Source organism: Watersipora subatra, chromosome 3, assembly GCF_963576615.1.
Source record: "Watersipora subatra chromosome 3, tzWatSuba1.1, whole genome shotgun sequence".
Lineage (NCBI taxonomy): Eukaryota > Metazoa > Bryozoa > Gymnolaemata > Cheilostomatida > Watersiporidae > Watersipora > Watersipora subatra.
In genome coordinates, this window is record NC_088710.1 from 15,825,874 (window position 1) to 15,970,052 (window position 144,179).

A 144,179-nucleotide genomic window follows, 5' to 3' on the forward strand; every position below is an offset into this window, starting at 1 on the left:
TTGTTACGTCTTGTACTTCTTATATCAGCCAAACGATCATGCAAAGTATAGTACACTTGAAGCAGTCTCTGCCACCTTGTTTGATATGCTAATTAAAATGACAACTTGTTTAGCTGAAATACCAGTCTCACTAACAATATGTGGTATCAGCTTCAGATTGCCTGCAGGTCTTGGGCATTCAGTGTACAAGTAAGTTTACAACTGTCAACCTTATTCTGCTGACATTCACGTTAATATTGAACTTTAAAAAAATCTACATCCACAACTTGTGACAGCATTTCATAAAGAGAAGTCTGAGCGTGCATTGAGTGATTGAATAACACACGAAACAATAAAACGACCCCTGGAAATATAACTGTGCCAAACCAGTCCAAACATGAAATTGAATGCTCGCTTTCAATCTCTAGTGAGCAGTTGTAGTAATGGCTGCCTTCCGAGGTATGTCAGTGTCAATTATCGTATTATCTTCTCAGCTAAAGAGTAAGTTGTCGAAAAACCCCTACTAGTATGTACACAGACCCTGCTACAACTGATAATCAATATTTGCTGCCTCAGCGGTGTCAGATAGATTTTAGGCTATCAGTTTGTATATCATGTGAAGAGGAACTGCATGCAGAAAATGCCATTCTAATTAAATTTGGAAGGGAATTCATATATAGCCAATCCTGTAATAATATAGTGTTTATGATTCTATGATTTATGAACATCTGCATAGGTGATGGTGCAATCCTTGGCGCTGAACATGTGCTTTCTATTTTCTGCTATTGCCAAAATGTTGCTTGACCACCCTGAGTAATTATGCAATTTGTTTGTCTTGCGGTATGATTACGACTAATAGAGCAAAACTAGAATGAAAGTTCGACTCCAGTGAACGAAACATCTGGCCAAAGTCCTTAAATAGTGTTAAAATTTATTACATTTTTGAAACCTGTGAATCAAAACCATTGGTACGCCATATTGACTCTAGACGGAATACATGTCAGATAACTTGTTAACAAAAGTTTACACGGATATATTTAAACAGTGATGGATAGTTTAAAAAGATAGACATCTGAGATCAAAATATTGGCAAAGCTAAGTATTCAGATAGATATGAAAGGAGCATACCAATGGGAATTGTGTCACATCCATATAAAATTTAATTATTTTGACCACTTAAAAATTAAGACGGTCCATTACTAGTTAACTATTATTAGACAGATATTTTGACTCTCAATTCTAGTTGCTACCAATCTCTGATAAAATCCCAGAAGGGTACCATAAAATCTTCAACACAGTAAGGTCGTAACAAGCCTCTGGGATTGACCTATGGCAATCCATGAGAACCACATAAACAACAATACTATAACGGTAATCGAATGATGAAATATAAAATTTTAGTAAAAGAATCACAAGATAAAGAGCCAGAGGTTCGATGCCTGGTTAACTGCAGCAGAGGCTCTGTAAAAATATACAAATATCGCCTCACTAGGATGGCTGTTGTCAAATAGGTAGGTAATCTAACTGGAGTTGTTACTCCAATGTCGGAAATAACATGGCTTGAGGGAACCATACGTTCAAATACTAATCTAGTTGAATAAAGATGTCTTAGGTTAGATTGAGAAAGCAGCAGCACATCGTATTGAGCATAAACTATTAACTGTACAGCGTATTAAAAAATAAATAACTATCATACTTGTAATATCGATTATTACTCTTCCAATACTGTGACTGTACTAAAATGTATACAGTTATCTGTTTTTCATTGCTTCTTGAAGCAAAAAGTAAATTAAAAATATGATGCAAAATAATAACTACGAACAGCTGCATTTTTCAATTGTCATATCCGGGATTTCACCCATCATTATAGCTCCATCTTCGTTATAATACAGCAACTTGAGAGGCTTCTTGGATGTCGCTGTGCAGCAGCGTTGAGGGTTGGGCTTTTGGAAAGCCATTAATAGTTTACTATTAGCATCTTTTGGTAGATAATACTTTGGGCACACGCCTGTGCAATAGTTTGCCCAGAAACGTCTAGGTTCTATTATGAAGTCAAAGTCTTTGCCTAATTGTTCAAATTCTATGCTAAATTTATACCGACAACATTTCTCATTTTGGTCATTGATGTCACATGATAATGGTGTCTCATCGAATGATCGCTTGTATCGCCCTTGCTCTTCATTCAGAGAAATCTTTACAAGAGGGGTCTAAAACAAAGATTAGTTGAATGACAAATGGTTTTCGCTCACTTCGGAAAATTCATTTTCAACTGTGTCCACAGAAGATTACACACAACAAACATTTGCCATTCAAGTGAATACTGCTTTGGTTAGATAGGTCAGTATGACTGCCTAAGAAAATTTTAAGCTGTATAACATGCGGTGTATGAATTATTACTATTTAAATTAAAACTCACCCGATGCGGACGGGAAATAATGTCTCCATTTAGAATTATCTTCTCCTTTTCAATCTCGTCCGGGTCATCATAGAAATATGCGGTATTCTTTCCATCCAAAATTGCTGAAATAAAAAGTCCATAATTCTGGCTCTCATCAGTGGCCCAATCCGCCACAGCCTGTGTTATGTCTATGTGCTCCCAATGACCACGAGGTGTGAGATTCACAGTCCTGTTTATAAACGGTTTATGTCTATAAAGAGTTTCGCTGATGAGAAGTTGCACGTGTCGACCCTCTGCACCGCTTGGTGTCGATATGTAGACCATAAGGGTAGCTTTTTGTACATTTTTTCCACTGACTGTTAACGGCAGGTTGAAATACGCAATGGATTCGGTGGGATACCTTTGAGGGTGTTTGCTCTCTGGAACTGCAATTCAAGTAGATAGATAAATATCAACAGGCCTAATCAAGGCACCTAATTAGTGGGCAACATTCATTGCTTATATACAATAGACACTAATTGTATTGTTCAAACATTGTATGCAATAGGTAAGAGCAATGATAATTCGTGAGTTAATGAAAGAAATGCTTACATTCTGTAGCAAACTGTATGACAGTACTGATCTTCGCATGGAACTCATCAGTTTCATCATGGCTGTCATCCTGTTGCAACGACTGGTCTTCCAATATCGGTTTGATGTGGTCTGGGTACGTCCTAAACTTGTTTTTCACCTTGAGGGCGGTCACATTTGGTGGTGCGGACAGTCGCAGCTTATTCAGTATCGACCGCCTAATTTCGGTGATGCGCATAGCTTGAGCTCTTTCGTGCTTTTCACGGAAAGGAAGATCCTGAAAGAGTTGGGCGGGACTTGAAGATGGCAATCTTTCTGCGGTATCAAAGTCCATGCTGTCATAGTCGATATCTGGTACTAGTCTTTGTGGCTCAGACTGAGGCATACTGTCATAGTCGATGCTATCGTTTAAGGCAAAGTAGGGGTTTTGTAACATTTGATCATCAATTGATGCTAAATCTTTGTTTCCTCTGCTGTCATCGTCTGCGCTGTTTGTCTTCTCTTTGGAATTTCTTTGCGATAAGCGAGTGTTATTTCTGGTGTTGAAGTTGCTTGAACTAGGAGGTAGACCTTGAGATTTCGGTGGAAGTTGATGTTTGCTCGAGTCGGTGAGGTGTTTCGAATCGAATGACGAAAGTGGACTACATGTAGCTAACGTAAGACTAGCGCTGATGATGCACAAACCCACTTTGAGTCTCGTCATTCTGTATGTATCCAGTTACGCTGATAGAAAAATAAGCCATTTATGAAGGTGAGTTATTGGAATCTTTACCTTTTATAACATGCAATACGAAGGCAAATTCAATCAAAAAAGATTGGCCTGATTGGTCAATACAAAAAAAGGCACCGCCCATTTCTGTAAACATTTGACCCAATCCAATCAAAGCAGGATATATCGCTCCGCATAATCATTATGTAGAGTATTGTAACGGAGTGTAAAGCAGATGATTCCACGAGTTTAGTACAAAGGGATTAGGTAAGCAGTCAACATGGCTGATATATAGCGGAAGAGTCTGTATGTCAACTAAGGCGATTATGTCTGAATTGAAAGTCTGCCCGTATCATCTACTGCTGCCGCAAAGCATGAGGAAATATTTTACATGAGTTCTAGGTCATCAAGTTTCTATAGCTTTAGGCGCTGTCTGGTTCATATACTGGTTCATATACACGGGTAATGACGAACCTTTGCATCAAGCCCGGAGGCACAGGTGCAAGTCTTGCAATCCCTTAAAATGGACATTAATCATGCTTTGATTAGAAGCCCTGAAGACTAGATAACAGCTGGAGTGTGAAGTTCTTCCACAGCCTCAATGTTGCCTTAATGAGCCTCACTAGCCTTTTTCTTCGAATCTTACTTTAAAACATAGGAGTGAAATGCAATGCGTACAGCTTATTGTTTCTTGAAATATCTAATAGTACTTGACAGTTCTATGTATAAACAGCATAGAATCTGATCTGGTATTTGTCAAGCATTATGATACACCTATAAGGAGTCTGTGCAGACTGAAATGCTACCCTGTCAAGCACCTTATACATCACAGAGTATCGTAGCCACCGAGTTGACTGTCGCAGCTTAGCGCTTTATTTACGACGTGTGATCCTTTGCGCAAGACAAATTAATTAAACCTTCATTCAAGAAGTTATCTGGCCGGTGTCGTGGTTTGTAACATTTGGTCCTGACTAGTGCTTTCATGGGAATTTTATCATCCATTCAATTGTTTTTCAAAAGGCAGGCACTACCAAAAACACAATATTGGCTATGTTTTAAAATCCTGGCTGCAATTGCTGTCTGATGACTCCAGCCTAATACTCATTCTCACACCTGCCCAAGCCAACCAGTGTTCAAAGAAATCATTTAGCTTTCCAATCGCTTATTTTAAAAATGATAAATTTCAATGCAGTACACATCTGTGACATATTATAAAGCTCTTAGAATTTCATTTTAGAATGTACAAACCTGAAAGAATACCACTCTAATATTATTTGGTTTAACACAAATGAATGATAAGTTTTTTTGTAAATATAGTCGTGACAAAATTTAAGATCTGACTGTGCTTCTCAACAAACTGATCAAACCAATTTGAAGGCTGTTCAATAAAACGGGATTTTGAGCTAGCAACTATTTATATCAATCCTTAATGAGGAAAAAATTAATATTTGATATCTAATAGTAGCTATTGTTTGGTTTCGGTGAAAAAGACATGAAACGGTCCAAGTGTAATATTAATGACCTTGTTTTAGAATAGAGTAAATTTCTGGGAATTCTATCGAGTCAATCTTACATTTTTATCAACATCTTGATCAGAGAGTTTGAGTTTACCAATACCATTTAAAATAGCTCATGAAACTCATTCTCAATACTAATGACGGTAGGCCTAATCGCAATGCAGTCGTTGAAACAGTTTCTGACTGATCTAAGATCAATTCTGGAATTTCTTAAAGTTAAAGCGTACTGCAGACAAAGCTGTATTACACCGCGAAGTATGCTTTTTTGGCTCCGTACAATCATAACTCGACATACGAGTGCATCGACATATGTGCCGTCTTTCAAGCAAGTGCTTTTTGGAGATATGAGTGATCTTTGAGATATGGGCCAGTTCTCTTTGGCCACTATATGGCCAAGTATGTGAGAAGCCACTTTCGAGAACATCATCACTAGGTCTTTATCTACGAATCAGTTTGAAAAATGTTTTTAAAAAGTTGGCTAAAAGTAATAGTAAAGACAAACCAAAATGGGCCAAACCGGAAACTGATAATTTTTAATAAAAATATTAGGACAACAAAACTAAGTCTGTTTAGTAAAAGACTCACACTTAACTTTAAGCGTGTGTTTAGTAAGTCAAATTTATTTAAGTTAAATTCAAAGTTACTGTAATGTAGCGTCACAAAAGTCTAGTGTATTGAACACGTAGCGGTCAAGTCTCTTTCAGACTCCTATTAGATACAACGTCTGTCCCCAAGGTACAAACTTGCAATAGTGTACATGATGATGTTATAATTTAATGCAGATTTTAACAACTAAATAAGTATTTGTTCCTTTTTTAGTACAGATACTAAGTTACAACAGTTAAAACATGTTTTTCCACCGTAATATCCTGGTTTATGTGTTTTTTTCATAGTATGGTAACAGATTAAATTGTAATCAGTTAGTTTATATAGGAAATAGTGCTTTGAGACATGAGTAAGTTGACATACATGCTCAGTCCCAGAATGCATTTAGCTCCTATGTCGAGGTGAGACTTTACTAAAGTAACTATTGGTGTGATGCTTAAAATTGGTGATAACTTATATTTCTACAGGATTTTTAAATCTATTGAAACGCTACAGCATAAAACTAACCTAGTTTCAAGCAATAGTTGGTTTGCAATTCACCTCTAGATCGTCTAGTAACCTCATTGGCGTGTAGTCGGCAGCACAACAGACCCTCCAACAGCAAACGGCTCAAGCATGTGATCTATGAATGTTGTGCAAGTACGCTATGGTCATTCTACTAAATGCTAAACCAAAAGTTGCTGATGCCTTCAAGTCATAAATATATTGTCCAGCTTTCCTAGTGATGTTTGCATAACAAAACAATTGAATAATGCCGTTTTAACATACCTTTAAATTATATCTTGCTTTGGGATGACGCAATCAACGGTGAAAATTGAAATGGCTCATATTCGAAGGAAACTTGGCAGTCTCATGGTTTCTTTTATTCATATTAAGATCTCTAATAGTCGAAAATCACCATCGCCTGGTAACCCAATGATTGACATAGCCAAATGAGCATCTCTCTATCAAGTGTATATGGCTATATAGAGCGCAATAATGTGTCATTATACATAGTACAAAAATGTTATTAATGAATATCATAGAAATAGCTGTGAGCTTGCAAATCATATATAAAAAATTTACATAACAATAAATGTACATCAATCAACAGCTATAGAAACTCGCCGATCACCAGCCAACATCTAAACAGGTTTAATAAAATTGATGGAAATGTGAAAAAGGGATAGAAACAGGATGCTACTATCAGAGGAAATTGACCATCTAGTGAGTTGAAGGTGTCGTATTTGCTACAAGCTGAACACTGTGCGGTGCAGAAGCAAATTGCAAGGCATGAGTAGTGGTGGTTAGTTGAACAGTATGTGGTGAGTTGGCCACCGCTGTTGCTGGGGGTATCACAATAGTTACTCCTCTTCCAGCAAAACGTGTAGTGTTGAATGTAGTAACTACAGGAAGTGGGGACATGGCTGTTACAGCTGGTGGTTTAGAAATCTTTATTGGCAAGTATGAAACGGTGCCATCAGACTTTTTGCTTGGCAACACGCCATGAATGATGGCAGGTCTGGTTGCAGTTCCCCCCAGGGGTTGGATGTTCTGATGGGACGCGTGAGGGGTGTTTGCGAGAGAACCAATCGGAATCATATGTGTCGCATTGCTAACTGGCAGAACCTGGGGAGCAGCATGTTCTATCACGGGTACTGTTATGGTAGAGGGTGTGAGTGGTTGTGCCGTGCCTATCCCTGCTTCATTACCAGCAGTTATGAGAAGCAACTGCTTTGGTGCGATGCTCAGGTTTGCAGGTATCTGCTGATGCAAAGGGCGGACAATCCTAGGAGCTGGATTCACAGTAAGTGGTACAGCATCAGCCAAAGAAGCTTGCTGAAGGTTTGGGGCAATAACATTAGGAGTTTGCGAAGGGATAGTGGAGATATACAATTGTCCAGAATCTATTGCTGCTGCAGTACATACTTGTGGTTGAGTAGATTTGTTTAGGACTGCTGTGTTTGACATTACTTTAGGCGTAAGGAATATATTTCTTGCAGGAACCGCAGTTCCTCGAGACAGTTTTGTGACCTTCACAACTAAAAAAGACAAATACAGGTTTACAAACAGATTTACATAGGTGAGACGCAATTACCACAATAAAGCTTTGCGTAACAGCAAAGTCTCCTCCGGTAATTGATTCCCACAATATCATAATGAATCGTGGTTAAAAAAGAACTTACAGATATAAAGTTAAGCTGATAGATTTATTTAGCATTAACAAACAGAGAGCATTAATTAACAAACAGAGCTAATCATCAAAGATTATGTCATAATAAGTTAGAATTGCAACTGACCATAATTTCCATAAGCATTGCGACAGGTTTTACACTAATGAAACACTTACAACATGCTTTTACACTTTGTGGACTAGTTGGTAACTCTACAATTAAATCAGAATAACTTCAGACTCACTCTCTGGACTATCATCTTGAGTAGATGGTTTAATGCACAAATATTCAGTAAAGGTCTTCCTACCAATGCCTCAGTGGCTACAGGTTGAGCATGAATGCCAACATTTTTTCATAACCCATTTATGAACCACCTATTTTCAAGATTCACACATTGAATCGTATATTTACTAATAAAGTTATGCATCTAAAAGTCCAAACACACGAGGCGATTTTATCGCATGCGTCATGAAAAGCGCAGAGACATTGCTGACGTGTGCCTAAACACACTTGAGCGATTCAACAGCAAACCATAACGTGGGCACACTCACAAACTGGCAATAAAATTCTGTATCATTAGTTTCTTCGGAGGTGTTAATAAATTTAAGTCCATATGGCGCTTTCTTGGCAACGACGTAAACAAGACAAGAAAAAAAAACTATAAGACATAAGAAAAAAAAGATTTTTGTATTTTTAACAGCAATATTTTACGAGTTTTATATAGAGTTTACTTTATAATAGTTTTTTATTTTTAATATAATAAATATTTACTATTCTCCAGATGGTCAACTTGCGCAACGATTGACTCCTAAATGTTGGTTTTCAACTGGATTTCTATGTAATTTTTATGTGTTGTCATACAGGACTGGGTGTGCTCTTATTAAATTTAAGAACAATTCAGTGTTCGTTTTGATGTCTCAAGCGTGACAAAATAGCAAAGCGTTGTTGCTGTACATTGGTGAGCATCGATATGAAAAAATTCCCATCCATACAATAAAACATAATTAAACAGCAATGAGCCAAAGTTAGTGCATATCTCGAAAATATCAATACCTAACATAGGTTGCTGTAAGCAGTGCTTGAAGAGCCTTTAGACTTCCTCCTTTGAGTAGTCTAGAGGTATGACGTACCCACAGGATACGTGTAGTATATGTGCATGGTGTTTTAGCAATACGCCATCGACATGGTGAATTATTCTATCACTTACCTTCACACGAATCCAATAAAACATTTTTAGCATACAGTAGACCCGTTTGCTATAACGCAAATACTCAACTATCCAGGTCTAAAGACATTAAAAAATTTGTAAATATTTTGGGTCACAGCATTTGCTGATCTATTGCCAACAGACCCTGCCCGACTTGATTAACATATACTATCCTATGCCCCATTACAGTGCACCTTTGGGTTACGACGTCCGTTTTACAGTTTTTTCGCCTTACGACGTGTTTTCATTACCTTTAAACCTTTTTTTGTCATATAACATCAACTAAAATGTCTCTCAAAATTAAGATTTGGCGATTGGTGTGCTAAATACATCGGAATAACGAAGATGTCAACATGGTACTAGCCGAAATCCCTCCTACAACGTCTGAAAGAGATACGATGCTCTCTCTCAGTTCAGCATTATTCATTACAAATTCTCGTGACAACGAAACCAGACACCGGTAATAAAGATGGAAACAATGAAAGAATTTATAGTTTAGAAAAATACATACTAAAACTTAGCTTTACATCTGTGTTTAGTAAGTTAAATTCATATAAGTTAAAATCAAAATTTATCTTATCCACGCCTGTCTCAAAGGTAAGAGCTCCATACTTTTGTTATGTACTGTAGATAGTAATGTTACATTTTATTGCAGATCATAACCACTAAATACACTAGAGTTACTGAAGGTAACTATAGTTACTAAGGTAAATATACTATTTTGTTATTAATTTTTATTATGTACAAGACATAAAATTTTGATGTTTTTACCAAGGGGTGTTTAAATTACATAATTACTGTGGGTTTCTAAATTCCTCTATACGGCATTTCCGCCTTACGATGCGAACACTGGAACAAAATAATGTCAAATGGCGGTGGTTCATGGTATAGGCAAAAGCTACTGCATTTCTCTTAGAATTGTCAAGGACACGCTATTAGAATCTGAATATCAAATGTGTACTCCAATCACATACCCTAATCGCGTTACCTCACCATAGGGAATCTGAAGGATCATTAATCTAGCTTGCTGAATAAAGCGAAATTAGTAAAAAAGAACAAATACGGAGAGGATAGGAAAAAATACAAGTGCTATGTTGCTTGTGAATTTGCAATGAAGTTGCCAATGTCAAATGGATCATCACCAGAAACATGTTATGGTTTGCTATATTACTTGACCACATAGTATTACCTTGTATCATAGTAATGATACAAAATACAACTCTACTATTTGCTTTAAGATCTAGTCTCAACAAACGGTGTAATAGACTATTGACAGTTTATGAAATGGTCAATTATTACAATTACTAATGTCTGAACTGCAAATGCATACACAGTTCAATATAAACTACACGTCCCGAATAAAATTGAATTGAAAACACCTTGGGTGAGGTCATATCAAAAAGGATTTGTTTTTACTAAAAATTGAAAAAAAATCATATTTTTCTCTTGCATTTTCTACTCGTGGTCATCACCCATCATCAGAGACGAGTCTACTACTGCAACAAACTCCATCAGACTTCTTTCACTCCCGCTTTAAACTTTAATTTTCCAAATAACCTAAATTCACCATATTGTTCTCATGTTTGAAAAGACGGGAACATTTTCATCATGCATCATGAAAATCTAGTGAGCAGTAGTAGGCCTAGTAGTGAAAATGAGAACGCTTTTCTTTGAATGAAAAAACACATAAACCGACAAAAGCAAACATATGTCGTAAAAAGACATGTCATATATGACATATGTCATATATCTCTCCACAATCTCGCGATTGTGGAGAGATAAGTGAAAGTGAGATAAAAAGAAAACTTGAAACGAGTGACAGTGGAAAAACAGCTGTGACAATTAGAAAATGTAAAAAACATCCAATATAAAAACAATAAACATATAAATCTTGTTAATTTAAAGTTGACATGGACTGAATTGAGTAGCTCCAATTTTCTATTGCAACCTTTATCTACGCATCGTCTGTCTGGTATTGCCAAAGTTACACCTCAACTTGCCCATTTCCAACATACCATAAAACCTGTATTTGAATGCCACCTTTATTTGAGCCACACCTTTATTTGAGCCACACCTCTATTTGAGCGCCTTTATGGAAGATGTTGAAAAGTAGAGCGGCACCCTTTTATTAAATGCCACTTCTATTTGAACACCACCTCTATTTGAACACCACCACTATTTGATCAATACTATTTAACATTCTTAATCATTATGAACTCCTAATAGCAAGTTATCAGTAGCAAGTGTCCACAAAACCGCACTAATAATGACTCGATTACATCAATAACAATTAATTTGTTCGTTGTTTCTGTTCGTGTCAAAATCCATTTTCCAACTCCGTCTCTAAGCTTTTTTGTTAGAAACTTTGATTGCAACAACTAAGAAATAATTAGTAACTCTATCAGGTAATAGAGTAGGTTCATTTTTTAACGCGATTTAGATACTTCTACGAATGTAAGAAAGTTTACGATGGCAAATGTGCTGCTAGTATTTTACACGCAGTTTCTCGTTATTTTCGCTAAAACTTTCTATTCAAAATGGCATTGCTTAAAAAGTTTTGCTCTGCTAAAAAAATTGTTTGAACCGTAATATCAACTAGCTCAATTGTGCAGAAGACAGGCTGAGGTCAGAAAACATTGTGGACGGTATTGAACAGCTAGAAAAATATGAAATGGCTCTAAACAAGCAACAATCAGAATGCAATTGGCCGAGCAAACGATGCTAATACCTTTGTTTTAAAAATGTTGATATTTGTTTAAAAATGTTAATTTTTGTTGCTGCATGTATTATAATCGTGGTTTGTTCATTTCACTTGTTCTTGAATATATATTTGTAGCATTTGATAGATTATTACTATCCTTCGTTTTTTGTGACCTCATTCTATCGTTGTCTGCCACCTTTATGGACAACTTTTATCGTTAAAAACACGAAGCTTCTGCAATTAATTATTGCAAACAATGCTTTTGTTTGCAAATTTTTTATTTTAGTATCAAAACAACACCGAAAAATACTATTATTCAGGAGAATGACGATTGTATTCTACAAAAATGGCGGCTTTTTCATGGACGAGCGCATGTGCAAACAGGGTGATGACGTCAAAAAAATGATGGATAATAAAACGTATAAACAATGAATTGACACTCGTAACTCCTCTTCTAATGCACATAAAAAGCCCATTTTGGCTGTGAATTGTAACAAACATATCGATGAGTGCTATGAGCTTTTATGCAACCTTGTTAAATATACCGTACTTTTCGGACTATAAACCGCACCCCTATATAAACCTCATCTGCTTTATTTTCAAAAAAACGATAATAAAACAATACATAGGCCGCACCTTTGTATAGGCCGCAGAACTCAGGCAGGTGTTTTTAACACGGCAGAGACTTGGCTGTTTAAAACGGAACAGTGCCTTTAGGCACTAGTCGGTATTAATTTACGCTTTTTAACCTAGTGCCTAACGGAACAGTACCGTTACGCATTGTTTCGTTTTTTCTTTTACCGCTATAGGCGCACTAACCGGAGATTTTGGTTAATGCGCCCTAGCGGTTAAAGAAAAATCCCAGATTAGCCGCACCCTTATATAAGCCGCACGACTCGAATCATCAGAAAAAAGTAGCATCTAATTGTTCGAAAAAACGATAATTATAAAATGAAAATTCACCTTCAAATTTAAAATGAAATAAAATACCTTAAAGCTTTAACAAATTGCAATGCAGGCTATAAGATCATTGTTGGTTGATCGCAAGCAATAGATATCAACTGGTATAATAGACGTGTACCGGTACCAGCTTTCTAGTGCATATTTATTTAGAGATCAACAAGTTGGAGGTAAGTTAGCAAATTTCTTGCCTTCAAAAGGGTTTATGTGACACTGCTGAAGGAGAGAGCAAAACATAGGCGACATTTGATTCCCCCTTGAAACGGTTCAATTTGTCTTATCAACATTTTGACGAGGTTTTTGAAAAATACGTCTAATAAAGTGCTATCACAAAAAGAGGGTTGAAAAATAGAGCGACTTACCGTTCAAATAAATGTTTCAAGGTTATTATTACTTTGTTAATTTAATTTCTCACATAGTTTCATATGTTGTGTTTGCTTTAATGCTACATATAATTACTTAAGTATTTATCATTTAGTTTTTGAGGCTGTGGAACGAATTAAACAAAATACAATGTATTCTTACAACAATATTTACTCCCAACATATGATGATTTTGACATATGAAGCAAATTTCGCAACAGATTAATTTTGTTGTCGAGGTTTGTTCGCATATTATTGTTGATAATGCCAAAAATAAAATGAAAAAATGTAAAGATTGCTGCGCTTTTTTTCTTTGTTTGAATATAGTTAGTTTTCATTTAATATATAGAGAAAATAAAATGTACATGACAAATGACTAACAATGCACAAAAGAATTTAATCATTTGTCTGCCAGGCAGTTTTGAGGCTTTTGAAAATTTTGAAAGCTGAATTTAGACAATAATGGGTTTTAAGACCCCCATCTCTATCTTTCTAAATTAGACTAAACATCCCCAATTTCTGTTCCTAAAAAGCTAGCATACGTCACATATCTATGGGCGGAGCTTGTGCCGATCGAGTTGTTTTCGAGACCGATATTAAAACGCTGTAAAAAAGCCTTCATTACTCTGAAAGGTGGTGGACCAATCTTTATTTTGAGTACAAAATCGGAATCAGCGTGTCTGATTTACCTAGAAAAGACGATACGTGGCAGTTATAGTTTAAAAGTGCAAAATGAGTGGAAATGTGATTACAAGCTCTTAAAAGCTCAAAAATGAACAGTTAATCGCAGCCATCACGAAAACGCCATAGTTTGGAATCTCTTTACTCGTTGACGTTCTCAAACATTGTGGTTATTGTTTTGACACGTGATGTTATCATGTGAAATGAACGGCCGATAAAAGGCTCAATATAAAACTTTTCGTAGCACTAGTTTATAACAAACACGTCGGGTTCTGCCGAAAAGCCCGCATCAAATATAGATGCGCGCTACTTTACAGTTTTGTTTCGGCTTGGTCTAATCAGAGCTGTATTGCTTCCCAGAGTCCCGCGACAAAACCGGAAACAAAGACGCTCGTTTCTAAATAAACCCGATCGACATACTGATCTTTAATGGAATATTCTTACCTCTCTCTCATCACTGAACTTTTTTGCATCTACTTTACATTTTTACAAAAAATTATTGGTAGTTTCTTGCGGGAAACTTTGTCTTCTTGTAATTGGTGTATAATAATGTAAATGTATCGAAATGTGAATTTTGTTGCAAGTCAACCTTTGAACTTTGAAAGCAACACCATAGAAATAATTACTAACCGTCTCAGGCTAATAATAGTTACTTGTTTAACGCGGTCCTAATACTTCGAAGAACATGCACAAAAAACTGTTTGCAAGTTTTGGCTAAAGGTTACTTTTAGCGAGCAATTCTTTACGCATTGCATTTGGGTTAAATGCAGCGCGTAACAGTTTTGCTATCCCTAAAAAATGTTTGGACGCTAATATCGAATAGTTCAGCAGTGCAGAAGGATTGAGGCAAAAAATATTGTGGAAAGTATTGGACAACTAGAAGATGTTCGTTCTATCAAAAGCATCAATCAGAACGCAACTATCCGAGCAAACGACGAGAATATTTTTCTTTTGAACACGTTAATTTTTGTTTTTGCACGAGTATGGTTCGTTTATGTGACTTGTTCATGAATATATATTTTAATCATTTAATAGAATATCATTATATAACTTATAAATATACAGATTTATAGCATTTTATTTAATAGCATCCTTGCAACCATCTTAACGCGGCTTACAATGAATCGATGCTCATAATTCCACTTCTATTGCGCATAAAAGCTAGTTTTGGCTGCAAACTGTAGCAAACATACCAGTGAGTGCAATGAGCGTTTATGCAACATTGTTAAATATAGATTTATACAAAATCAAAATGTCTTCAAATTTAGAATGAAATGCAAGTAGAAAATTCCAACAAAATGCAAAGAAGGACACAGGCTATAATATCATCGCAGGTCAACTGCAAGCAATAGATATCAACTGGTAGAGATATTTCTCGGTTTTTCGATGCATATTTATTAAGCGATCTTTGACAAGTTGGAGGTAAATTAGCAAATTTATTGCATTTAAAAGGTTTAATATCGCTCCACCGAAAACTAGAGCAAAATATAGGTGACAATCGCTTCGCTTGTAAAAAGGCTATATTTATCTTCTGAAAATGCTGACAAGCCATTTAAAAAATACACCGCCAGCATTTAATTGAACGCCGCCTTCAACTGACCGCCACTATAGAGGAAGGATTAAAAAATAGAGCGCCATGGTGTTCAATTAGAGGTTTTACGGTAAATGAATTTAGCTTACTAAGCAAACACACAAAATAAGTTTCCATATTATAATAACCCATATCTAATTTGGGTTCATTTTAATTTTTTATTATTTTCTTTACATATAATTTCTTTCATATTCTCTTTTAGCCGACCTTATCAAAATTTTTGAAGAACGATGTAAACAATGTAAGTCACACCTGAAAAAGGCAACTTTAAAAACCGATACTTTGTCCATTATGATGCACTACAACTATATATAACCGAGACTGTTTCTGTTGAACAGACGCATACTTCCTCACGAAAGAAAACTTGAAATGTCTATAATTTGATGGTTAACCACATAGATACAATAAAACTTAGGCTTTAAACTTCAGGCTTCCTGCTTTGGATGTCACGCATACAACAAACGGGGCGCTCTTCCTCTTTCCCTCTTTAATTTAATGAATGACTTGTGGTGCACTTAACTTGAAAACCTGTTACAGGAACAAGTTATATATCTGCTTCACCAAAAATCCAAGCAGTACTTTTCTTATGTGTAATACATTGAGAAATTTGTACGGTACAGGAATTAGTTTTTTTAAGCACACTGATAAGCTAACCAATCAGCTGCCAAATTTGAGCAGCTTTCTGAAGCATTCAAGATTATATAATAATAGTAACAGATTATTTACGTTGCAGGAGCGCCTACTGTACATATTATGTTGTTATATTTGTTGCCTAATCTTCCTAAATTTACCCCTTTGGCCCTTCAGAAAGGACCAAAAAAACAACTTAACTTTTTTATTTAATAACCATACAGCAATTGTGGTATTATTGGTTTGTATCGACAACTGTTCTCTTTTTCCTTTAACGTTCGCTTTGAATTAGGGTTCATAATTACGATAATTTTACGTTAAAATAATGATAACGCAGACCTTCAATGTTGATTTAAATCAATTGTTTCACTTTTTTCTATAGAGCCAGATCTATCCTGCATAAAAGAAAAATACGTGTCTAAAATAAAGTAAAACAAAAATATGGTAGGTGCTCCTACAATGCAAACAATTCGTTCCAGGAACTTGTTTCATTATAGGGAATTTACGTTATACGAACAGTAAAATACATATAAATTGCCTAAACCGTTTCAAGATCCTTCCAAACTCACCCATTTGGTCATACAATAAGCTAAAACTAGACTGAACTTTTTAATTTGTGGGCTTTACTGTAACTGCAGCAATATTGGTTTGCATCGACAACTTTTCATTTTGTAGAGCATGATTGCGGTAATTTTACAATAGGTTCATTGGGAGAGCACATCTTTGATGTTCATTTACAATAGTTTGTTTATTTTCTATAGACAGCAAAGTATATTTTGTAAAGGAAAACTGATAACAAATATTTTAAACGAACTACAATAAAATAAAACAAAAATATATTTTTGCTATAAAAAGAGCAGTGTCTACCTGTTCGTCGTCTATCTGTATCCAGGAGTCAAGGTTAGGATAACAGATAGCTTTCTACGATACTTCAACTTGTGACATTCAGATTGGTAGACCGATGCTGTAACACCTGCACCAATTGATCGCGTGTAAGTATTAATGAACGATTGCGCAGCTACCTAATCTCTGTTTTGTCGACACATCTGACGATCCATCACGACAAACTAGAATGTTATGGAAGGTGTATATATATAATATATATATAACGCTATACATGCGTCGCTTTTTCTCACAAATGTAGCGAGACAGGTTATCATTCAAATCGAATTTGAGAACTTGCCCCAACTTGACACTTTAGGTTATATAAAATTTTTTATGTAGTACGAAGCAAAAACTTCACATAAATTCTTTACGTTATCTGGGATTTACGTTATTAGAGGTATATACGTTACAGGAGGGTCTACGGTATATCTTTACCATAACAAGAGCGAGGTCTGTCAGACCGTATGTTGGGTTAGAGGTTAAGATAAAACATCGCTTTCAAAAACATTCCAACTTGTGACATTCAGCTTAGTAGACTGACACTAAACACCTGCACCAACTGACAGCCTTTGGGTATTTCTGAATAATTGTGCAGCTACTTATTACCTGCGCTCTAGTGGGACACCTGATGCTTGCTCACAGCACACTAGACTACCAGTGTGCTAGTTTATATAATAAAGAAACCGCTTTAATGTCATTTTCCCTCCCAAGTGCGACATGAGAAAAAATCATGTTTTCAAGTCTATGAGATTTTTGTTATTCAAGTCAAATTCGAAAACTTGCACCGACTTTACACTTTACGGAATTTTTTATGTGATACGAAACAAAACTACATAAACTCTTTACATTAAATGCAATGTACGTAAAATGAGGTATACATTACAGGGGCGTCTGCTGTAACTAGAGCGTTTATCGGTTGTCAAAAGTTGGAATTGAAGGTTTGTTCTAATAGCAGGTATCTATTGAACTTTTTTATTTTTCAACCCATTGGTTGTGGAACACAATACAGACAATACAGGAAAAAAAACCAAAAAGTTATTCCTTTCTGCGTTGTTTCCTACATACGCACAATGTTGCCTGATCCAAATGGGAGTTATGTAGGCTTCAAAAATGTAGAATCAGAAAATGATGATCAGAATGACGCAGATGGAGCTTTTTATTATGGATGAAGGAAATTAATGTAAGTTCAGTTGTGAGTTAAAACAAATTTAGTTTTTAGAAATATTTCAACTGAATCTGACAGCAACGTTACTTACCTGATGTTCATGTCTTGTACAGTGAATAAGCGATTTTAACAAAATAATACATCATAATGTATGGTTTGATGAATAATTATATTTCAATCATTTGACTTGCGCCATGACATAAAAACACCACATTTAACAGCTTACGTTACATAAATCTAAATCATGTTATACAAAGAACAGCATATTTATAATTTGAACAGCCTGTTATATTAATTTTATTAAAACAATACCTCACATAAAACTAAGGATTGGGTATAACTTTCATATAAATCTTGATCTGTGCATTTCTTTTGCTGTTCTACCATCTGGTTTTGTTGTTTTGAGAGTGGAGCTGCTATGTCCTGCAATTCATATATTTATGTACACATTTAATATAGCGCCACAATATAACTATTATCTACACGCGGAGCAATTAAAAGTATAACTGGTTGAAATTGTGTGTGCTACACCATCATCATACTAATTTCAGAATGTCGAACAGTACAGTGTTAGAATAATTTAAGACTGCATGTTGACTGTATGTTCATGCATTATTCTGCAGACTGTGTGATAGTGACTAATTGAACCAACATCTTGGCGCAAAAATGTGCTTTTATTACATTGCAGTTTAAGTATGAATTACTGCAGGTACAGTTCCCCATCGCTATCTTTAATAAATAATTTTATAATAATTAAAATTTAATGCCAGTTATCAATTGTGTTATTACAATTTCTGCATAAATTTATTTTCAATGTTGTTCAAGCTGTAAAAGTGGTATCCCTGCTGAAGAACAGTATAATCCATATATAATTTTATTGTAGAGACAGCTTACCAGTCAGAACTTCTCTTCCCACATTCGTGTTGTGATCTATCACTGCTAGTTTAATTCTCGTAAAATATCCAGGGGATCAAAGTCTATTCGCTTTGGTGCATAACTTAATACGAGGCTGTGGAGGTTTTCTAAACCACCAGTGTGTTGACCATGGTTCAACAGACGCAATGTGTTTAGCAGTCTCGCTTGCCCTAACGCATCACCAAGAACTTTGTGCCCTGCACTTCCTGGAATTAACCATTTCACCTTTCTTTTCATTTCTCTGTAAACATCAAATTATTCGTTGTTATTTTCCAATATATTTTAAACCTGCAAAGTTGTTGTTTATTTGTACAATCTCTGTTTAGTATTACGCAATAAATGACTACATCTTCTTATATCACAAATTAAAGGCATTGTAAGTGATAAAATATTATATTACAAATTTGCCTAGGCTTTGTTATTTCTGAATATATTATTAGATTCAACATACAGCTTTCATGCCAACATTGGGTGTAAATAATGTTTTTTTATCACTCACGGATCAATTGGTTCATGAGAGCACTGGATGAACTTGTCGTGTCCTGGAAAGCTCCTATAAATATTAGCGACATGGTATCTTATGCTAAGTACCATCTCAACCAATAGCTCGGCATCGCCTTTACATTGAACTGCAGAATACCACACATTGTTCTTTATTTCCTTTATCCAAGGGAGCAACTCCTTTTGATCTTTCCACACACATGCTCTGGTGAGATTTTTGCCCAGATTCTTGGTCCAATGCCTTACATCCTATCAAAAAATTACAAATAAATACCACTAAAGTTAATATGTTTGAATTGCTTCTAAACCATTACCTACAATATCACCACCACTACCACAATCACTGTCACCATAACTGCTATCTACCACCATCACCAAAACGACACATAGTTAGATAGTTATACGTTAAAATCAAACGTATGCAACTCAGCCCGAGTCTCATTGTCACCCAGTCATATTGAATCTATGCTTTGTACTGATGTATAGTACTAAATATTTCTAATTATTATATTTACTAATTTATATTATAAAATAACTATATTTGTTATCAATATTTATTTAAAATTATTTAGAAATTACTTACAGTTGAGGTTTTCGTGTTTGATGATGCCCTCTTGCTGTATGGTACAACACCATTAAGGAATGGAACTTTTCCCTTTTTCACTCTTAATCTTGTAGTTGTCCAAAATTTTTCCGAATAAAGCTAGCTCTCACGGAAATGCCGAATGCCCACGACCGCACTAGCAGGTAGTCTGCGAAAAGTTAAATCGGCATGCTTGGCCTTAGACAGCCATAATTTTTCTAAATGTGGCGACTGAGACACAGGCACTCTAAAAAAAGTTATGCCATGACTTCTAGTGTCAGATTTGCAACTAGCAAAGAGACATCTACTCATTGTAACTAACTGATTGTGGCTAAACAAAAAATTTCAAATGCGTTGGACCTTATCTCACTAAGGAATAAGTAAAGAAACAGTTACCGGAAATGGCTGAAGTGAGAATCAGTTATGTCCCGAGGTAAATGCACCAAAATATATTTTCAACTTTAAACTTTCAAAACTAGTGGAAATATCTGCAAAAATTTTGTTTTCTCGTTCAGTTAACGTAGGATCATGTATTAACAGTCATATAAAACATTCTTAAAATTATGTGTTCGGTTTCACTTTAAGACGTCTCAAAATTTCAATATAGACATACCGATTCACAGTAGTACCCTGTGGTAAGTACTCATGGTGTTTCACTCCATGAATATCAAAAAACGCGAACAGCATAGTCTTTCCACCTGACCAAGACATCTTCGCCTTTTTTGGTCTTGGGGATCCTGGAGACTTCCACTGGCTACTTTGAAATTTAGTCTCTGGGTTGTAACTATACACCTAAAACTCATCTCCAATTATTACCTTCGAAAGAAAGTTTTTATTATCCGTTAAATCCTCCTTGAAATCATAGCAAGCGTGTATCCTAAGCTCCTTTTGGTCATGAGTTTGCAAGCGTGGCACGAACTTTGCTGCGACTCTTGTCATGTTCAAATCGTCAGTTGAAATTCTTTTAACAGTTCCAAAACCAAGTCGGGTCTCTCCAGATATCTCTCCAATGGTTAAAAGACGATCTGCCATGACTAGTGACCTCGCACTGTCGATTGACAAGCAGGTTTTTGCCGAGGCTGGTCTACCAGACCACGCATCATCTTCTCGAAAACATTTGTGCTACTCAAAAACTTGTGTTTTCTTTAGAGCAGCATCTCCAAAAGCATTATTTTAACATTTCAACTGTCTTAGTACTTGTTTTCCCTAACTTCACACAAAACTTAATGCAAATACGCTGTTCCGATTAATTAGACATGAACATAAAGTTGTTAAAAAATCGCCAAAAGCCCCTGACAGACCTTGGCATATCGTCGGCTCACGTGAGAACGCGCATTCGTAGCAACCGAAATTTTGTGACAACACTCCAGATATGTTTCTCGGAAAATGCTGCAATGGGTTTTTCCATCGTGCAAATATGCAAATGTATACAACTCCATTCCCGGAACTTTTGGATCAATCCTCATATTTATTTGTTCGATAAAGATAGTTGCAGTCTACAACGAACTAATGCTTGTTAACAATTGTGTTTGTACTAGAACAAAATACGACTAGTTTTTTTTAATAGTGACCTTTGCTAATTCAAAATAGACATCAAGCCAATGATTCTGCGGTTGCATTATATGATATTTTCACTTTGTAAGAATTGCTTTACAGCACATATGAACCCAGGTGTGGTGGTGAGATATTCACGGGTGTTATACTGCTACAATTATGTATGATATCACACTTACAGTATCTGCTTTCTGAAGCTTGCCAGTTTCTAAACCATTCAAACTTTGCGAAGTGATGCCAAATTGTAACAATTACCAGGAGCAATATTTCCTCTTCAAATGGTTTGCATACGCCTTGGCAACTTATTTACAAAAAAATTCTATAGCTCAACTAAATCTCATACTAGGAGGCTATGCAAATGTAAAGGTTACGACAATAACATAAATTCTTGCTGTTCAACAACTTCCTATTCTTGTTAACTTATCCAACTACTGCATATAGAAAACGGAGAGAGTTTACTAAGTATTTGTGTAAAAACACTATTTCAGTCATAACAGTAATATGCCATCACGACTCCAATCAAAGTTGTTTAACCAGTTATGCCAGCTATCTATAGGTTAGCGATACAGTTGCACTGTTACTGCAAATGTTTCATAAGTTTTACGTCAACATAAAGTTTAAAGTCTACATTAAGTTTTATTTAAAAAGGTGTTGTTAAGAAGGCTAGTTGAAAAGCGTTTAGGCTGTTTATAACTTACCTATAATTTTTAAACACATTCTAGTTAATAAGGAAGGTTAACGCTAAATAAAACTACAGCACAAAAAATAAATTTTTTGTATCGGAAAAAGTGCAACCATGAGCCAACAATCATTTTTTTTAACTCAAATTAAATACTCTATTTTTTGTTCCAACTGATAAATGATAAAGCACACAGATTCTATCATTCATTTCAATCAGTTTAAAAGTAGTGTGACTGAGAGCTAAGTTATTTTGAAATACAAGTTAGCAGCAGGTGGCGTAATCATTATAACGAAATACTTTGTATTCCCCTAATACAGTAGTTTTAAAGACAAGAATTATCAGAGAGGTTTATTTATTTAAAAAAAAAGACTACTAAGTGTTCCATAGCTAATAGAGGTAACGAGAGTCTCATAGGCTATGAGAAACTCGCTATTCAAATCAAATTTGAGAACTTGTACCGGCTTCATGCTTCACGTTATTGTGAATTTTTTTAAATGTGAAGAAAAAAACTTTGAAAATCAATTCTTCACGGCAAGTGGAATTTATGTTATTGAAGATTTACATAATAGGGGCGCTTACAGTACCTGTACTCTGTGTTAAAGGTTGACTTGCAACAAAATTCACATTACAGTTATTTGATATGGAAAGATTCACCATGTCTTACTCTGTTCTGTTGTAGGTGCAAAATATGTGGGAATGTGATTACAAGCTCTTAAAAGCTCAAAAATGAACAGTTAATCGCAGCCTCACGAGACCACCGTAGTTTGGATTCTCTTTCCAAAACGGCTCAATTGTGACGTAGCTGTGTTAGATGGTTTCTGTTTAAACTTTCATGCAACCTTATTTGTCGAAATATTTCACAAATATACTTCACGCATTAAATAAAACCATGTCTATTGTTCTTACGCATCTATTTTATCGTCATTTTAATGCTGTCACTTTTAGCCGTGATATCTTATAACTTACCGTAACAATTTGTTTAATTTTTTAGCCTTAGCTTGAAGGAGTACATATCATTGTCTGATAACCATGACGAGTCTGTTGGTCATTTGTGATAATCGAAAATGCTGCAGAAATTATTTGCGAAGTATTGGGTCACATGATCAGATTACGACTTGCCGATTAGACCAAACCGAAACAAAACTGTAAAGTAGCGAGCATCTATATTTGATACAGGGTCTTCGGTAAAACCCGAAGTGTTTGTCATAAACTAGTGCTACGATAAGTTTTATATTGAGCTTTTTATTGCCCTTTCAATTCAGGTGAGAACATCACGTGACAAGACGATAACCAAATTTCATGGCTACGTCAGAAAAATAAAGAGATTCCAATCTAGACGGCTTTTCGTTTTTGAGCTTTTAAAAGCTTGTAATTACATTTCCACATATGTAACACCTACAACACAACAGAGTAAGACATGGTGAATCTTTTGATACCAAATAACTGTAATGTGAATTTTGTTGCAAGTCAACCTTTAAGTTTAGTTTACTGCATGTAAATATATTAAGTTGCTGCCTCATTGCTTTGGCTGCTAATGTGTGTTAAAATGTACAATCGGTGGCATGAAAAATTGGTACAACTACAAAATTTCACTTAACAACTATTCTTCACAAATAGAATGCATATATTAAATTTCCTACAAACCTATTAAACTAGTTCAGGAGCCTTTAACACGTTTAGTTGTGTATACTTCAAGTAATTGTAGCACCTTTCAAATTATTTGATCAAAGAAAATTCTTCATAATATTTACCACAATTTAATAAAGGTTAAAAATTGATGTGTAAGAAAAGGTATTCCTTTTACACATAAGATACTGTGAAAATTTAGAGAGATGGGACTTTGTGTTCTATTACTACAATTCAAAATAATGGATTTTATACGATTTGACCAATGAATCTTCAGCGAAGCCCATCCCTTGACATATGTACATGTTTGTTTGCTCAAGATTATCAATCGTAAACCAATTGCTTACAGCTCTCCGCGTAATAGTATTCTCGAGTTTAGGATCTACGGTATAATTATTTTATAATAATGTGAGATTTAGAGAATAAATCCGTATTCTCATGCATCTTTCATCTTCAGATCAACTTACTGATCACGCTTGCCATCATGTGCGAGAGACTGAATGAGTTCTACCGGCAACACTAGACCACATGACAGCTGAGCAAGCGCTTTTGGCACAAGGCTTTTCCTAATCTAGCCAGATTGAAAAACTACAGGCTGTCAGAGACTGATCACTCCAACAAAACCTAGAATCAAAGAAACGCATATCTTACATTACTGTGGTCATCTTCAATTGATCAATCATTAGGGGCTCCAGCCTCCATCGCTTGTACATGTATATAATAAAAATACCAGCATAATCATTTGTTTGATATACTGTTGAGGGTCAATGAGCTTGCAAGAGCAGAAAATGCTGACTCTCCCTCCACAAGCACTCATTCGGTGCATTCCAAATCAGCAAGGCACAACACGGGATCTCAAATATACTGAATATACTGCTACAACTTTGTGCCCCTAAATGCAGCTCCGCGAGTTAATAAAGGATTTCTTTAAAACACTCGTTATATAGGGTGGTAACAAATTGCAAATTAACCTGAGGCCTGCATGTCAGACATTCTATTTTAGGACGAACTGTAAGGCATGATAGATTAGTATTTATCTCGCAATGTGATTTGACTGAATTTTTAATCAGTTAAACATTCCGTGATTCGATGTTTAGAGAGTCTGAACAAAGTAGAGTCATGAAAAATTGCCATGCCAGTATAATCTATCACTAGAGATTCTATTGTTCCAAAAGCTTTGGCTTCCAAAAGATGAACCTGTTGATGAACTTTTTGAAACTGGAAGTGTATGAGACCACAAATATTGTAGCAAGCTCTGATTCACAACCTTGTGTCTGCTCCAGACATTATGCATGAATGTTTCGATTCCTCCTATTCCTAGTTTTACTAACAAAAATGTAAGACTGCGTTAGTTAGTTCATGGAATTTCACACGATGTTGTGTTGATAAACGCCAAAATAATAATTGTTACTGGCTATGTCAAAATTTCTAACATCAATTTTATTTTGTACCTTTATTTTTTAATTTTAGTATAAATAGAAAAATTTTGTTATCTAAGATTTAACTGCAGTTTGTTTGCTATATATTTATTATATATATTTTCATTATTATCTACTGTTCAAAATTTTAGTTTTCATGCGCTTCCTGTATTGTTTGGGATCTGGATTTAATCACTTGGCCCGATTTGACAAGATTATGATCAAATGGACAAAGATGAACTACTGTATACTGAGATGCACCCAAATTACCACTGAGTAAGTTTAGCCAAATACAGAACCAATGCGATCCTTAACTATATACCGCATAAACAACAGAAGTTCCTTTTACTACCCTTAATTATCTTATTTGTTTATTCATTAAGTAATCTAGCTAGCACAAGTTTAAAATACAAGAAGTAGATGTACTTTTGTTGGCTTAAAAATGTTAACTATTCAGGTAAATTACAGTGATGCATGGCTACTCAATTAGGTCATTCACATGACTATAAATTAGTATGGTATTTTATACATGTTATCTTGAGCCACTACCATTATCCTGACGATAGAGCTATATTATAAACACACTGTAGGAATCTTTGGCTTTATTTGGATAATAGTTATTTAAATTATATTTCAATCTGCAACATTCAACTAAGATAATGCGTAATCACAAGTATATTTAGTACAGAAATGATCTTGCCACCATATTGCATAATCTGATAATTTAGCAAAAATATATTTACACAAAGGTATTTGTGAAGAACTATGTCATTATACCCGCGGTGCTTTGGAGAAATAAAATTTGTTAATGCTTACTCAAAAAGCTATTCAGTAGGATAGACAACTCCACTTTTTATGCTATCCAAATAATAAAATTTTTATCTAACCGCAACTTACCCATTAGTGTCTAGTTTTACGATAAGTCAAAAGCTTGATTCACGAAATTCATCAATGAATCAAAGACCGGTCTGTCGACCAATGAGCGAGACGGGTTAGACAATCTCCATGTTTACAGGCTGATCCACAACCCATCCTCGACGCAAAGACTGTTACGGCAATGCCAATTGGTTATGCTCTGACCAAATATTAATACTTGAGTATATAAATGTGACACCAGTTGATGCAATACCAATGTGACTGCTCTATCAGTATAAAATTGTTTCAGTAAAACTCTGTGAATATCAAAGATCGCCCCTCTGACAATTTCTAGAAGTGTACACATTATCAATGCTCCACACATGTTTGTGACCCTTCGAGGACTTATAAAGCATCTTCAGAAATGATGCTGGAATGAAAAATCCAAATTCAAGAAACATACAATACAATTAAAAAGATAAGTAACCAAAAGGAAGATGAGTATTTGTGTGCAGAACGCCTTCTACTGACACTTGTGGTGATGCCATAGGAGGTATTGGTATTGCAAAGAACCCAGTGAATGCATTAATTATATCTATTAATAACCATATCTATAAATAAATATAATAACTATAAATATTAATAAATATTAATATCTATATTAATATAGATATAGTTATTTATAGATATTAATAAATATTAATATCTATAAATAACTAATTATGCACTATTTTATTAACATACTTCTTACTATATTACACCATCTTTTTCTAAATGTGGTGACATCATGATGTAAAAATGTAGCGACATAGGATAGTTAACATTGGTGTGCCTGGAGAAATATAAAAGACGTAGCGCAGCCAAACAATAGACTAGTCAGAGTAGAATTTTTATTGAAATAAAGTATCCTTGTCTGACATTATTAATGGGATCCTACAGCCAAACAGAAGGTGCTGCGGTAAATGAAGAATTCTTTAAATTATGAGCGAGGTTATCATTGCTGAACATCAGCCAACATATCTGCCGACACCAAAAACGATATGAAAATTGGAGTCTTTGATGGGCACCTGCCATCATATGCTGTGACTAGTAAGTCAGGTTATTTACGGTATCATGCATACATAGGGTCATGTTTGATGCGGATTTTTGTGGTAAATAACCCCTTTTATCATTGCGTAGATGAAAAGAGCATTGGCCTGGTAATGTAATTCCGTGAAAGATAACAACTCTTCAAAGTGTCATATATTAGGAACAACTACTCTTATAACAAGGCGCGTTCAGACCTCCAACTAGCAGATCACAGGCTAAGTTAAACAACTCCGTTGAATGAAATAAACTATTCCTATTGTAAATATTAGGTAATGCCTAATAGATTAACACGCCTTAGCTTGTTTTCTGTAGCAATGCTGTTATTTTTTGGCAACCATAAACTCAATTTTTCAATGGTCCTTCTGAGCACTAATGGCATGTGGTCATCGACAAAGCTATTTTACAAAGGAGCAAAGGCATGCATCACTACTTTCTTCACAAGTAGCCAACAAGTGGCGCACCAGTCGAGGAATCAACTGGATGATAGCTTGCTTGGAAAGTGTTCACGAAATCTTTTTCTAACGTAGCGCTGTATAATGCGCATATCTTTTTGCTCATGTTCAAGAATGTAGTGCATAATAATTGTAAATATACCCTATACAAGCAAACCTTTATATATAAAGTTAATTACATGTAGTTACAATATTTGCTTCATATGTCAACACTGTCATATGTTGGTACAAATATTGCGAAAGAATCCATGTTTGTATAATTCATTTCATTGCTTAAAAAATTAATGATCAATACTTCAGGTAAATTATATCTAACATAAACTAAATTAACTATACACAACTACATAAACTAAATTAACTATACACAACTACATAAACTAAATTAACTATACACAACTACATAAACTAAATGAACTATACACAACTACATAAACTAAATTAACTATACACAACTACATAAACTAAATGAACTATACACAACTACATAAACTAAATGAACTATACACAACTACATAAACTAAATGAACTATACACAACTACATAAACTAAATTAACTATACACAACTACATAAACTAAATTAACTATATACAACTACATAAACTAAATGAACTATACACAACTACATAAACTAAATGAACTATACACAACTACATAAACTAAATGAACTATACACAACTACATAAACTAAATGAACTATACACAACTACATAAACTAAATTAACTATACACAACTACATAAACTAAATGAACTATACACAACTACATAAACTAAATTAACTATACACAACTACATAAACTAAATGAACTATACACAACTACATAAACTAAATGAACTATACACAACTACATAAACTAAATTAACTATACACAACTACATAAACTAAATTAACTATACACAACTACATAAACTAAATTAACTATATACAACTACATAAACTAAATTAACTATACACAACTACATAAACTAAATGAACTATACACAACTACATAAACTAAATTTAAAGACTAGATTTGGTGTAAGAAACTAAGTGAAGCAGGTGATAATCAATAAAACCAGGTGGCTATTGTCATATCACCTTTATATTAAAGGAAGGTAAACAGAGGCAGTACAGAAACTGGAGTATGTAGGTAGAGTTGTGACAGAGATACGAAGCTAGTCTATATTAAACTACAGAAAATGTTAAATTAACAAAATTTATTTATATTTTTGGTTTATGTTTGATATATATTTTTTCAACTCGGAATTGTGATGGCCTATAGATCAAATCTTTTTGTTTCCGCTGTTCTCAACAGATGGTGAAGGTTGATGAGTGTAATTCGAAACCCTGGCAGTAATTTTTTACAGCAAGTGCTGATCTTCACATGTAACATGCGTTTTGGAAACGTTGTAACTGCAATTCCCTATGAGAAGCAGAATTGTGCCCACCAATTACGTGACCACTGGCAGCAACCGGTGGCACTCAAAGAGTAGGTTCTCATTTCCTCGAAGCAGTTCAGTGTGCATGCGCAGGAACGAAGCTTAAGCCCAACTCATTGCGTGACATCGTGCATTAAGATCTAACGACTCAACTTCTTCCACAACATCTATAAGCGCTAATAGCATCATTCAACCATCAAGACTGATGAAAATGCATTTGGGTGTGATTGATAACCTTCCCTTCAGTTCAACTTATGAAAAGGCCGTCCAGTTTGCAGATTCAACTAGGTCTTCGTTGGCAACACTAGCAATTAATGGTGACAGTGTCAATAAAAAGAATAAATAGAAAGTGTTATATTTGTTAGCCTCTTGATGTTTGTCGATCTTTAAAATTGTGGTTAAATTACTGGTCGGATGCTACCTTGCCAATCGTTAACCTTTTTAGATACTGAAAACACCAGTTAGCACCATATTTATAAAAGCTTGTTCTGCCATCTGTTTAAGCCAGTGTCATCACCAGTGCACTAGAAAAACCATCAGTCAAACTTTCTGATGTGTTGAATTTGGCTACAAACGTGTGATGAATGTTCAGACACATCTCAGTCCTTTTTAGCGAAGTAACAAGCCTTTGGAGCACTATTCGAACAGTATCATTTTAAAGAAAATCGACTGACCGTTTTCATGGCATTTGTAATTTATGTATGACTCATATTTTTTTGAAAAAATTCAAGAATTAAATGATTTTTAATGCTTCAGACATTCATTTTTTCGTTTCAACTTGGAATAATTTTTCAACTAGATAGTCATCTGTCTAGTACAGGGTGTCCATAAAGTCCTGGTACAACTTGAAAAAATCATTACTAAGCCATTTATTGAGATCTGTTACCCAGTTTGGTTTCATTTTTATCAGTGATTTGTAGTTTTCTTTTATGGAGGGAAAAAGGGCATTATCTTTGCCTTCAATTGCCTTCTCTTACTAGAATTAGTCATTCTAGTAAGAGAAGGCAAGCTGGATAGGTTAGGATGGATACTCTTCTACAAAAGGTGCAATGTGTATCCTGGTTTGTTGAGACAAAATCAGATGGGCAGTTTCGGCGAAACTACAGAACTAGGTATGAGAGATCCACCATCACGTTCTTCAATTCGTAGATGGCACAAAAACTTTATGGAGACTGTGATGGTGTTAGATAAACAGAGGAGTGGGCGACCAAGAACTTCGGAGGACAAGATCGATCGTGTAAGGCAAGCCTTTCATCGTTCTCTTGAGAAATCCATCCGAACTGCTGCCAGACAGTTGGAAATGCCACATTCGACAGTACACAAGGTCTTACATAAAAAACTTAGGGCTGTATGCTTACAAAGTGCAATTGTTACAGGCACTTATGCCAACCGACAAACCCAAACGCATAGAGTTCACAGTTAACATGCTGGAACGAATATCTGAGGATGAAAGATTCCTCAAGCAGTCTGCTTTAGTGATGAGGCAACTTTTCATGTTTCAGGGAAAATAAACAGACACAGTGTGAGAGTCTGGGAGTTAGAGAATCCCCATGAGAGTAGAGAGCTTCAGCGGGACAGTCCAAAAGTGAATGTGTGGTGTGGGATCATGTGCAATCAGATAATTGGCCAATTTTTTTTTCATGAGGCAACAATAACTGCAAATGTTTACCTAGATCTTCCGAGTATGTGGCACCACAACTAATCGGCCTGCAACCAGCCATAATTTTCCAGCATGATGGCACACCGCACTAGGAACTGCATGTTCGACAGTTTCTCAATGAAATATTTTCTGACCAATGGATTGGAAGAGATGAGCCAATTCAATGGCTACCACATTCACCAGATAACACACCCCTAAACTTTTATCTGTGGGGTTATGTGAAGGATATCATTTATAAAACAAAGGTTCATGATCCTTTGAAAACAGGAATTTCTAATGCCGTTGCCACTATTGATGAGGATGTCCTACAGCGAACATGGCAAGAACTGGAATATGGCCTGGGTGTGCTTTAGTGTTGGGCCAGTATCTAATTTAGTGCCGGGTCAGATATCCTTGCACATTTTTATCGGTTTTTCCGGTATCGGTATCCTCGGTATTTACCATCTTCGGTATCCTTTGCCAACTAAGAAAGTTTGGTATTGTCGGTACTATTGTTCGGTATGTGGTTATCAGTGTGTCCTTAAATGGTTTAAACTTTAAATCATAACTGTCTCGAACAATTTTTATCGTTGTGCAAAGAGTAGCCTGTGCAAAAAAAACATTCTTTAGTCAGCAGTATATTGTTACGGCAAAGAGACTCCTTGTTTTAGAAAGCCAAAAAGAAAAGAAAGATGGAAATATAATTTTTATGATAGATGTTTTTATTGGTTATTCTATTAAAAATATAGTTATTGATACAAACGTTATGTATAATAAATAACAGATAGATAATGGCAATGGGCTCTCTGTTAAATATACTGAAACAGTTTAAAAAATCTTGCTATCACATATTGTAATCAGGTAATGTAATCATATAATTATACGCAGTCCAATTAGAGTCCAGTCCCGTTAGAGTCCAATCCCGTTAGAGTCTTTATATGTCCTCCCATCTGTGTAGAACTTCCAAACTTTCAAGGCTGGTGGCATTATAAATGTAACGTAATATAATAGTAGATACAGTAAGCGTGGAAATTTTCGTTGAAATTGTTCGCCAATGCGTGCTGAGATTGGCATGTTCGTCGTGAAGCATTTTAAAAATCTCTCCTGATATCCGTATAACCATATACCGGTAGGCTTTTACGGATAAATACCGATCATATCAAACTGGCTGCCGATACCTAGCTGACACCGAAAATGATTGGTTTCCTCGGATACCGAGAATCCCTCGGTATCGGTAAGAGCGGATAACCCAATACCGGCCCAACACTAGTGTGCTTCGTGTAACTAATGGTGCCCATGTAGAGGTGTATTAAATTCTGTACAAACAACTTTAATAACTGATAAAAAATAAACCTGGTTAACATATCTCCACGACTGGGTTAGTAATAAATTTTTCAAGCTGTATCAGGACTTTACGAACACCCTGTACTTAAAAAATACAAAAAATGTGTTATGGATGTCTATGTCATCATTTGTCTTTGAGCAAACTTTTTGTTTTATAAAGACAAGAAACAGTTAGAATTTGTATTTTTGTATGCGATGAATGTCTGCAAATTTATCAAGTACAGTTCCTGCTTTTTTAACATCTGATATTGCCATTACATAATATTTAGTATTTGCGATGAAAACATTTAGATTTGGCCACTTTATCTTTCTACATCTTAAACTTGGCCATAAAATTTGCAACAACAGCTGCATTGTAGCTGTTTATGAAATATTTAAACTAATTTTAAACACATTCTGGTAATGTTAATTTAGTGTAAAAACAAATTTTTATAAAAAAAATCCTATGATGGCAAGATATGCTTTTCAGTCATACTACTAGTATACTACACTTCTGTATTAGCAAAATTGTTAGGATACTACAACAGAACATTTAAGTGCTTTGAAGCAGGATTTATCTGCTATTCACTTCAACAAATTGAAGCTTAGTAAAGCCGAAAGCAACACCAACACCGTGCTGCCACACCAACACCGTGCTGCCACACCAACACCGTGCTGCCACACCGACACAGTGCTGCCACACCGACACAGTGCTGCCACACCGACACAGTGCTGCCACACCGACACAGTGCTGCCACACCGACACAGTGCTGCCACACCGACACAGTGCTGCCACACCGACACAGTGCTGCCACACAAACACAGTGCTGCCACACCAACACAGTGCTGCCACACCAACACAGTGCTGCCACACCAACACAGTGCTGCCACACCAACACAGTGCTGCCACACCAACACAGTGCTGCCACACCAACACAGTGCTGCCACACCAACACAGTGCTGCCACACCAACACAGTGCTGCCACACCAACACAGTGCTGCCACACCAACACAGTGCTGCCACACCAACACAGTGCTGCCACACCAACACAGTGCTGCCACACCAACACAGTGCTGCCACACCAACACAGTGCTGCCACAACAACACAGTGCTGCCACACCAACACAGTGCTGCCACACCAACACAGTGCTGCCACACCAACACAGTGCTGCCACACCAACACAGTGCTGCCACACCAACACAGTGCTGCCACACCAACACAGTGCTGCCACACCAACACAGTGCTGCCACACCAAACAGTGCTGCCACATCAAACAGTGCTGCCACACCAAACAGTGCTGCCACACCAAACAATACTGCCGCACCAAACAGTGCTGCCACACCAAACAGTGCTGCCACACCAAACAGTGCTGTCACACCAAACAGTGCTGCCACACTAACTACTTAGAGGTGACTAAAAACTGGCAAGCCCTATGCCAGGAGAAATTTTTTACGGGAACTAGAATGCCTCGAACAGGTATTTTACAGGTGCAAACTTACGCATAACATTTAAAGAATTGTACCTGCTTCTAGGGCTTTACGTATATTAAATGCAAAATTTAATGGGTAAACTCAAAAGAAATGTTAAGACGTTTAACCCAGTTCGAGGTCTGAGTAAAACAATTCACAGGTAGCAACAAAATGAACTAAAAAACTGCAACAGATTCTCTCATATTAAATAGTTAATCTCAAAGTTGATCAATAGTTGAGACAATTTTACTGTCAAACTAGGCATCAAATGTTGAAAATCTTTGTCAATTTGAAAGAGAATAGACTTTTTATGTACCAAAAGTTGAATAAAATATCGAATAACTCAGCGTAAACCTAGTCATCTATATATGTATATAAATCTCAAAGCTTGTCTGTCGTTGTTCGTCTGTCGTCTGCCCAACTATAGCGATTAAAATCTAGGAATGAAAAATTCACTTCATACTGGATTTGAACACACGAAGATTGCAACCGCAAGTTAACAGATACGCGCACCTAACCACAAGGTTCAGCCATTCTTACCATTCCCATCTTTCTTACCATATACCCTTTTTGCGAATGCACACGCTCATTTATTAATTAATAAAGCGGACACACGGGTTACAATGCTCATGTTACAAGGTTTTTTTTTCTCACCTTACTCTATGAAACACGATGCTTTTCCGTTCTCACCATACTAGTGCGAAATTGCTTTCTGCCATATAATATCAACAAAAATTTTCTCGAAATTAAAATTTGGCAGTCGATGTACTGAGTGAATACGACAGATATGCCAACATGCTATTCGCCGAAATCCCTTTCACAACGCCTCAAAGACATGTACTATGTTCGCTAACTCAGTTCAGCATTAATCGTTATAGTGTAAGTTATAGTAACAACAGATAAGTGATAAAATCTTAGCCTATGACAAAGTTGAAGCTTAGTAAAATGCATACTAAATCTTAGATTTAAGTACATGCTTAGTAAACTAAAGTCCTATAAGTTAAAATTAACGCTATGTTATACGTCTGTCTTGAAGGTAATTGCTCCCCATTGTACGTACTGCAAGTAATACAGTCAAACATGGATAACTCGAACTTCACGGGACCGAGCGAAAGTGTTCGAATTATCAGAGCGTTCAAGTTATCAGAGCACTGTCACAAGTCCATGTATTTACTTATTTTTAGTAGATACGTGTACATATACAAACTATAATATAAATCAAAAGCACAAATGGCTTGTTTCAAATTAAATGCTTCTAATGTAAAGTTTAAAACGTTTTTTATCAAAAAGTATAGAAATTTTTCTATCACTTGAGATTGGTTTGTTGTTTGAGGTGATGTTATGCCAGGACGTTTTTTAGATTGACATTGGCAAAACTTGATCGTTGTTGAAATGCTCAAAAGAAAAGACATCTTTTTCTTTTGAGCGTTTTACCCACGATCAATTTTGCCGATTTTTCTTGAAGTTTATGCAAAGATTACCTCACTTTTAACTATGAGGTCAACAGAAGACTATTTTCTCATGAAAACCTCAATAAATAATATTCACAAACAAACACACAAACTTTACTTTGCTTCCGAAGGGCGATCGCTAAGCGGATGTTTGGTATAAATCAAATTTTACCAAACCTTTAGAAAAGTCGTTGACAAAAATATTTTGCCGATGTTGGTAATAACGACGCTTATGAATTACGAAAAGTTGAGGTTTACCTCTATGGCTTGGAATAAAGTGATTTTCTAAAGCGATAACAACCGTTTCGGTAGCCGTTGGGCAAAAAACAGTTCGAGTTAACAGTGTTGAGTTCGAGTTATCTATAGCAATTTATCATTATGTGGGAACGGATCAAAGAAACCGTTCAAATTAACCATGTGTTCGAGTTATCCATGTTTGACTGTACATTGTAATGTTATATTTTCTTGTAGATCATAACCACTAAATACACTAAAGTTACTGTAAGTAACTACAATAATAAATTTAGAGTTAAACACCCTTGCAGTTGTTTTAATTTTCTCCTAATCCATTTGAACTGCACAAAACACTTCTCATGATCTGAAGTTTGAAAGTGAGAATGGTAACTGTGTATTAAATAAAAATAAATTTTCTGTTTTCTGCCTTTTTATTACCCAAGCAACAATTTCCGGCATTCACCTAGTATAAATCAAAAACAATATTACCGTAAAACCTCTAATTGAACGTCACCTCCAATTGACCGCCACCCTGAGAGAAGAGTTGAAAAATAGACCGAAACACCTCAAATGAACGCAACCTCCATTTGACCGCCACTTTGACATTATTTGATCTTCATGAGCCCATACTATCAACGGATCAGGAAAAAAGTATCCACAAAATCGTATTAATAATAAATCGTTTATATCAATAACAATTAATATTGTTGTCTAATTCCAAAGCTTTTCATTTTTTTCGTTAAAACTTTAAAAGCCAACACCATAGAAATAATCAATAACGGTCTCAGGCTAGTAGTAGTTCTCTGTTTAACGTGGTCTTTCTACTTCGAAATAGCCTACATAAATAAAAAATGGCTTAAATTTACGATGGTAGATGAACTTTCAAAGCAATGCTATAGAAATAATTACTGTCTCAGACTAATAGTGGTTCCTTGTGGTTCATGTACATATATACAAAATGGTTCAATTTTACGATGGTAAATAGAACTTTTAAAGCAATGCTATAGAAATAACTACTGTGTAAAGGTAATAGTCGTTCCTTGTTAACGCGGTCCTAATACCGCCAAGGACATGCATATAAAAACCGGTTTGCAAGGTTTGGACTAGAGGTTACGTTTAGCGAGCAAAACTTTTACGCGTTGCATTGGTGCTAAATGCAGCGCATGAAAGTTTTGCTCTGCTAAAGAATAGTTTGAACGCTAATATCGACTAGTTCAGCAATGAGGAAGAAGAGTTGAGGCCAGAAGATATTGTGGAAGGTATTGGACAACTAGAAGATGTTCGTTCTATCGAAAGCAATCACCAGAACACAGCTATCCAAGCTAACGATGCAAATATCTTTGTTTTGAAAACGTTAATTTTGTTTCTGCATGTGATATAGCCTAGGCCTAAGTATGGTTAGTGTCTTCGGGTGTGTTCGGGTCACTTGTTCAGGAATATATATTTGTATCGTTTGAAGCTGAAAGATTATTATTGTATAATTTAAAAATATGCAGATTTACAGCATGTTATTTAATAATATCCTTGCGGCTATCTTAACAGTGGATCGATGCTCACAACTCCACTCCTATTGCACATAAAAAGCTGGTTTTGGCTGCAGAGTGTAGCAAACATAGCAATGAGTACAATGAGCTTTCACTCAGCAATGTTAAATATAGATATAAAATAAAAAATATGTCTTCAAATTTAGAACGAAATAAAAATTGAAAATGCCAACACATTACAAAGAAGGACACAGGCTATAATATTATCGCAGGTAAATTGGAAGCAATAGATATGAGCTGGTAGAGATATTTCTCAATTATATTATGTTTCCCGATGCACATTTATCAAGAGATCTTTGACAAGTTGGTGGTAAATTAGCAGATTTATTGCATCTAAAAGGTTTAATATCGCTGCAGCGAGAAAAGAGAGCAAAATATAGGCGACATTAACTTCGCCCGTAATATGGCTAAATTTATCTTCTGAAAATTCTGACGAGCCATTTGAAAAATACATCGCCAGCCTCTATTTGAATGTCGCCTCCAATTGACTGCCACTATAAAGGAAAGGTTGAAAAATAGAGGGCCATTGCGTTCAATTTGAGGTTTTACGGTATATTTTCTCTTTTTAATACGTGAGCACCATTTGGACATACACTTCATGGGTAAAGTTTTGCATAAAACGTTAACAATTTTAATTCATTTGAATGGGCACATGGTTGTGCAGTGAGTGACAGACCGTGAAAATACTACTGCTTCCTGACCTTGGCTTTATATACAGAAATCAGGCTAAATATTATCGAGCCTCAAACTACAGCATTTACGATGTAAATGTATTATTAATTGTATGGACAACTCCTATCATTCAGGTGGACCACCTCACTTAATCAATTACTAAGTTAGTGGATTTTAGTATATCCCAAATAAAAAAACAGGTAATTATTTCTACGGGAGTGTAGCAAAAGTTGAAAAATGTCCTCTGGCAGCAAGAAGATTGAAGACTCCTATTCATCAGTTATAGAGGTAGGTGTGTGCTGGGGTGTCAGGAGTAATAATGAATATTTAAAAAGTATTTTCATACCAATCTTACATGCCACCTATTTGCTTTTTGACGAGGAGACAGGCTGGCACTAACAGGAGCCAGAAGCCATCACAATGTCATAAACTCTGTGGCTAATGCTTTTGAACTTTATCGTTACTCTCCATCGAAGGCCAGCAACCCTAGACAATCCATGATGATTTATCACACTTGCTAAGTATTTATTTCAAGCCAGTTATTTTTGTTCGGTCGAAAAACAACCTTTGACTTTACAAACAATAACTAGTAAATATTCAGAAAAAGCATCGCTTCATGAACAGGTATTAGTGTGCATGTCAATGTATGCTGAAACGATATGTTCATAAGCAGTGTTCGAAATGGGGGGGGGGTATGCAGGGGCACGGCGTACCCCTAAGAAGAATTAGTGGGGGTACTCCCTAGGATGCGTACCCCCTCCTATAAGGTTGCTCATATCTTATTAAATGCGGTAAAACCGGAATGAAGTGAAATATTCACACGTTTTTTCTTTTCTTTCCAAACTTATATTAGCTCGAGTTCATTACACCGAAAACAGTGCACGTTTTTGGGACGAAAGAATCACGCTACTAATCTTTAATTTCTTCAGTCAATTTTTTGCTTATTATAGTGGATCAACTAGATTGTTTTGTTAAAAACCTGAGAACCGATCAGTTTTCCATCAACCGACACAATCGACGGGACCCTGTGTCGGCCGCCCTGTGGAACCCTCGAATAGCTCAAGATTAATCATTGCTTAGATTCTTCTCTTGTGTTTTGGATGGTAGTTTTGAATAAATTCTTGCTTATTATACTAGTTTCTTCGTTTCTTTCAATTCATAATGAAACAGCATGGGCCAATAGATAACTTATTTAAAGGTGAGTAAGAATTAGTGACTGTCATGAATTTAGAGTCTGTATTTAAAAAATAGTGAGTGACTGAGCTTATTATATAATAATATTCATGGTGGCTTGAAATGGGACTGTCTTGTGTCTGGGGTCTATGTGGACTGTCCATAGGGTTTTTTGACTCACTCACATCCCAACCTGGAGTCTCCATAGTCATAGAGCACACAGGTTGTGCAGCGAAGCCCATTTTTAATTTCTTACTGAACACAACACAGGGTTTTAAGTTATGGAAAACAGCATAATTTAGGGGCATTCATGCTAAAAAATTTGCCCCTAAATTATGCTGTTTTCCTGCTTCCTGTTTTCCTGAAATTCATGCTAAAAAATTTCCGGGGGAGTACCCCTGGACCCCCCTCTACTGAGAGGGTGCAACGCCCTTTTCAGACTCACCCTGTGAGCGGCGAGCAGGGCCGTTGGCCCTGGACACTACCCTCCTGGCATGACAGAGAGTACCCCCAAGAATCTCTCTCCACTTCAGACACTGTTCATAAGTAAAATGGTTAATAAGACAATTGCATTGATTGAGTCTACTGTTTGGTCTGGAGATACAAATGGAAGGGTGAGTGCTGCTACAGAATTGTTGGAATGGGAATTTTGTGTTATTACGCTATCAAATAGCTAACAACAAATGAAACATAATCATGATTTCCCTTGACATCCTCCAGCGCTTTAAGAGTCCAGAATGATCGATGAATAAATTTAATGCTGTTTATTTCATAGGTATTATTGATAGGTATTATTTCAAAGGTATTATTGATATCACTATTCCCGTGATGATTAAATATTCAAATTATCACACAAATACTGGTACGCTAGAATAACCAAAACTAAAACGTCCAACTAAGCGTTGAAATACTAAACCATTGACAGAAATAAAATGTTTGTAGAAAACTATTTCGCAAAGCTAAACAAAACTACAAGAGAAAACGAGCTAAGGAGTTTATTCAGTCAATTATCTCTACATGTTACATCTATTCAATGTTGTTAGAGTTATGCTATCACAAAACTATTTACAGAACTTATATTAAGAAAATAGCAAAGGTTTTACATAAGACATGTTTTTAGGACTGGTATGTGATAACCTTGTTTTTTAAACCCTATGCGTTTAGGACCAGTAGCACTTGCTGCAATGCACTTACAATAATATTTTTCCGCAGCAATAGCTATTAAATAGAAAAATATTGGACAATCAAAATTTTTTTTAGTACTAAATAAAAAATATTTCATTTCAAGTGTTATTACTATAACTTCTGGTAGCAAATTCTTTTCAACTAATTGATCGTTTACTGTACAAACCGCGTAGCTTAAAATTGCTCTAACACTCAACTGTACACAAGCTTCTGTGTAGACATGTACCCAATTCATTAAAAACTTATTGGTTTGTTGTTCCTCTGCCTTGCGTTTTCACTAAATTGTGATGGTCAAAAATATTTCAACATGAAGAAAAATGTAATCCTAGCATCCAGAGCTGACTATGTGGTATTATTTGCGAGGAATGGTATCAGGATCTGAAATGACTGTAATGAGAACTTTGATCACACAAAATCAAGTTCCAAAACAAAGGTGGGAGATGTTGAGGACATGAATAATACAAGATAAAATATCACACTTAGTTTATGATAATGATGCTGTATTGCAAAGCTTTGCTACTCTTCGTAGAGACATCATTCTAAAAACTATTTTATACTGAAAAAACATGTTGACTATAAGCTTTTTTGCCTTCCTTTGATCTTCATTAAAACAAACTACCCTGAAACAGCTGAAATATGTTGAGTTCATCTCCCTGAAATCTCTAAAGATCAATGTATGCGTGGCGCTAAAAATTTTAAATATATTTCGTACTATAAGCTTTTAATTTAGGACTATTACATAGACTGTAACCGAATAACTCAAGTAAACTCTTTTTTACAAATCTTTATGCACGAACCAACTTGACTTGCTCTAAAACTACATGTATTATTATGAGCATTGAAGGCCAAGATTTCACGCTGAGTAGTCTTGATCAATATTCAACATTTCAAAGCATGAACTTAAAAGTTCACAACGATGTGGTTTGGGGTTTCTTGCAGTACTTTTTAGGTATGATTTATGGTGCATTGGGGATGAGGTGTACCACCAATGTGCCACTTGTAAAGATGACAAAATTGTGGGGAATAATAGTATGAACATGTACTGAACTGTATGTGCTGAACATGTATGAACTGAACAGAAAAAACCAGCAAAACACCAGAAAGAAATATGAAATGTCAGCTTGTTGCTAATATTACAATAGAATAATAGCCGTATAGTGGAAGTAATAGAACAGATTGACACAACTCTGATTGAATAATTGTAGGTATTTGTAGTTGAAACCTGTCCAAGTGTTTGTATCAAAGACACAAATAGAAAGGCTCTTATTTCACTTGAATCTGCAGTTGCACATATTGCATGTGCACGTAGTGTCAGATCAATGCCTAGATTTTGTATAATGGTTGTTGCCCCAACAGGTTCATGTAGTATAGATGTTGCAGAACACAGCACAGCTGCTATATATCTATGAGAGCTACCATAAAGTTAGTTTTTTGTTAACCTCTATACGCTATACAACTGTAAGTTAATGAAGTGTAACAATGAATCTTTTCACTGCTCTGGCATTCCAGGTTCTGGTTGTCAAACCATTTAAGCAAATTAAGAAGATGCAAGAGGATCAGTAAGAGCCTGGGTATAAATATCATTAAGCGCGGAGGAGGTTGACACAACAACGCTGAAGGATACTTCACTAGCAGTAACAACATTACCAACCAGGGAATCATTCTGCGAGCTCCCTCGAAATGACAGAACTCTGAGGGGCAGAAAATATTACATCTAGCAAAGCTAAGAGATTAGATTAGAGCAAAGCTAGGTAAAATATGTGAAGTGAAGTTTCAATAGCTGTTCTAAACATTATCAAGAGAAGGATGAAGCTATTTAGTCTCCTCTAAATTCTTCCTTGATGTGCCCCACGTTCCGGTAGGGACTAACCAGGATTAGCAAATAACTGTGGTCAAGTGATGGTCATACACAGACGACTCACTAAGAATATATAGAATAAATTAATTGGCCTTCTCCTCAATGGCACCTATATTCCTGGAGCATCACAGATGGATATTCACCAGCAAACATCCCCCATTATAATATCACAAATGTGAGTAAAAAGTAGAGAGTGTAGTATGCTGAATAATGAAAGGAACATTTGGACAAGTGTCAGAGTACTTCACAATGGACAGTGGATGAACTCTGTAAGACAGGGAATGAATGATCGCTTTGAGCAGTGTCAGTCCGAGTTTTATGGACTATTAGGAAGCAGCTCAACAGCCACATACCGCCATTAAATCAATGAAAGACATGTTGATAAATCAAGTAATTAATGTGTAGCCGGAAATGAAGATCAAAAGAATTTACGACTGTGAAAAGGCTTGGGAGCATTCAATTGATATGAAAGGCATGTATTAACTACCACTGATCTCAGACTTAGTTTTTGGTCAAAATAATTTTGTAACTTTGATGTTTTGACACCGTAACGACATGACAGCCAAGTACGCTTTGACAAGCCACCGATATTTTCGCTTGATTGACAAGGCTGCACAAGGTAGAGAGAGAGAGAGAGAGAGCAAAAGTGAATGGCCTGGAAGAAGCTATGCCTCGAGCGAGAGCTGATTAGATTAGCAGCACCGAAGGTCAGCGTTATTAAATTGTTGGCACATGGTGAACTGAGAGAGGCAAACTGGCGCTTGGATCATTAGCACACAACGTTGCATTGATTCACCATTACCATGATTAATATAAGTCCCACTGAGTGGACACAAACTACAGCTTAGATGATACGCTGACAGCTAAACAAATATAGATGCCTATTTGTATTTGATTTTAGGCAGCAAGCTGTGAACGACTCAAGAGAAGACAACTCCATCTCGGCATGACTATTTAATACTATCTATAGCTGGCCAGGTTATACTGGTAGAGATAATCTACTTGAACCAGTTTGTTGTAAACAGAAGTCGCCTACGCGTGTTGTAAACACCATTAAAGATGCTATACAACACCATTAAAGATGCTAACCGTTGAAATATAAATGCTACCTCATTTCTATTGAGTTATTTCTAAGTGGCAACACCATACAAGATATTACTATAACGTGATTAAGAGGCTCGAAAATATGCACATCTGTGATGCTTCACAAACCTGCAAGGGCAGCCATGTAAACAGGCAGTGACATCTCGCAATGACATTGCACATGAGTGCTCTTGCAAATTATCGCACTTGTTTAGATGACGTAATAAGAGAAAATGCAATTAGTCGTGACGTTCTTACCCTGCCAAACTGGCAAGAATTCAACATTGCGCTAGCTCATGCAGCAAGAGCTAGCGTCGGAATATCTTCACTTCAATGAGTGCATTTTATTTTGACGAAACAACATTGTAGATGTGTGCAAAATGCTCGCGCAAGCATTACAATAATGGCCAACCAGCGTTTTTTTTGCTATCCGTTATAAGAGGTTCAAGTTAGTAAATCATTGGAAGTCTGCAATTTGTGACCCAGATTCTTAATTTTCAGGCTTATGATTAAGGTTTATATATCTTAAAAAGTCAAAATATGCAGATAAAAATGTAAATATTTATACAATGTTGTAAAATATATTAGGATGATTGCACAACGGGCGCTAAAAATAGATATTGAAGCTCACTTGCTAATGTTGCTAATGTTTATCAGTCTAGTGCTTGTGCAATTATTCATTTCATTTGCTCTGACAAATTTTTAGTCATGCAAAATTAAAGGAAAGGCGCGGTGCAGACCAAATATGCATTACAGAAAACATCAAAACAAGCACAGCTAAATGCCTGATATAGCTAACATATATAAACAGCAATCTCTCTCAAGTATTTATTTCCTCCTATACAGCAGCTTGCAATGGTGTAACGATTTGTCATCTTCACTAGTTGAAGAAAATAATTTTCATGCAAAAAACTAGTGAATTAATTTTTTATATTTTCTTAATCCTATAGGCAGTTTGGCTTATGCGATGTTTTTGCATTAAAGCCAGTAAACAGACAAATATATTAAATATGTGATAGTCCACTAGTAGTCCATGGCTCCGAAGGCTGCATATGAGAACAACATTTTATTTGTTATTTTGACTTAAAAAACTGTGATGCTGCAAAAAACCTTGGATGACGATATTTATTTACTGTACTTGAAATTTTAAAATGTGATCTGGATAACTTCAAATTTATAAGTAGAGATTCAACTACATATATCGGTATTACACTTTATAATGACTGGAGATGCACTCACCCTGTGACGGAGAGGCGGGTGCTTGTGGCTCTACATTTAAGGCTGCTTGTACAACATTGCTTTTGGTCTTGCCACTTACTGGAGCTATGATTCCCAACTTCGGCTCGCCTTGCAACATAAGCTTCACCTCTGCAATACGAATAAGAATGAGGTTAGGTATAAGAAAAAAGCAATGATATTTGAATAAATGCATAGTATTCATCAAAATAAACCCTTTAATTCGCGTAAAACTGAAGAAATAATAAGACGGAGCTAACATTCTATATGCTATAGCAGAACTATAGAGCCGCTCTTAAATAGTCTGTGGCTTAATATGACCTTTGTAAGAGAAGACATTTGGAAACCTGATTCCGGTATCGCTGCTAGATTACATCATACATAATCAAGCTTGTTAAATCCTTTTTAAAAAGAGTATGATACAAAAGATTTCAGAAGCAGAGCGATAACAGTTTTGTGATATTCTAATTTAGGCTAAAACGGCTATCAAATCTGCATTTTTGGGTCTGCGCAATGGTCCGGTCCAGTGTTGTTGATTGAACATTGAACAGCTGTGTGCGCTACAATTAATATAATCACATAGGGCCTGCAGCGAACATTTTTAAAATACTTGGGCTGATTTTATATTTATAGTGTCGTTGAGAGGGAAGATGGTTGATACTTTGTTTCGATAGCAATCGTGAGAGCTTTATGAATGCAAAATTACAAATGGAGAAATACTAAACATGCAAAACATAATAATAAACTTAGAAAATATTGCAATAGCACCACACAATCAGCTGCATCAACAGACAACAAGGCATAATACCCTAGGACACTTATGTATTCGCCTTATCTAACTTTCGCGTTTTCGCGGAGTCATCCTATCGCGAAAAGTTCATGTGCAAAACTAAACTATCATAACGAACGAGCAAAAACGCGAAATTAAATACGTAGCTTTGTTCATTGATAGTCAGGCCTGTATTCACTGGTTGCAAGTTGGGGCGGCCAATGTTAGGCGACTAGTTATAAACACCTAGGGTGTGGAGGGGGCAGTGTAAGTCCCCAACAGGTTTCTCTCATGTAGGGCCTCCAGCCGGGTCTCTCGTGTGAAGTTTTAAAATTTTTTATTGAAAAGTATCAAAATTTTTTATTTTTTGAGATTTGTTTTGTTTTAGGTGATGTGACTGACGAGACGTTTTTAAATTAAAATAGGCAAAACTTGACTGCAGTTAAAACGCTCAGAAAAAGACATCTTTTTCTTTTGAGCGTTTTAACAAAGATCAATTTTGCGGATTTTATTTTAAGTTCATTCGGAGGTTTTTATGCTTTCGATGGGACATGGCCAAACGGGTGTTTGGTAAAACTTGATCTTTTGCAAACCTTTATAAAAGTCGTTAACAAGAATATTTTGCCGCTGATGATGCCTAAGAACTACTAAAAGTTTGTTTGTCTCTATGGCTTGGAATGAAGTGATAATCTACGGCGATAAAAACCGTGTCCATGGCCGTTGGGCAAATAACTTTTCGAATAAATGATGTTGAGGTCGAGTTATCTGAAGCAATTTATCATTGCATTGGAACTGACCAAACAAATCCGTTCGAGTTAACCTTTTGTTTGAGATGAAATTTTACATTTTATCCGAGTGTGAGTTATCCGAGTTGGACTGTACTTAGCCGTGAAAAATTCCCAAAAAGTTGGGGCGGCTCAGCGGGCCAGCCGCCCCAGGGAATACGGGCCTGTTGATAGTCCAAGAAACAAATGGTAGCAAGCGATCAAATTGCATTATCGACCTTGCTTACACTATTCAACCTGCAGTTCACAATTACAAACTAGTCGCAAATTGAAATTTTTTTATCAGTGAACTGAACCTGAGGAATCTAATTATGTTTGTTCCACTGCATTTATTTTCACATCTCTATATTTCCGCACTCATCAGAGCTGCGAAATTAAGTTGCTGCGAAATTTTACTCTGTATGCTACTCACGAAACTAAATATTAGCGAAATATAAGTGTCCTAGGGTAGGCTAAAATTCCTTAGCAAAGCCGGCTCACAGAAATGATCATCAAATTGCCTTCCAATCAACTAGCAGTAGCTGTTGGTTTTGTATAATTTTAGATCATTTTAAACGAGGTTCCACGAAAACCTCAGGTAATCATTTCCGCTAAACACAAAGACTCTACATCTGCCTCACCCCTGTAGTATTGGTTACAAAACTTTGATACTATTCATGTCACTTCACTCATGTGCTCATTAGACGTAGCTATTAGCTGGCTACAAAGCTATGGGAGATGCCATTTTTGAAACATCACTAGTTAGAAGACTGTTAACGTAAGTGAACAACTGTTCAATTGAGTCAGTCAGTAATGACATTGAGTGCATTGATCTAACACTGATGAAACAATCTTGAACTACTGCATTTACACATGACAGATCAAAATGACTCTTCCTATTACAGTGCATCACTGTATGACAATGTCCCTGTTTCAGAGTTTGTATTCACTTTATGCTGTGGAACATGATGCATTTTGACATTTAATATAATATTTACTAAAAACTTCAATTCATTATACGTATACAACTATATAACTACATATATAACTTTAATTGGTTAGCAATGGGTCCGAAATTTGATAACGACGTTAAAGAAAGAAGAAAATGATAACCATTGCAACGAAGCTAGAGTTACTAGGTTAACAATAGATTAACTATAATTACTAAGGTTAATAAACTATTTTGTTGCTAATTTTTAATAAGTACAGTATGTATATATAAATTTTGATGTTTTCGCTAAGGGGTTTAGATAATTACTAAAAAGGTTTCTATAACCTTCTGAACGACATTTTTGCCTTACGATGCCAACACCGGAAAGAATCGAATTAATGTCGTATGATGAGAGTCCACTGTATGTCCCTCACTTGTATATTTTCCCACTCGGTGTTTGTCGAGCTGGTCACACAACAGAAACTGGTTTACAGACTCGTCTAAGTTTTGGTCCAAATAGCGTGTCGTGCCACAATTTAGCTATTACCTCGTTTTAGTTTTCATGTCAGAGGCTTTTGGTGTAGTTGAGATCAACCCAAATCGTTGAATCTAATCTTACAAAGAAGCACAGCTCTTTCAGGTCTTCACACGCACACGATGATGAACTCCTACTTATGCCACCACATCAGCTTATGATTGCGCTTAGTTGTCGTTGGTGGGGTGACTTCATTTTGCATCTATTGAACAGGAACGAGATGGAAGAGTAATGCCGCTAGCATTTCTTTTTTTACAATGCAAGATCAAACTGCCCACTAGCTGAGGTATTGTTTTTATTACAAACTTTTTGCACTGACAATCCTTTGCTTATATTCTCCTCCACCTCGACTTCACATCACTCTTCTTCGTCTTTTTCAAATCTTTTCAGGCCCATCCACTCACCGAGAATTGCTCGGACACTATTCACGTTATAGGTAAATCGCAGAACTTGTTTTGGGAAATGCTCAAGAGAGATGACTCCAAAAATGAACAAAAGTAAACAATTATTTAAGTACAAATCTCCTAGACATCAAGATGTATGTAAGCCCATGCTAGTAATAATCCCTCAACTAGGGATGCTTTGACTGCACACTTCTTCAGGCAGTAATTTGCAACTCACTCTTTAGTTTTCACTTCACTCAAATAGAATGGCCTTTTTATATTTGTAGTTTATTTTTGCCACAAAGGAATTGTACTTCTACAATGTTATTCCTGTCCTACCTTTATAAATTTAGCAACTTCATTTCTTTCAAGGCTAAAACACACGGAAGACACATTGTCTCGACTCACTGGTTGATACTGTGATATGTGGCAAGGGTTGATACCATGACATACCGCGACACCCAACTACTGTGTATCAGTCTTGATTTACAGCGAAAAAAAAAATGCTTATTACTAGTTGCACCTTCACCCCAAACAACCCTCTTCATAGGCATTATCTCACGTAGACGATTCAATTCACTACATTTCTATACATCAATAGAAAATCAATAATATAAATTTCAAAACATGAGGAAATGTATTAAAAGTATAACTAACAGAACTGTCAATGGAACAGCTACTGACTACACCCTGCGAGCAGACTAAAATTTACAAATTCATATTTTATAAGGCTTTTCATAAGGGCTTGACCAAATGCATTTATATAAGTCTCTGCAGGAAATTTAAGTATGCTGCATGAGCAGGCTTAAAAACTCCACGAAAGACAAATAAGGATTAAATTTCAGCTAGTAAAGTGCCTATGGATCTTTTTCTTTATAAACCTTATCTGGCCTGAATCAGCTTTCTCCTGCCTAAGGATTGATTACAGTTGAACATGGAAAACGGAAGGAAATAACACTGCGTAAGCTCGAGTGGGGGCACTGCCTAACCATTGTCAATTGAAAAAATTACCGCAGCTACTACATACCAATTTCTCGGATTGGTTTTGCAGAGGTCCATACCATTCGGTAAATGTCTATTCAAACTGTTACTGTTATTATTTAGCAGAATGCAATGAATTTGAACTACTGACATTGGCTGATATTTTTCATCATCTGAGCTGGTTGTATCAACATAATGCACAAGAGCTTCTAATGAAGCAAAAAATTATTGTAAACATCATATATAATATTTTATCTTAAAATGGGTATTTTTATTCCCTTTGCTATAAAGCTACAAGCTGAGATCAGATCACATTTGGAAGTACAGATCAAAAGAATGAAGTTACTCGCAAATAGACTGCATTGGAAAGGTGGTAGTGTAAACAATTTTGTTAGCATGAAGGCTTATTGTGACCTTATGAGACTGCAGCAACAACCAGCCTACCAACAGCCATAAATTGCGTGTATTGAGCTAAGATTAATAAAATGTTTTGTTGCCGACAAAAACACAAGAAAATTACAGAAGCTTCACAGGCCCAAATTCTACTAGATTTATAAAGTAAGTTTATTTGGGTGCATACGATTCACTCAAGGGCATCATTTTAAATACATATACATCCCATTTGCTAAAGATTCTGACAGAAATCTTCAGCAGGCTACGGTAAGCTGCAACACAACGCTAAAATAAAAAATACAGCACCTTTAATAAACATTTTTTAGTTGTTTACTTGCTACCGAATCAAACAAAACTATCATATTACGCAGAAAAGAACAACGTTCGGGAACTTTGGGCAGAGTGAATCGCACAATTCTAAATTATTTAAAAAACCGAGTGACGAGTAGTAAATTGCCAGGTCATTAGATATCAAATAACATATTCTTGGCAGAATGACATCCTTAGCCAGCTTTAGCTGTTTCTCACAGTTTCGCAGGCGTCAGTCATGTCAAGCTCTTACTAGATGCGTGGGATGCAGCTGTTAGACCCGCTACAGCTTGTTAAGTACATCAAACTAAACAGACACAGCATTACATACGCTCCCGTTACCCACAACATTCACACTGACAGCATATTTCTTGTTAAATTGCTTCTGTCCCTATAAACACCTCATCATTTGTATACATAAACTGTAATTTTGTTTAAATTCTGTGGCCCAGATATTGGTCTTAAAGTCAGCTAAAGAGAGATGACACAAGAGTATCAGGTTAAATGACAGGTACTTTAAAAACATTCAAGCTTGTAAATCGCTATAAGCTCAGCATTATCTAACATAGCATTGCTTCAATAAATAGCCAGCAAAAACACCTGGGTCTATTTTTGACTGAAGCTAACTACAACAATTGCTGTGATGAATGCAGAGTGTTTGATTCAAAATCTATTAACATTAATTACGACAGCGTTGGATATTGATTCTTCAATTGAACTGGCAACATGGTAGATGATGAGAAACAAAATGGTTGCGAGATGTGAGGCAAGCAGGACAAGAGTGTAATATTGCCTTACAGCGTGCTCCATGTTGCGTTTACTATTATGGCCTAGCAAACTGATCAGGTTTTCTCTTCTGTCTCCTTGGGAATTAGTTACACTGTTCCAAGCGAATCGCACTAAACATTTTTAGCCAAAATCTCTTCACCATCGAAGCTTCCAATTTATTAGCTTGAAGCAATGACGGTAAAATGAGACACAGATCCCACCTTCAGCACCAAGCAAGTTTTTCTTAGTTCTACCAGCAGTGGAGTTGGTTGCCAAAAAAGTAATTAGTAAAAACATCTATATGGGTGAAGACAGCCTTTTCACATCACCGATAAGATAAAATACATAAAAATATCACGAACAATAAAAATCTGGGAAAAAAAGTTTGAAAAATTCCCCAGAATAACAAAAACAAGTTAACGATATCCACTACAAAAAAGAGGCAGCAATGTTACATTTATTGGAAACGCATGCATTACGATTTACGACAAATGCATTTAATGTCACCTCATTTGCTTGAACAAAGACATCCAGATTGGTTAGAGATTTTTTCTTTGTAAACTAGCAGTTGTATTCAATCAATGAAATTAGCTTTGCATGGAAACGACATCTCTACACTTTGGTCAGCATTCTTTGGGACATTGAAACTCATCAATTACAAATGAGTTAGAACAGTTTTTAAATAGAAGGTTCACTATTCTATTTCCTAATAAATGTCCTACTATGCAAGGTTTGGGGTGGAATCTGTATTCTGTATTTCAACACAAGATCATATAGCGATGGTTATATGACAGAAGAAGGTACCGAGAATGGCATCACACAGATGACTCACTAAGAATATATAGAATAAATTAATTGGCCTTCTCCTCAATGGCACCTATATTCCTGGAGCATCACAGATGGACACTCACCAGCAAACATCCCCATTATAATTTCACAAATGGGAGTAAAAAGTAGATAATGTAGTATGCTGAATAATGAAAGGAACATTTGGACAAGTGTCATAGTACGTCTGTCCTGCAATGGACAGTGGATGAACTCTGTACGACAGCGAATGAATGATCACTTTGAGCAGTGACAGCCTGAGTTTTATGGACTATTAGGAAGACATGGACATTAAGGACAGTTCACAGCGATATGGACTATGGCTGTGAAATGCTACAATTAATTTTATTGCGTTTTACTGAAGGAGGTGAAGGTATGACAACACTTCGGAGGAAATGACTGATATCATGGCCAGCCCTAGAAGCAGGAGGATAGGGGGAATGAACGGAGAGGTCATGGGAAGGGTGGCCATGCGAAGGTAAGGTTGAGTAGAACAAGTTTCGAAAATAGGACAAGAATGTTGTTTATAATAAACAATGATTGATTGTATCACCTGTTACTGATCGCCATCGCCAATAAGATGACTATCTCACTTTTTGAAACAATTTAGCAAAAACAAAGTATTGCAATATCAGCCCCTTCACTCCAATCAACTTCTAATGTTCACAACAATCTTCTCTCAAGACAAATCACCGAGAAACTAGATATATCTCTCTTCAAATATTCATGATAACGTCATGCTTCAAAAATACGAAAACAGCAACTTGTGTGTGCTGGCCAGACACCCTCCAGAACTGCTCTGGCAAATAAAGTGGCAACTGGTTGGCCTGTTGGCTACTAAAAATGTAGGGCAAAACCTCACGCCAAAAAAGGACCTGAAACCTAAAAATCATCATTTTATGTGGCAGGAACAGCCTGACAACTCACTATGAAGTGTTAGGTGAAGCCTTAATGAAAGCTAATAAATGACGTTAGGCCAGAGAAGGCAAGAAAGGATGAGGACAAGATTTTAGGCAATGTATGTAGGATATGGCCACTTCTAAGCAGTCATATGACTGAAAAAAAAAACGTTCATGTGCCGTGAGATGCCAAGCAGAGGTCAGCGCTGTTGGATACCATCAATATTGATGTCAATAAATCAAATCACATTTTCTGAATGCCTTTGGATCAGGTGATAAAAATGCTAACATAATTATTACCAATTTGATATCAAGGTCTTTGAATATGTGGATATAGTTTCACTATGAACATACACAAAGCTCCGAAAGAAAGATACTTTATATCTAACAACACAGTGAGCATGACATCACAGCTGTCAATAAATGAATTCACCACTATGAACTACAGCCCAAATTAGCGAATACTGCCGCAGAATGATCCAGAGATCAATATGAATGGCCGAAGAACGTGCCAATTTCTACTACGTTATAAAATGGGAAATCCATTAACTTGTGATGGCAGAGATGGAAGCAGCAAAACTTACCTGAAGGAGAAGCTGTATGAACGGTTAGTTTAGGTTTAGGGCCAACTGCTTCTTTTGGTAAGTTTTCTGGTGTGGGGTCGCCGCACTCTGCATAATAAAAATATGGCACATATGTAATATTCATTCCAAGAGTCACCTGATTATTTATCCAACCAAACTTCATTTAGTTACAGCTACTGTATGTGGGAGTCGCTACGCTGTGATAATGAAGAACCTTAAATAAATAGAAGTTACCCACTCTTGTCACTTGATAAAAACAAATGTCAGACAATTACTGAACAAAAACAAGCTGAAACAATGATGTGTGTGTGATTCATTGATGTGTGCTTATGTTTAAAGGCAATATTCATGTGAAAATCCGATAGATACAACCCAGTGAAAGGAAGAACATGAAAAAGAGGTTTGCAAAAACAAAAACTGTCAGTCATCAGGATGCAATATAGCCAATCAGTATAACTAACATTAATTTCAGTGTTGTGTGACTTCAAATGTGAATGACAAAAAAATTTCTACAATTTTTTTATTTTCATTAATCATAAAGTTAATTTTTGTTAACAAAGAATGCACAATTTACATTACGCAAAATAGAATAACAGTAGCTTGCATCTCTTGTCATGTTTTGCTTGCTATATTTCTACAACAGAAAAATGCAGAATTCATGAAGCCAGAGATACTCCCAGCATTTTTTTTTAGTTCTACACACACACACACGCACGCACGCACGCACACACACACACAAAACTCCAACAATGTATATAAATTCCTAGAGTAGTCTGGTGTTTAGCTGTGAGAATTTTCATTGTGGCTTAGACTAAGCTAGATCCTACTCTTACCGCTACATGACTGACTGAATACTAACACTTGACATCATCAGACTTAGGTTAAATCACTAGAAAAGTTCTTTGCTGGTATGATTATTATTGCATCAGACTTGAGTTTATTCAAACACAGGCTTCTTATTAACTGAGAGAAAGAATCGGTAGAAGCAACCTGGTCTAACAATCTACTCACTAGTCAAACCAGTATTTCGCAGCCGATTATTTTTGGTCGAAGCCATATTATATTACTTGTTTATTCATTCACAAATAGTACTTGCTTCATCATCGCTATTTGTTTCCAATTCATCACCAAGTGTCTTACTTGACACCATGTTTGCCATCTGTACATGACCCATGCCTTGACATTTTGGCATTTGTAATTATACATATATTTTTACTATACATAAAATGTCATAATTGAAATGGGTACACCCTACTTTTAAACAAAAACATGTCTAAATATAATTGAAATAAAATGAACAATTGTGTTCTGTCATTGAAACACATGGCTAAACAATCAAATCCGGTATCTGTGGGTCAATTATAACGACCACAATGGTAAATACACGTGGCAACCAAACCACCCGTGACAAGTTATGTGTAAAGTAATGGGCTTACACTTTGACTAGTCTGTGAAAACTTAGGAATTACATCATGGACAAATGATACACCGCCGACAGTGCATCAACACGGCCTCTGCTGCCAATAATATATATATACATATATATATGTTATTGGCAGCAGAGGCCATATATATATATATATATATATATATATATATATATACAAATATGTGTTTGCTAGTATGATATCACGTCTTCAATTGAAATTGTTTTACATCACAACAACTAACATATGCATGTGTGTGCATGTGCTGTCTTTAAATTGTTGGCCTAATCAGTTTACACTGGGTACACTATGGAATGTGAGGAAAACTCAAAGTTAATGCTAAAATGTTGATAGATGTTTCGAAAAATATTTTAAAACTCAAAATGCTTCAATTAGCTTTAAATTTTCAATAAACAAATAGAACTTCACTTAGCCAACAGAAATGCTGCGAATGTTCACATGAGTAATGCAGGGTGGCGTTCTGCTATGACAAAAGTTGATATTTGACTAAACATGTCTCTCAAGGCGGAAGCGCGTACCTGAGTGACAATATTACAGCTGATGCTAGCAGTGAACGAATTCAAACCCATTTATATTAATGCAAAGATGTAGAAAAAAGCTTAGCAAGAAATTTTCATCTCCAGTGCACTTTGTAGAGTGTACTTTGTAGAGCAGTCACTGCAAGGCTGATGCTAGTACTACTACTTTTCAACACTTACTATTGTTGTTTCCGGCATACTCTAGCCTTTATGCCGATATTTGTACTCAGTCCTGACAGTAGTCTTTAAATGAGATTCAGTTTCAATCAGATTTTACACATTCTTGCACTGCAAATCATTCCTTTTCAAAATGGTTGATTATTAATTTAGTTTTAAAAGAAAATCCGACCAGCAGTTTGCAAGAGATATAAATGCAGCTGTCAGAGACTGAAATTAATGACTGCACATCTACATCTCTATAAAAAAGATTTAGAAAGATGCTTTGAAAGCTGAGCCAGCTAACAATTCCTCATGAAAATAATGCAATCATAAGGGTATGCACAGATCTCACAAGTCATTCTAACCATACGCCATCTATTGTGAGTACCTGAATCTACGCTAGATACCTTATTCTTTACAGGCTACTTTTGGAGCTAAATTTAACCTCAGGTTTATGCATTTAGCGTTATAAAATGATGTTAGAATTAAATTTTCAGCTAATAAAGACTAGTTATATCGATGGGAAATTTAAAATTTCTACCCCTGCAATGCAAGCATTATTTACATTATCTAAAGGATTAAACTGACCACGAGTGACCAATGGTTGCAGTCTTGCTTATAGCATGGTTCATTGACAGACATCAACAAGGATTTTTTGTGAACTTGCTGTTCATGTTGATCCGAAATAGATGCAATATTCAGAGTAAAACCCCAAAATAACTCGGCAAATGATGCCTTGTTTTCTTTTTAACATTTTTCAGTAAATTTGTAGAAGTACTAATATGCATGTCAAATAATACCTGAGGCGGTGTTGGTAGAATTTGTGCTTGTATGATGAACTTCAATCCAGTCATCTATATTGTAATCAATTCCTTTGTCACTCAACTCCTTCCTACGGGATTTAGTAGAATGTAGGTTCGCATGACATACCATGAAATATACACAGCATTTACACGCTTCTGAAATAACTCCTTTGATGTACAAAGATTTAACCTTTGAAACTAGCATTTTTCATCGTTTACTCTTATAAAATAGTCATATGAAGGAACCTTTTTTATGCAAATCTGCCAAGAATTTATCTTTTGGCGTATATTTTTTACAGTTTACTTTAAAAAAAAAAACAGAAACCTTAAACCGTTCAACAAATGAAAATGATAACTCTGAGGGATATTTAGTCTGTATTTAAAACTCTATGGTGTAATCTTTACTGCTGTCATTCATATCATTTAGCTGTAATACAATCAGATTTTTCACACTGAGACCTTAAATATCGATAGTTTTATGTTGGCTACAGATGGATAGGCCCATCAGAAACTAGCATGATGAAATCTTCCAAGCAAGTGATGATGCACACTGCGAGCTCACCTTCACACGCTCTTTTTGACCGCCTTACAGGCTTTGACCAAACTGGTCATCACTTTGACCGACTGCGACAATACCAGCACCGATGTTTCACATCGAACATATGTATGTCAATACTACGCTTGTAAATATTTCACAGATTAACTGCTACCAGCAAACACATATAGGTAATTATGGGTATTTTGCATAACAAACAGCGCTCTTAGAAAAATGAACCCCAAATGCTACTAAGTGATGACCGGTTGGATAAAATCAGTAAACCAACGACTATTCTCAAAAAGAATATTGAAATACTGATGTGTTAAAGGGAAAAGCAACAGTCAAAGATGCTGCACAGATTTTTTCAGATCAGTAAATATCATATATTCAAGATTGGAATACAGCAAGTTAAGCTATGTTGCATGTAATGCATTAGGCTGGTGAATACAAACTGATCGTAGTTGGAGCAAATATTCCTATAAGAATGATGAACTCACTCTTTGGTTCGATTTGATCCAAATGCAAATACACGATTCATATAAATGTACTCCAATATACAGTGTACCCTCATGATACGATTTTAATCCGTTCCAGGGTTGGCATCGTATGGTGAAAAAATCGAATGGAGTAGTATATAAACCATAGTAATTATATAATGCAAACATCCCCTAGTAAAAATACAGTACTAACGTACCGTAGATAGTTCTTAACTTGGAGACAGACGAACGTATAACATACACTTTGAATTCTCTCAAAATAAGTTTAGCTTACTAAACACACGCTTAAAGCTAAAAGTTGACTTGCAACAAAATTCACATTACAGTTATTTGGTATGAAAAGATTCACCATGTCTTACTCTGTTGTGTTGTAGGTGCAAAATATGTGGAAATGTGATTACAAGCTCTAAAAAGCTCAAAAACGAACAGTTAATCGAAGTTATCACGAAAACGCCGTAGATTGGAATCCCTTTCCAAAATGGCTCAAATTGGATGTAGTTGAACACGATGGCTTCCGTTTACATTTTCATGCAACCTCATTCGTCGAAATATTTTCAAAAATATACTTCATGCATTTAATAAAACTATACAAAGATACCATAAAAACTTGTTTAATTTTTTAACCTTAGCTGGAAGGAGTGCATATCATCCTCTGATAAACGTGAGGAGCCTGTTGGTCACCTGTGATAGTCGAAACATGCTGCAGAAATTGTTCGCGCCATTTGGTGGGAAGTATTACGTGATCAGATTACGACTAAATGATTAGACCAAACTGAAGCGAAACTGTAAAGTAGCGAGCATCTATATTTGATAAGGGCTTTTCGGTAGAACCCGAAGTGTTTGTCATAAACTAGTGCTGCGAGGCATTTTATATTGAACCTTTTATTGGCCTTCCATTTCATGTGATAACATCATGTGTCAAAACAATGACCATAATGTTTGAGTAAAACATCGAAATAAAGAGATTCCAAATTACGGCGTTTTCGTGATGGTGCGATCAACTGTTCGTCTTTTAGCTTTTAAGAGCTTGTAATCACATTTTCACATATTTTGCACCTACAACACAGCAGAGTAAGACATAGTGAACCTTTTGATACCAAATAGATGTATTGTGAATTTGGTTGCAAGTAAACCTTCCAGTTTTTGTACGCATTTGCAACCATTTTACTAAATTTTAACTTTTTATCACCCATCAGTTTTTGTTTTCACTAGCCGTTTCAGCCGACCTGATTATAACCTTTTTGAACCTTAATTCAACAAGAAAGCCCGAGCGAAGCTGTTTTCAAAAACGTTGCTTAATACATAATGAAGTGGATTTTTGTCAGCAGGTTAGGAGAATTTGTCTGACCATTGATCTTCTGTTTCAAGAGATCGCAACTCCAACTTTGCTACTGGTTTAAACTTGCTTGGGGAAATGACAAAAATGTCGTTTATCGGTTGCGTGGGGAAATGACATTTATCTTGCTTTCAGTAGACGTTTATAAAGCTGTCGCCTAGTAACGTTAAACAAAGGATATGAACGCTAGTAAGTTTTAAATATCATCAACAAGATATTAGTCAATGAATTACCATATGAAACAATTATCTGAGAGGCGTTGCTTTGTGCTAAAAGCTAAAAATATCGCGCCTCCTTGGAAAAGGATAAAAGTTGGAAAAACCAGCCAGCACTGGCTCGAAGTTCAAAACGGTAAAAGAAAAATTTATTTGATCCTGCGATCGTTAGTGATCTTTTGTCTGATCAGAATAAAAATAATTCAGATGATAGAAGTGATGTAAACTCTTTGGACTTTGGAATATACAGAGAAAAACGGTCGTTATGGTAGCTCGCACGGCTACGTTATAGCGTTGGACTCTACCGAAAGGAAATGCTTCCAAGCATTTCATACAGGGACAGTTGTACATGGTTGTAGTTGTTTTGTAGTAGTAAATATGTAAATGAATGTTTGTGTACAAAAGATTTTGTTCATAGAAATAAATTTCAGTTTGAGCTATGCATGTTCATAAAATACCGATTCTATAGAATTTTCAAAAATAAATTACACGACTTTCGGGTGTTTTTGTGGGGCTTTAACCCAACCAAAGGGTTAAAAGAGAAAATATTACTGTTTTCACACGAGAAATATTGAGATGAAAAATACCGGTCATCGTGTCTCTTTCAGGCTTGGTGAAAATGCTTTTAGCGAACAGCATCAGCATTTCCGCCTCTTTGTAATTTTGACATACAAATAAGCACACCGACTGCCAAATTTAAACTCTGGCAAAGCTTTGTTGAATTCGTACGGTGAAGTAAAATTCACATGTCGAGGTGAAAAATCCCCATGTTCCATTTCCTAAGGTAAAAAATCGTATATCATGGTAATCATATCCTAAGGGTGTACAGTAACATGAAGGCTAACAAAAAACCTTCTGAAAAACTAAATACTCAGAAGTATATACGTCAAAAAATAATACAGAATACTAAATACTGAAAAATGGCTAACTATATTGAATTCGTTACCAAATACATATGACCCAAAGAGGACTGTTAATGTCAAAAATAGAATGATCAAACCATCAGAATAAACCACAATGATACAGAAAGCTGAAAATTGAAGCCTTCAATTAAATTTTTGGGCTTAAATCAAAATCACAAACAGTAATAAAAATAATTGATGCAAATGGTTGCCAATTGAAATACAGCGCACCCTCGAGTTACAATGGACCCTGTTAGACGATGCTTTTGCCTTGCGAAGTGGAACAAAATTCAAATTCAAAATTCATTCAAATTCGATTTGAATATTGAGAGCCCTATAGTTGGCCTTGAAAATATTGTTTTCTCTTGTGTCGTACTCGGAAGAGAAAATGACGTACCGGAATACCTCCATACAGTAGACCCTTGCCATAAGATTTTAATTCGTTCCAGTGTTGGAATTGCAAGGCGAAAATGTCGTATAGAGGGGTAGAGAAACCCATCTAATACAAACACCCCCGGGTGAAAATCCTCAAAATCTTATATACAGTGAAACCTGGATAACTCGCCCTCGGATATAGCGAACACATGGTTAACTCGAATGGATTTGCTTGGTCCGTTCCCACGCAATGATAAATGGCTTTATATAACTCGAACTCAACACTGTTAATTCGAACTGTTTTTTGCCCAACGGCTACCGAAACGGTTGCTATCGCTTTAGAAAATCCCTTTATTCCAAGCCATAGAGGTAACCTCAACTTTTCGTAATTCATAAGCGCCGTTATTACCACCATCGGCAAAATATTTTTGTCAACGACTTTTCTAAAGATTTGGTGAAATTTGATTTATACCAAACATCCGCTTAACGATCGCCCTTCCGAAGCGAGGTAAAGTGAGGTAATCTTTGCATAAACTTCAAGAAAAATCGGCAAAATTGATCGTGGGTAAAACGCTCAAAAGAAAAAGATGTCTTTTCTTTTGAGCATTTCAACAATGATCAAGTTTTGCCAATGTCAATCTAAAAAACGTCCTGGCAATAACATCACCTCAAACAACAAACCAATCTCAAGTGATAGAAAAATCTCTATACTTTTTGATAAAAAGTTTTAAACTTTACATTAGAAGCATTTAATTTGAAACAAGCATTTGTGCTTTTGATTTATATTATAGTTTGTATATGTACTGATGTCTTTTCTTTTGAGCATTTCAACAACAATCAAGTTTTGCCAATGTCAATCTAAAAAACGTCCTGGCAATAACATCACCTCAAACAACAAACCAATCTCAAGTGATAGGAAAATCTCTATACTTTTTGATAAAAACGTTTTAAACTTTACATTAGAAGCATTTAATTTGAAACAAGCCATTTGTGCTTTTGATTTATATTATAGTTTGTATATGTACATGTATCTACTAATAAATAAGTAAATACATGGACTTGTGACAGTGCTCTGATAACTTGAACGCTCTGATAATTCGAACACTTTTGCTCGGTCCCGTGAATTTTGAGTTATCCGAGTTTCACTGTATGTACTATACGTAGTAAAAATTAGTAACAAAATAATACGTTAAAATGTAACATTACAATGTAATATGTGCAGTACATGCTGTAGAGTTCTTACCTTCGAGAGACGGATAACATAAACATTGAATTTAACGTTAATGAGTTTGGCTGACTAAACGCATACTTGAAGGCTAAGTTTTAGTACATATTTTACTAAACTTCAACTTTGTCAGCGGCTAAAATTTTATCACCTATCTGTTTCCGGTTTTGTTTTCACAATAACTAATAACGAAGGACGCTGAACTGAGAGAGCATCGTATATTTTTCATGCGTTGTGTAAGGGATTTTAGTGAATAGCAGATCGAGAGCTTCATTATTCCGACGTAGTCAGCACATCGACTGCCAAATTAAAAAAAGTCGTATGGCGAGAGCAAAAAACATTGTGTTCCATATTGTGAGACGAAAAAACTATATAACAGGGCCATCGTAGCCCGAGACCGCACTGAATATACATGTAGCAGTATAATGGCAATCTAATACAAAGGGATCTATTAGTATCGCACAAAGGGATAGACAGACAGACACCGATCTTAATGTAAATATATACATGCATTTTTGCTTTTCTTTATTTTAGAATAAACAATACCTTTTATTTTTTCTTTGCAGCGTAGACCTTGCAATCTATCAAAAAGTGAAAAAATTTGATTTAAATTAACAGTGGAGCTCTCCTGAACTTCATGGAAAATTACCATAATCATGAGCCATACACCAAGTGAAAACAATGAGAAAAAAGAGGATTGTAGTCAATACAAACAAACAACACCAAGCTACTGCGCAGTCATTAAATTAAAACATCAAGTTTAACCTTTTTTCTCATTTGAAGGCCCAAAGGGGTGAATTTGGAATGATATTGGAACGATTAGGCAATTTACATGTATTCACTTTTCACATTCCGTAGAATCCCTATAATGTAAATATTTTTGAAATGGATTATTCACATCGCAGGAGCGTCTATTGTATTCTATACAAAAAGGACCTTCAACATGTACACGTCTTATACCTAGACAACACATACTACATGTATCTGATACTCAGATACATGTAGTAGTACCATGGCATACACCAGGCTTCTTAAATCGAAACAATCATCAACACAATCTTCGTGTATTTTACATACCCACGACATGCTCTCCAGGCTCTCTACCCTCGACATGCTCTCCAGCTATCTCGTAGGTAGACATTTACCATGCAGACAAATGGCACAAAACGAGCGCGTAACAAACCTGTGGTGTTAGATTTTTATTCGCATTTTACGTTAGCAAATCCTATGAATGTTATCAAACCGTAAAGATTGCATTGCAGGTAACACAAAAGAATTATTCAGTCTAAGTAAATGCAGCTCTAAAGAATACTTAACAAGAAGCTGAGGTAGATGAGCGCACAGAGAAGAGCATAAGAGAGGTATTTACTTTAAGGAGTTGATCTGTGCCAGTTTGGAGTTTTTCAATTTAGTCATCCGCCGCCTTTCACTTTCCAACTCTTTCTGTTTGTTATTTAGATGCTGCGAGAGAATGAGAACAGGCAACTTTAAACAGTTAGCATAAAGGCAACAAGAAGGCTAAAAGAACGACTGCTCAGTAGAAGTTCATTAGAGACGCAGATCTCAATTCATGCAAACTGGACAAAAAGAGAATTAGGTCCAGCAGTTTTTCCACAATAGTAAGAGCAAGCAGAAAAAAATGGTGGCGCTGACCGCAAATTTCCAAAAGTTAGTTAGAATAAAAAAATTGACCATTTAATTATTAAGTGGGCTGATAAAAGTTGATTCAAAATTAACTGAAATTAAGTATTTTTATGATTTATAAAAACCAGTGATCAACCAACTAGCCACCGAATCAGAGTTGGATTGCATCAATGCAACTTGCTCCCCACATGGCATATCATTGAAAATTTAAAATATAATAAGATTGATAATGTTTTTACTGGGTGTGGTCTAACTGATTAAATAATGGCGATGAGCACTATTGCATGTGTGCTTACATATTAATGTTGTAATATCATGCTTAATCTTATCGGATACTCAAAAGGTATCTTAGCTATAGTAGTGAAAAGTTGCAGATCAAAGTATGAAAACTGACAATCCCTGTAAAACAAACAGGAAATGTGAAGAGTTGTCTGTTCATATTCTCTATACAAACTGTAATGAATTTAAATACATGTATTACTTCTAGCCATTTCTTTATATTACTTCTGGTAAACTCCAGCCTCAGACTTCTTTGTTTTCAAGTTATAGTAGATAATTACTTACACAGAAGTGTCATGACTATAAAGCAAGTACATTTTTAAATAACTACTAATGCTTTCTCCAGCCATTAGTTGCTGGGATGAATAAGCTCGAAAGTCGCTGCTGCGGGTATTGATGCGCGTTTCATTGGTGAGGCTGGGACTAGGACTATTTTAAGCGGGTCATCTTGGTCAACTCTTTTCTCTAGACCTGGTCAGTAGAGCAGCAGTCTTTGTCCTAAGCAGTATGGCTCAATAAGCTCACAATTAGTGCTGATAAAGGTTTCAAGTTTACAAAGTTGTCCTTTTAAATGTTCCAAAGTCTACAATATTCTCAAGTTTATTCTAGCAAGACAAGCCCCAAATGGCAACAAGGTCAGTTTTTGTCTATTATTTCGTGTATTTCATTTTTAGTTTTTTAGTACACTGTTAAACTTTCACACACACATTAGGATTTGTTACACTCGCAGTCTATTTCTTATTTTGTTTATTTTACAACTTATGGCTACTTCTATACATTTAAGTTGCCTCCAAAACCTTTAAACCAATATGCATATTTTGTACTCCCATTAGCACAAATAGATATATGCAACTGCTTTATATTCATGTACACATCATGCAATTCGCGTTGCAGCCTCCACGTTGAGCCAGTTGTGTTAAATAAAGTCACATGAACCACAACTCCTCATCAGTAAAGCTAGCTATCCATTAAGGCTTGCCGCCCTAGCTAGCGCCTGTCGCTATACAAACAAATTTAATAAATATTTATACAATACAACTCTTTATAACTTGACTTCACGATCACCGATATGTTCATAACTGTTATAATACTTAGGGTAAAACACAACGATTTTACTTTGCTATTGCATAATTTATACAGTCAAACTAACAAAACTTTATTTTGACCCTTAACCTCTTGACAGATATAATAGATGAGAATTAGTGGCAATGGTGACCTAAAGATCAGCACTTAAATCAGCAAACAAATAGCAAATGCTACCAATAGAAGTGTGTTTCACCTAGAATTGTCAGAAAACACTGTTCAAAATTTACTATACAATTCTTTGAAGTAATTTAAATACATCACTGCCACAGGAGGCAAAAATACAAGCGCTTAATATGGAAGCAAATAAAAACATGAAATATAAATAGTACAAGGCTATGAGAGGTTTAGTAAAACTTCTGTAAAAGTCGAAACGTAAAGCTGTGTATATATGGTATGAATGCTAAATCTAATACGTATGCAACTGCTTAAATTTTGGAACAAAAAAAAACAGTTTAACTGTTTCAAATAACCACAATGGGTCATTTATCAACTTGAATCTTAAGCTACCAAATTAATTTCTTTAACAGGACATAATTGGAACATAATTACATATTTGGTAAAACCTAATATTTGGTAAGGACGCGCCTAGACTCATAAATTTTGAGCCACATGGTCTATAAAAAATATTTTTATACCAAATTAATTAGCATGAAATTTTAAATCAACTCATGCTCTAAAAATGTCACAAATGTATTGCAGAATGAGCTTAGACACATTTTCAGTCATTCACGCTACTACCGTGAGCATGTCCAAGTCGGATGAGCTACTAATATTATTATAGCTTACCGCATTATTATTACTGCTAAAAATTAAATAATCGCTGTCAGTAGTGTTGTCGTTCAATAAAAAGTCACCTAAAGTCTATAGATCTATAATTAGTGAAACTTCTGAAGCTGTAATGGGTCTGAGACTAGTGGTCATTGCTAAGAAGAAACAGAGACCACAAATAAAGGTTTTGCAAAGCGAAAATACGCTCATAATCGGTTGTAAACATATTTGGTTCAACTGGATACAGATAATTGTTTCTTTCCGTTCAAGTACAGATACTATAGGCCAATTAATTAACTACTCACTAATCAGAAATGATTTGTACGAAGCTTATTAAAGCCACACCAAGCTGCTCTCGGTCATATACAAACGCTTTGCCATGCGGCGGCTTGTGGTGCGCAAAGAGTTAAATGAATTTGGAATTCTTTGGTACAGATTTGCATGATAAGCAGGAAGGCATATGGACAAGGTTAATTTACTTGAATAGAAATGATGGTAGTTCATGCATACATAAATACGCTTAGTATCTGCAGCAGCCAAACCTCTATTAGCCTAAGAGCACTCCTGAGGGTAGACAGGTTGGACGACTTTCGCTCGTCACTTGAAGGGAGCTCACAGCGCAGCAGTTCGAAGCACTCCTTCAGATGTGCCCTCCTACAGCGAGTGAGAGCAACCTTTTTATCAGCATACAACATAACATGTACATCTGGTAGATTGGAGCTGCCTTTACAATTTTTGTTAGCTCGCCGAGTTTAAGTACTAGCATTTGAAAATATTGCTTGCGGTGGACACTCAGCACAAATCTCAGTTCAACTTTTGTCCCAACTTAGCGATGTAATCAACTTCAAACCTCTCAGAGGATACTGCTGTTTACAAGTTGATGCCAGGACTACCTGGAAAATTTATGGCTGCCGTGGACACAATTGAGGAAATTGTTTAGTACTTTGTATTCTTGGTTTAAACTCTGCACTTGGTTTTCAAACCACAAGGGTTTAGTCATTGATCAGGTTGACACGTAAAGAGTAAGACTATATAGCAGTTCAAATCAAGTAGTTACCATCAACTGTTATTTATGAGTCGCAAAGTTTTAATGAAGGTTGTCTTCTCTTTCAACCAAAAAACGATTTACAAATGTAGGACACCATTGAAACAACATATCACGTTTTAGTAATAAAAAAAATAATGTGTCCCTTATCTCAACCTAATCCCTCCATTAAAATGTAAAGACCATAAAATTTTTTAGTAGGCTAAGTAAAATATCATGACAAATGAATAGGAATTATAAAAGTATTGTCATTAGCAGTGCTGAACCAAAAATTTAATTTTAGCTAAATAGAAAAATTATGACAAAGTTGAGCCTTATCAGAATAGCCATGTATGTAATTTAGGTTTCGTGATGAACAGTGACATGTGAACTCCAGAAAGCATTGTCTTCAAGGACATTTGAGAGCTACAGCTAAACACAAATGTGTCATGATCACAGAAACCATGGTTAAGTCGGAATTATAACAATCAGAGTTATCTAAACCAGCAGAAGGAGAAAATTCTCAGTTATTTTGCAAAAATTTTTTTGATTCTAGCTTAATTACAGCAGATTTTATAGTCAAAAAACTGAATGCACATTTACCATTAGTGCGAAAACATAGTTCCAAGAAAACTGGCATTAAAGCTTGAGAAACGAAAACCAATGCACAATTTTGTTTACATTTCAAAACGTCATAGCAACCAATATCAAGAAGTTGTGATATTTATCTAGATTTCTGTAATTTTATCAAAAAATTATGCTGAATTAAAAAATCTAAACAGATTTTAGCTGTTTGTCATAGAAATAACTGCATATTTATTAGAAAATGTATTACTTAATTTTGCAGATTTTAAAAACGGCTTGGCAGTATCACGATATTGGGCACAGCCAAATCATCAACAAAATCTTTAGAAAAATAACAACAGAAACATATTGCACACCATCAGTCACTATATGCTTTGATCTTGTAAATTCGAATAATTATTCTTATAATTAAATCTGATAATATTCTTATATAATCGAATAATTATTCTTACAATTAAATATTGTAATGATCTTGAAGAATCGTTAGGAAGATAGCATCGTAATTCCTATACTTTCACTGCTTTTGACATCAGTTGGAATACCAAAGTACTCATATAAGTGTCCAAAATGTCAAAGTTATCTTTAAAATCGGCAAAAAAGAAACGATTATATTTATCGGACGCCATTTTCAGTACTTCCTGTTTAGCATAGCAACAGTTTTAAAGGGGATTTTCCGAGTGTTAAAGACTTCTATTGGCTAAACTGACTTCAGATTCAGAAAGATCACTCTTTGATTGGTCCAGATGTACGTGTTACAAAAATCGTTACCAATATTATAAATTCAGTTAGTGCAACTTTAAAGTCGGATAACTCAACTTCACGATTTGCGACTTAACCATGGTTTCTGTGACCGCGACCCAAATAGCAACAACTGATTAGCATAAAAAGGCAAAGATCTTTATTTCGCAAAATAAACCAGGATAGTTGTATGAGAGCCACATGATTTTCACATGCAGAGAAAACTCAAGTCTTAACTTCCTACATCCTCATAAGTTACTCGTGTCACTCCATGAAAACTTTCAATGTGTATTATTACATCAGCAACTGAGTATTGGCGGTCTAATTGTAAAGATGCACTTTGTCATTAAATTGGCAAAGTTTGTATGCGGAGAATAGAGGAACGAAGATGGCATTCCTTGCTATGTCCAATTCATGATGGAGTTGAACAATCAAAGCTAACACAAATTTATTCAAACAATTATTTTATAAAACGCAGTAATTTCTGCAAGATAATTTAGTAAAGCCCTTTAAACGATTGACAAGCTGCACGTGTTTCCTAATAAACGCCAGAGTATGAATGGAAAACTGGAACAATATGACATGGGGCATTTCCTTGAAACTCGGAGAAGACAACTCTCAAACTGATCATGATTTTATAAAATATTTCATCTTATTTGTGATGGCGTACAAGACAAAGCAGTTAAGTTCCTTGATGCCTGGCATAAAAATGATGACTACTACAGAGTTTTGTGGTTTTGTGATAGCGCATATCTCATTTAACAATAAGAAATGATGAGAAGTAACAGTATACTAATCAGACAAGATATTATTAAGATATATGATGGAAGCAATAAGAATATGATCAACTCTGCATGACGAAAAGACTGCTCTATGCCATAGCAGTGTGAATTTCTTCATTCTATGCCTAGCTACGTAAGTGTACACATTGATTATTTGCTAGACTTGCTCAAATCACTGAACTTTATTGTAAGTAAAGGTCATTAAAATGCTCAAGGTCAGTGAAATGCTAACAGAACTAACATACTGTGTACAACCTAATGTGATATGATTTACATCACTGGCACTATCATAAAAAACATTTAACTTACCATAAAACCTCTATTTTAATGCCACCTTTATTTGAACGCCACCTTTATTTGAACGCCACCATTATTTGAATGCCACCTATTTTTGAGCACCACCTCTATTTTACCACCGCTATAGAAGGGTTGAAAAATAGTGCATCACCCTTTAATTGAACAACACTCCTATTTGACGGTCACTATTTGACATTCTTATCTTTACAAACCCATAATAGCAAGTGATCTGTAGAACAGTATCCACAAAATGGGACTAATAATGACTTAGTTACATCATTAACAATTAATTATTCCATTGTTTCTGTTTGTATCGAAGTCTGTTTTCTAAATTTAAAGCTTTACAGTTTTTTCTTCAAAACTTTGAAAGCAACACCATAGAAATAATTAATAATTATATCAGGCCAACAGTCGTTCATTGTTTAACGCAGTCTTGATACTTCATAATATGTGAAAAACGGTTTACAATTACGATGGAATCTGCTAATTTTTTCAGACTATAACTTGTGCTAAGAGCACATGCAGCTAAAAGTTAGTCATCATTTCCATGAAAATTATTTTGAATAGCAAGGCGTAAAAGTTTTGCTAAGCTAAAAAAATTGTTTGGACGCTACAATCAATTAGTACAGCAGCACAGAAGAAGAGTTGAGGTCAGCAGACACTATGAAGAGTATTGAGCAGCCAGAAGATGAAATGGTTCCAGATGAAAGCAACAATCAGAACCCAACTGGATGAGCAAATGATGCAAACATTTGTTAAAAAATTATTAATTTTTGTTTCTGCATGAATTATAAATATAGTTTGTTTATGTCACTTGTTCTTGAATATATATATTTGTAACATTTGATAGCTTATTATTATATGGCTTACAAATTTACAGATTTATAGCATATTATTTGATAGCATCATTGCAGTTATCCAAACTCGGCTTACAATGGATCAACACTCATAGCTCCTCTTCAAATGCACATAAAAACCAGTTCTGACTGCAAAGAATGCAATAAAAAAGTGAAAGCTCCCACAAATTGTAACGCAGGCTATAAATTCATCATAAGTTATTTGCAAGCAATAAAAATAAACTGGTAAATATATTTCTCGGCTTCCCAATGCATACTTATTTAAAAATAAAATGACAGTTGGAGGTGAATTACAGCAGATTCCTTGCATCCAAAAGGGTTAATGTCGCTCTGCCCAAAGGAGAGTGCAAAATATAGTCGACGCTATTTATTTTACCAAAATTTTGACGAGCTATTTGAAAGATACAATGCCACATGTTATTTGAACGTCACATCTAACAATGCGCTACTATGGAGGGTTGAAAATGGCGTGCCATGGCATTTAAATAAAGGTTTTATAGTACATACCTCCTAGATCAATACTGGAACTGCAATATAGAATTGATTGACTAAGCTCCTACTAGGTATATAAGAAACATAACTTTAGTTCACAGGAGTCATGTTATTCAACTCACATTAATATGTTAACTGAGCAAAGTGTGAACAGTGTTCCTGTAACTACATTTCTAATATCATTTCTTGGTAACATGTGTTGATGGAAGTGCCAACCATCATAAATAGCCACTACTAGAGATTCTTTTGCACTAACATAGAACAGAGCTTCCAATCTTTACAATAAGTCATCTCCACAAAGTACTAATGCAAAATATACATGTAAGTATATTTAAATGTTTTGATAAATAATAAAACTCAGAAGTGCATTGAATTATTAGCAATGAATAATGTCAACTAAGAGAACACTTGTTATCTCCTAAGACTTTCAACCTTTTTCATTAACACTCAGTGAAACATCATTTCATACTAATGATCTTACAAGCTTGTAATCACATTTCCACATATTTTGCACCTACTACACAGCAGAGTAAAACAATGGTGAATCTTTTGATATCAAATAACTGTAATGTGAATTTTGTTGCAAGTCAACCTTTAAAACTGTTGACTATTTAAAAAATCCAGTTGAAAAATTGCTGCGAATTTGTAGATCTGCCATTTTATAATGATTGTGCGGAATCAAAGAATTTTGGCCAACTTTGAATGAATCTTTTAATAAACAGCAGTGCAAAGGACTGTTGAAGACTTATAAACCCTGGTTAGGCACACAGACAAAATGCGTGGTGTAGATATTGACTGTGACTACACGCACACCGACGCTACTAAACGAGACATCATGTAGACAAATGCATTGACCGATAAGAATTGACCTCGGTTGTATAAAGACCATAAACTATCGTCACTGAATTTCTCGGTACTGTTATTAAATTATCTTCAAAATATCTATTTTGTACCAAAGATCAACGATTTATGATAGCACTAACATTTGAGCAGCTATCTGCATTGCTACATTTGGCAAAACCACTCCTTGTTAACGATAAAAGCAACCAAATACAAAAATACATTGGGTTTATAGCAAATTAAACTATAGAACAAAAAGTGATTTTCATTACGAAAAACAATTATTTGAAATGTTTTAAGAATAATTTCAATTTAGACGAGTAGCTTTCATACATATGCTGGAAACCGATATCATTGTCTATATATAAATAGCTGTTTGCGTGAAGTCCTGTTGTCACTGTTGCTGAAAGCTAATTTTGGTCACAAATGCTGGAAATGAATAAAATTGAATTGAGATCGCCCATCACGGATGCGCTGGTTCAATCTCCAGTGGTGGAGAGCAACATGTTCATGACAACACATTGACGACGAGTTAGCTACGCAAAAACGCATTCCATTGGTGTATGTGCAGCCAAGCCTTTACTCTTTCGCTCCAGTGAAAGACTGAAATGGTATTACTAGCTACATCTGTGGTACCAGCCATCACAGAAGTATTAAAAATAGTTATATATGTCATTCTATTGATGTATTGTTTGTTATAATAATGGTATCATATGATTGTAACGTACAAGACAACACAGTCTGCATGACTAGAACATGTATTAGGCTGCTCTCACATTTCCTACATACATATATATATATATATAGCATTCTTGGCACGGAAAATATCTGCCATTGATTAGAAGCGCACAACGAGCATGCAAACTTGGGCTGCTCTCGATATAAAACTGTCAATCATTGATGCTCTATAGTAAAATTTGGATGGACGAGTCCACCAGCACCCTTTTTAATATATACCTTACACATCTACTGAACAGCAAAGCGGTCGATAAGCTAGCAAAACTGATAAACATTAAAGTAAACATCAGTCTCAGGGTATACATAACTACTTACTCACTTGCAATGGAGCCTTACCATTCACTTCTAGAGTACTGTTGTCAATCCAAATTATCGCTCTTGAAACTATTATAAAGGACTGTGTGTTACCACTGAAGGCAGTTTTTGGTAGTTTGCTGCTTTGGACTGATACAGCTAATATCCCTGCCAAAGGCGCATTAGCATTCAATTAACCAGTTTTTTGCTTTTTTTGCGGTGATTTGACTAGTCTGCAGTTTTGAAATTTATAATTCATTCATGACCAAGAAATCGAATACGCTCACTCACAAGTATCGAGTATGTAGCTATAACTCAATAAAACAGCAAATTGGCTACACCACGATTAAATGCATTGTGGTTAATTGGATAGAACTATTTTGAATTTTATTTATGCTGCAGTGAAATTTTGTTAAAATGGAGTTTTAGTTTGTTAAAATTTACTAATACATTTAGCGCAGTCTCACTTTTTATGGCAGCATGTATAACTATATGGTAATATAATTGATTTTGCATGATCTAAGTCATGGTTTATCATTTCATTTGTCTAAGATTGTACATGTAGTTCCGCCTGTGAAAACCAGCCTCTCAGTTTAACAACTGGTGCGTGTTGCGTACATAAACCTCACCAAGAGTCAATGTAATGTAGATGTATGCACCTAACTCTGCTAGTCTCAAGGTGCGTGACTAGAATCTGATTCCTACATTTTTATCCCCAATGAAGAAATCGAACACTGCCCTTGAATAGTACCTTAAATACTTGAGACTATTCTTCAAATGCAAAATGAGGTTTGAACAGCAAATTTCTAAGGCTTACCTGTTCTTCTCTAGCTTATTATGCGTTTCACGGCTGCCAATACTAAAAAAGAACACACACAAATTATAACTAACATCTTTTGAGATGAAAAAAATGAAAGAGTACATATCTTTTACATACCGTGTAACTTTTGAGTCTGGACATTGAAGACTTTATAAAAAAAATTATTTCATAAACAAATAAAATGAGAATACAATGATAAGTATAAAAAACCACTCTTGTGCGTGTTGAGTCTTCTCACACTACCTCAATAGCTCTGATTGTTAATGAAGACATAGAGACATAAAAACATAGGAGGCTGTACCCATACAGCAGAGCACTAAACACAAGAGATTCATTTACCATTTCGGTAAATTTGTGTTAGTTTTCTGAGACATATCACAGGAAATACCCTAATCTTGAAATATGTCTACTAATCCTTGAAACAGAACTAGCTGAACTGGCTGAAATCAATTTACTATCCATCACAGTCACATTATTTTTTCATCACAGAAAAACCTCAAGCAATAAATAGACCTACACGGTACACGAGACTATTCCTACAATATTTATTGTGGATGTATTTAAATGTACACAAATATTCTCAAGTTTTGTTATTTTCGGCGTTTAAGGCAACACAGTTATGATTTGTTTGTGACAGCTATCCTTATACTTACAAATTAAAAAATTTGTTGATATTGCTAGGCGATGTATTAAATTTTACAAACGAACAATAGTCGATTCACTGTTGCTATGAACTTTCAAGCAGTTTTGTAACATGTTGATGTTTCTATTTAAACAGCTCATTACCAACAATCATTTTAACGTACAGCACGATCAACTCTTTTCCGTGTAGAAAAAGCTTTTACAAGCAATCACTAGCTGAATGTACATGTAACACAATAAAATCTACAAATAACCTACCCTAGAACTATTCATAGCTTGTATGACATGACAGTAGTTGGTATCACATAATGAATGTAAAATGCAATTGTAAATCTGTGGTATCAGTCTCCAAAACATAACATAGTAAAAGATGTTAATGTTGAGATTTTTACTAAAAGTTGCTGCAAATTCTAACTAAAATTGTAACATGAGCAATCCAATATAATATACATGTATATGCTTTATGTACATTCCTTTCAATTATTATTGCTTGTCAGGAACATGCGATAAAAAGCCAACAATTTAAACCATTACAAAATCACAACAGAAATATTTATCTTGTCTGGTAAACCTGTTAGCAATAATAATCAAATTCATAAACTCATAAACAACATACCATAAAACCTCTATTTAAACGCCCCTCTATTTGATCGCCCCTCTATTTGGCAGGCACTATACGAGATGCTATATTTTCTAACTACAAAACTTACGATTATTTCTCTAAAACTTTAAAAGCAACGCCATAGAAATAATTAATAACTGTATCAGGCAAATAGTAGCGCCTTGTTTAACGCGATCTTAATAATTCGACGTATTTAAAAAATGGTTTACAATTACGATGGAATCTGTACTACTACTTTCAGATTATAACTTTTGCTAACCGCGCATGCGGCTAAAGTTCATCTTTATTTTCGCTAAGTTTTCAAATAGCAACACGTAGTAGTTGTTCTCTGTTAGAAATTGTTTGGACGCTAATAGCGACTAGTTCAGCAGAATAGAAAAAAAGTTGAGATCAGCAGACACTGTGGAAGGTATTGTACAGCAAAACAATATGGAATGATTCCATATAAAAGCAACAATCAGAACGCAACCAAATATATTTGTATCAAAAGCGTTAATTTTTGTTTCTGCATGTACATGTATTATAATAATGGTTTGTTCATGTCACGTGTTTTTGAATATGTTTGTAGCATTTGGTCGACTATCATTACACAACTTATAAATTTTCAGGTTTATAGCATATTATTTGATAGCATCATGGTGGTTATCTAAACTCGGTTTACAATGGATCAACGCTCGTAACTCCTCTTCTATTGCACATAAAAAGCTAGTTTTGGCTGCTAACTGTAGCAAACATATCAATGAGTACAATGGACGTTTATGTAACATTGGTAAATATAGATATAAAATAAAAATATGCCTTCAAATTTAGTATGAAATAAAAAATTGACAGCTCTAACAAATTGCAATGCAGGTTATAAGATCTTTGTAGGTTAACTGCAAGCAATAGATATAACTGGTAGAAATATTTCTCAGCTTCCCAATGCATACTTATTTAGAGATCTACGACAAGTTGAAGGTAAGTTATAGCAGATTTATTGTACCCAAATGGAGTAATGTCGCTCTGCTCGAAGGAGAGTGCAAAATATAGGCGACTTTCACTTCGCCAGTAAAAGTGTTAAATTTAGCATCCCAAAATTCTGACGAGCTATTTGAAAAATACAACCCCACCCCCTCTATTTGAACGCCACCTCTCAAAAAATGCCGCTACAGAGAAAAGGTTGAAAATTGAGCACAATGGCGTTCAAATAGAGGTTTTACAGTAAGTTTTTAGGGCAATTCTCCACCGTTTTACGGACACATTAAAATATTCTTTGTAATTTTTTGCTTGCAATCTACTTGCGTATGAACTTGGGACATTGTGGTGACCTGCAGAAGTGCCAAAAATGAAGCCTCTCCGCTGGTTCTTTGTCAAATCTTTGATTAGCTGATCATAAAAACTTTCTGAAATGAAGATGCACAAGAATGCTGTGATAGTAGATACGTGTATATCTAGCAGTAAAAGGCCATAATAAGCCGTTTGCCTAATTTTCAAGGAATCCAATTAGTTGACAGCTGCAGACAAAACACTACTAGTAGTATTCACTGTTTCTATGACGCGGTTAATCTACAAGTTGGCGTCATCCACAAGATAAAAATGGCATAAACTCGCACCGCAAGTCAAGCGAGTTTAGTTATTCGCACATTTTTATCGAATGTTTCACGCTTGCGAAAGATGAAAATAGATCTTGCGAATGATGCACACAAAACTGCCGCGCAAGCTATTACATTTTAAACATTTTTCACACATTAGTCGTTCCTATTTGAAAGCACGCTGCTATGCGAGATAGGAATGCGCAGCTATGACCTCTGACATAGAATTGCCCATCTTTTTTAACAAAACGCCAGCATTAATCCGCAATATGCGAATGTCTATTGAAACACTTATCACACGGTAACTGAATGTGCACACTCCAAATCCACATCATCAGCACTATGGAAACAGAGTGTTTGAGAGGAACAAAAGGAAGGCAAGAGAACATACCTTCTCCTAAGGTCTCTCATTATTATTTTGTCCTCATCATCCTCACTATCTTCCGGTATCAAGTCATCAGCCAAAACTGCGACAGCATCACTAAAAGTCAGAGGAGCAGTACCATCCATAGAGCTGCTAGCCACTGGTGCATCTTCATCGTCGGGCGGTATATCATCGGGTTGTACATCATCTGTTACAGCAGGCCTAGAGGGTGGCGCCTTTCTTTTTCTTTCTGTATTAGTGCTTGGTTTAGATTTTTCAGCCTTCTTAGAAGTTCTAGTTGCTGCAATGAAAACATACGTAAGATATGCATAGCGGTAAAATCCATGAAGAACTGATAGTCTACTTAAATGAATTCTATGAATACAGGATTCTTGACTAAATTAGTGAAACGAGATATAAACATATCCACCCAGAAAGCAATGACCTGATAAAGGCTGGCTCACACTATATCGTCGTTTTCCTCTCGTTCTTCATCATCGACTATGTGAACCGCAAACTGATGGCATGGACAAAACAACAAGGATACGTCGGGAAAGTTTGCAGCTGTCAAACTTTCTCGATATTTCGCCGAGCATCGACGGCAGCCTGCGCAACGCGCACCATTTTGGCGATAGTAAGTCGCGGTTGTGGATAGAGTGATTTATTTATTTCCTTTTATGATTGTTGCTGCAAGACTAGTATTTAATTTGAGTATGCGAAAACAAAGAGGGTTCTTCGCGAAAAACTAAAAAAAAACATGAGAGCACTATGCCACGAAGTACTTGCTGATGCGAATGCCGATAGGTTTGTGACAGTTTGAACATTGTTATCATTGACAATCACCAACATATTGTGATATCAACACCGAGAAACGATGATATAGTGTGAACCAGCCTTTAGCTAGGCCCATGTTAGTCCACAACTGTACCAGTAATAGCAGCAAAGCAGTAACAAGTCAAAGTTTATAAATTTATAATCAATGGAAATCATTTTAAAAACCCAAGCTTGCTATTATTTTATAACAACAAATTGTAAACTTGTATTATATTCATACAAAGTAAAGGCCAGTTTGGAGCACAACGCGGTGAGTAGCAGTACAACGAATCACGAAAGGAGTTTCTGCTATACCTAAACTGATAGGTTGCAAATAGCTAAGATGAGTAAAGTGCTTCAATTGCAGCAATTTTTAAGAAAGAAATCATTTTTGTGTTATGCGAATGAGGTAGTGATCAATAATTGTTGCACTGTTGGCAAGCTATCATGAAGAGCCGTTGCATTGAGTTATTAGTAGGTTATAACGCATTTGGATTTGATAATCATTTAGAGAGAACTACATACAGAGAACTAATAGTAATAAATATTATTATACAGTGTTAACTTACATACTTTTATTTAGCTCAAGTTCTTGTTTTCAATATCATTCAGTGTTAAATTAGGCACTTTGCTCGGCAACTTAGATATGACCAATTCTTTGCAATTGATCCAATCCATCAGGGGAAAATTGAATTTAGCCATTTTTCAACATAAAGGTTGACTTGCAACCAAATTCACATTACAGTCATTTGATATGAAAAGATTCACCATGTCTTACTCTGTTGTGTTGTAGGTGCCAAATATGTGGGAATGTGATTACAAGCTCTTAAAAGCTCAAAAACGAGCAGTTAATCGCAGCCACACGAGGTCGCCATAGTTTGAATTCTCTTTCCAAAACGGCTCAAATGTGACGTAGTTGTGGGAGATGGTTTCTGTTTACACTTTCATGCAACCTTATTCGTCGAAATATTTTCACAAATATACTTCACGCATTCAATAAAACCATGTCTATTGTTCTTACGCATCTGTTTTATTGTCATTGTAATGCTGTCACTTTTAGCACTGATATCTTATAACTTACTGTAAAAATTCGTTTAATTTTTAGCCTTAACTCGAAGGAGTACATATCATTGTCTGATAATCATGACGAGCCTGTTGGTCACCTGTGATAATCGAAAGTGCTGCAAAAATTATTTGCGAAGTATTGGGTCACATGATCAGATTACGACTTGACGATTGAATAATGCCGAAACAAAACTGTAAAGTAGCGAGCATCTATATTTGATACGGGGTCTTCGGTAAAACCCGCAGTGTTTGTCATAAACTAGTGTTACGATAATTATTATATTGAGCATTTTATTGGCCTTTCTATTCATGTGAGAACATCACATGACAAGACATTAAATAAATTTCATGACTATGTCAGAGAAATAAAGAGATTCCAATCTACGGCGGCTTTTCGTTTTTGAGCTTTTAAAAGCTTGTAATCACATTTCCACATATTTGGCACCTACAACACAACAGAGTAAGACATGGTGAATCTTTTGATACCAAATAACTGTAATGTGAATTTTATTGCAAGTGAACCTTTAATATTAATAGGGATAGAGCTCTAGCAGCTTGGAACAACTGAACTTGTTTTATTATATATATTTTCAATGATTTTAACAGCTTTGAGGAGTTTTTACAGCCAAATTAATCATTCAATTTACCAGAGTTTTAATGACAAGCCTTAGTAGTGTTATGAGAAGGTGAATAATCAGGTTCTTTTGCTTGTAAACAAGTAAATTTATGTTTTCTGGACTTTCGGTTCTTATGATACCAAAAACAATTACTTCTAAACATACCTACATCAAAGTAAAAAATTGACCGCAGTCAAATAGAACAATACCAAAAGTGGTAGGCCTTTTGATATTGTTCTATTTGACTATTATACAGATGAGATGAAATAGTTTCCAAACTGCTACAGAGCTCTGGCAATGGTCTTATATAGTTCATGAAATAGACTTACAAGCACCATGATTACCCAAATCAACAGAAGAACTCATAAAAATCATCAGCGAAAGATAGATCAGCAAATATCACCATACAGTGATGAATAAACATATTATCTAGTAAAATGGCAACCTCTTATGTAAAGCTGTTAAAACAAGTACATCAGCTATAAAGGCTTCCTAATTGAACTTACAAAGTAGCCGCAGCTGTGTAATGTTCTAGTGAAGATGCACATCCAAAAGGTCCGGCAACACACATATTAAATACCTTTGCTTGCTACACCTGTATCGAATTACTAATATACAAGACCTCCCTGCAATGGCTGCTATTCACTGAATGAATGAGCAGTGGGTGGATGATACTTGATAACTGGCAGGCAACTGACCAATAAGGGCCAATAGGTATTAGCAGAGTAATGACCAATGAATTAACTTTATGCTTTTAAACTCCGCCCATACAATAGAAATATATTTGGAATGCATCGCTTTACTATCATGAGCCAAATACGTGATGCATGGTATGCTACATACAACCTGCCAATTCTACTACACCATGAGTCCTATAGAATTGTATTAAATACTCTAAAAATAAAACAACTTATCATTGCTGTAAATCTATAACGAGTGATAATTAACAGAAGTTGTTAACAACATTGCAAAATGAGCTAAGCATTAACTTAGCTCGAAAAATTAATTTGTAGTCATTATGTAAATAACTTTACACATCATAAATATGGTTTGACATACAATGTACAACCTTTTCAGACTACATGAAATCAGTCAAATTGAATAAATTAGTTATAAGGCCTTCTATCTAGATGAGAATGGCAATACCTTCTCAATAATGAACCAAAAGGCATGACAGCAACAATAAAATAGATTGAGCTTTCTGTAATGTTGGCAAATGCTTGTTAGTCTGACTAATAACTTCCAGATCATTTAGAAGAACAAAAAAGTTCAAAGTTCCAACTAAATCAGTAGTAGTACATCAAACAGCTGCTACTAGCAAAAGTAATTACATACATGTACAATCAGCAATTCATGCCAATGCACAAGTGCCAACTTTTTCCAACAAGCACACATGGAAACCATCTTTATAATTATTAGTTTTGGTGGCCACCATATTAGATGCATACCTTACACACAGCTACCTCTCACTAGCCTAACTATTAATGGTTTCACTAGCAAAAACATTGGGATGACAATTGTTGCCACTATCCTCATTGTGCACGATATCAAAATAATTCCATTTGAATTATATCATATATGGTTTTGTGCTTTTTAAATGGCAGTCATTAATTTGATAGAAGTAGAGACCATAAATAAATGGAAAATCCATGATCGAGCTCAAAACTCTAGCGTCAGTTAAAATTTGGCAGATAACTGTCGGATGCTTCGCTAAATTATTCAGTTTAACATTTTTTAGAGATGGCATGACTAATACTCTGAAAATATTGGGTAAGATAAGATGTTGGCTATGTATTAGGAAAAAAACTGTAAAATGATAATATAAATTAGGCCACATCAAAGGTCATTGAAACCACATTGTGGTCTATGCCAGCTGTGCCCAAATTATGGCCTGCAGGCCATATCCGCACCAATGACTCTACCTCATGTGGCCCGCCCTTATGCAGTTCATTGGAATGACCAATTATAGCTATATATTAAAAGTGGTTTTAAAAGGGAGATGAGGTACTGTAATATCGCCACAGAGTCTCCATCTCCTTAATATTTTCCAGAAATCAGACCCAAATTTTTCAACTCCCATTTTATCTCTAGCGCTAATCGACTCTCTTATGTCCACTCGCTAGATTGCTGTCTTTCACTAAGCGCCTCTAAGACAGCGGCCTACGGGTAAGACGAGTCAAAATTTAGGAGGACACAAATAGGTTTTCCAGTTATTCATGTGGCGTTGTACATCATGCTACAGCTCAAGTTCATATTGCAGATATTCGTTTTAAAATTTTGCATGCTTTTTGGCCGCGTTTTATCTAAATGTCGAGCATGGCCATTGTATAAGGAAAGGCGGGGCACTGATGGTCTATGCAATCAGTAAGTTATGTTCACATACAGTACAATACAGATGGTCATCCACTTATGACATCGATTCATTCTTAAAATGCGATGTAACCTAAACTTCAGTATAAACCAGAACGTCCTGGATAAATTACTATGTAGTCTAATTGATATCTAGTTTCACCTACATGATGATGGCCTTTTTTGTCTTTGATGCATTACCATTAGAAGAATTTGCTCTGCGCTTTGGAAACATAATGAATGTCGAAAAATTAAAAAACTGAACTAGGCAACAGAGCGAAAATCGGCAGACAACCAAAAATGGCATATCATTGAAGCTGAGTGATGTTGTCTTCATCCATCGTAAGTGCAACCATGCATCTTCATACCAATTTTCACCTTTAATCTGCCCAACAAACCATTTTTTGATAACTAAATTCTTTAAAATAAATCTTTAATATGAATTAATTTATGATATATATTGATGTATTTTTATATTTGATTGTTTTTATCATTATGTGCACTAGTTTTTTTCCTTTGGCAGAATATAGAAATTCAAATAGCTGCACAAACATTAGTGGTACATATTGTTAATCGTACATACGATTATCCTCATGATATTGAAGGTATTGGGAAATTTAGTAAGGACATTATGGTTAAAACATGTCTAAGAGGAAATCGCATTGGTCAATCTATTTGTCAACATCATTCGCCACAGCAAATATCAACAATACACATTGCAACAAATTTTGTCAATGTGTGTAGTTAGGCCTAATTCCCCCTAGTTCTCGGTTTCAACTATTGCGGTTCCACTGCATTGCGAGTGTTCAATGGTCTTTATTTGTGTGCTTATAGCCATACACTGGCAGTCTCATCACTTGGGCGTGCACCATCTATCGATATGAAAGTCTGCTAGCAACAAATTGGTTAATGTCAGCGATAATAATAGAATTCCTTTCAACAATCACGTGAGACCACTTTTCAACTATTGAATAAAATTTTATTTTCCTGTATCTTTTATCTAATGAGAATCGGCAATAAGCTTTTTCCATCATTCCGATGTTGATTGGCTCTAGAATATTTAGTATTGACTTTGCTTCCAATTTTTGAGCCAGTGAAAATTTTTGGTTCATTTCTCATTAATCTTTCATGCATTCCAGTATTGTACGAGAGTAAATACAAAGTACTGTACAAATACGCCTCATGTATTGTTGTATGGCCTAATTTGAAAAACATTCCTATTTTTGAAATGAAATTATTGCTAATAAAGTACTATATATAATGTAGAAGAACATGTAAATGTACTTACATATATATATAGTTTTTTGAATTTCAAATTAACAATAGCTAAAGACACTTTGACCTGATTAATATGGCTATATTTGCATTCATTTCCAAATTGCACTGAGCTTTATAGCTGTTTATCTCATCAAGTAGTTGTAGAATTTTTGTTTTATGGTCTCATATGACGAAATTTCCTTGTCTGTGGGTGGTGGGTCGCTGGATATGAGTTGGCTGCCTATTGTTGGCCCATGCTGCCACAGGCCTATTTGTCTGATCAATAGCGGTCTAGAATAATCCTACTGGTCGGGGAAACTACTAAAGCTAAACTAGTCTGTTAATTTGAAATTTTCCTGATGCAGCGTAAATCTGATGAGGTACTTACTACCTCAGTATATACAGTATAGTTACTACAGAGTATTAAGTGGATTAAATGGAGGCATAAGTCAGTATTTTACTTTCCTAACATTTTGTCATGACCTTTTCAATTATGCATATACAATAATTGTAGGATTTACTAAATTGGTTATTATTTTTGTGATTCACCAAATTGATTGTCGATTGACTACCAAATTTTATTGTTACAAGTTTCACGGAATATTAGAATTAAATAAGAATACAGGCAATTCTAATTGCACCCGCCTGCGACTGTCTTTTTTTAATTCTTGAATGAGTTTCACAGTTTGTCTAAAGCTACATATATATATATATATATATATATATATATATATATATATACTAATTGTGAAAGTTTAGAAAGCAATTCAAGTATTCCCAAGTGTTAAAACTATGGCTCATACTCAGAAAAAATAATGACAATGCATTGCTCATAGAATTAATTTTTCATGAGCATATATGCTCATGTCATTGACTATATGTCATTGACTAGCTTTATTGTGCCGAGGAAACTTTGTAAGGAAACTCCTCAGTCCCATAAGCATTGTCACAAATTGTGGTGAAGACTCTTGCACTGCCAATTCTCTTTTGAGTTCATACAACAGACCAAGGTATTTGGGATTTGGCCCATATGGGAGATTAAAAAAGATTCTGCATGTTTGGACAGTTTTTTAAGAGACAGGTTACATGGTATGTTATATTACGTAATATACTTCTATACGAATATACAAAATATTTACAAAAACATCAGATATCATCAGCCTCTTATAAGTACAATACATATACTTGCAGAAAGACTGATTATACATATGTTCCAGAACATATTAAAACTGTTAAAATTCCATTGCATTAGCACTACTAAAGAAAGGTACAAGCGACATCAAATATTTGATGACTGGAGAGCTGCAGGTTTGAAAATGTTTATATATCAGTCTTTTTATTAGCATTACGTTAGATGATGGCTCATTAGCTTTAGTTTGACAGTTCCTCAACTAGTTGATATCTATTTCACACTTTGGTGATAAACCTTATGATTTAAATGCAGTTACACCACTGCATGCTGCAATTGCGGAGTTGCGATGTCTTTGCACTGCAACTGTCTTCGCCACTGCAATTGCCTTACTTGCATGAATAACTTGCAGATTTCAGACGCAACAAGGTTAAAAAGTAATGCTGTAACATTTTAATATATTATCTATGAAAGTAAACTAAAACACCTTCCAAGAAAAAAAAAATTGTGCGAAAAACCTAATTAGCTATTACAATAACCTTTTTATCACGACCCTATTTTATCACTACTTTTTTTCTTGATAAACTCCAATCAGAAAGCAAACTAACTTGCATTGATTGATTTGAAAACGGAAAGCAACTTTACGGTTGGAAGCTCTTCCTGTCACAACTAATAGACTTCCCCAACCTGTTGTACTAGGTCAGACCCTCTAATCCACTAAGCTTTGATTGTTATACGTAGTATCAGTCTTTTTGTCTACTATGTCAAAAACAACTCAGATAGTAAGGCAAGCATGTTTGAAAGGTATTTGTATAATTGCAATGTATTTTAAAATGAATTATCTTTACTCTTGGCAACAAGCCCGTACATATAACAATCATGGCCGAGTGGTTTAGCGGGTCAAATTATACAAACACCTTTCAGATATGCTTGCCTTACTATCTGAATCTTTCAACAGAATAGACAAAAAGACTGATGTAACACTTGAACAATTTTTGTTAAAAAGGTTTTACTGAAAGCAATGTTCACTGTTAAAGTAGTTATTGGGTACTGCTAAATATCTATCACTCTAAGTAACTTTCTCAATTTCTATTTTTATGAACGTAATTAACGGCTGAAATATGACATAGTTGAACACGACGGCTTCTGTTTACACTTTCATACAACTGTCGAAATATTGAGTAAAACATGGTGAACCTTTTGATACCAAATAACTGTAATGTGAATTTTGTTGCAAGTCAACCTTTAAATAAAAAACCGTAGAGCTTTGGAGTTAGAAAACGGACTTCGATTATTGACTTGAGTAATTACGATAGAATCTGAACTACTATTTTGAGGCTAAAATTTGTGATCAGCACGCATGTGCAAGCCTTAAGTTTCTCCTTATTTATGAAAAAAGTATGCATTCTAAATGGCAACGCGTAAATGTTTTGCTGTTAAAAAAATTGTTTGGATGCTAATATCGACTAGTTCAGCAGTGCAGAAAAAAGCTGCGTTCAGTCGACACTGTGGAAGCTATTTTACAGCCAGAAGAAAATGAAATGATTCCATTTAAAAGCAACAACTAGAATGCAACCTGCCGAGCTAGCAATGCAAATATTTTTGTTTCAAAAGTGTTAATTTTTGTTTCTATACATATTATAAATACCGTTTATGTCACTGGTTTTTGAATATGTTTGCAGCATTTAATAGATTATCCCATGGCCAAACACGTGCAAAGCGATTGTTTGGGAGCTTTATGATAAATGCATATGCGCACGCAACTCCTGAAAAATTATCCGTCAACGGCCATCCCAAACCCTTGTACCGAAATCTCATCAACTAATTTAACCATGCTTCTATAGAGTCGTTTAAGTATAATAACGATACAAAACACATATAAACCTATTTAAATATGTTACCAAGTCTTTGAAAAGTGTAGACAATATCCTAAACCATACCCATCTGATCGGATAATAAATAACTAGACAGATTAATTTGGCCTAAAATCGCCATTAAAACCTGACAAGCCTTTTTTAATCAAAATTAAGACCGGCCAACGAAACGCCAATAAAGTCATGCGACAGAGAGAACCATTAAGTCGTGCGCATTTCACGAGAAAAATGTGCATGTTTCACCAGTCTATGGCATTGTCCAATTGCCGAAGGTTTCTGTAATTAATGTAGACGTACTGAAAGATAATCGTTTCTTTTTTGTCGATTTTAGTATTCGATTTAATTATTCGATTTTATAAGATTATTATAAGATTTAATTATAAGAGTAATCATTCGAATTTACAAGATCGAAGTATATAGTGACCAATGGTGTGCAAAATGTTACTGTTATTATTTTTTTAAAGATTTTGTTGCTGATATTATGGCTGTGCCCAATATCGCGATACTGCCAAGCCGTTTTTAATATCTGCAAAATTAAGTAATAGGCCTACATTTTCTTATAGATATACAACTATTTCTATGACAACCAACTAAAATCTGTTTAGATTTTTAAATTCAGCAGCTTGCCATTTTACTTCTAATATTGCATTTCTCCTATTGCAGGGGAGAGATATAAACATATAATCCTTTCCTTTCATTATTGCTGTTTATTGTACATAATAACACCCAGTACATTACAGCTACCATTGCAGTTCTCCTATTGCACTGCAGTGCCATTTGACAGCTAATATTGCATTTCTCAACCAGCAGTACCCTTTCTTTTTTCCAATATCACTTTGGTCGTGGGCTGTATGACGGGAATTTCTAGTAATTATTATAACTTGAAAAATTGCAGATTTATAGCATACTACTTAATAGCATCATTGGCGATATCTAAACTCGACTTTCGATGGATCTATCTTCATAACTCATCATCTAATGCAAATAAAAAGCCAGTTCTGGCTGCAAATTGTAGCAACCATCAATGAGTGAAATAAGCTTTTATGCAACTTTGTTAAATGTAGTTATAAAATAAAAATATGCCTTCGAATGCCTATATTGGATTGTTGTTACTAAGTATAATACTGACATATCAACAATGGCTGCTATTACGTCATACTGTGTTCCTGAAGAGTATTCTAATCATTCATCCAAACGCTTTAAAGTCTTCAAGTCAGATTGTCAATCACATTATGGATGAATCTGAAGACCATTGATTGAATTTAGACCTTAGCGACTCCGAATCAGAGTTTAGTTCTGATGATTGTAATGATCATTCTTCTTGGGTACACTGTCACTAAAACCATTTCAACCACTACAGCAACAACGAAAGAATTAATCGCTTCTGGTGAAACATTAGTGGTATTACTATAATTATTTTTGTGGCTATTATAGAATTATAAGTACCATTTTGTAAACACTGTTCTACTGATCATTTTCTATTATGGGTTCCTAAAGATCAAAGAATGTCAAACTGGCGGTCAATTAGAGATGGCGTTTAAATTAAGGGGTGGCGCTGTATTCTTCAACCATTTTTTATTTCACTTCTATAGTGGCATTCTATTAGAGGTGGCCTTCAAATCAAAGTGGCATTCGAATAGAGGTTTTACAGTAAATACTATTTCTCTTAAAACATGTCTGGTATCTTTCCTGTTATGTATTGATATGAAATACCGTGGACAATTTTACGTAAACAAAATGTTCCAAAATTTTTTACATTATAGAGATTCTATGTTATAATTAGCGAAAATGGTCTCGGTATATTTTAAGGCCATTTTCACTGTTATTAGCTGAAGTATTGAATGAAAGCGATCAGTTTTTAAACAAAAGAATACATGTCTGTTAACAGTTTTATCTTAAGCAATTGCGTATAGTTGGGTAAAAAAAGAAGCTCTGGACTACTATGGGAGACAAAACCATCAAAAATATTAACATGTTAATAAAATACAAACAACAACAAGATCTAAACTGGAAACCTTGTAGCCTGGAGTTTGAATGGACTAGTAATTTGAAAACAAGCGTGCTAATAGCTAAATCAACTGGTATGCAGTCATCTTTTTGTAATCTGGAGTCATAGCTGACTTTTATGAGAAATAGCCCAACCAAACTAACAAAGTATGTAATCCTTGCATCATAATGTACACCTAAAATGACTGCAAACAGTACTGTAGCGAAAGGACACTGCGATTTTACGAGGCTGATCACTATAGGTAAACTTGACACATTACGAAATTATTTTACATTAAAAACTAACTATCTATCTATCTCGATAAAATATCTCTTGTGGCCCGATAAGCCTTTAGAGATAAGATGCGACTATAACGATAAAAGAGATCAGATATTCTTATAAAATCGAGAGTTAAATAAAATCTGCCATAACTCTTCTGTACAATCAGCTGTTTCAGCAAAAATACAGCCCAAGGCTTTAAGGACATGTCTCGTTCTAGGGCGAAGTTTTTATGGCATCGGTAACATAATAATTTGTTTAGTAAAATAAATACTATAACATAATACACATATCATTACGAATTAGAGATGAGGTACTACAGATGTCATGATCTTATATTTTATGCAAGTGTCATAAACGTTTGCTTTTCGTAACTCATTCAGTTATACTTTTGTACAGTCACTTATCGGCGTTAACACGTGGCTAGCACGCCGCTTAGCGTATTGTTTATGTTCAGTGACGGTATCTTCAGTACATTGGCCTAATACATATGAAAACTGCTACTTAGTGAGCACACTAAACATTTTTTATGGTAAGAAAACAACACAAAATAATGCCATACTACGGTTGGAGAAATCATACCGAACCAGGAATTCTTACCACGTGACTTCTTCCCAGGTTTGTTCCACTCAAGGAATTCGGCTGCTTCTAACAAGGTTTCTAAACTCATAGCTTACAAAAAAGTTTCTTAAATAATTTGACATAAAAATTTTGCATAAATTAAAAAACTAGTAACAGCAATATTCAGCTTCATCTTTGATAAACGTGCGTTAAATCAGTAATTTGTCTTTGTTGCCCGACTTCGGAAACCACCTGGCTGCGGCACGTGTAAGGTGGTGAACGAGAATATGTTTGTCCAATTGGATTGCTTTGACGCTGTACGTCATGAGCATGTGACCGTAGTTTTTAGCTGTTTTATCCATTGCAACTAGATAGTTTTGATTTTTCAACACAATGAATGTCAATTAGCACATAGAATTTTTTAAACCTTAAATAAAGTTTTGTTTTCTTTAACTTTGTTTGTAACCCAAATTTTAACATTTATGGCTAATCATGTAATTACAACATTGTTGAAGGGAGGTTAGTGTATTTTTGAGTTTGTAAACGCGTGTATGTTTTTAACAGGCATCGCTATAATAAATTACCGGGGTTTTAGCTACATGACGGGACACCCCGCAATTACCTGTTTAAATACGTCGCGTACTACTGGAATAATAACTAGCGCGGGTACTTTCTCCCGCTGGTGTAAATTATTTCAGCTCAGCAGATTATATTAGTAACTCTTTTAAAAAGGCTTTGATATGTTTTTTTTACGTTTAGCGTTATGGTCAACTGAAGGAAGTGCATTTCAAACGTTTACATTGTGTTGTTGTCTGCTTAACAAAGTGATAGGATCGCGCTACAAAGTTTTAAAACTTGGGAAGAAAAAGCTGCAAGACTTGGCGAAAATATGTGATATCTGTCGTCTTGAATGTGTCGAGCTTTGTTCTCTAAAAAGTTGCAGTTTCTTTTTAATCAGTTTAAAAAGAGTTTTGCGTTTATATAATTTACAAAAATAAAGATTCGCCGTAGAACTTTACTCACTCCACTTAAATCTGTATGAATACTCATACAGATTTAACAAGATGCATTGTTAATCATAGTTCAAGAAAATCTAAAATCTGACTAACGATCATGTATCTAAATGTATATGCTAAACTAGTGTTTTGATGAGTACGAATGAAGTACATATGTCAGCAAATAACCTCTTGAAGTGCGCCTGAGAAGGATGTCTTAAAGGTTAACTGACAGTATTGTAAAACTATTTATTGATAACAATGTGATAATGATAATAATACACCAAAGAAAAGCAAATTAGAGTCGAATGACTTTAAATGGGGTCACAAATGTAAAGGAGATGAATTGATGTAAAATGACTGTCTTGAGAGGATGATGGAAGCTGGCGCAAATTGCATGGATAACCTTTGTCGAAAACAAAGAAAAGTTTGTTGAAAAGGTCTGCTAGCACAGCTTGCCAGACTGAAAGCACTCTCCCTGCACTTAGCTTTTCCTCTGCATGAAGCTACAACTATGCTCATAATAATGTGGTGGTGTATGCGCAACAGCTTTGGGGACCATTAGCGTATAGCCTACAAGATGAATTTATTCGCGGAGTTATATTTCGTGAAAATTGTCATTTCATGCATATTCGCGGATTAATTTATTCGCGGCTGAACACTGTCACTCTCTATGAAGAGTTAACTCTATTACGTCTAGCAATAGAGTTAACCCTACGCATGCGCACATTGCGAGTTTCGTTTTCTATTTAGCTTGCAACTACACGTACGTGTCGATCGTGCTAAGCTATAAATATTTTGCTGCGTTCAAAGGTTTTCACGAATATTCATAGATTTGGAGGCCTTTGATGAACCAACAATGTGTGGTAAGTAATGAGCTTTTCACATTTACTAAATTAGTTGAATTTTACTGTGGTTCTTCGGTAAAATGCAATATTTGTTTTTTCCATCCCTACCGCTTCATTATTTGTTTTAGTGTGAGAGAGAGATTTTTCATCATGCACGGAAGCACAATTACTGCAAGGGTGGTAGATGTCATTCTTAGAAGATCACCAATCATTCAGGGAGGTCTTGAAATTGAGGTAGAAGTGACCGCAGCTGCTAACGAGGATCTGGATCTGGATGATGTTTAGTCCCTAGAGCCTCATGAGAAGCAAGAAAGGGACCCTCCGATCGCTAGGTCTTTTTTTTTTGTTAGTCTGCTACAATCTCCCCAGTGCGGATCTCCCGAGATGTCCTGAGGATGAATCCCTGCAAAAACTGACCAGAGTCCGAATGAGAAGAATATATCTGTTTTAAAAAAGAAACAAAAACGCCTTTACGAGCACAAATCTTTGGCCAACCGGCAGAACTTTGCAATAGTAAGCCACGAGGAGAGTTCTGATGATAACTTCCTTACTAGCCTTGTAGTAGCAAGAGAATCGCTTTTAACATCTACCCAAGACGGTGACAGCAGCGATATAGAGCTGCTATTACCAAAATAACTAGTCAGAGAGCACCATTACATGCTAGTATTCACTTATTAAGAGTATCAGTTTAATTTTGTTGCTCTAGATAACCGCCATATAGACTAAACTGTTTATATTTACTCCATTCATCGTTTGTAAAATTTTATTTTTGTTTGAAACATTTTATTTGTACACTCGAGTTTGTAATAAATTATAATATATCTATACATGAAGTAAAATATATAATTTAATCATGTTTGCTGCAGCGATATCAAGGAGTTGTTGTCGATGAAGGGGGTCTAGGTTGACTGATTGCTTCTCTGCCAATATTCCTGCCTTGATGACTATTACTACTTGTCTCTAGTTTTCGTAATCGGAGTAGGTTGTTTCATTCTCAATCTGCAGTAAACACAAAAAAGAAAAAAATATTAAAAAGTGTTACGGTAGTACAAAAACAATAGCTGAAGTATTTAATGAAAGCGATCAGTTTTTAAACAAAAGAATTAACTAATGCAGTTAATTGAGGAAAAACGTGTCTGCACTGCAAATCAAATACATACCATAATGTCCAGATCAGAATCATTATCGTCCTCAACTTCGGTATTAACGATTGATGGAATTGATTTCAATGTAAAAAGACAAGGAGAGATTTTTTGCGATGACGAAGCCATGCCGAATAACTTGTGAAAACCTTGAACAATTTTGTAAAGTTTGATGCAATGGCAATATAACTCGATGCCCGGCGATGAGTTTAAAGAAGTTTTGGAACTCGGCTACGTTTAGTACTTCTGCCTAGCGGCTATTTTCGCGAAGACGCCATTCTGCATATCTTGTGACAACCTTGAATAATTTTGTAAATAAATGTGATGCATTGGCAATGGTGTTAGCTCAAAGCCCAGGCAATGATTTTAAAAATGTTTTGGAACTCAACTACGTTTAGTATTTATATTAAAAACTAGCCTAGCGACTAGTTTTTAATTTGATGCAGGAGTTATTCTCCCTTGTGATTAAAAATATAACTAATTTTTCATGGAATTTAATAATTCGCGGAGTTGACTGTTCGCGAAATCGCGAATTTTTATAACCAATGAATATTTTCATCCTGTAGGGTAAATATCTTCAGCAGTTCTAATCCAGCTACTTAGGATTTCATCACATTTAACATGCAGGCGAGCAAACTTTTTGCTCTGCTCATTTTATACTGCGTTTAGCTGGATTGTAAATATTTTCGGGTGTTTCTGTTACTTGTTATTCTGTGTCGCATTATTCATGCCTAATAATGCCCTTGGGGAAACAGGCTGCCATCCTACCAAACAAATATGTTGTATAATTTTCAGCTGATAAGGCCATTCAACAAATGCTATGAATTATTTTATAAAGAGTTTTGTAAATTTATATAATCTCCTCAGATGACTAAGATAATTTTTCTTGAAAATGGTCGGCCAAAACAAGCTCCAGCATTGAACAAAAATTAGTTATCAAATTTTTAGTAACTGAAGAGTGAAAACCCAGTGAGGCTTACAGGAGAATGGTGTAGGTTTATGTAGAAGAGTTTTAGTCAGAAAAAAATAACTACAAATTGGCAGAATTGCTTAGAGGGAGCAGGACAAGTGTTGATGATAAACAGCGGTCAGGTAGGCCTGTTGATATGAAGATGAAGAAAGATCAGGTAGGCCTGTTGATATGAGAACCTCCAACATGATAGACGCAGTTGATGAGTTTGTTAGTTGGAGAGAGGGTAACAGTGAAAGATGTTGCAAAGAAATTTGGTGAGTCAGTTGGTAGAGCCCATAATATTATTCATGAAAACTTGGCTTACTCTAAAGCTAGCTGTTGCATGGTTCCCAAACAGCTGACCTAAGACCACAGACAGAAGAGGTTTAAGTTCTCTCAACACAACCTTTCTTGATATGAAAGAGAAGATGAGTTTCTTAGAAGGATTGCCACTTGTGATGAGACTTCGATTTGGCACTATAAACCGGAATCCGAGCATCAGTAAATGCAGTGGAAATATAGTGAATCTCCTTCCAGAAAAAAAATTCAAGTCACAATGGCCTACCCATAAAGTCATGCTTACTGTTTTTGGGACATGCAAAGACTTATCATCATTTCCTATTTTGGAAAAAGGCACCACTACCAACGGTACTACCTACTGTGAGCTTTGTGAGCTTTAAAGCTGGTTAAGAATGATGTAAAGGATAAACATCGAGTTTCATAACGAGTTGGGGGTGATCTTTCCTCAAGACAATCCTAGATCCCATTCAGCAGCCAACACGATACAAACAATAAACAAATTACATTGGAAACTGTTACCACACTCTCCCTACAATGCTGACCTTGCATCATCTGACTTCTGTGTGTTTGCGCCAGTTACGGAGTATCTCAGAAGAACCCTCTTTACTAATGATGAAGAAGTTAAGAATGCAGTAAGCGACTTTTTAAAAAGTCATGTAGATTTCTGTGCTGAAACCATTCAAGGCTGGTACCTCCATCGCATAAGTGTGAATCATTGTATAGAAATTATCTTGAAAAAGAATTTGTGAGCTTCTGTTTGTAATCGAACTATTAGAAGCCAATTAATCTTGTTTATTGAATGGCATTGCATTAGGCTGCTATGAAACAGTATCAACAATACATTTTATTTACCAGACCACGGTTATGCAGAATAAACATACATAAATAAACATACATAAACATAAATATACAAAATAAAACACCATCAAAAGGTTCATACAAAATGTTCTGTAATATGTAACATCTTGTGTGAAGTTAACTTTTGTATTCCTCTGGCACTCCTTAAAGAATAGAGAAAGCATAATATTTTTATGCTTTATTATTTATCTTGAGGTGTTGATTGATGTTCTAAAAAAAGAATCAAGGAGATTGACCAACCAGAAGCTGAGATATAGCCAGCCAAACACAGGTCTACCAAAAAACATAAGTGTTTTGGTAGTCATCAATATACGACGTATGAAATCGACTTGTGTGCCATTGGTCAATTAAGCCAACTAATACGCTCTCCTTTAACAATCACGGCGTTTTAATTGGTTTAATCCCTGGAAGTATAGAACAATCAAATTGGGCCTAACAATCATTGCTCCGAGAATTCCGAACCAGTCCCTCTGACGTGTAGATTAGTTTTAGAATAAAATAATTACACGCATCTATTATTTCGCAACTTTCTGCTTTCACTTTCTACAAATTATATTAGTTACATCATTTATTTTATACGCAGTTATATTATTATTTTGTATAATATGCATTATGATTATAATATTAATCATAAAAAATAATCATAGATAAGATAATAGATCAATAGAAAAATCAAATCAAAAGTTATCGTTTTCTTTTTTACAGCAAGAGCAGCACGGTCAAGTTATTCTTTTTAAGGTTATGGCTGTAGTGAACTTACAGTCTGTTAATAGTGACGATAATCATGAAAATCAACTAAATGCTGCAGTAGATACACAATAGAAAAATGATGAATGAACAAAAATTCACATTCTCATTTCTTATTCTAAACGACTTGCAATCGACTTGCAATCGCGGATGTCGCATATAGACTATACACGCGCCGTTCGTTGAACAGAGGATCTTCGGAGCATATCCGTGGAGATCGAGTTAAAATTTGAAGCACAATAGTTAAAATATGCTCTTCTGTTTTGACAAATCACGACGAGGGGTTGTGGGCAAATGCCTTTACCACACAATGTTTGCTTGATTTTCCTGAGAAACCAGAGCTAGTCTGTAAATTATTTACTATCGTGAGAAGCTTTTCACATCTCGTAGCCAAAACAATCATTATACGTAACGGCGGTAAGGGTGGACAACTCCGGCACATGAACATTAAGTCGATTTTATACGTCATAGTTTTCGGGATTTTCGAAGGGTTTTCCTCTGATTCTTTATTAGGTAGACCTGTGTTTGGCTGGCTATATCTCAGCTTCTAGTGGGTCAATCTCCTTGATTCTTTTTTTAGAACATCAGTCAACACCTCAAGATAACTAATAAAGCATAATAATATTATGCTTTCTCTATTCTTTAATAAATACCAAACCTAGCAGTGGTTATCAGCCATGCAATTGTACCTCAATTCTCCACCAAGTCGTGTCCATTTCATCATTTCAGAGTCATTAATCTAAAATTATTCTGTTATAATAAAGGCAAACCAGAAGCCTTTTTACAGTTATTAAATATGTGCATATATTTGTTTCCATTGTGGTGTTTTCTTTGATTGTGCAACTTTGTTGCGTTATTTGTACATCAATGGTTTTATATCGAGTCAAAAAATTTATAAAGTAAGAAAAACATGTGCAGTATTCATTACTAAGCATTATGTCATTTTACTATTGTGATTTGCGATATCTGCCATTCACAGATTGGTTAGTCAATGACTGACCTCTTTTTGATTATTTGACTCAGCAATCAAGGTGTTTACTGATCATAACTTCTTGTTCAAGTGCCTTGTTCTGTTGCTAAGCTCAACTTTTCGCGAGTGTTTCATTAGCCTTATAACTAATTCAAAGTTTGTATAAGATTTGTTGTCTCATCTTCAATTTTTATTGAGAAGTTGAGACTTCGTTTAGTGATAAAAATTTGCCTTTTTCCTCAGTACAGTGTGAAATGCACACTGGTATGACACCTTCGACAACACCTTTTCTACATTGATTTTTATGGACTCACGATAAGTAATGTTGATCAAGTCATTAAAAAATCAACCCACAATCAACTTCAATATTACATTCGTCAGTATTTCATTTTGGTATTGTTATGGATTGATTTGATTTTGGTGGCACCGTATGTGAACTGCTATTTTCTGACATTCCTTTGACATGGTTTTTTTATATGGTTTTGAATTGTATTGTTGCAGGGATTACCATATTTTACCATAGATATTTGCCCAAAAGTGCTATTTAAATCTTGAGTTTGACTTGTAGTCAGTTTTTCGAGTGCAAATACTGTCCATTTTGTATTATTTAAGAAAGTGCTGGTTGATGTAATTTCCTATCTCTTTGATCTTATTGCATATATCTACAGGAAATATTAATTAACATCGAAAGACTTATGTGTCACACATTAGTTGCTTTGAGTTTTAGTGCTACACAAGTTGGAACTAAGAGGGTTTCGAAGCATTTACTGCTTTGACACAACGAAGTTGAAAATTAAATACTCATATCAAATAATTTTACACTACATCGTCACTTTTATGATCAATCACCAGTGCTCAGACTCTGGTTGCATGTGTATGCTGTTAATATAGTTCTATGCCTACTGCTGTTGACATTGATGCACGTGATGTAACACTTGCTTCAATAAAATACTATTGGGCTTAACTACTTGCTGGACTGTGGTGCTATTTCAAATTAAAACTCATTATTTTGACTATTGAACATATGGTATATGCGTATATACAGTAGCTGCTTCTATAATATATACTTACTATAACATAAATTCCACATAACATGAAGAATTTATGTAGTTTTTGCTTCGTACAACGTCAAGAAATACATATAAACATATAACATAGTGTCAAATGTCAACTAAATGTCAAATTTTTATTTATGGACACACCCACATATAACATAGTGTCAAGTTGGTGCAAATTCTCAAATGCAATTTGAACAACGAGAATCTTGTAGATCGCCTTTGAAATATCATCATCTTTTACTACACATGAAAGAAAAAGCATAGGACTTTCTCTATTATATTCTAGTATCCTGGCAATCTAGTTCGACGTTAGATTTTTTCTTTGCAGAATCAAAATGTTGTTTAAAGAACATGAAAAAACCCGATGTATATTGACATTGAAGATTGCTCTCTCCTTAACATTTTGTAAAATTACTATTATCAATTAACCATAAACTGAGTGAAATTGATAAGAATAGAATAAGTGAAAAACTTGTCGATTCAAACCAGTAATTCTACATTTACTGTTCAGTCTTTAAATTAACAAAGTTGTGTCTAGTTTTTTTGGAAGGGCCAAAAAAGCGAGTTTTGGAAGATCTTAGAACGAATTAGGCAATTGAAATGTATTTTACTATTCATGTAACGTGAAGTCCCAATAACGTAAACCTTCCTGGAACGGGTTATTTACGTTGTAGGGCGTATACTGTATAGGAAAAACCTATTGAATGGGCTATTTTTATGTTTCTATTTTAACTAAAAGTGGGATAATTTGTATGTGCGATTTTTTCTATTGTTTCATTAGGTTTCATGCAAAATAAAATGGCATTAATGTTATTTTCATTTGCTTTGCTTATTCTCAAGCTACTGTAATAGTAATATACAATTGCTCATCTTAATAGACAGCACACGATAGACAAATTCATGTGATTTTGGATAAATTCTCATTTCAAGAATCACAGGCAATGACAGTTCATTCTTATTTATATTTGAGAAAGTTTTGTTTGTTCTGGATGAATATTAGGCCACCTTAAGCAAAGTTCTTTATCAATCTCCAGTAACAAAAAATAAGAAAAATGTGCTGCTCAGAGCATAAAGTGAGTAAATTGTTAGCTACATAACTAAAACCATAAGGCTTTGCATTTGTCATTGACCTTTGTTACTGATTGCGTGCAAGCATATCTAACAGTTAAAAATTGTTTTACAAGAGCACCAATCTTGGTTAAATTAAATTTGCTTGCTTCATGACAATTTTTGTAAAATCTGTCAATTTTGACAGATTTACAAGACAAACAGAGACTGGTCACAAGTCGCTGTTTTTTCTTGTAACAATTTGGAACATGGCAAAGTTCTTGTGACACCCTACATATTACCTCTTAATAAACGCTTTTGATCCTCAAAATCATCTTATGAAACCAAGAAAAAGAGAAAAATGCTTTCAATTAATGCAAAAGTCACTTCTGTATTAATCGTAAAAGTTATGTTCCATCACCTTAGAGGTTGACTTGCCACAAAATTCACATTACAGTTATTTGTTATAAAAAGGTTCACCGTGTCTTACTCTGCTGTGTTGTAGGTGCAAAATATGTGGAAACGTGATTACAAGCTCTCAAAAGCTCAAAAATGAACAGTTAATCGCCGCCATCACGAAACCACCATAGATTGGAATCTCTTTCCAAAACGGCTCAAATGGGACGTAGTTGTACAAGATGGCTTCTGTTTACACTTTCACGCAAACTCATTAGTTAAAATATTTTCACAAAGATACTTCACGCATTCAATAAAACCATGTCTATTGTTCTTACGTGTCTGTTTTATCGTCATTGTAATGCTGTCACTTTCAGCACTGATATCTTATAACCTACCGTGAAAATTCGTTCAATATTTTAACCTTAGCTCGAAGAAGTACATGTCATTGTCTGATAAACATGATGAGCCTGTTGGTCACCTGTGATAATCGAAAAATGCTGCAGCAATTATTCGCGAAGTATTGGGTCACATGATCAGATTATGACTAGACGATTAGACCAAGCCGAAACAAAACTGCAAAGCAGCGAGCATCTATATTTGATGCGGGGTCTTCGATAAAACCCGAAGTGTTTGTCATAGACTAGTGCTACGAGAAGTTTTATATTGAGCCTTTTATTGGCCTTTCAATTCACCTGAGAACTTCTCATGGCAAAACAATAACCAGATGTAATGACTATGTCAGAGAAATAAACTGACTCCAATCTACGGCGGCTTTTCGTTTTTGAGCTTTTAAGAGCTTGTAATCGCAATTCCACATATTTTGCACCTACAACACAGCAGAGTAAGACATGGTGAATCTTTTGATACCAAATAACTGTAATGTGAATTTTGTTGCAATTCAACCTTTGAACATTTCTACTATAGCCTACCACTAGTATAAAACAATTAAAACAAGCTATCATATCATCGCAATGAAGCTAAAATGTTGCAGCCCCTTCCAGTTACAGCGCAAAACAGCTGTTATGTGTGCTTTGATACTTTTCAGTCTGTCACATGAAGATTAATTTATGGTTTGTGATGTGTTTCTTTAGGTTCAACAAAGAATCTCCTATATAAAATAATGGTTAGGACAAAAGGAGATGGAGCTGTCATGAAGGGTGAGTCAGTGATACGAAACTAAATAACTCTTAACTTAGGGTGTGAGTAACAGCCTAAAAGTAACGGAAAAAACCTCTTGATGTGATACGCATTTGATTCGTATGACATCTATTCATAATCAACTAAGTAACTACTTTATTGACCATTCACAAACGAGTCAAGTTAAACATCGTCAACACACTCAGGACACAGTTGTGGTAAGGCAAGCATTTAGTTATCATAGCCTAAAAGCATTAAAATATTTATGATGATATCTGGTCACAGCTTTTGCTGGTGCACTGCCATGTATGCACTTGTCATTGTCAATAACCCTGACTAAAAACTACCATATTTTCCAAAGATCGTTAGGAGTATACAATTGGAATCCGAATGTCTCACATGTACATCATATCATATACCGCTTACGCGTAAAAAATCTCTAGGCAACTTCAATGACAAAGATAATTGTCAACCGATTACAAATTTGCCTTTAGTTTGGGTTGACAGGTGTTTGCAACAATCTAGTCTTCAATGACATTATAGAGACCCAGCACATTTTGGCGTATACTGGCAAAATTCTACCGGGGACCGAGTTGTAAGCACAAGACAAATGGGTGCAGCAAAATTTGCACGGCGGCATTTGTACACATGAAATTTGAGCATCATATGAGAAGGTAACATCATCCAGAGAAAAAAAGTGATATCGTGCATGAAGGCGGTTTTTAAAGGTTGACTTGCAACAAAATTCACATTACGGTTATTTAGTATCAAAAGATTCACCATGTCTTACTCTGTTGTGTTGTAGGTGCCAAATATGTGGAAATGTAATTACAAGCTCTTAAAAGCTCAAAAACAAAAGGCCGCCGTCGATTAGAATCTGTTTATTTCTCTGACGTAGTCATTACATTTGGTTATTGTCTTGTCAAATGATGTTCTCACATGAATTGAAAGGCTAATAAAAAGCTCAATATAAAACTTATCGTAGCACTAGTTTATGACAAACACTTCAGCTTTTACCGAGGACCTCGTATCAAATATAGATGCTCGCTACTTTACAGTTTTGTTTTGGCCTGATCTAATCGTCTAGTCGTAATGTGATCATGTGACCCAACACTTCGCAATTTCTGCAGCACTTTTCGATTATCACAGGTGACCAACAGGCTCGTCATGATTATCAGACAATGATATGTACTCCTTCGAGCTAAGGTTAAAAAATTAAACAAATTTTTACTGTAAGTTATAAGATACCAGTGCTAAAAGTGACAGCATTACAATGATGATAAAATAGATGCATAAGAACAATAGACATGGTTTTATTGAATGCGTGAAGTATATTTGTGAAAATATTTCGACGAATGAGGTTGCATGAATGTGTAAACAGAAACCATCTTGTCACAACTACGTCCCATTTGAGCCGTTTTGGAAAGAGAATCCAAACTGCAGCGGTCTCGTGTGGCTGTGATTAACTGTTCGTTTGTTAGCTTTTAAGAGTTTGTAATCACATTTCCACATACTTTGCACCTACAACACAACAGAGTAAGACATGGTGAATCTTTTGATATCAAATAACTGTAATGTGAATTTTGTTGCAAGTCAACCTTTTTAAAGACTCGGAGTAGTGTAAGAGTAGTGTTGTGTGAACAGCATGTGCAAAGGAAAGATATATGTGATCAAAATAAACTGGGCTACATAAACCTGTAAATCATATGAAATTATAAAATAACTAAAATTGTTTGCAAGTACCACTAAAATATCGTCGTTCAATATCTAATAATCATAACCTGCAGAGTTAGTTGTCTGTATGTTCTTTTTTTTACTGTTTTTCCTTGATTTTGGCTTTCACTATTTTGTTTCCATTGCCTGTTTTTATGTTTTTGGTATTTACATGCCAATAAAAATGTAAACTGTCGCACGGTTTTTGTTGCACTTTTGTTTACATAAAATAACAAATAAAACTTAAGATTGTCTCTTTTTTCTTTATACTCAAATGCTTGTAACAGTAGTGTTTCATGAAATAAGGAATGAGAGAGAGTTTATTCTGAATTCATGCTCAAATATTACTGCCCTCAATGGCCTTGCGTGCTGTTGTTGTCGCTCTACAGTAGGCGCCTATTTGTTGTGCGGTCAAAAGTGAATGAACCAAACTCTACTTGCGAACAACTGAAATTACAAATATTTTGACACAAAATGAAAATTTTGAGCCTAACTCTACACTCAAGATATCTAGTCTCTCGAAACATTACAGTTTATAGGAAAAGGTTAAGAGGTTGATGATAGAATGTAAAGAATGTTTGTAAATAATAAACAGTGTATAAGCTAAGTTAGTTTCAATTTCATTTAGGCTAAATTACATGGCATATTTCTATCACCATCTCTACCTCTGGTAGAGATGGTGATAGAAAATAGAGAAATACAAATATCCTTATTGTATTTCTCTAAGGTAAAATAATAAAAACAATTATTGATTATCACTTTTAATTTTTGTTTTTATATAACTTTTCATTAATTCATGATTCACAGTTACTTGATTTGATAATAGTTTTTTTCTTTTTTAATATTTTGATTTCATATGTAGTAGTTTATCTGCAGTAGTTCTTAAGGAGCTGTCGTAGGTGTTTAGGCTGGCAAACAAATTGAGCAATTTTAGTCAATCCGTATTAAAATACTTGCTCTAATATGCGATATCGCTTCATGATATAGTGGTTTGATTGCGCGGTGGTGGTTTTCAAAGTAAACGATTTCAAAATCGCTACAATTTAAAGAGATGTCGACAATCATATGAACAATATATGGTTATCGTGTAATGGCGATTTATCTCACGTCTGACGGTATCAGAGTAAGCGATACTGAAACTAAAACCTGGTCTTATGATAAGCCCATTCCATGGCCTTTTTTACATAATGATTTTTACATATTTTTTACATGGTAATTAAAATTTAATAATATCGTGATATATCGCGATTTGTCGATTCGCAATATCGATTTGTTTAGTGATTTTTGGAAATCGTGACACTCTAATATGCAACAATTTAAACTCTTGAAATAGATCGTGGCATTAATGAACTCTGTATGTAGCAGTTTGACTGCGCTCTATATGAGTGTCTAATCTTCGGGATTAACAGATGCTATCATATTTTACTGTATAGATGATGCTTTAAAGTTATCTCTCTTTGCTCAGCTCAAAAACATACGATATCAACAGATACTTGCAGACATGGTTGAACTTTCATACTTAGCCTCGCATCTGCTCTTTCACCAATACGCAGTAAATTTAATTTAGTAGTTACCCTTCGAGTTGAGTTAAATATACCATAAAACCTCTATTTGTATGTAACCTCTATTTGAACGCTACCTCTAATAGAATGCCACTAAAGAAGGGATGAAAAATATAACGTCACCCATTAATTGAACGCCACCTCTATTTGCCCGCCGCTTTGACATTTGATCTTTATGAACCTAAAATAAAAAGTGATCAGTAAAAAGGTGTTCACAAAATACAACTAACAATGGCTTGGTTGCATAAACAACAATTCTCTCGTTGTTGCTGTAGTGGTTGCCATGATTTTTGTGACGTAGTACTTGAGAACGATTGTCACAATCATCAGAACTGCACTCTGATTCAAAGTCAACGGAGGTCTAAATCCTATCCATTGTTTTCAGATTCATCCATAATGTGGTTTACAACCTTACCTGAAGACTTGAAAACGTTTTGATGAACGATGAGAATATTCTTTAAGAACACTATATGTTTTAATAACAGCCATTGTTATGACGTATTCTAACTTTGAAAAGGTTTAAAATATCTTTAAAACTTAAAATGTTATGCCCGCTTTCTAACTCCAAAGCTTTACAGTTTTTCTTTAAAACTTTAAAAGCGATACCATCAAAATAATAACCGTATCATGCTAATATTTCATAATCAAAGTAGTTCCTTGTTGATCCGTCTGAAGTAAAGGGCAAAATGTAGGCAACATAGCATCGCTTCCTTCGTAAAGGGATAAATTATCTTCTCAAAGTTCTGACGAGCTAGTCGAAAATATAGCTCCACCCACCTTATGAACGTCACCACTAATAAAACGTCATTATAGGGAAGACCGGAAACATAAAGCGCCATAGCGTTCAAGTGTAGGTTTTAGGGTATCCAGGAATTCCTTAATTCGCTTTTAGAATTCGCTATTGTCTGTTGTTTGATCTGACATTTCTTGGCTTAAATACAAAACTGTTTTATTCAGGTCACCTTGCAATATTGAACATGATAGATGTGCTTATTTGTACACCTTGGTCTTATCATTATCACCATAAGGTTTTTGGCCTGCTTCATCACTATCATTAATTTAAACTTAGCGTTTTCTTACAGTAAGGTAACGCGCTTTGACATTTAATCTTTGATTTATTTCTATTTTACTTTTTAAATGCTAATCTATAGCATTTAAAAAGTAATATACAAGACTATTAATCTTCAATATTATTAATCTTCAACATAAGTCTGCTAAATTTGTTGTATTTTTTTGCTTTCTTTTACATTTCTGTTTTCCTAAGTTTGTCTTCTTGCAACAGATTTGTAAACCTTAGTCATTTCAGTTCCGGGCCCCTGTTAACATTTGTATTCGAGTCTATATCCGGTCATACCTTGGTAGTTTTTGAATATTCTGTACTTCTGTACTTACGATATATTTATCGTTATATTCTTTGTTTTCCTTCTTCGCGGTGAAAATAGTCTCTAAGGCAGCATGGAAGCTATTTACATTGTTAATCTCAACTAGCTTGTATGAGAGACATGGTCATAACATAATTTATATTGAATACTTTATTGCAGCTGTGGGAGCTAAAGCTCCTAGAAAGCAGTTGGTCTCAAACACAGGGGCTTCTTCGTCAGCCTATTCATCAAATGATTCAAGTGAGTCATCTTAGGCCACTCATTTTTTATTTTAAGGTTCACGGATTTTTGCAACACATTTTAGAGTATGTCGGTTGAAATAAAAATAAAAGTGTCAATGTCTGTTTTTTCTCATTTTTTTTAATGGCAAATTTTCAATGTCGAAATTAGAAAATAAAATAGACATACATACACACATATATATATATATATATGTATATATATATATATATGTGTGTGTGTGTGTGTATGTATATATATAAATATTATTAAATCAGGAACTTGGCCATAATAATAAAATATAATTATCAGTTCTGACACCAGCTCTTATTGTGTGGGTAGTGCAACCCATAAGCATTTGCCATGTTATAATATATCAAACATTACAATATTTACTGAGTGATAATAAGTTGAATTATTGCCACGCTTTCATATTTAGGTTCAATTTGTATTAAAAACATTTAATGCTTATACTGAGTAATACTAATAGATGTATAGTGAATGGTTTTGATTAGATATACTGATTAGAATCTAGCATTCCAATGCAGTACTTTCTTCTGTGGAGGCAAGTGGTTGTATGAGCGTGATGCTGCCATGAGCACATCGAGTGCTGACGGGTGTCTGATGTCCGGTTCACATTTGATAGCGTCTGTGCTGTATCCGTCTTCAAGCTCAACAGTGATATAGTGGCAGTCAAAGTCTCTGACTATGGTTACCACTGGCATGTCGAGCACTGCTCTAGTACCGGATCGACCCTCCTTCGTGAAAGTGAACACATTTTATACTTTCTTTGTCCGCATTTAGTTCTTGCGATATATAGTCGCCGATGTTCTGTGAATTTGAAAAACCGACTCCATGAAATGATTTCTTACTGCTGCAAGAAATGTTGACATAACAGGTTTATGTTGAGGTAAAGCGGTCGCAAATCACATGGAATGTCGTAAAAGATTTCCATGGTTGAAAGTCAACATGAGTACACACTCAATCGTTTGCATTAACGTTTTTCCTTGACAGATAAGTTGGTGAATTGGATAAGCAACTTCTCAATGGTAATTGCCAGTATCCCAGTCGGAAATTTACAACAAACAGTGTTTACGACATGTTATTCCCCATTGTTAACTGGGAAAGTCATTTTTTCCGATACCGAGCTTAACCCTTTGCAAATCATCTGCGGTTAGATTGTTGCACATCGTGACCAAACGCAAATGTATACTCGTAATACCAGTTGGAATTTCCTAACCGAATTCGACCGAATGCAGTAGATCTGTTTAATAGTACTGTGTATATATATAATACTGTTACAAGCACGGCTATATTGTTCATTTTTAGGATGCCTCTGCCAATATCTTGAGCAGCTCCCTTAGGCGACTTGTGAGAGCTGTAGGGCCACGCGGCCGGCGGGGTCGGTTCGGGAGGGGTGCAACGTCCTCCCGAATTTCGAAAAAAATTTACAGAACACACACAAGAAACCCTATCTGAGAGCAGTTTTAATTGTATTATTGTAACTTATACAAGCAAGCATACTACTAAAAAACTTTCTTAAAAATCATGAAGATTGCTGTGTATCACCTTCTGTACGAGTTATTGAATACATGTCATGTGGTATGTAAACTTGTGCCAGGGGTAAGAAAGAAAAATATTATGATTATTGATTAAGATTTGATAATAAGCTCTAAACAGAAAATCTATAAATAAAAGACTAAAGATTATTTAAAATTGAACATTAGAAAGTTTGTGATTCTGCTGAGAAGAAATAATGGTAGAACAATGAAACTAACTTAAGCTATCTAAATCTACATTATAATAAGAGCACCAGTCACTGAGTGACTCAAAGTTCAATGTGATATCAGAGTTTATTCTTAAAGATTATTTAAATTTGAATATGGTAAGTTTTGAATTTAAAAAAGTTAGAGATTCCCTTGCCCATGGATAAACAGGTTCAACGAGTGAGCATAAAATAAAAACTACAAAAAATATTTTCATGCAAATATAGATAATAACATAGCTCACTAAACAAACAAATTATAGACATATAATACGCGACTAGAGCTTGTCAAGCAGATATTAAAAAAGAAACACACAAAATTACAAAAAGTTTAAATCAGCTGTTACATGTATGCAGCCCCAGAAAATTCTGAGTTGATTTCCTTGCAATGAAGTAGATGTTTTCACGTAAGGATAGTGTGAAGAAATTAGCAAGCATACTCGATATATGAGCAATAAGAAGAAAGCTCGCAACAAATTCATTTTTTTCTTGAAAGTTTCAAGATAGTTCTAAACACGGCTGCTTCGCGCAGCGTCGATATAACAATAATAGTAATGATAAAGAAAACATTTCAAATACAATTTGCAAATTGTAATCAGTCAAGTGACTATCGTCAGAATAATTCGTCAAACTGCAATAAGGCTAGTAAAGCCAACCAAGAATTATTCTACATTATCCCGTAATTGGCTTCCCATAACTATCAAAATATTCATCTTAAGTGGAAGTAAATGTTTTAAAAGTCCAGAATTTATGGCAGTCGTCAAAATCAAAACTCTTTGTCAGTTCAACAGCGTCTAGCACATTTAAACTTAATCATTATCATTAAATATGTGAATCCAGAACAGACAAAACCGAAAAGTCCGTTTTCCATTCCTTTCTTAGCAGTAAAAATGGGGTCGAAATGGATTCGCTAGGTTTGCAACTACTAGTAATATCCTGAAAACGGGCTCTGCACGATACGTTCGCACTTTTCATCCAAGCATTGTCGACACTAAACAACAAGAAAATCATCATTTGGCCGTTCTGGATGCTGAAATTTTGCCCCTGCACAGCAGAGGCTGCCTCATAGAACAATACGGCCCTGGTTACAAGAAAGCTAACGTCACGTTTTCAAAAAAACATTAATCAACAAATTGCAAGTTTCGGCGGTTCAAATAAAAGTACACATAGACTTTTTATTTTTTCAGCGGTAGTTTTTATCTCGCGTCGGCAGATCTGTGAACCTAATAATCAAAAATGAGTGGCCTTATCTCTGTTCTGCTACTCCAGTTGTCTTCTCCGGTCTTTATTTTACCTTGTTTATTTTGCCATCCATAGAGAATAAAGGTACAGGGCGCCCTCGGGTTATGATGTCCCTGTTATACGATTTTTTCGCTTTACGAACTAAAAAAGATGGTTTTTCGTCCTAGCCATACGAATCCTATTTCACCATACGAATTCAACAAAAATTTCGCTCGAAATTCAAATTTGGTAGTCGTTTGCTTATTACATTGAAAAAGCAAAGATGCCGATATGCTGTTCGCTGAAAACCTTCTCACAACGACTGAAAGAGTTACGATGACCGATTTCTCCGAGTTCAGCATTCTTTGTGTGAAAAGTGATGATACTTTTCCTTTGAAACCAGTAGCAAAGTTGGAGCTGTGATTGCTTCGAACAGATGATCAGGGATCAGACTACTTCCCTTAGCCTGCTAACAACAATATATTTATGTATTAAATTTATTATCAAGTGTGCAGCAACATAATTAGCATTTTTACATTGTTTGCCTCTTCTCTACTGTACTCACTACATGTACCAGTTCAAGTCATGTCAATCCAAATGTACAGTGATAAAAATTCAATTTTTCTTACAACGGCCATTAAATGGTCAAAAGAGTTAAAAAAGGTTTTAATCAGGTCGGCTAAAAGTTATAGTGAAAATGAAACCAGAAACTGATAGTCGAAAAGTTTAAGTAGAAATGAAAAAGTTGAAGTTCAGTAAAATACATGTAGGTAAAAATTTATGTATACTGAAACTTAGCTTCAATTGTGTGTTTAGGAAGCTAAATTCATTTAAGTTTGAGTTCAAAGCTTATGTTACGTCTGTCTCAACAGTAAGAACTCCCTACGGTTTGTACTGCTGCTGCTACTGCACATATACTTTGTTACGTCTGTCTCAACAGTAAGAACTCCCTACGGTTTGTACTGCTGCTGCTACTGCACATATACTTTGTTCATTGTAGTGTTATGTTTTATTGTAGATCATAACCACTAAATACACTAAAGTTATTGTAGGTAACTATAGTTACCAAGGTAAACATACCACTTTGTTACTTATTTTTAATATGTACAGTACTTATATTAAAAATTTGAGAATTTAACTAGGGAATGTTTGCATTATACAATTACTATGGGTTTCTATACCCCTCTATACGACTTTTTGGCTATACGGTGCCAACTCTAGAACGGATTAAAATCGCATGGCGAGGCCACACTGTATAAATTATATCAAATGCTAATTGTCTCTGCTTCAAAAATATACTTTGTGGGAGTTGTCATTCCTATGAAAAAATAATTGCAGGCGAGTTTTCATTCGCTCGGTTAGGATTCCATATAGAAAAATGTCACAAATTCTAATTGATTATCATGTCGATGCCAAACGAGATTTTTATGGTTCTCGACCTATCAGGATCGTTTATCCAATATTGATTTACAATGTCAATATTTATGGAAGATATACAGTCAAACCTCAGAGATTTTGTGCGTTGAGATATTCTAAACAGAAATTTGATTGTACTTATATGCAAAACCTGTTCTTTTAACCTTTGATCACACTGTAGACAAAAGGAATAAACCAAGTACCGGGCTTCCTTACTGTCCCCAGCCAACTCCTGACTGGCAGAAAAGCATAAAGTCCTTTTTTACCTTCAAGTCTAAAGATGATGACAAGGAGAATGAGGAGAATGAAAAGGGGACATCGAGCGATATCGAAGTTACAGAATCTAAGGGCAAGCAACTGGAAAAATCTTCCAAAAAAGGAAAGGGGTGAGTCAAACAGATCAAAGTTTAACGAATGCTTAGCTGCGAACGGAAAAGAATAAGTGAAGTAGTCGAGTTCAAACATGAGATCACTAGTTTTCATCTAACCGTATTACACAGACTGTTTTGGGGTTATTAGATTGAAGTACTCCACGGAGTGTTCCACATGAGAAGAAAGCATTTTGGGAAGTGTCACAAGCATGCCTACTCACAAAAGGATACTTGTGCACAAACTGACATAGATTTTACTTAAATGAGTTAATTTAAAATAGTTAAAATTTGATGAGACGTTAAATTTATAAAATGTTTGCTGTGTAAAGCAATTCCCATGCAGCATTACCTGAATTAACAGGCATTAATAATTCACCATGGTTTCACTGATCTAATTCGAATTTCCTTCTTTAGAGTAGTTAATTAATATTTGGCACAAATTTTTCCGACTGCTTATCTAGGCATCAAATATTAAAATTCTTAATGACTTTGAGAGCTGAGTATCAAATTTGCATGCAACACAAAGTTGGAATAAAAGTTGGAATACCTCAGCTCATACCAGTTCGTATAACACAAAATTCTTTTTTGAATACTTTGCAAGACTCGGACATATATTTCTTTGTCAATCCCGGCACAAAACCGTACCATGTTTAATTAATTTGCACTGGTTCACGGCTGCAGTGTGTGACAAATTGAAAACAACAGCACTACCTGATATTTTATTTGCGCACCGGAATAAATCTAGTGTGTACCTACCACTTACATGTACATACCTTGGAGGAGGTTTTATTACTTGCTGTATGTCAACTCCTGTCATCCATGAGGAGTCGCCTCATAATATTTACTAGTTCTGTGGATTGGATGGGATCTGGTGTTTGGGGTGCGTCTGTGTAACAATGGTGTCTGAATGTAATCAGAATTAGGATATAGTACTGCTTGAACATCTTGCATCCCCCACAAAATCGCAATGTTTGGTATCATCAAGTCTCCGAGGAAGTGTTACTATTTTAACTCTTTCACTACAGAATTTTTTACCCGCATTGGTGGAATTAATTCATGCCAAAAAACTTTTGCTGACGTACACTCAGTATTTTTGCTGTACAAGCTAGAGTTTCTGCCATAGAGCTTTAATGTGAGGTTTTTTGGAATCAGCAAAAGATTTGATGCAAGGATTAATGCTTTTTACAAAAGCCATGTTTAATCTTTTTCGTAGGTTAGTAAAAATAAAAAGCCTTTTTATAGGTTGCAAAATAAAAATGATATCATTCCGTTAGTTGGACCAAAATACAGACAGACTCTTACTTTCTAATATGAAAATATAGTTATCAGAAATATCTGTGGTCCAATGTTGAAGAATTTCGCTAGCAGAAATAAGTTTAGGTCGCTGTTTCCAATGTTTCTTTTCATCTATCCTGAACCGGAAAAATTTTGTAGAGCTTCAATTTTGTGCTGTGAATTCTGAGGGAAAAACAAACTGAACTGCTATCTGGTTCAGTTTTATTTTTTGACAAAATGATAACCCAATATCCTAAATTTACTGCAACAAAATTTTGGGCAGATCTGTTAACTCTGCGATTCATGATCAATGGTTTTGTATAGGTACTAAGGCGAGTCGGTTTTCCGGCAGAATGAACTATGTACGCGAGTCGTTATTAAGGCTTTCCGTATCAAAAGATTTATATACGTACAATCCAATCCTTATTTAACATATAATAATATATTTATATTATATTAAGCCTTAATATAAAAGTTTTGCAACATAGAAAGTAAAATTCAAGCCAATATTTACATCTACACCCAGAGTACTCTCCAACATACAACGGTGTTACACGTAAAAGCGAAGAAGCTGAAGAAAAAAGTAAAATTATCACAAAATACTCTTTTGTTAATGTTTTATTTATGATTATATTTTTAACTTTTTTTAGGCATTTGTTAAATTCATTGTGAATTTGAATGATTAACGGCTTAGTCTGGCATTACAAGTTTGATATTTGCTTTACAGGTTAAACAAATCCAGCAAAAGTGCTAAAAAAGTGATGGATAAAAATGAGGATGATGAAATGAACGGCACAAGAGACCAGCACATAGAGAACTCTGAATCCCCTAATGCTAGTCAAGAGAGCGATGAAGGCAAAGGCAATGGTAATACATCTGATCAGGAAGAGACACCAGTCAAAAGAAAGCGAAACCAAATTATAGAATCGGATGAGGATGAATGAGGAGATGGATAGTACATGATATATCTTCTGCTTCCATACATTTTTAGCCTTGTTACATATTTTACTACGTCTTTTCGTAACCGATTTTACCACCCTATTTTTCATCAATGTATATATTATACCTTATGCTCTAAATATTGTTTCGTTTTTTATTAACTCTTGTATAAATACTGTTCCTTTTCTGCTCTTTGTCTGCTGTCGTAGCAGGCTTACAGACTTAATGCAAAGTTACTATAACAACAAACTTGAGCTATCGAGTTTACATATCGCCTGTGCCTATTATATGTAGCACTTTCATCCGACATGATACAACTGTGTGCACTTTCTGCACATATATCCTGGAAGGTTTTGGAGCTGGCCATTTTTTGTACATACATATAAAATACAGATGGGCAGCATCTTACTTGCTTATGCAAGTTCATTTGGTAATTAGTTCATACCACTGACGCTGTTAACAAATGGTAAATGCAGTAGCAGCTCAAGTAAAAAGACAGGTGGGATGGGGCCAAAAAATCCTTTCATCTACCGTCTCGGCGGTTTCCATGGTTCTTGTTGTGGCAAGTGACAACTGCCATTGGTTACTATCAAAGTCTGGTGCGCCATTTGCGCTTTGCCAGTAGATAAGTTATATTCTTTATTTTCCTTCTCAAGTGCCTATATGTTCATTTATTTCTTATTCTTTTCTAGACATTCTCATCAATCAATCTGAATCAATTTAAACTTCTATCATTCTCTTACTTACGATTATTCACTCTGAAATATGTAATAAATAATATACTGAAATACATCTGTCTATAGACACAGGAGTTAATATGTGGATTATGATGATGAATTCGAGGGTGTTTATGGACAGCTGTAAGTATATTTTATAGTAATAGTAAGTAAAAAAATGATAGAAATTTGTGTTGATTCATATTGGTGAGAATGTCTAACAATGAATTGGAAAGAAATCAATGACTGAATAGGCACTTTAGGAGGAAAATAAAGAAGATAACTTATCTACTGGCAAATCGCAAATAGCGCACCAGTCTTTGATAGGTTATCTACCCTTTCACAATGGTGGACAACAACTCCAATAAGTTGGTGTACCCCTATGATGCCACCAACCAGGTTAAGTGAATTCCATATATGACATTTTTAGTGGTAGTCCAAAGTTATCTCACTGCACCGCTCTCAATATTGTACACAAAGTAGTTTCATAGTTATCATTCAGCTGTATTAAAAGAAATTTCTGTCGAGGCCTATGACAGTAGTTGTTTGCATTACAAAACATAAACATCGTGGAACCTTTGCTATCTTTAAATATAAAAGCTATATTAAAATAATGTTCTCAAATCTTTATATTATTTAGCTCATACATTTTCACAAGCTGTTGCTTTTGATAGCCTTTGTCACTCTTTCTGTAGGCTTTACATTTGGAGTTCCATGTGTGCACTTAAAGCATTTCAATATTATTAGCTATAATAGTTTGCAAAAGAAAAAAATTATATGATTAAACAGCGAGAAGCCATGTGTGGTATTTGACATCCCTAGCATCAAAAGGGCGCGCCTTCAGTATTTGCCTTGGAGATAGCTTTTTGGCTAGATCCCCATTTGAAATATAACTTTGGTGAGAACTATAACACAACAATCTTTGTAGCTAACTATGTATGTGTATGTATGGCGAAAAGATTATCTCTGTAGACATTCAGCTCTGTCCCGGACTTCTTGTGCCTGTATAATACTATCAACCGAGGCAAATGAGATTCATATATGCTATCTTAAGTAATTCAGAGCTAAGTAGTAGCTGTCAGCTTTGATTTGGGCTTGATAACCAACTGACATCCCGAACCTGCCTTGGCAATAAGCAATAGAAGAGTATGTGTACATTGGGCAAACATCTATGGATAATTAATCAGGAAGTAGCAGTATTTAGATGCCAGCGAATATAACTATGGTATGTCTGTATCAAAACTTGGGGTTGGTGTATAGGCCTATCTGATATGTGTAAGCCTCGCCTGGATGAATGCAGTTCGTTCTTGAATTTCTTTGTAAAAATATTATACTTGTCAATATTACGGCAAATATAACCTTGATCAAACAAATGTGGTGAGCTGCCACAATGCCAGAAAGTGAAAATAAATATGTAGCGTGGCCGAGTGTGTATACACAAAGATCAATATTTATGATCTGTAAGTACCAATACCTCTGCAACTGGCTTTCAGTGTTCTTGCGATAAAGGAGATAGAAACCCTTGTATTCCTGTGATTACTACAACGGCAAAATTCAACTGCAGGCTGGTCAGCACAGTTCCAACATTAATATTCTTATTTGTCATATCATTTGCTGACAGAATATATAAACAGGATTCTGGATATGAAAAGTAATTGAGTTCTTTTATCTTGGCATCTGTTGCAAATATTCTAAGATGTCATAAATATAGTCCAACAAATTAACGATATGCAGCATGATAATATCATCTGCACATGTCCATCATACTTATAATGAGAGAGTAAGAGAGAGTAAAATAAAACTGTGACTGAAGCTGAAAATGGTATACAACAGGCTTTTCTTATGAACATTATGAAACTGGAAAGATACCAGTATATACTGATCAGTGTGTGTATATATATATTCTAGCACTCATCAATGAACAGTATACAGGTTACATAACACTGTTGAATGGTTAAAACCAAACAGTGGTCTGGAATGGGAATAGCTTTATATAAGCACTCTGCATCCCTATCATCGCAGTTTGGAAATCAGAGAACTCCGTTCTCTATAGCACATCCCTTTTTAAAATACATCGAAAACATGAGAAAATGATCAAGACTAATATTTACTCAAGGACCTCTAAGGCAGCGCTGCCTCCACTGGCTAGTAGAGGAGATTAGAGCAGAAGATGTGAATAAAATAGGGAAAGGAAGGCTTGAGATGGCATGTATGACTTTCCATTGCGTAACTATCTGTAGTGGTCAATAGCGTCTACATGTACATATTTAGAATCAAATAAATGTTAAATGTGGCGGCATTACTCGCTGGCATCACACGATACTATAGTTAGCGGAGGTCAGCTGGTTGCAGAAAGCGTCTGGTCGCCGTCGATGGGTAGGATTGTGTGGACTAGATACAGGTCAATGTTTGTCTACAACTCGTCTTTGTGACGCCTGTACTTGACCAAAGACTTCTTGCTCTGCTGTCGCTGCCCATTCTCAGCATGCGCAGCATCAGTGAGCTTTCCGTCTTCGATATTTGCATCCTCCTCTGCAGTGTTCTTGGCAGCAGATTGGCTAGCTTTATTGGCTACACTGTCCAAAGACTGCAGGAGAACAGTGTCCTTGACCTGCCCGCGACCACGACCAGACTGCCTGTATCATTTCTGACGTTCATCTGTCTGTGGTCGATTATTACGTGATTTGTTTTTACTCGATCTGTTACCGAAGCAACCACAGCACCTGAAAAGAGAGGACAATACTCAAAACTCAGAATGAGAGTTCACTTGTCCATATCACATGCTAGGTTTAATAACAGCAAGGCTAGGTAAAGACACAGAGCTAACACAACCAAGCAAAGAGAAAAGGAAAGTGATGACTCACTTGGTCTCTGGCTCTACCTTTTCCACTTGCGCTTCAGTCCCAGGTGCTCCCTTCGGGCCTTCCACCCCGTTAGCAGGAGCAGTTGGACCCTGCAATACACCACCAAAACGTCAGCACTTGTGTGCAGAGCTCTGTACTCAACCAACAATGTGATAACTCCGCGAAAAGTTACAGCATACTCAAAACTGTTTGATGCTTATTCCTCATTATATGACTGCAGAGAAGCTTGTATACGAAACCCCTTTATTTGAAGAAACTAGCCAGTTCAGTTGATCCTCTTGCAACAGATAATTAAAGACCATAACTTGACTTTATATTATTCACCAATGGCGGATAATACAACAAACTACCATCTTAATGCATTAATATTTTTACGCAACTGAAACCATCCCAATCCTCCCAATGAAGGAAACATCACCAGCAACATCCCTGACAGATCATTTGACTAAAAGCTCAGCTAGCAGCAGTTTTGCGTAAAAAAATATACATTTTACAGTTTTACTCAAATACCGACTTGGCACCGAGGTGTTTACCGCACTGAGTAATTGAACATGAAATGAATGGAGCCAGTGTACCAAAAACTAGTCACAAATCAATGACTTATCATGTATAACGTCCAAAGCTACAAACTTTGGCTAGTAGAAAATACCTTTTCTACAAAGTTTAATCTTCAAAGAACAAACAAATTCAACATTCTTCAAAGTTTTTTCTTTAAAGAACGTTGATCACAAAGTTTGTGTTCAAAGTCGTGCGTTGTAGCTATTGGTCTCATTTGTATGACAAATGAGACTTTTATGACAAAATTTAATTGGAGTTTAATGTAAAATCAAAAATGTAAAAAAGAATGCGAAAAAACTTGAAAGAAAATGAGGCTCTAATATTCTAAATCGACGTTGATAAATAATCCGTAGGGCCAACCAAGTACGATTCGCTCAACAGTTGATAAATAATCCGTAGGGCCAACCAAGTACGATTCACTCAACAGTTGATAAATAATCCGTAGGGCCAACCGTGTACGATTCACTCAACAGTTGATAAATAATCCGTAGGGCCAACCGTGTACGATTCACTCAACAGTTGATAAATAATCCGTAGGGCCAACCAAGTACGATTCACTCAACAGTTGATAAATAATCCGTAGGGCCAATCAAGTACGATTCACTCAACAGTTGATAAATAATCCGTAGGGCCAACCAAGTACGATTCACTCAACAGTTGATAAATAATCCGTAGGGCCAACCAAGTACGATTTGCTCAACAGTTGATAAATAATCCGTAGGGCCAACCATGTACGATCCACTCAACAGTTGATAAATAATCCGTAGGGCCAACCGTGTACGATTCACTCAACAGTTGATAAATAATCTGTCGGGCCAACCAAGTACGATTCACTCAACAGTTGATAAATAATCCGTAGGGCCAACCAAGTACGATTCGCTCAACAGTTGATAAATAATCCGTAGGGCCAACCAAGTACGATTCGCTCAACAGTTGATAAATAATCCGTAGGGCCAACCAAGTACGATTCACTCAACAGTTGATAAATAATCCGTCGGGCCAACCAAGTACGATTCACTCAACAGTTGATAAATAATCCGTAGGGCCAACCAAGTACGATTCACTCAACAGTTGATAAATAATCCGTAGGGCCAACCAAGTACGATTCACTCAACAGTTGATAAATAATCCGTAGGGCCAACCGTGTACGATTCACTCAACAGTTGATAAATAATCCGTAGGGCCAACCGTGTACGATTCACTCAACAGTATACTTATTTATGAACGCACTTGCATTTTGACACAAGCTACTAGAATTTTTGTAAAAATTGAATACACATACTTCTCTAGGTCTATATGGAAACCCATCGGCAATTACGCCTTTAGAGAAATGCAGTAATAGTCATATATTATTACAATATAAATTATATTACTACAATGTCATCAGTCACTTAATAGCACCGCAGATGAGATTATTATACTCTACACATAGACATGTATTAGATTATTATACTCTACACATAGACATGTATGAAATTATTATACTCTACACATAGACATGTATTAGATTATTATACTCTACATATAGACATGTATTAGATTATTATACTCAACATATAGACATGTATGAGATTATTATGCTCTACATATGAACATGAGATTATTGTAGACCTGTGACACTAACGACGGCATAGTTCATCAATCTAATATAACATAAAGCAATGGCTAGAAATTGGATTTGCAATATTTCCTATCAAGTCGATCGTTTAGAGTGTTCTATATTTGAACATGAACGACTCTACCATTCAGGATTCATTTTGGTTCTTCCCAGAAGTTATGTGATCCATTTGAAAAAATATAGTACCGTCTGCTTGTGAACGAAATTTGAAATATAAAAGTTAACTTGCCTAGCAGAATAAATACGTAGCAGTACAAATTTTCCACAAAATTATCTACATTAATTATTGTGAACCACTGAATTTTATTATAAAACAGGCAACTAACTACCGGCCTACGTTACTAAATTCATATGAAGGGCAAATCATAAGCTAAATCTTGAAAAAAAATCATTTTTCGTGTGGAATATATACTCACAGGTGCACCAGCTGTATGTCTGTGTCTGTTGGTAGGTCGTGACGTATGCGATGCACCCTCAGTTGAGCCAGATGGTTGCTAAAACAGAAGTAACGACTAATGCACAGTGCATCAGATTCACCAGTCGACTCTCGATTTAATTTAAAGGACGATGTTTATGTCAAATATTGTGTTTTATATGTTACATTTATAGTACTTTTGATAAAAACCCAATTCCATTTTACAACCTTCTTTCTGAGAATAACAACTCTCTGACCACAAGCGAAGACGAGAATAACATCACGTGGCAATGGCAAAGTAGGATTAGAGATCAATTGAAACATGAATGAACCAATTTACAGTGACCTCTCTCTGCAAGCTATTTTGAAACCCTTTCAAACTTACGACAGCAAAGAACTCAAAAAGCAAAAATGTGTTGCATTTTAAAATAATGAGGCCTCTTCATACAACATGAGTTAATAATTTTCAGGATTTTCTAGCATATTTTATTTTAAGCAATTGAATATTATGTGCAATACAAAAATAAAATATAAGGATTATATTATAAGGTTTCAAAAGTAACGGAAATTTAGCATATGGATGATATTGTAGCTTTGTCATTACTAGATATTAGAAATGTGACCTTTATTTACTGAACGCTTTTATTACGGCTAGCAAATGCTATTTAATTTTCTAGCCACATTTCTGATGATTTGAATATAAGCAAAAAGATTTTAAAGCAGACTTTCTTGAACTAGAAGCTTAGCTAGTGCTAAGAAACTGTGCATGTGACCAGACTTTTTGAGCAGACGGGTACCGCACTGTGTTGTACTTGTAAGCGCTAAATTTCAAGAGAGAAAAAGTTCTAGCAATTAGCTATGCATGTAAGGGAGGCTATCTGTCTGTCCTAACATTTAATAAAGACAGCATCTTTTACAAAAGAAAACCACTGACTAACCAAAATCTCATTAAAGATGCATGTAGACATACAAACTACTCTATATATTAGAACCTTGCAGAGAAGGCATAAAAATATTGAATAAAGGTTGACCGAAAAAAAACCCGGCAAGCTTGTTGTTCATTTTGTGACTGCCAACAGAAAATTGATACTACATACACTAGGAAGAAGCATGTAAGCATTCTCAAGAAAAACGTTATATTTTCAATTCTTTTAGCAGTTTGATTAGGAGTACAGTAGACATCTTACAACACTAATAATCCGTCCTGAGAACGTTTACCTTAGAGGGATTTTTCATTATATGAACAGTAAAACATATGTCAATTGCCTAATCTGCTCCAAAGTCATCCCAAACTCACCCCTTTGGCTGTTCAAATAGGAAAAAACAAAACCTATTTAATTTAATTACTGTATAGTAACTGCGATATTATTGGTTTGTATCGACAACTTTGCTCTTTGAACTTATCACTCTCACTTGGTTTAAAGTTCAGGCAATTTTCATTTAGGAGAGCGTAAGTCTCTAACGCCAATTTAAATTGATTTTTTCACTTTTTTTCTGGACCGCACGGTCCATGGTAAAAAAAATTGTAAGCTTAAAATAAAGCAAACCAAAAAAATTAATTTACGATCGTAAATATTACCATCGTCGGTCTGTCCATCCATTTTTCTAAAGCCAAGGTTAGAGATTATGATAAATGATTGATTTCAAGGAGACTCCAATTCATGACATTCACGTTGGTCGACTGACACTCAACACCTGCACCAATTGAACTGGAACCAACTTGACGCTTTACGTTATATGAAATTTCTCATTTTATACGACGCAAAAACTTTATACAAATTCTTTACTTTAACTAAAACTTACGTTATAGGAATGTCTACTATACTTCAATTAAAATCTCTCAGTAAAAACATTGAAATACAGCAAGAAGTTGAAGTAGCATTTTTACCTAAGTAAAGAACAATATTTTATTGGCTTATAACAGTGCCTTTTAATTAAAAATTTTGTAGTATCTAAAGCTGACGGGCTCGTGCTAACTCAGTTTTTGCTATCTCTTTGTCATAAGAATCTTACAAACTTTATACAGTAATAACCTTTAACATTTTAAAAATGAATTTTGGATTTGCCGTTTTCAGTTGCACTTTTTTTGATGGTTGCCCTCAAATGTTGTTGAATACATACAGTATTTTTACTGCTGTCGATGCAATACTTTATATTGACCTACATAACAAAAAATAGAAAAAATGGGCTTTGAAATGATTTCATATTGTCAGTGTAGGTAACAATAGGTGATTCTGCATGCGCTGTTTTTATAATACTTATACAAGTTTGATGAAGACAAAATGAAAACTCATGTCATACTAAATAACGCTCGTAATGATAGACAATACGAAACAATAGATTTATTTTCCTTGAAATTTGTAGTAGCATATCGTTTTCAGAATAAATATCACACTACACTCACATGAAAAAGAATGAAGCAGTACTAACTTGTTGTCGATAGCATTAATTTTTTAACTAGTCGATGAAATAGCTGACTGAATCTTTACTATAATAAGAACCGTGTCCGCCTGTTGCCACATTTAGAAGTTGAGAAAAAATGCATCGCACAGGAATCAAACTTGGATATTCAACCTTGGCTTTGCAGTCAGGCACGCTCCCAACAGCACCACGACATCCCCTTGCAGGGTCATGGAATGATTATGCACATAGTTATTACACATGATGATTCCTCACAGCACAAGGGACTGTCAACATATTAGTAACTATAACAACAATAATTCACGTTTGCCGTCATAGATTGTTCCACGAGGAGATTACTCCTGATTAGAATCAAATTGTCTCTCCCACAATGACTTTCTCTAAATGCAGAATTTGCCTCTCCTTTAACAAATGTCAACTGCGTTTAAGCAGTCATACTTGGCTAAATTGTAAAAACAACAATGGCTGCGCACACCTATGCGATACAATTTATCAAGATGATGATACAAAGAAGTGCTCTCAAGCGACCCCTAGCACTGACCTGCTTGTCCACCCAGTCAAAGTGCCAGTCACACTCCATACCACTTTTCGCCATTAGGTCTTGGAAAATACTTTTAAGATATACATAGTCAGGAGTTTCAAAGAAGTCCAACCTTCTTACGTAGCGTAAATAAGTAGAAAACTCTTCTACAAAACAGAAGTTTGCAAGAATCTCCAAACGTCTGCGATAGAACTAATTTGTTCGATGCAAACGTTGAACCTTTCTGGTAATTTTGTTGAACTTGGCGACATGCCTAGTTCCAAACTAACCCATATAATTCACAGGTGATCAGATAGACACAAAACAGAAGGCACAAAATCATCAATCTCTGGAAATTGCCGAACTTTCTCATGAGATCTAATGAGACGAAACTATGAGGTGGCGACTAAACAAACAAATGATGGTTTTCCATGTAGTCAGAGTTTGGCTGTTGCATTTCGTCTTCCCAGTTCCCTTATACAGAAAATCACTCAAACATAGGAATTTATTAGTTTTTATCTGCCTTTTAATAAAAACAATATATTATGTCATAATATTCCTTAATGCAATTATATGGTTGTAAACTGTTTGTAAATTATAGAAATATAAATTTCCAAAAAATATATTTCAAATGCAAAAAAACACCATCCCAATATTTATGGTTTTGATCAACAGTCCTTGCTGACAGATTTTTTTGTGGAATTTGCTAATTACCATGTTGAGTTTTAACAAATGGATAATTAAAACTTATAAAACGGGCGCTACCTTTGACTGCTACTATTGCATCCCCTTGACAATTCTGCTTCTGCACAGCTCTTATAAAGAGCATATCATATTTAAGTAAATACTATAGAAGTTTACTCTATATATTGCATATTAAACAATATGTGGTATACGTAAACCATCGTCGGAATCGCAAGCCTCTTAAACCATAACTGTCACGAACAACTTTTGTCGTACTAATTAGGTAAATAAGACACGCTGATTCCGATTTTGTACTCAAAATAAAGATTAGTCCACTAACCTTCAAAGTCATTTAGGCTTTTTTAAAGCGTTTCAATGTCCGTTTCGAAAACAACACAATCGGCATTACAAGCTCCGCCCATAAATATGTGACGAAACCTAGCTTTTTCAGAAACGGAAGTTCGGAATGTTTAGTCCGATTTAGAATAATAGAGATGGGTGTCTTAAAACCCATTATTATCTAAATCCAGCCTGTAAAATAATTTCAGTTTTTTATGAAAGGGATATAAACTATTTAAAATTGCTCGCAGCTTGTTACATGACGTTTAAATGGGCTGGACGCCGAGAAAAAATGAGCTCAAAAAGCGCGGTTTTATCACGAACTAGCGTTGTTATCGCGCTTTTTAAAAATGCAATGCTAAATAGCTTATCTACCTTTCAGAAAAGACTGATATTATTTTTAAGGCTGAATTTAGATATTAATAGATTTTAAAACACCCATCTCTATTATTCTAAATCGGTCTAAACATACCTACGTAACTTCTGTTCCTAAAAAGCTAGGTTACATCACGTATTTATGGGCGGAGCTTGTTATGCCGATCGTGTTGTTTTCGAGACCGATATTAAAACGCTATAAAAAACCCTTCATTACTATGAAAGTTAGTGGCCTAATCTATATTTTGATTACAAAATCGGAATCAGCGTGTCTGATTTACCTAGTAAATACCATAAAAGTTGTTCGTGGCAGTTATGGTTTAAACATGATTGTTGGATATTCATTTGTATAGAATATAGAACAGAGTCACTCAAGCTCATCGTCGGATAGCTCTGGTTGAATGCTAGGCTCTATCTACCGGCTATAACTATTTATTAGCTGGTGCTAGATTCTGACTATCATACAGAGCTGCTCCGTAAGCCAAATCTAGCTTAACCAATGTGAAACCTTTCAACATTCTGTAGACTAGATACATAACCGGTGACCTATAATCTTCCTCGACATTATAATCGACTCAAAGGCAGCAATAAACATCCAGTTACAACAGCAATCACTAAGTAATCCCGAGGTGATGGCACCATGAAGATTTGATTCGGTTACTTATGGATATGAGTCCGACTATCGACATACTATGGTTCTTAAACTGAGGCGTGTCTAGCAACCGAGTTGATTCATGTATTATAATTGCACTGTATGCAGAACTAGGTTGCTCGAGAGTTTTTGTGAAGTCTCACCAGTCAAAGAGGCAACAATGATAGAAAAGATCTAAGCTTTTAATATTAGTTTTCTCCTGAGAAATACACAGAAGTCTATATATGTATAAAACATCTTCAACATTATTATTGTTATGCCATTGATCACTGATTAGGTTTCAACTGTGCATTGATCACCATCAACGAATGGAAACTCGCTGCATCAAACGGCGCACTCTGGTACGACTGAATCTTTGAAGTACGAGCACCGCCTCTTAAACTCGCAGTGAATGAATTTAAAAATTTGAGTAGGAGTTGATTCATGTATTATAATTGCACTGTATGCAGAACTAGGTTGCTCGAGAGTTTTTGTGAAGTCTCACCAGTCAAAGAGGCAACAATGATAGAAAAGATCTAAGCTTTTAATATTGGTTTTCTCCTGAGAAATACACAGAAGTCTATATATGTATAAAACATCTTCAACATTATTATTGTTATGCCATTGATCACTGATTAGGTTTCAACTGTGCATTGATCATCATCAACGAATGGAAACTCGCTGCATCAAACGGCGCACTCTGGTACGACTGAATCTTTGAAGTACAAGCACCGCCTCTTAAACTCGCAGTGAATGAATTTAAAAATTTGAGTAGGAGACCAAGTCAGACTATGTTACATGTTTAAAGAAACTCGGAACATTTGATAAAAGTTGAAATATTGACTATTAATTTCTCTAGAAAAAAACATTTCGATAAAGCAGTTTTCATGTCGACAGTTAGTAAAATTCTGAAAATAACTAGAGGAACTACCTGGAAAATGCTCGCACAAGACTTCTATCGGAGTTCCTCTCTTGGTGTCTCCGATTTTTTGATATCTTTCCTTGAGAGTATCAGCCTTTAGGCCCTGCCACGGCAGGCTGCCTCGTAGGAAGTACATAAACATGTGGCCGAGTGCTTCTAAATCATCCCTACGACTCTGTTCTGTAAAACATGTTATTTGACTATAGACACAGCGTAGGGATCGACTGACCACTTTTGCCTAATACCCAAATTAATTAAAATTCAATGACAACTTGATACATTAACTTCTTGTACTAAGAAAAAACTTTGTCAAAGATAATACCTTCGCTATGGACCACACTCTACCTTCATCATGGACCACACTCTACCTTCATCATGGACCACACTCTACCTACACTATGACCATACTCTACCTTCGCTATGGACCACACTCTACCTTCATCATGGACCACACTCTACCTTCGCTATAGATCACACTCTACCTTCATCATGGACCACACTCTACCTTCATTATGGACCACACTCTACCTGCACTATGACCATACTCTACCTTCGCTATGGACCACACTCTACCTTCGCTATAGATCACACTCTACCTTCATCATGGACCACACTCTACCTTCATCATGGACCACACTCTACCTTCATCATGGACCACACTCTACCTTCATCATGGACCACACACTACCTTCATCATGGACCACACACTACCTTCATCACATATCATCACACTTTACCTTCACCATGAACCATACCACAACTTCATCGAAAAACCGGCTTTACAGTCCAGGACTGTCTAGTCCAGGACTCACTGGTGCAGACTTTCTGGCTCAGACTTAAGCACTGCTATTTTACACCAAAGAAGTTATTTATGCTTACATACAGTAAATACATTACATGATGATAATACCAAGAATATGCAAAAGACCTTCTATTCATGAAACTCCACACATAATACCTTGTTCTTCGAAATACATAAAAAACCAACTAAAATTAAAATAAACTGAAATTTCAGTTTATTTCAATTTCAAATCATTTCGATTTTGTTTCAGTTTTATTTCAGTTTTTTTCAGTTCGGCGTATTTCAGTCATTGAGTTCAGTATTTCACTCAGCCTGTTATTGAAGGATCTCATGAACTACATCTGTCAAATACGTATATGTATGTAACCATTATGTACAAATTTCTCTCTTCCACTTTAACTTAAAATTTGTTTAGCTCAAGTTAAGAAAAAAGGATAAATTCTGACTTTGTAATCTGTGCCAGAAATCATCTTGCCAAAGTCCTTCGCCAGAACGTCTGTCCCAAAAAGTCTCATCGCGGTACCTTTACTTATGATCTATCTTTCCTTTACCATGTTCAGTACATTATACCCTCCCCATGCTATGTCCCAGCCCAACCACGCAAGATACTCGGAGGCCATACCTCTGCCTAAGTGTGTGTGGATGCTCATATATCTGGCAGTGCCAGTTAGGCTTTTGTGCTCCCTGTATGGTATGTGTTTATTCGACTCAGGGTCTATATATTCCTTCGCTAGTCCAAAGTCTATTATATGCACTATGTGGTTGCGTCGAGTGGAATTTCTGCCTATTAGAAAGTTTTCAGGCTTTACATCTCTGTATATGAGATGCTTGGTGTGCACGTAGCTCATCCTGTCCAGCTGCAAACAAAGTAAAGATACCTAAATGGCCATCTGTGGAAATAAAAATACCATATACTTCACACCTGCGTGAAAACACATTAGATTGAATACTGCATAACAACAAACACTCCATTATATTACCGAGAATAAACAATAATACACAGGTGAAGGAGAGTTCATCACTGCGGAATGACATTATTATAAATAGTACTCTGCCATTAAAAATACCAGCACTTCAAGTACTAGTAGGCATTTACTCTGCTTAGGGCAGCATTCCAATGACTGCTATCGTGTGCAACACTATATGACAAATCAGCAATCCACCATATTCAACAGCATTAAAATGCAACCTAACTTTGACGTACGCAAAAAAGTGTATAAAACGTGACAAAATGTCCGTTCTTTTCCTTAGCGACTGTATATTATATTAACAGCTAATGTCTACATAAAACAATGATAAGCTGTTTATGGACAAACCTTGCTACTAGAACTTATTGAGCTGGTGTTACAAGATTGAATATATTGTGTACAATAAGCCAACTGCATAGAACATTTAGAAAACCCACTGAACAGATTGAATCACACCTTTTCATCTCTAACAGGCTTTCGAACGCACCAGGAAACCATACACTCATATTGAATAGAATAAAGACGAGAGAAACCTACCAGCTGTATAGCTACCATAAGCACAGTTTTCAGAGAAAACCTTCTTTCACAGAGATCGAAGAGGTCCTCGAGTGTAGGTCCCAGGAGCTCCATAACAAGAGCGTTGAACTTACCACATGGGCCAAAGTAGTAGACTTGAGGCACCCCATCTAGAATATATAGTAACAGAACAAATGACAAAAGAGCAAGCCGATATCACTCATGTTATATCAAGACATCAAGTAGAGGCAGTATATATATTACCTAGCTACAAGCCAAAAGCAAAAAAGATGAAGGGTCAAGCCATCTATCGACAGATGAGCTCGGCCACTACCGACAGCACCGTGTCAAGAGGTTCTGCGGTGATAAACTTGCTACTAAATCCTTAAAGCAAACCCCTCAGGCAGCACCCCTAGCAAATGGACTATGAACAACTCGCTCTACATCAACTAAGTCAATATGTTAGTCAAACTGAACTACCCTGAGGTAAGTGACACGTGTCTCGTTTAACCCAAATCAACTTTGACCTTTTTTCCATCCGCCAGTGCGAATTCAAAGCTGGTGAAAAAATATCCCAGTCATAATTATTAGAAATACATGTTTTTACAGAAATTATACCATACGAAAATACAGTTACCGATAGTTTTTTTTGTTATGACATAAAAAGTCTGTTTGTTAGCGCATACGCAGCTTTACCCAGTATGTAAATACTCTCAGGCATTAGTCATTATGAAAAAATATATACTCGTCTGTTGACCTGACCAGCTCACTATCTCATTTTTGGTATCACCAAAATACTTATCATGCAATCTATTTATATATATATATATATATAAATCTTAAAGTTTGTCATATGTCATCGTTCATCTATCTGGCTGAAGTGATAAAGTTTTAGCAATGAAAAATCACCTTCGTACTGGATTTGAACTTGTGACATTTAAATCTTAAATCTACTAAAAGCATGCGCAAATAACCTTAAAGCTAAGCCGTTCTTATCACACCCATCGCTCTTACTATATACTGTATATATACTTTTTGCGGACTGCACACGCTAAATTATTAATTAACACAGTGCGCCCCCGAGTTACGATACCCGAGTTACGATACCCGAGTTACGATACCCGAGTTACGATACCCCTGTTATAAGATTATTTTCGCCTTACTGTACGAAACACGATGATTTTTCATCCTCGCCATACTGAAGCAAATTTTTTCTGTCCTTCGATATTAACAAAAACTCGTGTATCAGTGTAAAAACTGGTAGTTGGTGTATCGATTATGACGAAATAGCAAAAATTCTGATATGCTATTCGCCAAAATCCCTTCCACAATGCCTGAAAGAGATGTACGATGTTCACTATCTCAGTTCGGCGTTATTTGTTGTAAGTTATAGTAAAAACGAATTCGAAAACAGATAGGTGATAAGATCTTAGCCTATGAATAAGTTGAAATTTAGTAAAATACATACTAAAGCTTAGCTCCAAGTGTGTGTTTAGTAAGCTAAATTAATTTAAGTTAAATTCAACATTTATGTTATACATCTGTCTCAAAGGTAAGAACTCTCCACGGTACGTACTGCACAGAATACATTGTGATGTTACAATTTTTTGCAGATCATCAATACTAAATACACTAAAGTTACTGTAGGTAACTATAGTTACTAAGGTAAGCATAATGTTTTGTTACTAATTTTTAATATGTATATAAAGTTTTGATGATTTCTATCAAGAGGTGTTTGCATTACATAATTACTATGGGTTTCTATACCACTCTATAAGATAGTTTCACCTTACGATGCCAAAACTGAAATGAATTAAAATCATATATTCGTATGAATAAATTTTTATTTCAATCGCAGCAAAACAGACTTTATTTAGCCATTAATTGTTAACTATTTCACATTTATATTTAAGCTCCTTTACGGTTGTTTTACTTTTTCTTTTAATGTATTTCAACATAACACTCTTTCCATGATTTGAAATTCAAAAGTTAGAGTGGTTTGAAAACCTTTACAACTGTTTTATTTTTCTCCAAATTTATTTGAACTGCGCAAAACACTTCTTATGATATAAAATTTGAACATTAGAATAGTAACTGTTGTTATATGTTAACTTTTGTTGAGTAAAAACCAATTTTTTGTGGAAAAACTTTTTATTACCTGGGCATTCAGTTAGTCTATATACATACATACATACATATATATATATATATATATATATATCTCATTGTCTGTCTGTCCATTTATAGCCATAAAGTTTCAGTAGCAAAAAATCTGCTTTGCAGAGGATTTGGAACCTCTAGTTCTGGAGGCATCAAACTTATCCATCAGACTACAACGTTCAACTGAGCATAGTGATCAATAATGGTGAAAATATTAATTACATCAGTTAAAATGTGCATAACGATGATTACCAGCTGGGCTCACGGCCTCACTAGATAAATACCCGGTGTTGTACATGTGATAAAAAAAGCTGATAAACAGTTACAGGTAATGCAGTGTAAAGGTAGTGTAGTGTAAAGGTAATGCAGTGTAAAGGTAATGCAGTGTAAAGGTAATGCAGTGTAAAGGTAATGCAGTGTAAAGGTAATGCAGTGTAAAGGTAATGCAGTGTAAAGGTAATGCAGTGTAAAGGTAATGCAGTGTAAAGGTAATGCAGTGTAAAGGTAATGCAGTGTAAAGGTAATGCAGTGTAAAGGTAATGCAGTGTAAAGGTAATGCAGTGTAAAGGTAGTGTAGTGTAAAGGTAATGTAGTGTAAAGGTAATGCAGTGTAAAGGTAATGCAGTGTAAAGGTAATGCAGTGTAAAGGTAATGTAGTGTAAAGGTAATGTAGTAGGTAAAGTAATATGCGTAATGTAAGGGCATTCAGCTAGTTACCCAAAAAAGGCCAAGAGTCAGAGACGGATTAAGGTACAACTACAATGAGTGACTATTTGATGTGCAACAAAAGTGATATCTTTTGATACCTCGACACTCCGCAATGACAAAATACTTTTCGATTGATCCACGTTTTGAATAAATAAAATGAATTCACTAAAACCAAAAAGCTCATAGAGACAACTTTATAAAGAACAACATCTTTGAGTTTGGATTCATATACTGAGCCGGCCAGGCAAATACCAATTGTCAACATTTCCTTGCAGCACTTTTAGTAAACCTTCCTTAATCATAGTTATTCACTATCTTTCGATTGTGTAGATGATGTGGGTTTGGAGTTGTGCGCACATGGAGTTACAGTGTGACGAGTGTTTCAATAGACATTCGCGTGCTCCGAATTAACGGGAGCGCTTTGTTAAAAAGATGATGAATTCTACACCAAAGGTCATTGCAGTACACTTCTGTCTCGCTTAGCAACACGCTTGTGAAATAAAGACTGAAGCGTAGAAAAACTTTAAAACGGAATAATGTACGCAGCACGTGTTCGTGCATCATTCCCAAATGTCGTTTCCATCTTTCAAAAGCATGAAACATTCGATAATAATTTGAAAGTAATAAAACTCGCATGACTTAGGGGTTTTAGCAGTGACCATCTTGTGAATGACACAAACTCGCGGTTTAACCCCATCATGGAAGCATAGTGACTATTATATTGTTACATATCTTGTTGTGATGAATGTACTTCAGATTATTACAGAATTAAGCAGGAGTCCATGAGTTACAAGCTAAGTTTTTTGCAGGACCAATACAGTGGTTTCTTGTTACTTTGCACCTCACCTTTTGAGACCTTAGCAACATGGCCGATTTTCTAATAGTCGTAGATCTATCAAAGGGGATATTGAGGAAGAAGGCTGGTGGTCAACATGAATTCGAAACAATAAAAATGTGGGCAAATAGCCAAAGATCATCTTAAATTAACAGCTAGATATAGAAACAGCCATTACTGGACCAGCTTATTATTATCAAATAATGGGTGGGTAAAGGTCATTCACAAGAATCATTCTGGCGACAAAATCTCCTTGCAGCATTTTACTTACTGTTGGAAAGATGAGTTATCAAGTCAGCTTACCCCAAGGTTATAAGGTAAAGCAGCAAAACGATGACCCCGATATATAATTAGAGGTTACATTTTAACTTACAATGACTTGCCAAAGATAAACTGTTAGATCTACTGCATGTCAAAATTGGAAGGATGGTGCTAATTCGCACTAATTTCACTTTTCCTAGTCGGCGCTCAGTTAGTCCTCATTAACCATGATAAGTAAGGAACCAGCAACTGGCTAGTACCATATGAACCTCAATTATGGCATATTTGATAATAACTGTGACGTGACATTTTTGTGACACCTGATACTACTATCATTACACCTACTACTATCACTACTACTACTATCATTACACCTACTACTATTACTACTACTATCACTACTACTACTATCACTACTACTACTATCACTACACCTACTACTATGGCTGCACCTACAGGTATAACTACAACTATCATTACAGCTATTACTATGGCTTCACCTACAGGTATAACTACCACTTCTACTATCTACTACTACTTGTAAACAAGGTGAAACACAGAGTAAATTTTGCAATTTAAAACACATTGTTTGAACATGTAATACTAACAAAGGGGTTATGCAGTGCACAACAATCCCATACAATCCATAACAGGACCATTCCTCCAGTACTGCCTCATGGCATGCGCTCAATGCAGGTTCTCAATGCCAGCTATCAATTTTGGGAAAATTTTGGTAATTACACAGTTATTTATACCAAAAGATAAAAAAGTGAGGTAGCCATGCACTTAGGCAGAGCTAATATCTCATATTGCTAGCACTTAATGAAAAGCAGTAATTTGGAGAACAGTACCTATGCATGAGCATGTACACTTGTTAAAACTTACCCTAACAAAACACCAGAAAAGGAATAGAGAAATCCAGTTTATGTATAACATACCGTGATTCCCGAGTTGCTTATAGAATCGGTACTCCAAGTGCAACTGAGGTGCTCTTGATTTCATTGACTCCTGTACAAGTAACAGATAAGTATGACACATGGTCGCGCATCATGGATTACTGACTAACGTGCATAATATAAGAATATACAGGATACTCAGTACAAAATACATCTTCCCCTTGCACTCACGCTGAATCGATAAGATCCCCCTCTACCCACCCTCGGGTTCCCCGTACATCCTAGTCAATAACTCACCAGTTTAATGGCCACGTGCTCATTATTGTATAGATTCTTGCCTACAACATAAAGGATGTGTCAGCCCGCAGAGCAGAATCAATGACCACCAGTAGGAAAGCGAAAACCACTATAAGAGGCAGCGAAAGGCAAGTGCTGTACTAAATTAACAGCTAGTTCATGCACAGAGACTGATCGCCATTCTACGCCTGGCTGTAAACAGTGCTTATGTAGTACAAATACAGAACACGCCTGCTCAATAAAAATCGAAACTTCATAACAAAACTGGATACCAGATAGATCCACAATTTCGTAACAGTTTCAAGCAGCGAGGATTACAAATGAAACAATACAGGCGTATGCCCAAAGCTACTACTCCTACCAGCAAAAAAGTAATGAGACACTGGGACTTTCCTTGCGTAATGTATTCTTTGTGATAATAAATTATGCGTGCACAAAGTACTTCAAATCTGTGGGGGTGGGGTGATTTCTCAACTAAGTGAAGGTTAAAAGACAATCTACATGAGGCAATACTTGCAGTACTTTGGGTTAGTAAGCAATCGACAAACAGGAAAATGACAGTTTCTTAGATAGATAACAAAATACTGCTGATATAGAGATGCAGCGATTTTTGAAGCTCTCAGGATAAATAGTTTATTGGATGAAAAGCTCTGTGAGTCATACGGCTGACCCAGAGGAGTAAAAGCTGCTGATATCAGCTTATTGGGTATCACTGCAGCTAACTAGACAAATGTGTTGTTCCTTGAATGACTGATTAGCGAAAATGAGTTTTGTACATTTGACTAAAACTTGACTCGTAGGTTACTGTTATGTAATAGCTGACTGTTCTGTAATTAAAAAGTGTCTGCTTTGAACAGTGAGGAAATTTGCTTATATAATATAAAATTCATTGAAGAATTCTAACACAAACAAACTGTTTTACTCTCTCACCTGCTGTAGGACCGATAAAGTGTTACCGACATAAGCTAGATCTACCAACAATAATTATAGTTTTGCATGTATTGTGTTCTGCTTGTCCAGTCTTTACACAACAACCTAAATTTCTAACTGTAATCTTAGATTGTCACTGATTATACTGGTGATAGTTCTAAAGGATCAAATCATAACAGATATAATAATGATACTAAAATTAAACTGAATAATCCAAAATTAATTACATGAATCACGCGGTAGTTCCAAACATTTGAATCTACTTTGGCAGTCTGTGAACTAAAACCATCTAACTAGAAGTATAGGGTACACATGGCTTCCCACAGTGAGACCCACGACACTCTAACAACACACTGTCTCCATTGAAAACTGGTCTGTATGTATAGATAGCGGACAGCTCTAATCCCATACACTTCCTCACACAGAACAAATATAACTAACGTTGTTGCCAGGCACCATTGCATCTACCCGTATGAGGCAGAACAGACGGCTTATTTAGTCAGATAACGACTAGCCAATGCAAACACGCACTTGTAAGGGCGTTTCATATAGTGCTGGAGATAAACCAGAAGAGTAACTAGACACTAGCTGCCTCTGTTAGTCTATGTAGCCATCAGCGGGCTAAAACAACTTCATTTCACCATCAGCATTCAATTCAGTTGATTATTAGCTTATAATGAAACTTCCGCTCACAAAACTGTATAATTCAGCTGTATGCATAATCAACTAAGACAATGAAAATCAAAGGAATAATGAAGAAATCAATACCAACTAGCATTGTGTACTACACATCGAGGACTGTACAGCAGTAATGAATGATCACAACTTAAATGACTGGTATCAGTCAAGGATGAATGATTATTGTCCTAACTAACTTACTGAAAAATTGACAGTAACTAACTCGAGGTTAAGTTATTGGCATTTGCAGTAGCTTGAAGAATAACATATTCCAAAGAATGTCTGAATCTAACATGGTACTATCAACTAGAACTTGTTATTCAAGAATGACTGATGGATGGGTAACCTGATCAACTCGACAATTCTTTAAAATTTTGAATGGCTTGAGGGTGGGTGTAGCGAGAGCATTTCATTACTATTACAAATTTACCTACTCGCAAGAAAACAGAGGAAAACTCAATATACGAAGCAAGCCCACAGCAGAATGACTGTGGTATTAGCAACCTACCTAATCTGAGCTCCCCAAAATTGCCACAGCCAATCTTCTTGCCAACCCTAAAATTGGGTCCAACCATCAGAACACTGCCCCCACTTGTACTAGATGTTGCTGCACTGCTCCGGGTTGCCATATCAAATAATGTTCCCCAGAAATTCAGCACAAATCACGAGAGCTAGCTAACGAACTTTCTGCAAAATATAAATGAACTATTAGCAAAGTCTTCATTCCACAAATGACTAGTCAAGTATTTTGAATGAGAGATAATGTTAAACAACATCAATAAGAAATCAGATTTAAAAAAACTCAAAAATATGATTTTAGGGATTGTTAACTAAGTATACAACATCCCAAGCAGGTGACAAGATCTTTGACTTGATGCTACTGATTAGCAATATAGGACAATGTAGAATTTTAATTACCTGACAATGGTGCATCTCCCAGGGAAGGAGCACCATCATGGCGTCATGCCAGTCTGGAAAAGTGCATATAGGCCAAGATATTCAGGGCAATCTACAATAAAAACTCTAGTCAAAATGTGTGCTACAATTCAAGTCAACATTACAAAAAGTGATTAAAACCAGGAAGTATTCGTTGTCTAACTAATTGACATCTTCATAATACACCTAAGCTTTTGATATCAACTTGAACAGTCTTTAAGGTTAATCATATAAACTTATGTTTAAATAATCAGGTCATCTAACTACAATGTTTTCTCGCTTATGTGTAGTTACACACCGTTTAACTTAGTACTCAACACTAGATTTCATACTAAGAGTTAAACCCTAAAACATGACAAAACAGCAAAAAATTTGAATGAAGCAGGAAATGTGAGCGGACCAATCTAATTTTTCTTTCGATTAGTACTAACTACACCAAATAAAGAAATAAAAAACTTATAAAAACTCAAATATAAATTAAAAAAGGATTAGGTTTTATTAGGAAAAGAACTCGTAATTATTGTCACTCACAACTAAATAATAATTAAGTTGTTTCCACTGTCCTATCCAAAATATACTGTAATGGTAATCAGATAATTCGTTATTTCAATAAACTAAAAGACACATGTTCTAACGACATGAAGTACTGTGTGTAACTACCATGTAATTCTATTTACACCATAAACCACGTTTAAAACAGTAATACAATAGAATGCACCCTCGATATAACGAAGACACTCTTACCCAGACAAAACACGTACAAAGACAAGTTGATGAGAAACCGAACTGCTAGATGATGTAGTAAAGGTTATTAGAAGAAATTATGAGTTTCCAGATATCTATTCGTGTATGTTACAGCATATTCAATTTGAAGACAGGAAAAAGAAATGGAGGAATATAGCGACTTTGTTTATTTTCCTAACAAAAACCGGACAGGCTCAGTGTCGCAAAATATTTTGCACGCCGTTTTGCAGCAGAACGAGCGCACAACTCCCTCTTTGTAAAAAATACCCGTGACGTTCTTAATCACTATCGGCATGAAAAATAATCGTCGAGTCATTCATTGGAAACGTCTAATTGTGAATGAGGTTGTATTTACACATAAAATGCAAAGAAAACTGACAAAGCCGAGTATATATTAGTTTGTTTAGTATGCGTAGGTGTAGCAAAACTCAATAAAATGCAATCATATCGTAGTTTTTAATTCAAACTTGCTTTCGCTACTTCCGTACTTTATTTCGACTGCAAGTTCGCTACGTCTATGGTTGTATCTCTCGATTCTGGGTTTCTTGTTTTTATAACGGATATAAATGATAATTCCATTAGCATTGAGACTAGCATAAAAACTAAAGAAAAGACAACTTGTGAAAGGCCATCTATTGATCTCTCTTACAAAGTTCGTGGTTCGTTCTGGTTGGTGCGTACACATTAGTGACATTACAACTTGTTTGATGCGCAACTAGTGCTGACATTGCGCTACAGTGCATACTTTAACGCCTCCATAGCTGATACTCTGAAAGAAACACCCACCTGGCTAGGCCCAGACTTGGATATTGTACCCCCAATCACCTGGTTGGTCAATTTGAAATACACTCCCTAAACATTGGGAGTTCCCTAGGGGGTGCCCAGGCTCCACGCTCCGCTAAACGTCCAATATGATTCAGAAGCTATAAAAATAATTTTCACGGGCCCTTTCACTGGCTTGGCTGTGGAAACCTCCTAAAATAGCAATTCACTGACAGTGCCCCATGGTCTGAAATAAAAAAACACCTAAAACGTGATTTTGGGCCGAGCCTAATGAGCCTTTTGGGGGTATCAACCTTGGGTAATTCCCTCTTCAGACTGCAACAGTTAACTGCAACAATATAATGATGCTCGAGTTTTAGTTCAGATGTGAATTAAATCATAAGTGCGTCACCCAGGCTTATCTTAAACACTCATAGATTTTGTTTAATCAATACTTAAAAACAGTCATTAATAATACAACTGCGCATCCCATGACTAATAAGAAATGACAGCCTTCATTATTTAGACCACCTTGTTGACCAAAACTTGCACTATAAAATCTTGACCAAATTCTACCTACATTATTTTTCTCATGACTTATCCCCATAAACAAAAGAAATAGCTTCAGGTTACGTGTTAAAAATACATTTACAAAAAATTGAGAGGGAGTCTGCTGTAGTCCAGTATGCTCTAAAACAATTTGATTTAGGCTGCAGTTTTTAAGTATGTAATGTTCTCATAATGTAATGTTCTTAATTTTTCAAAATAAGTACTTTTCTCATAATTAAAGTACTTATTTTGGAAAATTTGGGTGCTTATACAACTGTCGGTTTTAACTCTCTCTCCCTCTCTCCTTCCTTCTCTCTCTCTCTCTCTCCCTCTCTCTCTCCCCTCCCTCTCTCTCTCCCTCTCTTTCTTCCTCCTCCCTCTCTCTCTAAGATGGTCTGTTGAGGAGAAACTTTGGTGATCTAGCTACGCCTTCTCGGCTGATAATGACAAAGATGAGCCAGCACGCATTACTGCAAGAAAATTTTTAATTCTGAAACTTCCATACATGAACGGTAACAATGTTGGTGCACTCCTGCATGGCTCTGAAGGTGCCATTTTTTAGAGGAACCGGTAGTAAAACTACAGTGAGGACATCAGTGTTTTATGGTTGCTATGGGATAAAGCAGCCCCAGACTGCCATGCATTTTCAGGCAAAACACGAAAACTTCCGCTCAACTTGAAAATCTTCAATTTACTACCTATGAATGTAACACACTATCTTTTAAGTTGGCTAGATGTTATCAAGACACTAACATCGTGAATTATTGGTAAAACACATGTACTTTTGCACTCTCTGTTCACTTATATAATGTCATACAACCTTCTGGAGATTATTAGACATACATAGACTAGATATACATAGACATGACTGCTTGCACTGTTGACTATTGCACAAATATACGTAGCTATGGCATTCACACTCCTTACGAAACTATTAAGAGCATAGTGTTAATTCTTCATACCATTGCTGACTCTAACCTGGTAATACAGTCAGCATATCGTACCTGCATTCACTTGTGTGCTATGGGCCAAACATCAAGAATTATTGAGGCCCTTGACATTTGCACCTCGTGAATGACAGAAGAGTATTCCCATTGCTGTTGTGGGTCAATGATACTTTCTTTGTCTTTCATCGTACAGTGCAGCTTCATCATGGTAGGTATTTTTTTCGGCTGCCAGAAATGCAATATTTTGATAGTAGTCATACCCAAAAATGGTGAGCAGTCATTAGATAAATGGAAGCGCAGCAATGTGTACTTTTTGTTTACTAGTTGTTTATGGCGAGAGAGAGAGTTGGCTGGCTCATTTCAGGAGCATCCAAAAATTGCTTTTTCTGCATGGCATGATTCATGGTTGGGGCAGATCTGACTCGTCGCTAACTAAGTTATAGGACAACAATATAGGTATAAATAAATAGAGTGCATAAGCTATTCAGGTTCATGGGAGTTATCCTCCCATCATGTTTTTATACAAATCATATGTGAGCTCACACCGGGTTTATTGTGAATTATTATTTTTGTAATCATGCGCAAATAATCGTTATTTTTGACTAGTAAGCATAATCATTTTTAACCTTAAGGCTTAAAGTGTACGACAGAAGTTAACCAAATAAACTGACAGCCCTACTAATTATTAATTCTATCAACTTCCATACTCTGTGAATCTAACACAAACATAAGCTAACACTAGTGCCTTCCAATTATCTACATGTAGTTGTGCCAATAGACAAGCTGTCTGTAGAATGGAATACTACCAACAAACAAACGTTTGGACAACTTTAAACCCAGCGACAGATAAAAACTTTATTCAACCTCGACAGCCTTATTTGAAATGTTTTGACAACTCACTAACTGTTTTATGTCATGACAGGTGGCAATGCATATCTGCTAGTTTCTTGTGCTACTTCATTGCTACGACATTATAGTCTCTGAACAGAATAATAGATAATGCAGCGAGACAATACCTCAACATTGCATTCTATATATGGAATATCCGATTATCTAGTAAACAACCAAAATCATATAGCAATAATACCTGACATACACTGTATTTTGAAAATATTGCTATAAATCTCTAGCCTGTGATTCACATGTCTCCGTGAAGTAATTTGTTGCATTTAAAGTTAATAGTTTAATTCACAAAGTCTTATAAAAGAGATATCAATTTTCTTGCCTGAAGCATCTATAGCCCATGAAGTCTATGCGGGGTCTATGCATGCTATTGACATATGGAGTTGAAAGTAAATGGGGAAAGGGTCTTTTACCTTTAGCTTTATGTCATAGCCTTATAAACTGAACCTAGTGAATCAATGTGTCATCGTGACAGACCTACTATTTTATACAATACTATCTTCTGTAAAATCTATCGGTATTAAAAAAGAGATACTCAACGGTGATATTGAGTATCTAAACAGTGATCTGGTTGTATCTCAACGGTAATCTGGTTGTATCTTGATGGTGATTTGGTTGTATCTCAGCAGTGATCTGGTTGTATCTCAACGGTAATCTGGTTGTATCTCAACGGTAATCTGGTTGTATCTTGATGGTGATTTAGTTGTATCTCAGCAGTGATCTGGTTGTATCTCAACGGTAATCTGGTTGTATCTTGATGGTGATTTGGTTGTATCTCAGCAGTGATCTGGTTGTATCTCAACGGTAATCTGGTTGTATCTCAACGGTAATCTGGTTGTATCTCAACAGTGATCTAGTTGTATCTGAACAGTGAGCTGATTCTATCTCAACAGTGATCTGGTTGTATCTCAACGGTAATCTGGTTGTATCTTGATGGTGATCTGGTTGTATCTCAGCAGTGATCTGGTTGTATCTCAACAGAGATGTTGAGATACAACCAGATGACTGTATTGATAACCAGCCTCCACTGATTGAAATGGATTTAACTCATTCCTTACTACAAAGGTGGCTAAATCAGTATAAAGGTTAAATCTATATAATTATGTATATCTATGAATCTCAGTGTCTGTCTTTTGTTTGTCTGTGTGTCCAGTTGTAGCAACAAAGTTTCAGAAATGAAAAATCCGCCGTGCACAGGTTGAATTTGGAACCTCTAGTTCTGCAGACAGGCATTTATCCATACACTACTGTCCAACTAGCTATACTATAGAATAAATTGTGCATACACTCATTACACCTAGCAATCTTTAATGGTTTCATGCTAAACATTTCAGCTAGCATATCCTAGAATTAGAATTGTTGGTCAGATAAAAATGTTTAAACTTGCATGGGTAGCAAGACTATTGCAATCGGTATAAAGCTGTAGTAGGCGCTACAGCCAGTACAGTATGATTTACACAGAAATAAACACAGTACACAAAAATAAACAAACACCTTCATTTAAAAGTTAGAATAATAAATGTTGTATATGTTGACTAAAGAAAATTTTCTGTGCAAAAGTTTTGTTTATTACCCGTGTGGCATTCACCTAATTATTATATACATGTACTAGCTGTGCTACCCGGCATTGCCCGGGTAATAAAAAAGTCTTTGGTCAGAAAATTGATTTGTATTTAACATATAACAACATTTGTCCTTCTAACTTTCAAACTACATATCACGAGAAAAGTGTTTTGTGTAATTGAAATAAATTAAAAAAAACTATAAAGGTTTTCAAACTTTGTCAAACAACTTTTAAACTTCATATCATGAGGAAAATGTTTTTTGCATGTCAAATAAATTAAAAAAATAGAGCGACTATAAAAAGGTTTAGATGTAAATGTGAAATAATTAGCAAGTAATAGCTAAATTAAGTTGGTTTTGCTACGATTACAATAAAAGATGATTTGGTAAGAATACAATTAGTACAAACTGAGAAAACCAAATAAAAATTCTGAATATGTAAAATTAATAATACCAATTCTTGCATAGAAGTATGTGTTTATAAAAAAGTTACTGTTCTACCAGAAGCTATCCATCAAAACTTTGAATACAATGGTACGGAGACAATATAATTGTCTGCGAGAAAAGAACTGGCCTAAACTTTAGATATAGTAATCGAACCTTACGAAAAATATTTCTTAACAGTGGCACCGTAACGCGTGGCCGCATCGGTAAATAATCAGCGTGCACTATAGCCGGAATGACAGATCCACAGACATACTTTGAGAAATATATATATATAGATTTGGCATTGTTTATCCGTGAGTATGGCTTCTAAAGAAACTAACTTTTAAGTAAACAATCTGTCTAAAATTTTGCGTGTGGTTTTCTTTTATAATCTTCTGGATTTAAGGTTCAAAATTTTTTGGGATCATAGCCTTCGAGGGAAAAAGACATTTTTGTGAATGATAATGACACTAAACACTACTACGTAATGAGATGACTAAAATGTTGGCTAATATGGATCATGACCCCATGACACTTGCCTTATTAGACTGACGCTCAAACCAACAGAACTAATAAAGCACCTTGCTTTGGCACCTTGCCAAAGCAAGGGTCTTAATCAGGGCCTAAGACTGCTTATTTATACCTTTGTTTTGTTTATTTGTTTGTTAATTTGTTTAAAAATTTTCAGAATCAAAGATTAAAAATTCACACCGTATTTTTCACTCGAGCAACACCAGGCCTGTCTGCTTGTAATTTTATGTATTTACAATGAAGCTTATTTTTTTCTTTTCCATAAATCAAAGAGTATTAACCCTAGTTATGCTTGGACAATGTGCACTAGCAGAAGCCATTTGCTATTTTCTTTCAATGTATGTCAATCTAAAATAGATCAATATGGGGCAACTACAAATAGCGGAGAGGAATAGCAGAACGTCATTAGGAATGGATCAATCAGGGCAAATGATGATCAGAGAAGTGAGTATAGAAACCTCTTTTTCAACTGAGAAATGGTGATCTGCAACTGTATGCAAGATACTCCAAGCCAAAGACTTCTCTAGTGAAGTACCCAACACTGCCGAGATGGTCAATTTCAGTGATATTGGGGAAAAGAAAAATATACCTATCAGTAGCGACGAAAGCCTTGTACTAACATTATCACTTTTGACAGCTTATGACTACGATCTGTATGTGCTGTTGATAATGGAATTTTTTGTGCGATATCTAACTGCACTGCTATTCAGTAAGCAAACACACAAGTACTCAACCAGACATTACCAAAAATCTTACTTATATCAAACCTTTGAGCTTGAAATGTTTTGTCTGAATGTAATTATTTTAACTTAAATGCCAAAGGTTAGATAAAATGAAACCAAAAAAATTTACTGTAAATTGGATACTAAATGTAAAACAAAGGGTAACGCATGTTGTGTAGCAGCTGTCTGAACAAAGGACCTGAATAAGCTTTAAGCATTATATTTCTAGCGTTTTAAGAGTTTAAGAATATAAAATTTGGAAGGTATAGCATGGCTGCTGTCTACATTATACATCATAGTTGACTAGTAATAATATCAACTTGGGTGTTCACATTACACAACACCAGCCATCAGTAAAACACAATTCAATTTAAAAAAGCCCAAATGTAGATGCTGTAAATATAGTCGATGTGAGTAGTTGGAAGTTAGAGCTTCTGTAACGGTCATTCTGAGTAATATCAAAACAGGCTGTTGTGCTTTTATAACAACAAAGCTGTAAAGTAAGTAATTAAATTTATTTTTACCAGAAATTACCTCCAAATACTTTCATCTGACAGGTTAAACTTCATGACCTTACATTCAGGTGTACATTGGACTCACTACAATGTAAACACTTTTATCTGTCTGTAACTCTGACAGATTGAACCCTAACAATTTAGCTGTGTATTTTTTATTCAACTGCTTTTATTGTAACTGTTTCTTTACAGTTTATTACAAAAAAATTGAGTGGAAGCAATGATATACAGCCCCCACATGGGGCTGTGTATCATTGGTAGAAGTTAATTACTCGAGTCTTTTAATTGTGAAAGCAAAATAAATTAGGCTATGACCAGTGCACAAATAGTTAAAATTAACACAGTTCAGATTGAACATAAACATTTTGTACATGTAGAATTGATGATGTTTGGATAGCATCCAGACTAAATAAATAGAGTGAATTGAACTGGGGGGGTTGGGGGTTTTTATCATTGGTCAAATGAACCTTGAAGGATGAACCAACTCGCTAACTTTTTAATAAGATTGTTGAAAACGACATTGAACAGCTTCCAGTAATGCACATTGTATTTTCAGTTATATTGGGACTGTATTGGTAGAAAAAAGAGGGCACTATGGCGCAAGCTGTCTATTTGGACAGCCACGACTTGCACTCTTTCGCAGCTCGGCTCTAATTCTAGCAGGAGTTTTGCTCGCTTGTAATTGTGATGAGTTGGAAGCATAGAGTTATCTCCCCCTAGAGTGATAACTGTGCATTCAACAACACGAGCGTTTCCGGTGCCAACAAGGAGCGTTTAGGCCACGCCCCTTTTTTGTGCTAGTCACTCGTAGTGATTGACAGAACAATAACATCAGCCGTGAGAATGATCATTAATTTGCACAGTTAAGACAGTAATTATTGCTCATATTAAAGAGATGATGATTATAGTTTATTACTCTAATATATGCTTATTATTTAAAGCAATTCAATACTTACATGACTTGCAAAGACACTGAATAGACAGTGTTAAGTAAGTGAGTTAATGCAATCAGTTACTCCAATGATATACAGCCCCCCCACATGAGGGGCTGTATATCATTGGTTATTCATAGATAAGATAGATAGTCATACTGGGGTTGTATTACATTGGTGTGATGGGAAGCTAATCGACTGCCATCAACTGAAAGTATTGACATTGTATGGTGATAGAGTGATTCATTGTCACCTCAGTTCACAAACAGCCCTTGCATGTAATATTAGATTTCAATACATATCAATCAAATACATAGACTAGCTTGAAGCAAAGATGTCCACTAGTTAGTGGACATCTTTGCTTGATGTAAGCAAGCAAAAAGTTTGAAAGTTAGAGTGGCAAATGTTGTTATATGTTAGATAAAAATAAATTATACTCAATTATACTAAATTATAATTATTTGAAAATAAAATAGACTTTTTATTACTTTATTTATTAAATAAAGTAATAAAAAAGTAGTTGTGAATTACTTTATTTATTAAATAAAGTAATAAAAATTAGCTATGATTACAATAATTTTTATTGTAATCATAGCTAAACAGATTATATTTAGCATTACTTGCTAATTATTTTACATTTAAACACATTTGCAGTTTCATTTTTCTTCTTAATTTATTTTAACAAAAAACTTCTTTCATGATATGAAGTTTAAAAGTGGTAGTTGTTTGAAAAAGCTTGAAAACATTTACAGTTGTTTTTATTTTCTCTCTTCTCTTCATTTATTTCAATTACACAAAACACTTTTCATAATATGTAGTTTGAAAGATAAAGTGGTAAATGTTGTTATATGTTAAATAAAAATAAATTATACTTAATTCTACTAACAATAATTATATAAAAATAAAATAGACTTTTTATTACATTATTTATTAAATAATTTTCCATTGTAATCATAGCTAAACAGATTATATTTAGCCATTACTTGCTAATTATTTTACATTTAAACACATTTACAATTTTATTTTTTTCCTAATTTATTTCAACAAAACACTTCTTTCATGATATGAAATTTAAAAGTTGTAGTTGTTTGAAAAAGCTTGCAAACCTTTAGAGTTGTTTTCTTTTTCTTCTTAATTCATTTAAACTGCTTAAAAATATTTTCTCATGATATGAAGTTTAAAAGTTAGAATAGTAAATGTTATATAAAAATAAATTTTCTGTCCAAATACTTTTTTATTACTCGGGCAACACCGGGTAGTACAGCTCATAGTTGATGGCAGTTGATTAGCTTCCCATCACACCAATGTAATACAACCCCCAGTATGACTATGTATGTTATCTATGAGTAACTGCTTGCATTACCTTCACTTTCACTCACTATCTATTCAGTGCCTTGGCAAGTCATGTAGGTATCAGGGATTATGTGCATGTCACAATTTCCATTTCCATAATTCATTTCCATATTATTTCCATTTCCATAAAAGTTCCATAATTCATTTTCATATTATTTCCATTTCCATATTATTTCCATTTCCATAATTCATTTCCATATTAATTCCATTTCCATAATTCATTTCCATATTATTTCCATTTCCATATTATTTCCATTTCCATAATTCATTTCCATATTAATTCCATTTCCATAATTCATTTCCATATTATTTCCATTTCCATAATTCATTTCCATATTATTTCCATTTCCATATTATTTCCATTTCCATAATTCATTTCCATATTAATTCCATTTCCCTACTTCATTCCCATAGTATTTCCATTTCCATATTATTTCCATTTCCATATTATTTCCATTTCCATAAAAGTTCATAATTCATTTCCATATTAATTCAAATTCCATAATTAATTTCCATATTATTTCCATTTCCAAAGGATTTCCATAATTCATTTCCATATTATTTCCATTTTCATACTATTTCCATACTTGTAAAATAAAATTTCCATATCCATTTCCCTAAAATTATGGAAATATTTATGTTTATGGAAATGAAAAAGTAAACATTTCCATAATATGTTTAGCAATCCCTGGTAGGTATTGAATTGCTTTAAATAATAAGCATATATTAAAGTGATAAACTATAATCATCATTTCTTTAATATGAGCATTAATTACTATCTCAACTGGAATTCATGATCCTTGTTTAACCCTTCTCATGGCTGATGTTATTGATCTAGTCGATCACTACGACTGACTAGCACAAAAAAGAGGCGTGGCCTAAACGCTCCTTGTTGGCACCGGAAACGCTCGTGTAGTTATCACTCTAGGGGGAGATAACTCTATGGTTGGAAGACTACTCGAACCATTTTCATTCCACGTCTATATAAATTAGATTTGAGGCTATAAACTAGCTGTTCAACTTTTTCATTATCGTTTTCAGTCTTGGTGAAAAATAATCAGCTCTTTGTAAAATTTATCAATTAAAGTTACCTATTTGACAACACACCTTTATATAAGTCGCAATGGCTGAGAAGTTAGAGGAACTTGAGCAACATTTGGAAATGCTGATTGAAAATTCCAGACAGTTAGGCATTATTGCCAGTGATTTTCAACCGCAAGGCCAAAACGTGCTCAACGGAAAAATGTAATGGAAGTATACGAATGATCATTTTGCAACTTTATTGTTAAATGTAGCTGACATTACATTTCACGTTATATTCATGCAGTAATTCAAAAAATGGATTTTTATAACACGGCTGCTGTCTACTTTATGTATTATAGTTGACCAGTAGTCGTATCAACTCGAGTGTTTACACTACATAAAACCAACCATCAGTAACAAAAAATTCAATTTAGAAAAAGCTCAAATTTAGGTGCTGTAAATCTTAAAAACATGATTTTCAAGTTTAAATGACGTATTTGGTTTAAGCACAAAGTGGCTAGATAGGCTTTATAGCTGTTGAATACATATTCATTGATATAGCCTAATGGTTGCTGTCTTTTTTAGAAAATCGTTTTATATTAACTTTTAAGTTGACACAGTTAAGTACGATGATAACTGGACTTCGATATTATAACATGTCCTTTGTTGGAAAATACAATTTAGTACATAACTGACCAATGGTTACTTCGTAATAGCCTACCAAGCAACTTACCTTCTCTCATTCATCATATTCATCTAAATATTTTGGCTGATTTGCCTGCACACAGTTTAGACAAGAACTTGCGTTCAAGTGCTTATTCAAATTCAAGTGCTTGTGTTCAAGTCTATTTGTTCTGATGAAGTTTGTACACGATACCACAACCTTCATGACATAATCTGACTTCAACACTTTGCAGCACAGTGCTTGTTGGTGATTTAGGGAGTGGACTTAGCAGGGTGGTGAGACCCCCTGCTTTCATCTCCTAGTTTCTGTTTCCTATTGAAACCCTATGACATGGCCACAATTCTCGGGGTCTTATCAGGCGGGGCGCTGGCAGGCTTTGCCTTGTTGAGATGCAACTGTTCTCTGGTTTTCCATTCTTTGTTAAAAATAGCCTTTCTCATCGTGCTCTGCTGTAGTTTCATTGATGAAAATAAGCATCTGAGCAATGTCTTGCACATTCATTCTCTTGTGTAGTGCTAAGGAAACAAAGTCAAATTTTGTAGTTTTCTACTGAAGCTGGGTGTACATGTTACCAATTGTTTTTTCAACAGGTCTGGTAATTGTACTTGTGGACAGACTCGGTGTAGATCCCACTATATCAGTGGTTTCATCTCAATCTGTAGTAATCTTTATGCTTCTGGGTGATGACTGAGATTATTGATGTTTTTCCAAGAAAAAGCAATAATTTTGACTTTTGCAGTTTTACACTGGCGTAATTTCTTGTTTCCATTGGTGTCAGCTTAGTTGATGGTTTACTGTTGCCTGTGACATATTATGGCATATCATGGCTTGCTTGCTGAAGTTTCATCATATGGACTACTTAAGGGTTGACTTGCAACAAAATTCACTTTACAGCTATTTGGTATCAAAAGATTCACCATGTCTTACTCTGCTGTGTTGTAAAATATGTGGAACTATGATTGCAAGCTTTTAAAAGCTTAAAAACGAACAGTTAATTGCAGCCATCACGAAAACACCGTGGATTGGAATCCCTTTCCAAAACGGCCCAAATGGGACGAAGTTGAACACGATGGTTTCTGTTTACACTTTCATGCAACCTCATTCAATAAAACCATGTCTATTGTCCTTACGTGTCTATTTCATCATCATTGTAATGCTGTCATTTTGAGCACTGATATCTCAAAACCTACCGTAAACATTCATTAAATTTTTTAACCTTAGCTCGAAGAAGTACATATCATCTTCTTATAAACATGACGAGCCTGTTGGTCACCTGTGATAGTCGAAAAATTCTGCAAAAAATTGTTTGCGCCATTTGGCAAGAAGTATGGGTCACATGATCAGATTACGACTAGATGATTAGACCAAACTGAAGCGAAACTGTAAAGTAGAGAGCATCTATATTTGATAAGGGCTTTCCGGTAGAACCCGAAGTGTTTGTCATAAACTAGTGCTACGAGGCGTTTTATATTGAGCCTTTTATTGGCCTTTAATTTCACGTGAGAACATTATGTGTCAAAACCATCACCACATTGTCTGAGTACGTCATCA

The 144,179-nt window shown here is 35.4% G+C and overlaps 5 protein-coding genes across 7 annotated transcripts in view; 2 read left to right on the top strand and 3 right to left on the bottom strand.

Annotated features, from left to right (window-relative positions):
- Positions 1 to 899: 899 nt before the first annotated feature.
- On the bottom strand, positions 900 to 3,676 carry LOC137391008 (growth/differentiation factor 8-like). Its single transcript, XM_068077340.1, has 3 exons — positions 2,969 to 3,676; positions 2,396 to 2,802; positions 900 to 2,186 (listed from the first exon to the last, which is right to left on the bottom strand). Exons 1-3 carry the CDS (start codon positions 3,648 to 3,650, stop codon positions 1,794 to 1,796), a joined length of 1,482 nt encoding a protein of 493 aa, XP_067933441.1. The 5' UTR covers positions 3,651 to 3,676; the 3' UTR covers positions 900 to 1,793.
- A 2,944-nt stretch (positions 3,677 to 6,620) lies between these two features.
- On the bottom strand, positions 6,621 to 86,864 carry LOC137391191 (max-binding protein MNT-like). 2 transcript variants are annotated; one of them, XM_068077580.1, is made up of 10 exons: positions 86,647 to 86,864; positions 74,704 to 74,977; positions 71,475 to 71,516; positions 64,553 to 64,664; positions 61,603 to 61,694; positions 55,143 to 55,234; positions 52,218 to 52,304; positions 44,080 to 44,208; positions 39,160 to 39,250; positions 7,594 to 7,800 (listed from the first exon to the last, which is right to left on the bottom strand). In XM_068077580.1, the coding sequence occupies exons 1-10, from the start codon at positions 86,714 to 86,716 to the stop codon at positions 7,734 to 7,736; spliced, it is 1,056 nt and encodes a 351-aa protein (XP_067933681.1). In that variant the 5' UTR covers positions 86,717 to 86,864; the 3' UTR covers positions 7,594 to 7,733. The 2 variants fall into 2 exon arrangements, with proteins under 2 accessions (XP_067933680.1, XP_067933681.1); XM_068077579.1 differs by lacking the exon at positions 39,160 to 39,250 and having other exon boundaries at positions 6,621 to 7,800.
- Positions 86,865 to 97,018: 10,154 nt separating this feature from the next.
- Positions 97,019 to 109,185, top strand: LOC137391860 (PCNA-associated factor-like). Its single transcript, XM_068078404.1, has 4 exons — positions 97,019 to 97,080; positions 101,877 to 101,957; positions 106,520 to 106,724; positions 108,712 to 109,185. Exons 1-4 carry the CDS (start codon positions 97,044 to 97,046, stop codon positions 108,926 to 108,928), a joined length of 540 nt encoding a protein of 179 aa, XP_067934505.1. The 5' UTR covers positions 97,019 to 97,043; the 3' UTR covers positions 108,929 to 109,185.
- Positions 109,186 to 111,286: 2,101 nt separating this feature from the next.
- LOC137391859 (casein kinase I-like) lies at positions 111,287 to 131,895 on the bottom strand. Of its 2 annotated transcripts, none has more exons than XM_068078403.1 (12): positions 131,735 to 131,895; positions 130,956 to 131,046; positions 130,546 to 130,724; positions 128,430 to 128,470; positions 128,175 to 128,244; positions 123,294 to 123,442; positions 122,411 to 122,645; positions 120,996 to 121,166; positions 118,057 to 118,202; positions 115,096 to 115,173; positions 112,504 to 112,592; positions 111,287 to 112,362 (listed from the first exon to the last, which is right to left on the bottom strand). In XM_068078403.1, the coding sequence occupies exons 3-12, from the start codon at positions 130,664 to 130,666 to the stop codon at positions 112,281 to 112,283; spliced, it is 1,182 nt and encodes a 393-aa protein (XP_067934504.1). In that variant the 5' UTR covers positions 130,667 to 130,724; positions 130,956 to 131,046; positions 131,735 to 131,895; the 3' UTR covers positions 111,287 to 112,280. The 2 variants fall into 2 exon arrangements, with proteins under 2 accessions (XP_067934504.1, XP_067934503.1); XM_068078402.1 differs by having other exon boundaries at positions 131,718 to 131,895.
- A 10,071-nt stretch (positions 131,896 to 141,966) lies between these two features.
- LOC137390180 (mediator of RNA polymerase II transcription subunit 10-like) overlaps positions 141,967 to 144,179 on the top strand; it is a 7,141-nt gene continuing 4,928 nt past the window's right edge. Inside the window, exon 1 of the mRNA XM_068076465.1 lies at positions 141,967 to 142,165. Within this exon, the coding sequence (XP_067932566.1) occupies positions 142,044 to 142,165 (122 nt within the window). The 5' untranslated portion in view covers positions 141,967 to 142,043. The remainder of the gene's footprint in view (positions 142,166 to 144,179) is intronic.

Coding starts and splice junctions, on each gene's coding strand:
- LOC137391008 (XM_068077340.1), bottom strand. CDS start 3,650: ATGACGAGACTCAAAGTGGGTTTGTGCATCATCAGCGCTAGTCTTACG. Junction 2,803..2,968: donor CATACAGTTTGCTACAGAAT/GTAAGCATTTCT, acceptor CTTGAATTGCAG/TTCCAGAGAGCAAACACCCT. Junction 2,187..2,395: donor TTATTTCCCGTCCGCATCGG/GTGAGTTTTAAT, acceptor TCTTTGTTTTAG/ACCCCTCTTGTAAAGATTTC.
- LOC137391191 (XM_068077579.1), bottom strand. CDS start 86,716: ATGAGTTTAGAAACCTTGTTAGAAGCAGCCGAATTCCTTGAGTGGAAC. Junction 61,695..64,552: donor GTGCTCTTAGGCTAATAGAG/GTTTGGCTGCTG, acceptor ATTCTCTCGCAG/CATCTAAATAACAAACAGAA. Junction 55,235..61,602: donor GCACAGATCAACTCCTTAAA/GTAAATACCTCT, acceptor TAAATCCCGTAG/GAAGGAGTTGAGTGACAAAG.
- LOC137391860 (XM_068078404.1), top strand. CDS start 97,044: ATGGTTAGGACAAAAGGAGATGGAGCTGTCATGAAGG. Junction 97,081..101,876: donor AGATGGAGCTGTCATGAAGG/GTGAGTCAGTGA, acceptor ACTTTATTGCAG/CTGTGGGAGCTAAAGCTCCT. Junction 101,958..106,519: donor CTATTCATCAAATGATTCAA/GTGAGTCATCTT, acceptor ATCACACTGTAG/ACAAAAGGAATAAACCAAGT.
- LOC137391859 (XM_068078403.1), bottom strand. CDS start 130,666: ATGGCAACCCGGAGCAGTGCAGCAACATCTAGTACAAGTGGGGGCAGT. Junction 128,471..130,545: donor TTTTGGGGAGCTCAGATTAG/GTAGGTTGCTAA, acceptor TTTATGTTGTAG/GCAAGAATCTATACAATAAT. Junction 121,167..122,410: donor CCACACACACTTAGGCAGAG/GTATGGCCTCCG, acceptor CATGTTTTACAG/AACAGAGTCGTAGGGATGAT.